The sequence below is a fragment of the Pleuronectes platessa genome, chromosome 13 (assembly GCF_947347685.1).
Source record: "Pleuronectes platessa chromosome 13, fPlePla1.1, whole genome shotgun sequence".
NCBI classification, from domain to species: domain Eukaryota; kingdom Metazoa; phylum Chordata; class Actinopteri; order Pleuronectiformes; family Pleuronectidae; genus Pleuronectes; species Pleuronectes platessa.
This window is the reverse complement of record NC_070638.1, coordinates 17,555,682-17,699,860: the sequence shown is the minus strand read 5'-3', so window position 1 is coordinate 17,699,860 and position 144,179 is coordinate 17,555,682. Positions and strand designations below refer to the sequence as shown.

General features: G+C 40.6%; 1 protein-coding gene and 2 long non-coding RNA genes across 4 annotated transcripts; 1 reads left to right on the top strand and 2 right to left on the bottom strand.

Annotated features, from left to right (window-relative positions):
• Positions 1–52,975: 52,975 nt before the first annotated feature.
• Positions 52,976–113,543, bottom strand: LOC128455212 (vertebrate ancient opsin-like). The gene is made up of 4 exons (XM_053438896.1): positions 113,168–113,543; positions 106,103–106,431; positions 65,980–66,213; positions 52,976–53,257 (listed from the first exon to the last, which is right to left on the bottom strand). The coding sequence occupies exons 1-4, from the start codon at positions 113,541–113,543 to the stop codon at positions 52,976–52,978; spliced, it is 1,221 nt and encodes a 406-aa protein (XP_053294871.1).
• LOC128455215 (uncharacterized) lies at positions 86,929–89,962 on the top strand. Of its 2 annotated transcripts, XR_008341693.1 has the most exons (5): positions 86,929–87,037; positions 87,446–87,628; positions 88,247–88,333; positions 89,005–89,152; positions 89,389–89,962. It is a non-coding gene; the product is annotated as an uncharacterized LOC128455215 (long non-coding RNA). The 2 variants fall into 2 exon arrangements; XR_008341692.1 differs by lacking the exons at positions 89,005–89,152; positions 89,389–89,962 and having other exon boundaries at positions 88,247–88,652.
• Positions 91,071–93,788, bottom strand: LOC128455213 (uncharacterized). Its single transcript, XR_008341691.1, has 4 exons — positions 93,691–93,788; positions 92,394–93,282; positions 91,575–91,722; positions 91,071–91,340 (listed from the first exon to the last, which is right to left on the bottom strand). It is a non-coding gene; the product is annotated as an uncharacterized LOC128455213 (long non-coding RNA).
• Positions 113,544–144,179: the final 30,636 nt, after the last annotated feature.

Here is a 144,179-nt window from a genome sequence, read left to right as displayed (position 1 = left end):
GAAGGCCCCATATTTTACACCTTACTGGGATTTAATATGAGGTATTGTTACGACTAAGATGATATATCAGTGGTTTAAAGTATAAAAAACTGCTGCGATGTGTATTTCCATGTCCTCTCTTCTGCCTCTCTCTGGAGCTGCAGACAGAACAGGCGGTTTTCACCTGACTCTTGAGCTCCTCCACTGATTGGCTAACTGCACTTTGAGTGACACACTCGGCCAATGTAGGAGTAACGTCCTGAGTAACAGTAGGCTACGGAGTTTCACAACAGAGTTTCAATATTGAGTAACGTAGACTTTACTCTGTACTGAGCACAGCGACATGGCAACAAGCAACAAGTTTGCTTAGTGTTGCGTTCGTTGTGGAGGGGTGGTGGTGTGGAGCAGGGGTGGTGGGCTCGGAGGCTGGACTGGTACCGGTTGGGTGGGGCTAAGAGACGAGCGCGATCCCGTATGACTCATACGGGGGAGGAAGTACGAAACAAGACCTTTCGATAAAATATTTCTAAGAATGGACTGAGTGCAAAATCCGCGGAGTGACTGTTTTTCATACTTTGAGGGTCACTACTGATCCTTTCAAGTCATTAGGGATATTAAGGGCCCAGAAAATGCATTATACACAATATGGACCCTTTAACTAGGATCTGGAAGTATATACAGCGGCACAACTTACATGTACGTAATGTGAGTGATGTTTGTGGTATCTTTGTGAGGACCATTTTGAACCTACAAGCTATGGTGTGAGGACATTTTGCTCTTTGGGGGTTAAGACTTGGTGTGTTTGTGTGTGTGTGTGTGTTGTAAACATGCATTCACTAGCTGAATAAAATGTAAAACACAATACAACTCAAAAAGCAAAAGAAACCATTCATCATGCATTTCTTTTTACAATTTATTTATCTTCAAGATCTGTCTATGAACACAACGGACAGGAGGCACAAGTTACTGCCTGAGCAGGTCACACGTCCATCACAGGGCCGATACAGCTCGACAGACAATCACTCACACTCACATTCATACCTATGGGCAATTTCAAGGCTGTCTATTCATCTTGGGAAGAAAGCAAAGAACAGCAAACAGGAATTCTGAGCAGGACATCAACACGCAAACACCACAGAGCAAAGCAGGAAGCTGTAAGGTGACAGTGCTAATCGCTGTGTCACTGTGCTTTTTATGCTAATGCAGTGCCTATTCGAAACCTGCCTTTTGGAATGGGCTATGTTAATGCTGGGGGGCTATAGAATTATTCCTTTTCATTAGTGAGTCTTCCAGGTCAATAACATACACTTTTTGTTGTTTGGGTGCTGGATGTTGGGTGCAGAGCTTTTTCTAAACACTCTATGGTAAATGGTAAATGGTTTTGAATTTAGAAAACTTTGTGTTCATCCTACCTGATTTTTTTGCAGTGAAGCTGTTGTGAGTCCGTCAACCTTATCTGGCAGGACGGATATTGCTGGCATATTCAACTCTGTCCATGGACTGAAGACGCACTGCCCTGCCCACACTGACTTCTACAGAGCACAGGTTACCGGTTTATTTAATTTTGATAGATATTGAATGTATTGTGTGTCCACATCGCAACAAATTGGACGCTGCACTCCCTCTGGCAATTTATGATGCAAATGCCTAGTGTGAAGCCGATGAGATGAACGGTTCGTGTGATATATGAGTAACATGCAGACAGACAGACGTCTGTGGATTTAGTCGGTCGACAGAATAGACTGAAGGCTTTTGTTCTGTCAGCTGAAAATCAACAACATACGGTGTGTTCTGTACATTTGGTCAGTGCTGCTGGCACCTTTCTAAACCTCGGTTTTCTTCTACAGTGAAATCTGCTGTAATGCAGATTAGCTTACTGTAGTACTCGCCTCATGGCTGATTTGTAATGGATTTTCATCCCTCTGTCATGTAAAAGAACTCTGTGACCTTGAAAAAAGAGTCACAGAGTTCTTAAAGACGCCATTAATCTCGTGTCTCACCTGTCAGACTCACAGAGGGGAGTTTGTGCAGGCAGGCTGTACGACTGACACACTCCCCCCGTCTCGAAGGACACACACTGCTCCGACTGCAGCTCTGAGATTCGTCCTCTGTCAGGAGACAAGCTTTCATACTGTTGTACAGTTCTCCAACACACTGTCACATCACACACACACACTCTGCACTGTGGACACCTCTCTGTGGGTTTCCTTAATCCTCAAAAGGACCTAGAACTAGTATAGGGCTTTTTACAGCAGTATTAACTTTTTAATATATCACTGTTACAGGGATTAGATAGAAAGGACATAAAAGAATAGAAGAGTGTCCAGTTAACACCAGTGTCTAGGATCACCTGGCCTGAAGCATAGAGACAGGGACTTCAGGATTACTGAAGATGTTTGGAACTCTGGAAATTGTCAAAAACATTGAAGTGAGGGGTGGCGCCTGCGTAGAGTACACAGTATAACAATAGTATTGTTACATGGTGTCTGTTACAACATGGACCGTTTAGAATGTGAAACTTTTAAGAAGCGGCCGGCTAGAGATGGTCGTCAGCCCATGCATATAAAGTTGTGACAAGCTTAATAAACAGTGTAAGCAGCTGAAAGTGCTTTAATCCTCCATACTGTACAGTGTTGAAACAGACCAGAATGAAACACACAGGAGGTTGGAAGTACTGAGATCACATGATTGTGTACAGCAGATCAACCCCTGTGTCAGCCCTTATCACTAAAAGCTCTGGAATCTTATTTTTGTTCAAGTTACACTCTCTGTGTGCGTCTTTTTCATCATGAGATAATTGTATTCTTTCTGTTTCTTTCAGTTCAGTAAGGCAACTCACGTTCAAATGGATATTGCAACATAAGAAAATGTTAGTGTTTGGCGTCTAGGCTCCGAAATGAATCACCCCCCCCCCCCCCCAGCCCCAGATATGATAACAAAGATATGATGGGAGTGATGAGCAAATACTTCTAACCTCCCCCCTGGAGCCCACAGGTGGATGATGAGGTGATGGAGGGGCTGAAGCGACTGGAAGCAATACTGATGTGGGGATACACAGTGGTCATTGTTAGGTTGAGTGATACCTTGTTTTTTTTTCTCTTTCTTTTCTTTGGAGAAGTAGAGACTGATAGGTACCATATTATTGTTGATAAGGCATAATAAAACATGAATACATAAATTAACCAAATAACTGTTTAACCATACTTGTCTGTTACTGTTTTTCAGATGAATCCACAGAATCTCAGAGGTGCTCAGAGCGTAGGTAGGTCATTCTAAAGCTGCAGGTGCTATACGGCTAATGTAAGACCTGGGGGTCCACTCAGCGTTTTGCCTTGTCACTGGCTTTGTTTGTAGTTTTCATGCACAAAAACTCAAGGTAAAGTCATGATGTGAAGAATGACCGGTGCAGAGGCCTCAGGACAGTGGGTGACGTGGCTTCTTCAGATCGGGCCCCTCATTGAGAAGTGGGATGGTTTGCGGGGGAGTCCAAAATGGTAGTGGATGAAGGACAATCAAGTCTGAGTCCATGGAGTTCATGAGCCTTCGGATCTTGCTCAAGTGTGTACAGTAGGAACTGAGCCTGTAGGCTAAGCTTTCAATTTACTGGTCAGTCTCACCGGGGCTTACAGACTTGGACAATGACTGACAGCATGAGATTGCAAATCGCGGCTACCAAAATGAGTTTTTTTCTAAGTCACGGGCCATAAAGGGGCCAGAATTTGTACAGAGGTCCTAATAATGTCCAACATCCATGCACAATTCCTATTACAGTAAGAAGCACATTTAAATCAGTTGTTTACTGTTATCGCTATAGCTTTGAGCAAAGCACACCATTGAATGTATTTTGAAAATGTTCCTTGTTCAAGCATATTGTGTTTTCAAAAAAAGCTTGGAAAATAAAAGACTCTTGAGATTTATTGTCAGTAATGATAGAAAGTCACAAGTTTATCTAAAAAAGATACTACTGACAGGACAAGTGCGCTTCAGAAGTCAATCCGATTTCAGCTGGGGCTAGTCCCCCCTGGCCGTGCCCCTGGATCTGCCCCTGGGATGGATGGTTGGATGGATGGATGGATGACAATGAAGATTTAATTTCCCTGACATGGCCGCAATCCAAAATAAACAAGTGCTTCATCACATTACTTTAAACACAGGGAAAACTGGAGGCAGATTGTACTCAGGGCAGGAGCTGTGGTTGGTTTCTCAGCCTTAAGGCAAAAACATAATTATGCTGCAATGTGCAGTCCCGTGTGGAGCTTGAATGCGTACTTGAATGTGACTGACTACACAGACAATGCAAAGAGAATAGGATGAATATGGGGTCAACACAAGCCTGCTACTCTTTTTTTTGCCTCAGGGCCCCTTGGTGTGTTAATACACAGTCCACTGAAAACTGAACACAGACCTCCACTCTTCTTCTCTTCCTACTCTGGGGGCAGCTGTGGCTGAGGGGTAGAGTGGTCGTCCTCCAACCTGAAGGTCAGCAGTACGATCCCCAGTCTGACCCATCTGCATCACAAGTGTTCTTGGGCAAGATGCTGAATCCTGAATGGCCCCCCATAGAATAACAAAGTGCTGCGAATAGATGCACTGTATGAATGTGTGTGTGAATGTGTGAATGAAAAACTGTACTGTAAAGCGCTTTGAGTGGTCATCTAGACTAGAAAAGCGCTATATAAATACAAAACCATTTACCATTTACTCTGTTCAGGTTTCAGTGTATGGCCTCAGTCATGAACAGAGGTGTGTATCTCAAAACAAAAAAACACTGTCTGTCAAAACTAGCACATTTTCCTCTGGTTTTTAGAACAACTCTATATTTCTAAGTCAAATATAGTGGGTGTGCTGTAGTGACGTCATCATGGAATCAGTAGGAGAAACTCCAAAGGTTTAAGGTTGTGCTTTTAATTTTTTTTTTCTTTTTTTCTTTATCTGCAAGATTTGTTTCTGAAGGAGCCGCCTGTCACCATCGTGAAGTACGGGCGAGGAAGGATTACTGTGGAAGCCGCATATCCTGCGAAACACCTGCTCCACGACGCTCCCTCTAAGAGGTGATATAGGACGAGATGAGCCAGCTTTTCACTGACGGCCATCATTCTACTCAACCAGCCACACCCTGCAGCTCTACCTCCATTCAATCTCTGCTCCCATACCCACTGAGCCAAACTTCAGACCCATGGCGACCTGAAAATCCTGATAGGAATCACAACTTACTTTTTCATTTATGTTTTCATCATCATAACGATTTTGCATTAAAGTCAGTATAAAATTAATGGTGTTATTGTGCTAGATATTTTTTCTTGCACAAATAAGTACCTGACATCTGATGTATGGCTGTATCATTGTGACACATTAGACCCATGAAATAGATCCAGTATTCACTTTCCCCCTCACTATACAGGTCTGGTTAATTATCATTATTATTATCATTATTATTATTATTGTAGAAGAGTCAGCGGCTGTTGTGTACAGAGGTAGATCAGGATATAGATCTGACCTGCCAATGTAGATAGATAGATACATAGATAGATAGATAGATAGATAGACTGGTAGGTAAGTAGGTAGGTAGGTAGGTAGGTAGGTAGGTAGGTAGGTAGATAGATAGATAGATAGATAGATAGATAGATAGATAGATAGATAGATAGATAGATAGATAGATAGATAGATAATAAATAGATGCACGGATGGACGGACGGACAGACTGACTGATTGATTGAAAATGTATCTACACAGTGCATTTTATAGATGGAGTCAGCTGGGCTATAGTTTCATTTATTCCTAAATGTATTTCTTTCAAAGGCCCTGATAATCGTCTGTATTAAGGTCCAGTAAACATGGTTTTAAAGCCGACAGGTTTTGGGAAGGGTTTATGGGCAAAAGACACCGTTACACTTTGTTTCATTGTTTGCTTGCCAAATGGTTAAACAACCCACACAAAAATGCAGTACTTGCAACATAGGGACTCTCAATTTTTCTCGATATATTTGCCTTATGAAGGATTCCTTACCTCTATCGCCGTTTGATTTTTTATTAAAAGTTTACATATCTCCTTTTCTCGGACAAAGTTATGTGCTGGTGCTTCAGGTTGATCATACTTAAATATGTGCATCGGTACAACTGCTTAAAACTAATTATATTTATTTATGAAGTAAACAGAGATGATTTGAGGTTCTTTATATTTTGCAGAGTTGTTTTATTTCAAACCTTTGCTTTAAGTGCAGAGTCGATGAGAATATTTCAGGAGCTTAATCAGTTTGATATCTGAAATGTTCTCAATTAGGGGAATTGTTTGGTAGCCAAGCGTGAACACCTTGTTGTGTGTATATATAGGAAAATGTGATGCTGAGTGATTCCAGCCTAAAATTGTGTTAAATGCAAAAGTAATGTAAAGTCACCAACAAATACAATCAGGGACATTCAAACTAAAGTCATGACGGACACAGCTGCATCTTCACTGACAGTCTGCGTTTGGCTAACTAGATACAGGTTATATATTAGCAGCATTGGCTGCTGGAAGCAAATCAAAAACAGATTGCAAATGCACCCTAGTGATCAAATTTCCACAAAAATAAGGATTTTTGTGTTTTCTCTTGAACATAACATTAAGACAAGAGCTGATGCAGTTGCAAATTGGAATTGAGATGAGGCTGAAGAAGTGCTTTGATACTGAGTGTCAGCAGTGTTTTGAACAATGCAGAATGAATAGACAGAGCTGAAGAGTGTGGCTCGAGCACCGACAGCTTAAGTAGGCTTTGTTTCTGCGAAGGGCGCAGTGGGAATATGTTGCAGGGAGTGAAATATCTTACATGTGAGGGACACAAAACAATGTAAGGTTACAGCTTCTGAGAAAGTTGTTCAGGAGATTTTTATGTCTTTATTACAGAAAGTGGAAAAAGGACAAGAGAGAAATAATTGCACTAAGGTTCCGTACCAGCCTCTGTTGTGTTTCATGGCAGGCGTTTTCAGTCCTCCGGCCATGACGGCGTCATATGAAGAATAAACCTGAGGAGACATAAAGGAAAGGTTCAACAGAGAACAGTAAAGAAGATATTTGTTGCTTTAGGAGTGACAGCACATATACTTATTTCAGGGTGGTACAATTAAAAAGGTTGAAACCGTTTGTTGCCCTGGTGTAAGGGCGCTTTCACTCCTACCTTGTTTGACTAATACCTTAAGACTTTTCAGTTTAGTCTAAACCGAAATAACAGGTGGGATACAGTATGTGCCTCGGACCAAAATTTTGTCCCACCTAAACAGGTGGGCTTGGTCCGGACTATAGGGGGTTGGTTTGTTTGTTTGAGTTAAACTTTGTTATCGGATGGTTACAATTTTCAGACGAATGGCAGCAATTGAATGACAAGGACGTTCATTTTTCTAGCAGTAATAGAGCATTGATATTACAGTGGCAACAAAATCAACAAAGTCAACCAAGTCATTAAAGGGGACACATTATGAAAATTCCACTTCTACATGTTAATTTGTGTGTCTGGCATGTCTACCGTCCAAAAAACTCTGGAAAAAAACAACTCCCACGATTTGTTGTTGTCAGAAACGCTAAGCTAGAGTGCGTCGAAAGGGATTACGACCGAAAAATATGTCATTTTCCAACCATACCCATGTAGGGAGTCTCGCTACATGGCCTTGGACCACCCCCCACCATCGTCTCACAGGCTCCGGGGAGAGACGGAGCCGGGCCGGTGGAGACGACGGAGCGCGTTAGATCCCGTTAGCTTGCTGCTGCTACCCGCCAGACATCTAAGTGGCCGCATAAACATGCTGATCATCGAGGCGGAGACCCCCAGGACACCTCTAAAAGTTGACTCAACAGTGTGGAAGGATGCTGCTGCTGTGCCAGCTCAAGCTCCCACTGCTCCCACTGCTCCCACTGCTCCCACTGCGGGGCTGCGCTGGGGAGATGGGGCTCTCGCAGCCAGGCGTCGGCCCACCTGACTCTGGTTCAAAACGATATGGTTGAAAGAATGTATCTTTCTCTCCAGTATTTCTACAGAGGTAATAGATAGCTAAAAATCTGGGCGCTTGTATCTTGTGAAGGAGGGAGGAGGGGTGAGGGGGAGAGGGGGAGAGGGGGGTGAGAGGGGGGGCGGGGCACTCAAAACAGGTCAATCTGAGGAGGGCTGTTTTAGACAGGGTAAAAAGGTGCTGTTTTAAATTATCCTTGTGGTATTTTGACCAAAATATGTTACAGACATTTCATTAAGACCCCAAGGAACCATATCAACTGTGTTGAAATGGTCATACGATGGGTCCTTTAATTTTGTCCATTCAAAGAGAATGACTTTATTCAAAGAAGTCAGTTAATATATTAACTGAAATAAAAACATACCGACGGCAGATACACACCCATCTACAAGCCTCTCGAGGTCAGGTATAGCCAGATGCAGTGATGATGTCAGGACGTGAAACCAAAACTAACTGGAACAAATGTAAACGAGTGAAACCGAGGCCTTAATCTTTGAAAACCTCTCTCCCAGAGCAAATCATTTCTTGAAAAAACTCAGGAGAAGACTACAAACCACACAGATTCATAAAAACAAAATGAGAGATGGATGCTGAATATAAAGAGCAAGAAGCCCATCTTGTTTGAAAAAACAAACTAGAAGAAACAATTATACCTATGGCAAAACAAAAGGCTACTGCAGGGGGACCAAAACTAAGCAGCTGGATATACAAAGAAAAACAGGAAACAAAAGGCAACAGCAGCTGCGAGAACCTCAGTAGAGAAGACATTTACCACCAGCAGCATCCACCACCAGCGTGAGGAGCGTGTCAACTCATTCAGCCGAGAAACCCTGATATAACTGCAACTTGTAGACTGTTTCGCTTCAATACAAACACAACAGATGATCGCTTATTTCATATCCAGCATCTCATGATGACAGCCATGTCCCAGCTGGGGTCTTTCAAAACCTCTTTAAGAGCCGGTGTTTTCATATTTTACAACAATGAAAAGCTATTCTGACACAGATCTGAAATTGCTGGAGCTTTATGTGAAATCCGCCTCAACATGAATCCTTGATTTGTTATTGTCAAAGTGAGCCAACTATTACAATAACATCAATCAAAGCAGTTCACTCCTCTCAGCTTTATTATTATGTCCTGGCACCAGAGTTGAGTTGAGATTTTTCATATCTAGAGTGATTATAATTCTGTGTCGGAGCACGGGAATCACCTCCCATCGTTTTACCAAACAATTCAGCTGGTAACAAATAGACTGTTTGATTTTGTATTATAGGGTTGTCAAATAAGATGACAAATTTGTTGTCTAAACTGTTTCCTAAATACTTGCGTTTGGATTTTTTTGTATATTTGCCATTTTCCATGTGTTGAATGTAAAAACAATGAGGAAATGTGTTACACAGAACTAGAAATTAATTTGTAATTATTTGACAATGTGTCTGCCTTTTCACCCTTTACAGGATCGGCGGCTGAAGGGTACAAAAGTCTATTATGATCAGAGTAAATAAAGTTTTTTTTTTTTTGCATTTTGAAAGTAAAGTTGACATGTTGAGAGTAAAATCAACCCTTCTGGTCCATTACATCCACTGGGAGGAGTGAACAGACACAGCTTTTGGCAAAATGTCTTCTAACACTGTGGCTCAATGGCTAAAAGAGAAAGAATTTCCATGTCAACAAAACCCATTCTGAAAAACAGTTCCACAGTTCTGTCCAATGTGCGCTCACTGGATAATCTAAAATGATCAACTTTAATCAGGATTGTAACTTTACAACTTGAACATTTAAATAAAACTTGTTATTTTCATTTTATCTTCTGCACAAAAGTCCAGTGAACATAGATTTCCAATTGGAGATCTTGTATCCTTCACTTCTACAGTTGGACCTGCACCTCAGTTCATGATCAACATTAAATCTTCATTGCATCACATATGTTGTGCTCACAGTATCAGCCAAGAATGTATAGGGAAAAACCTGAGTCCTTAATCGTCTTTTAGATACTTTAATGAAAGTTTATTCTTGACCTTAAAAAAGACAGTAATATTATAAATCCTACATTATACACTTAGGGTTCAGTGGCCGTCAGGATTCCATCACTAGAGCTTTTAAGAGACTTTTGTTCAGTCCAAGTCTACTGAACAAAAGCCTTCTGCTCATGAAGACCTCGTGTTTTGGCTCAAGGTTCAGAAACAAAACTACTGTTAGTATGTTTCTGCTCTCAGCACTTTTTCTCTTTTGTGGTAAAGTCAACCCTGTCTCTGAGAACGTACTGTATTCATTCATAGATATCCAACTGTGTTTTCAATAAATGTCATTACATTTTCTATCTACATCTTGATGAAAGGTTTTCAATGAACTACAGAGTCACAAAATATGAATGCCAAATATATTGAAAAAACTATGTCACTACTAATATCTAGCACTTTTTCCTGCTATTCTTTTTGGATTATAGACACTTGTAGCAATTAAAGTCAGGTTTTTCAAAGCAGTGGTTTTGGCTAAATACTGAAAAATTCGGTATAAAATCATGCACTGTGTGTGGCCACCTCCGACCACTCACATGCTCTGCTTTGGAAACAAATGTCTGTGTTTGAATTTATTTGTCAAAAGAAGTAGGAATATACAGTTTATATATATATATATATATATATATATATATATATATATGTATATGAAGTCTCTAAGCAGATACATTCAGGAATATCATAATGTGTAACTAACATTATGATTCAGTGCAAAATATATTGAAATATGAATCAACATATGTGTGTAGTCAAATAATGTCAGTCAAATCAAATATAGTATGATACAATAACATTTTATCAATATTTAGTGTGCATTTTCACATTGTTGGGGGATTATATTATTAAAGGGGACATATTATGAAAAATCCACTTTTGTAGTGCTTCTACACGTTAATGTGGGTATCTGGCATGTCTACCGTCCCAAAAACTCTGGAAAAAAACAACTCCCGCGATTTGTTGTGGTTCCTCTATGTAAAAAACTATACGATAGAGTGCGTCGAATGGGAATACGACCAGAATTGACGTCACAGTCGGTCTACATGGCATAGCCCCCCCCCCCCCCCGGAGGCGGAGATCTGGTGGAGGAGGAGACCGGGTTACGTTACGAGCCACAGCACCCTCCTCAGCTCGAGGCGGCGGGTGTTAGCTGGGAAGCTAGCCCAGGGGGGACGCTAACCAGCCGTTGAGCGGGGTGAGAGGCGGAGATCTGGCCGAGAAGCAGAGCCTGCGGTCGGGGTAAGTCACGAGCCCATGCCCCCTCCTCAGCTCGGGCTCGCTGGGTGATGTCGTCGGGATGCTGGCTCCATGTCAGCAGCTCGCTTCTGGTGGACCGGTCGGTGTTTGTTTACGGTTAGCAGCAGAGAGCTAACGCTAGCTTGCTGTTAGTTTGTGTTTAAAGTTGCAGCACTTTCTGGAATGGCTGCTTGTGCACGTTTTTACAGCAGTATTGCATGTGGAACCCTGGCCGGGAAGCATCGGGCTGGGAGGTGGGGGAAGAGATCCCATTTCGGGTCCGGAGTGGAGGAACAATGCTCTCGGAGTCGTAGCTTGTGTGTGTGTGCGTGTGTGAAAACAATGCACTCGGAGGCTAACCCGAGTCGTTGCTTCTGTGTGTGTCGCCCGGTTGAAACAGCAGTTTTAACTTAAAACAGCTGTTTGTGGAGCTTTGTTAGAAAATAGCACCGGAACGTGTTCCAGGACCCCCCCCCCCCCGGTCACTCAAAACGGGTCAATCTGAGGAAGGCTGTTTTAGACAGGGTAAAAAGGGTTCTGTTTTAAATGATCCTTGTGGTATTTTGACCAAAACATGTTACAGACATTTCATTAAGACCCCAAGGAACCATATCAACTGTGTTGAAATGGGCATTATATGTCCCCTTTAAGTTATCTAATGAAAAAGTTATTTTATAATAATAGAATAAATATCAAAAGGTTTTATTAAAAATGTGCATTTAAAAATAAAATACTTCATTAAAAGAAGTTAAAATGTAAATTTATAATAGTGCTTTTTTTATATTCAAAGTAAAGAATGAGAGAGGGTGGTTGTTATAAGCATAATGTAGCTTATTGTACTCACATTGGGACAAACATATTTTCAAGGTGGAGCTTTTATGATTGTTTTATTAGGATATATAGTTTCATTATTAATAATAAATCATATTTAAATTTGTATAGTTTGAGTTAAATCTTAGATCCTCTGATCTGAGATAAAAAGGTCAATGACACATTTTTTCTTTCACTTAATTTGTAAATTCTTTTTTCTAAAATAAATTGAAATTAAATAAAGAACAATGAGAATACTGTTGATAAGTGGAATTGTTAAGAATAGTATGTCATTAAAATCAAAATGATACCAATCCCTGGTACTATCCAGGTAATAATCGAAAACGTGTGGGACACTTACATTCATATTATAGCCTTGGAGCCCTTTTCTTTTTTTTAAAACACAACATAAATACTCTCAACAAAGTTGCAAGCTCTGCCGCAAAGGCAACTATATTGCCTCAGCCTTCAGGCAGTAAGTCGGAGAGACATTGTGTGATGGTGTAAATACATTGAAATGTCTTGCAGTCAAGTGTCAGTTTATTTCAGAAATGTTCCTTGCTTTAGGCCATGCATTGAGATTTATTTTCCAATCATCACAGATGGAGCTCCCATTTGATTTGATTCAACAGAGAATTCACAGGAGCCTCAGCTGCAGCCTCCCTGTGCTTGTACACTTTGCTTTATACCGTTCTTCAGCTCGCCTCTTCCCTCAGTCCCAACACTACCAGCGTAATGCTGGGCAAGGAAACTCCAGATGGCTGATGGGATATCTTTAGAGGTTTTATTGGAGTTAGTGCTTGAGTGTGTGTAAATGGTTTTTCGTACATACGTGGTAGCGAGGCAGCATCAGAGAGCTGTCACCAATGTGATGGATGGCTCGGTAATGTAAGTCGATCCAGCCGCACTGGCCGGCCGTTACTCATTTTAACTGAGCAGTCTGCATTGTGGAGGGGAACCTGAGGAGGTGAAGCAGCAGCGGGAGAAGGAGAAAGAGGAGGCTTCTGGAAAAGGTGACAAAGCACAGTATATCCATTTGCTTCACTCACTCCCCAGTGAACCTAGCTGTCCACGCTGCAGCACAGACAGTCTAGGAAAAAAGTCAATGGGATGGAGATTTGACTGATGAACAATGGAGTGAAATGCTTAGGTGGTGAGTACCGGAGACCCAAAGTTCATGATCAGGCTCCTATTGATCATATGAGGCGTTAATACTGCACACAGTTAATCAGGCATCATCCATTACATGTTTATTATGTCAGCAGAAACAAGTCTGTGTGTGCGATTTATCAAAGCGCAGAGCAGAACCCCTTGAATCTGATATTCCTTCACACCTGGTCTTCAGCAAATCCCTTCATCCTCACCACCACAGACAGCGGTTTTCTCTGACGAATCCAAAGTTCACTTGTGCACAGTCACATCTCTTGAGCTTAATTTGGATTGAGCTCTGAGGGGAGGAGCCTCTCTAAAGCACAACTTGCACCCTGAGCTCTTTGTATGTGACATTTTCAATAGTGGCAACCATTTCGCCCTGACCTTCTGTCAGATACACATGCAAGTCTTTATACCTATTATGTGCCAAGACCCTTTCTGGACTATATGTCTTTTTGATTAGTCTATCAAACCAACACAATTAAGTATCAATAATGTCTGCTGCAGACTTAGCAACAACACAGAGGGCATCCTGGCTCTTCTAAATATTTTAGTTGTATTTAGAAGTCAGAGGTTAAACTAATAGTTTGAAATGTATTTGTTATTACTTCCCAGTTTGAGTTGTTTAGGAGTTCATGAGAAAAAAAGGGACAATGCCCATAGGGAAAATGCCACCAATAATCCGAAAGATGTTAGTTAAGGAAATACATTTCAAGAAACAAAAAAACAAAGACTGAAACTAATGATTGCAGTTATACCTGCCAGGCACGTCATTGAGGCAAGACAAGTCGCTAAATCTTTGCCCAGTGGCTGCTATTTTATTATTGGAATGTTCATGTAGGTGTGGGGCTCTTAATGGAGAAATGAACTCTTTTGCGTGGGTGATGGGAGGGTGAGTCAGTGCAGATTAGCATGAATTCACATGTCGATCCTCACCTCTCTTACTGACGCACAATAAAACACTATTGTTGTAATTGCTTGTTTTTTTACATGTGATTCCTGGTGTGTCTCCTTCCCAAATTCACGATTGTTTCATGAGGGCGTCTTTGTTTTGACCTCTTTTAAGAAACTACGTTTAAAGCTGTTCCTCTCAGCATCCATTTAATTCCCTAACAGGGCACTGGCCTATAAACCACTGGTTCAGCACAAGTTCACTTGAAAATGGGTTTCATTTGCTGACAATCTCATTAAATGTAATGAATTGAATTAATTGTTGTAATGGCAATTGGTTCCTCATTACTTCATATAGATGCCAGGTGGGTGGACATTTTCTGTATTCATCTTCTGAAAATCAACAAGAACATTATATTGTGTTCAGTTGTGACGACTAGATGGACCCGTCTTCCTCCTCATATCAAAAAATGAAGCTGAAATATCCTGGATACAAATGCCACCATCTTGCACATCTGTGTGTGCAATAGATACACCTGCTTGACCTATCACAAGTCAGTCTCAGATCATGACGTTTCACTGTGATTATTATTGAATTTTTTCTTAATTTTTTAAGTTGGTCCAAATCACTTCTGTTAATATTAATGCTACAGAATTTATGACCCATACTGAAGCCAGCCACCAGGTGGCGATCATGAAACTTCAGCTTTTCTCTTGGTGAAATGTCATGTCATCCATCCTTATATGTAGTCTATGATTTGTACCACCAAGTCCTTCTGAAAGAAAAGTAAAATTACTCATACAATACAAAGAGTAATGCACAAAAAACAAAACAGTTTTAATTGTTTTCATGTTGGATCCTTTTTTGGAAAGAAATGGATAATTGGGGTGAAAACGAGGAAAAATAAATCTAAACTTAAAACCAGAGGTCACAGGGTCAGTCATAAAAAGACAGCCTCCCTCCCAAATTCATGTTTGTTTCACAAAGACCTGTTTGTTATGACTTATTTAAAGTAACAATGTTTTTCACATTGATACAGCTGAGGACAGTCCTTTAACCCTGCAGCGGTCCCTCCACACGCAGGATCTGCCCCCGGGCCCTGTGACAGTTTCCCTGACCTTCTAATCTAGACCCCTGCCATGAGAGTCTTTTATGGAGACTCTGGATGGTGCTCTGTTCTTCAAACACCACAGGCACAGCCATTGCTTCCATTCTAAATAGTAAGGTAATAAAAACAATGATATGATTAACATTAATAAAATATTGATAACATTACTATTACTAGATTTCTTTATTTTTCCATAAATATTTTTTAATACATTTCTTTAAAACAAAGACTATATATAAAGATGGAGAACATGTCTCTAGTTTTTCTGGTTTGCATATAAATTAAGCTAAAATATCTTTGATAGCGGTTGAGCCATGAGTCAGACCAGGAGAGATTATGGAGTGGAGTCACGGTATATTGATGTCCTGCCGATGAGAAGTAACTGTCACGTAAACAATTATAGAATCCATCTTTAGGAAAAAAATTAACTTTATATAACATGAATTTGGACTTTTCAGCTTGGTTCATGTCCGATTTATTAACATTGCAGTGACCTGCAATTAGTTTGATGAAACCACAGGATATTAAGGTCAACCATGGAAATTCTACTAAAGGGAAACATGGTTCTCTAAGCTTCAGACAATAAATTTGAAGTTTCAACAATGCGTCCACATTGTGTTGCAGTACAACTGTCAATAAAGCTTTTTCATGGTGGCCATTTTGAAGTGACTCAGCGGGTAAACACAGGTGGTGTGCAGCCAAGTGTCAAGATGGCTGCTGAGAAAAATAGCCAAAGTAAGTAAACCAGTGGATGGGTTTCACTTAGTTTCTTTTCATCAGACGATTATGTCTCTCCTCAAATGGAACAATCGGACAGTTTGTGACATAATGATGGTGAAGAAGAAGTGACATTTTTTATGCTGGTAATGTTTTCATTGCTTTACCAAAGTTTATTATACCTGGAAGTTATTTGTGGAGTTTGGTCTGAAGAGGCCTCGGGGTGTGAAATGCATGTTTGTGAGATCCTTCTGGGACAAGAAATGCACCAAAACATCAGCAGACAATTGGGTGGAAGACATTAAGTCCAGTGGGGACATGTTTGAAGTTGTTATTGGACACTGAAGAAGATCACGTCCAGCCGTGGCTCTTCCTCTTCAGATACTGATAGGTAGTGCCTAAACTCCTCCTCCTCCTCCTCCTCTCGCTCTGCTTAAACTGTGGCTGCATTGCTGTCAACTTTGCCCGCCGTGGCTGTTTGTTGAATTGAATAAAATCCCTTAAATATGCCATGTTTGCCTGGATAAAGTTTTGTTTTATGTTGTCTAGACAGCAGCAGGGAGTGGACTTGTCTGGACACTAGATATTTGGAATTTATTGATTTCTGTTTTATGTTGACCAATGTGCAAGGTCAACGCTTGTCTTTCTATAAGTTCAGCACCTGCAGATGGTTGGACAACCCATTCAAATACACGAGATGCACAGATAAGCACAGCGAGAAGGAAATATCAATGTTTTATACCTGTGGTTAGGTCACATCGTATCTAATGCTAAACCAATGCTGAGTTACATGCTGTTTTCACCTTGAGACGCGTCTGGGCGTCTCCCTGGTCATCTCATCTTGTCCTGTCCTTGGACCTAGAGCCGATAAGTTGATGTCTGCGTGTTATACTTCTCACATAAGAAGTGAGGGATAGGTTTTGGTCAAAATAATTTAGCAGATTATAGGATGTAGAAGTTTCTGTTACATTCCAGCTTTTATGTTTGGCTTTTGAGTGAACCCTTTACTCCAAGGAGGCTGAATTTGATCTATCACAATACTTTTTTGCAGATCTGATACCGTGATTCTTAAGTATTGTGAATCAATATTTCTATCTATTATGATATTGGTTTGTTTTTTTATATTAGACCATGGAAAAAGTTGCATCATCCCCTTTTAAAGACTGTATATCTTCAGTGGCCTTTACACAAACAATGTCAATCACGTCTGTCCGTTTAATTAATATTTAGACTGCTCATCAAGCCAGTGCCATTAGAAACAAATTAAATAGAAATAAATAGGAGGAAAATAAGAAATAAAATAGGAGAACATTTTGATTGAAAAGATTATAACAAAAAGATCTTAGCTCTTAATATCTTGTATTGAGCAAATAAAAGGACTCACGTCAGACACTTTGTCTGTATAACCACAAGATGACTATTGGCATTCCCCCTTCTTATGCTGCATTTGTGTGTGTTTTATTTTCTATTAGGTTATGAGAAGAATAACAGCACCCCAATACTGATGTAGAGGTAAGGGCATAGATGGCCTGGGTATTGCACTTTATGGTAGAACTATAGTGCCTTTCAGTCTTTTTTAAAGAAGTGACAAAGTTACAATTGTAGTTAATGGAGTGAAGTGTTGTAGACTGTAACTTTGAATTTAGACCAATGGTTCAGCGCATATGATTTTGATTCAGTCTGTTGAAAAGTTAGGTCTTTTGAGCTGATGTCATATTGTATCACACTATTGGGCCAAAGGTTGTCATTTTGTAGCCTTCTTGAAATGAAAAATATTATATTATTATATGTATAATAGTATTCTTCAGTTCTATAAAAGCAATGTGTAGGGGGCAGGTAGGACCTTCCTCTTTCAAAACAGTACAGTTGTTTTTTTGAGGAGGTGCAGAGTGGAATGAAAGATAATCCATCCTCCCCACTCAGCCTGACTCTACCCATCTCCAGCAAATCATTACTGCTGTACCAGCTGGTAACATCCTCATCTGCTGTTTTTCAACAACCGTCATTCTTTCACTCAGATGACACCTAATAATGTCACCCCTGATAGATAGATACATCCTGCACTTTGCATATTCAGCGAATGTGCCTTGTGTTTAACGAACGTAATAAATGAGACGCTCTGTTTTTGCTGCCTTCTCACGCTTTCGCTGAGCTAACATTCGTGTGCTGTGGGGTGAGCGCTCATCATAAGCGTCTCCTCCACACTGCTCTCTGCACCTTTCTTTATCCCTTCATGTCCAGTCCCTCCGTAGGCTGGATGAAAAATGGGGAACGGGTACATGAGCTGCAGAGGAGGCGAGCGGGGCCTCCTTCGGTCTGTCACTAATGCTTCATTAGATACTTGGCGGGGCCATTCATCGCTTTTATCGCCTGGCCACAACGTGCCCCAGTGCTACCTACTCCTCACTCACACAATCTCAGATGCATGTGTTTTTCCAGATTCATGCAACTAATGCAGTTATTTGCCATACACGTCCACGCATGCAAAAATGTACAGCCACACGATTACGCCCTTGTTCGATCATTGTCCATTCAGCACTGCTGATAATTCCACCTGCTCCATAAATTTTTCTCTAATTTCACCATCCTCTGCAATCCTTCATGAGAGTCATTATTCAGCCTGCGAACAGTCATGGGTTTGTGGCCCCTGGAACATATGGATATTAACTCTTGTGGAGTTGGGCAGTTGAACCACATAGTCACACAAACTCACACACACTATCATTAACCTGTCGGGTATCGGTGTTGATTAATCTCTGTGCTGGTTGCACTGGAGAGGACTGTTCCATTACCAGCTTTCAGTGGTTCTATACATTGATTAAGCCATTTCTCTAATTAGGAGAGGAATTAAACAGACTTCATCTGCTCTCCTAGACATCCATTTAAATCCTCCGCAGGGCTCTGGCCTGTGTTTTAAACCACTGGTTCAGCACATGCTACATTTGAAAAGAGGCTTTATTATGTGTTGACACACTCATTTAAGGTAACATGACAGTTTTTCCAGTTATTTGTTGTAATGGCCATTAGTTCCACTGTACTTCTGGTTATTGTCAGATAATCCAGAGCTTTGTCTTTGATTACTTGTTCTTTTTCTCTTTTCATGTTAAATATTTACGTTATTCTACATTCGTTGGCCTGGTTTGTGGATTCTGTTAACTATGGACAGCTTCTTTGTCAATCTATATATCTATCTGGTTGCTGGCAGTAGCTTTATTTTGATAATTTTATATTATATATTATATTTATAATTATATAATTGGCACTAAAACAAATAAGTCAATTTCACCAAAATGTTAAACATTGTAGAACTGTAGCAAAGAAATCTACAACTTTTTCGGCAAATGTTTTCTTTCTCTTTAGTTGTTGTTTAGCTTTAGAGGGTTTCGTCAAATGTTTTTAAGAAAACTCCAGACTGCTGTAGTTGTTAAAGTTGGCAAAACTCAAAATACTTTTAGACATTTTTTTCCGCTTGTGTGTGTGTGTAAGTGCTAGTACACAGTGAAACTTGGGAACAGGAGGAAGTTGAATGTGAGGACGTGTAGTCACAGTGAATAATTGGCAGGTTCAGCTTAGGCTTTCTTTGCTATAGGTGTGCAGCTTATTATCTGAACTCTTGAACAAGTCACCCCTCCAGAGTGCAGGGTTTTGGTGCTTCACTTCCCAGAGTTCATATTTTCCTGTTGATTAAGTTTTTGAAGTGACAGTCTCACCTTTGTGGCGCCATGGCAACTGCTTCTTAGTGTTAAAGATACTGTTTTATGCAGACTGGGATAATGAATTAGCTACACACCGGCATTAGGCAGTCTCAACCAATCCTGTCACTTCTCCACAACTTCCCCTGGCTGGCTTAATGTGTCCTTTCTCTGCAGCTGTGTGACTCTCCTTGACAGCTCCATATTTCAGCTCCATGGGCATCCTACGCTCCACCCTGCAAGGTTACAGAACGGAGGTATGGCCTCCACACTTTTATTTATTTTCAATTCCTCCGACCATTCATAACACTCCCAGTGCACGCCATTCAGCATATCCGCAGGAGAATACAAGAGTACTCCAGAAAGCCGGATGAGATGGGTGGACAACAGTGATAAACATTAACCAGACGTAAATTCTGCAACACGGACTATAAAGCTGTACATACATATTAACATCAATGACTTAATCATACGTTCAAACATGAATGTTAATGATTCATGTTAAAATAATGCCGTTTTTACATTTTATATAAGGCCCAATTCATTCATGATATGTGTGAAGTAAGCAAGGGAGTGCTATACTGTATACTAGCAAGATTATACAGCCTAGCTGACTGTGGCAGCATACTGATGGCTCCTTGTGAGGAGGAAATGATTTGCAGCAGTGTGCAAGGGAAAAATCTGGCCATGTTGATCACTGTTATACATTGATCTGTATGTAAATGGCTTATTGATCCACGTTCACACAGCGTGGCAGCATTTAGGTACTCAGACCACCACATCCTTACTTAGAACAGTTGCTTTGTCTAATCAAAAATAATGATAGTACAGGAGCCCAGTTATCTCATTATGTGGCGCACAACGACAAACCATTGGCCTCGAGTTCATTTAATGGGCGTAGATTTAATGAGGAGTTTGTGTGAACTTTATAATTCATATTTTAACTGTGTTTGACTATTGAGTGAATAGCAGGGGTAATTTCCCCTAAAAGCATTTCCCCACTGTTTAGATATCTTTGGTTTTCTTGGCTTAGATCTTTACTAGACTTCTGCCTCCATCACAATACAATGAAGGTGAATGAGATTTCATTATTTCACAGCATTAATATCCATTAACTGGTTTGGTAAACCTGAAACATGTACACAGTGCTGGTCACTTGCTGGTGACTGGTCTAAATATCTTTCTAGTGCCGCATGAATGATTTATTATTATTTTATATATCAAGAAACAAGGAAGGAAGAGATGAAACAAAGTTCACAGAGTTTTGGGGGGATCCCAAATTAAAAGAGTGATTATGAAATCACAAGATCAGTGCTTTCACAGTAAACTTTGTTTTAAGCTGTGAAATGTTTTTTTGAAAATTAATTGTCTCCGTCAGCCAGCTGAAGCTATAGTTAACGTTTATTGTGTAGGTTGCTACATTGCATATTTAATGAAGCACTTTTCTGTCGGCTGGTTTGCTCTGTCCAAACCAGTTCTCTATTTATTTGATGGTTTTGTTTCACAAACGCAAAAATAATATATATATATATATGTGTGTGTGTGTGTGTGTGACTAATAGAGTGATGGATCTTTCTAGCTATAAAAGATGTCCTTGAACTCTGAATTAAACTCCAGGATTCATGGTTATTACATTAGTGCAATCAGCTGAAACAGAGAGGTGTCATTTGTATCATTATAGGAGATTGATTTCAAAACATTGTGAATTGATGAATTGACAGAAAATTAGGTGGTTGGTATTTTGTCATTATCCAATAAAAATGTCAAACTAATGAAAGTTTAGCTTCATTTGAAAAATGGGCTTCTTTTCAATTGTTGACGTTATGATTAATTGAATATCTTTGGGTTTTGAACTGGACGAAATATAATTAAGCATCGAACATGACATCTTCAACTAGTCAACTTGGGCTCAAACAATCAATCAGCAGATTGATTCTTAATGAAAATAAGCCAAAGAGGGTGGACAGCTTTGACTGAAACAAATTTAACACTGTGCCTCAATTTTACAACATAGACGTGCCCTGCAGATGTGAAGCACCATGCAAACCTCACCTGGTCTCTACCTCCCTCCTGCAGTGCCCTTCCCCTGAATTCTCATCTTTTGGCCTCTGGGACCTGGGAAATTAATTAAATGTCTTAAAATGACAAGCGCTTTCTCTTCCACTTGCAGCCTCCTTTTCTCAGGACTTCGGAGACAGCACATGGATTTCCCCACAGTCTAATTCTCACAAGCGATGTCTTCCTTGGACAGTTTTTTTTGTTTTGGTTGAACTGGGAGGAGGGGGGGTGGAAAAATGAACGAGATGGGGTGGAACGAGGACCTGCAGAAACACCAGCGGTGATGTGCAGGTCTGCATCGCGTGGATCTGTCAGCTACCACAGCTGTGATTGGGAGTCCATCTATTTACAGCATGTGCATGTGTCTGCTCATACAAACGCTCCCTGTCAGTTGTGAAGGTTGCTCTTTAACTTTCTACTCTGTTCCCATGGCGTTCCATCCCTTCCTGTTCTCTATTGCGCTGGATGTATTCAGTTGAGAGAGGAAGGTCACTCAATGCAGCGAACAAATTCTACAGAGATGTCATTAGCACATCATGTGGTTTGGACATGTTTTGCAGTCAATCACAGATGACATGTATGAAAAGAATACTAGATATGGACAAACTGAATTAATAGCCAGGGGATTAAACATTGAAAGTAAGGGATTTCCATCTCATAAATCTCAATCTCTTCTAATTTAGCACAGAACTGTTCTCTTACGGTAAATGTCATTTTTTTGTTTAACAGCATGCTATTGTATAGATGGATACAACACAAAATTAATTACAAAACAAACATTGAATTTACGCATTAAATAGTAAGAAAACCTTCATCACCACTTTTCTCAATTCTGTGAGGAATGCGAGTGGAGACGTCAAAGGACCAAGGTCGAAAAATAAAATGTGAAAATTTGTTTTTCAAATCAGAATTGATCTACAATAGAATATTTCAAGGAGTTTTTCCTGTATAATAGAAAAATATTTTATAGTGACAAAAACTACTGTCAAACTTTCTTTGTTTAAACTTGTGTCTCAAACTCTAGACCAGAATTCTAATTGAGCACTGTTTAGGTCCTTATAACTTCTGATTAGTGTTGGTGTTTATTGTTAATGTGTAAAGTGAGTTTTGCCAAGCAGTCTTGTGCACGTTCATACCTCTCATGAACTAGTTCAAAGTTCAGTTCATACAAGTAAGCATGAATAGTTCACATTCATAATTCGCCATTTAAAATCGGAAAATGGGTAAATTCATTATTTGTCATTGAGTGGCGTTGAGTTCATCGTTCTCATAAAAAGGAACGTGTTCAATGAACTTGTTCATGCACAACACTGCTGCCAAGTGGGGGAGAGAGAGGAGGGAGGACATGCAGCAGGGCAATACAGCACAGTACAAGGTACCTGGGCTGCTCCTGCAAAAGGAACAGAGTGGAAACCCCACGGTTCGTGAATGCAAGCATTGGGAAAAGTAACCTAATTTAAAGACAGGTGCAAGATTAAGTCAGTCAGAGGTTATAAATGTCGATTTCGATACATTTTAGGTTAATTGGCCAGCCCTAATTCAAACACAGTTAAAAGTTTCTCCACACAACGTTAGAAAAATACCATAGCTAAGTCAGGCACTTTAATTAAGATGAAGGTCAGACAAGTCAATCTCTGTAATGGTAGGGAGCAGGCATACATCAGTGATTTTGTATGGGAGATTCAGTCTGCAAATTGAAAGCTGGACATGCAACATTCACCACCACAATACAGCTTTTTCATCACTACATTTTGGGAGTGCTACTTCTGTATTCTGCACTGACAATCACAGGTGAATCAGAATTGTCTGATGAATATGCAAATCCTGGGGGCAAATGGGCTAACAAGTGCAACGTTTCTGCACTGCATCACACCATGTCTACACGGTGGGCAGCGCATGAGCAGCATATCGGCAGAGCAGCAGCTCTGCTCCATTCAGGCCCAGTGTCCAGTGGTATATAGCTTGTGCTTTGTAAAAGCTCACAGCCCAACACACCTAACTGTTATGTGTTCAAGATGCAGGAAAATAGACTTTATGTATAGAAATACATTTTGGGTTACATTTATGTGCTTCAGGTGTTACATGGTGAATGCACACATATGGATTGACTTTTATCTTCATCAAGCCTGTGAGACTGACCTGTTTTTCATCGTGATCGACAGCATCATAGTCGGGCACATCTCAATGTTCACCAATGGTATAGCTGTATTTCCTCCAGAATTAGATTCAATCTGTGCTTGTAATCACAAGGGGTTGGGTGAATAGGTCAATGAAGGTTTATTGTTGTGATTGCACAGTTAACATCCACTGGGTGACAGAAGTTGTGCATGAACATGCACAACTTAAACATAATTTCCTGGTGTTGTGATGCATTATGCCTGCCTGCTGCACATGGTAAAATCTTTATTGATATTTTGACAGACGAAACTATAGTCGCTAGTATTGTAAAACAGGTATGTGTTAGAACAAACTTCTTACTGGAAGTTAGATCTATCCCAGTCTGACCTCATCCTTTATTTGCTTGCTTGGAATGAATTTGTGGTTTCCTCCCATGACACGATTTAGCAGAGACCCCGTTTCTGCTACCCAGTAGTGCTATCCAAGATGATTGTGATTGGTAACGGACACACAAACAACCCAATGGATTTTATTTACGCTATAGCAGACCGTTTTCCAGTGCTGACACGGCGATGTGTAGACAGGTCTGGTTATGTGGGACTGGATTTACCCTGATAGATTCTGCCAAATTCAATAATAATTGCCACTTTGATCATTTTATGAGGTTTGATTGCCATTCATTCTGCAAGACAGATCACAAAGGGAAAATGAAGTGAACAAGCTGCCTCTCTTCTCTGACAGAACTCTCACTAACAGTGTTGGGAATTGCTTTGACTCCCTGAGCAGACAGAACAAAATTACAACGTTATCCTCACTCACAACAGCTGCAACAGCATCGTTCTGTTTTTTTTTCCTCTGTAATTGACCCTGACTTGAGTGCCTGCACTCATACAACTGAATACTTGGCCGCTCTGGCAGAACTGAAGAAGATTTCAACAGTCTTTCTCCACGGCCTGTAGTCAAATGAGAGCAGAACTCATTGTGGAGCTTTAAAGATACATTGATGAACGAGTTTAGGTGCCATGCGGTTTTGGACAGGCAGATATGATTCAAGACGTCATAAGCAGGTAACCATGCTACTTATTTTAATTAGATTATTTTCATATGTGTCCCTTAGTGAGGGTTTTACAGCCACTTTCACTTCAAGAATCAATTCAGTCGGCCAAATTGTTATCCAATGGTCAGGCACCTGTTGACGACCATCCGAGGACATGAGCAGACGGATGAACAGAATCTAGGAGGTGTTGGCAGCTCTGAGCATTGCTCTGAGAAAGCAAAAACACACACGTACACATGTTGGCTATTTGCCCAGCTTAGATGCAAAGACGATTTATTTTTCTTGAGCGTTTCTCTCTGAACAGCAGTGGAGATAAATAACATTTAGCCTGAGATAATACAAAGGAAACCGAAATTGTAAACACTGCTATACATGATATATGTGCTGACATGTGATCAGGAGTTTTCTTCTGTTCTCTGAGATTTTATCACCTAACATTCAAAATGAATTAATCTGGAAAATAATCATAGCTATATATCAAAACTCTACTCGAATTGAAACTCAAAAGCATGCCCCCACATTTCAGCTGCAACACGTTTAATGAATTTTAAATTAATTTGCCATCTTGTGACATGTTAATCTGTTCACATTGAAATCTAAATGGCACGTCAAAAATAATTAGAAGTAACTCACTGCAAGCTGTTCATCAACATATCTAGATTCTAGGGGTAAACAGACCATGTGATTAACAATTTGTTTCCTTAATTAACTCACAGCGACCCCGAGAAGACCTTTGAATAATTGCACTAAGCACGTTCCCGTCATCAGTTGTCAGGTTGGAGAGAACATGTCAGGGTGTAATTGATACATCATTATGAAATCTCTGACCTTGTGTTCTGAGCTCTTCTCTTCTGCTGAGTGGCATTTTGAGTTTGTGGGAGACTTTCTACCTCTGCTGCACAGTTCTATCATGTGTAACATACCATGGGTGATTTGGAAGTGACAATAGAAGACACGTGAATGTGTCTGGCTTCACACCTTGGTTCCAAATGAACACAAAAACAGCTGGTAGACATTGAACCTTAACTTGATTAAAAATCGAAATTATTTAAAAAAAAATTGAGGATGGCAAGCCAATCTTTTGTTGGAGTAACTCACACATCTCACCGGCATGGCTTATACTGGCAGAAAGGAGGCACCTTATTTACTACATTTTTGTACAGGGTTATATCATATTTCCCCTCTTTTAATGATTTGATGAATCCATATTGATGTAAATCAATACAATTTGTGTCCAATAATCTGAAAAATCTGCCATGTTGATGTACTGTTCATGTTTAACTTTTCTTGTTGGAGCATATTGCTGGTGCTGTACTCTAGTAATGGTGGTTGACCTGACACACAGCGGTTGTAGTACCGTAGTATTGTCAGTGCACCATTCAAACACATAATCGCAACTGTCATCATCAGCAGTACCGTTAGCATCTCTTAGTACACCTGGGTCATGCAGGTTCGTTGCTCTCTTCAGAAGTAATCATCTCTGAATGATGGATGAGCTCAGGTTCAAGGGTTTCCTCAAAGCCCATAAGACAGCTGGAACTTGTTTCAACTAGAGATCTGGATATCTGTGTTACAGACGAGGACCAAAAAATTGAGAATGAGAAACTAGAACAATTATATTTGTATTGATACAGTATTAAAAGACAATTTACCATTTGGGAACCTCGATGTGTTTGGTGTGGAGTTGACAGTGTGGGGTTGTTGAAGCAACGACAGAGTCGGCGTAGGAGGGAAGAAAGGAAATGGAGAGAAGTGGGACTGAGGTGTGAAAGGTTCAACTTATTAAAACTGAGGGAAGTGTGTAAAAGAAAAAGAAGGAAAAAGGACAAGGGAGGCTGATGGGAACCGGATATAGGTCCTTGACTTTCCAATTTAGTTAAGCTGTCATCCTGGCTCATGATTAATGAAGTATGGAATGCCATCTGTTTTCCCTGGGAATTTCCCTTCTCTGAGTTTCAAGATTTTCCCTCTTGATACTCGTTTCGTCCACTCTCACTTTGCTTTGCCAGGTAGCTACAGTGGTTTGGGTATAGCCCAATCTTGCACTGATACTGGAGTACAATTGTGGTGGTTAATGGGAAATTTGGGGCAATTGGTAGATGGAAGAAAAGTGGAGCGATGCAGGACATGATTGGACAAGGTATTGAGGGAACCGGGGAAGGTCGATTAAGAGCTGTCTAACTGGGTTGAGGACCACATGGCACAAGGGAGAATCTTGGAAAAGTGCTATCTAACAAGGCTCTAGAGCAGTTGACACCAACCTTTTTGAGCTCAAGATCACTTTTTAATTACATAACATAAGATTGTGAGATCTACCACCCTGATATCTTCCAAAAACCACTGAGGAGGGTTATATTTATTATTTTTTGCTATTTCTGTTTAAGGCTAAATGTACCAGCATAAATATACACAAAGAAAGGCAGTTGTGCAACTTTATCTATTCACTGAACAACATTCACATTAATATCAATTCATATGTACAGCATATTTTCAATGCACAATATTTAGCTTCTCAGTTCAACAATATGTTTTGCAGAGTTCTGCTACTGCAGCACAATGTTGTTACATAGGCTTTGCCTTGAATATGGCCATCAATATGACTATTTCATGTATAAAAGTACTCCTGTGTACTCAAATAAATACCAGTACTATACAGTATAAAGCCGTGCATCTTCTGCTCCTGTAGATATTTCAAAAGAAAAAAAACGTTTTATATCAAAGGAATGGATTCGGTCAACAGAAACGCTAGAGTCCTTAATTTTGAAACGCATACAGAAAGTTGCAACTATTTATTTTGTCACATAAATTCATCAGATAAATACTCAAACTCAGGAGAAAGATCTTATTCTCTGTTTATTCTTTTGTGAAATTGTGTTTCTGTCTGTGACACAAACTTATTTACAACACTTCCCGAAACCTGTTACAAAGTAAATGCACTCCAGCATTTCACTTTCTGAATCCATTCATTTGTTCTAACAGGGATTTGATTGTGATCGACAGACCGGAAGATACATGTCTGCATAGTCCTGACATTTAGTTTACTACATAATCCGACTTGTATTGAATGAAATGCAGTAGATAAACCAGCAGTTCTGCCGCTAGTAGCGGACACACAGCGCAAGTGAACAACAGACAACCGAAACACAGCTGAGCTGAGGCACAACCACAGCCAGTGTGTCCAGAGAGTTCTGGGATCGACAGTGAAGGTTTTCGAGATCTACCGGTAGATCGCCATCGACGGGTTGGAGACCACTGCTCTAGAGGGATCATTGGGGCGGCGAACTGTGATAAACAATTTGAAAACAAACTAAAAGTTTCAATTCAAAGCTGTGTATTGCGTCTTCTTTCAGGAGTTGACACAACATAATTAACTTCTGAGACCTGGCGGATGACAGTATACGGCCCCAAGTACTTGGCCTCGAACGGTGAACCCGCTACAGGCAGCAATGCAAGAACTTGATCACCTTGAAGCCCTCACCACTGCCTTACGGTCATACAGTTTTTTCATCTTCTTTTGAGCATTACTCAGATTTTCACTGCCAGGAACAGCTTGCGACGAAAGCCCTGAACATACTCGGCCAATTTCTATGGGGGATCGTCCGACTTTTTGGATCTGGAAATGGTCTGCTGTATGCAGTGTTAAAGTTGTCTGCTGTATGCAGTGTGAAGGCCCATGTTAGCTGTGATAGCGACGTGCGGTGAATAAACTCTAGACCAGAGGTCTTCAACAGGGGGTCCGCGACCCCTAGGGGGTCTGCGGAGGTACTGCAGGGGGGTTGCGAAATCTTTGATTGATTAGACAATTATATATATATATATATTTTTTTTTTATTATTTTTTTTAAATTATTTTCGAACCAATTTTTTCCCCACATCTTAAATGTCTTTAAATACACATTTACATTCATCCAACATATTGTGAGGCTGATATGACCCTCTGCCTGACAACCTCCATCCGTCCAAGATTAGATAAGTTGTGTGCTACCCATCAGGGTCCGACATCTCACTAATGTGGGCGTATGTGTGCCATCCACAGATGGCTTGAGGATTCACTGTCTCTTCTACATAAATGTTTAAAATAAAACATGAATCTGTGAATTACTTTAATAGCTCAGTTTTGTATGCAAGATGTATGTTTATAAATGGCAGTGGCATGGCCACCCTGTACCTTGCACATGTTTAAATTAAAAACATGAATAAATGAACCCTTGTAATATTTGGCTAAATATAGCTTAGTATTGATTGCACAATAACAGGGTAGCTATGTTTATACAAGGCACAAGGCCCAGTTTAATATAAAACACAATTTTATAGGAGAGAGCGGGGTAATGTGGGACATCAGGTAATGTGAGAAACCCCCTGTATCTAGGCAACGGAACACATTTGTGGTCATGTGACCATTATGTTTTCAAGCCCCTCCCATTACCCCCTTGCCATGAAGGAGAAGTTGGTGCTGGTGCTGTGGAAAGTATGTTTTTTGCATGTAAAAGTAAATTGTCTTGCTTTGAACTTAGTCAACTGTTGTGTCAAAACAAATTGAATCAGGTAGAAAAAATTATATCATACATGTTGGTTAACTTCCATCATATAAGGGGCGCCCTTAGCTCGGTTGGTAGGGCGTCCCCCCCATGGGCCTCGGCCAGCAGCGGACCCGGGTTCGATTCCAGCCCGCGGTCGTTCTCTGCATGTCACTCCCCTCTCTGCCCCATTTCAACTCTGTCTCTAAAACTATCAATAAAAGCATAAAAAAAATGCCAAAAAATAATCTTTAAAAAAAAACTTCCATCATATAAAACCATGTGATTGATGCTAGCTGAAGATTAGCCTGAATTGCTAAGAGATGAGGGAGGAGATGTTGTTTTTTCTAAAATGGTGGCTGTGGGGTAAAGTGGGACAAATGCTGTGGGGTAAAGTGAGACAGTGTCTCACTTTACCCCACCATGAAGCACAAGTTAAGTTTAGTCTTAAACATATTCTAGTGTTATATTACATTATATATGTTTTATTTTTAATGTCATAAACATTGTAGAAAAGCCATCATGCCAAGAAACTACACACCAGGAAGACAACCTGGGCCCAAACACCCCTCGCAGAGATGGAGAGTGTAGCCACTGAGGTCATGCAAGGAAAGAAGTCCTTAAGAAAAGCTGGATGGGATACAAATATTGATAAGACAACCCTCAAAAGATTCATAAAGAAAAAGAGAAAGGGAAAGTAAAATCAGTAGCCTGGGGTGCAGTAGCTGAGGCAAAGAGAATATTCACAGATGAGATGGAGGAGGAGCCAAACACTTGAAACAACTAGCTGACCAGTTCCATGGCCTTGCTCCAGTTAAGTGCCGTGAACTGGCATTTGAATACGCAGAGAAAAACAATATCCCTGTCCCTGCCAATTGGACAGAGAAACAATGTGCAGGTAAGCTAGGGTCTGCAAGAGATCACATGAATCATAATAATCATAAATGTACTTAATTGACCAATCCCCATGATTCTGTTACTAGTCCTATATTAGATGTTGTCAATCTAGCTGTCAGGATTTTAACTATTACAACATGTGTTGTTATGGTAGTTTTAAAGTGGAAAAAGTAAGTGCGACACAAGACCACTTTTTTTAAAACAATCATATTTTCACTGCCCTTTGTCCTGAAGACATTCTGATAATTTCCATTGCTAGAAAACATCCTGAATTAATGGGAAATGTGTAAATTTTACTGATGTATCAGTTTAGCTCGCCTAGAGGGGAGCAAATGTAAAAAATGTCCCACATTACCCCGCTCTCCCCTACTGTATATATATATATATATATATAGTAGGGGGTCCCTGCTCCATCTCTTGCCCAGTTTGGGGGTCCTTGGCCTGAAAAACGTTGAAGACCCCTGCTCTAGACTATCCTACGTTCTGTGGTGACGTGAGGTGAGTAGGTCTAGTGGTAACTGGCGAGGGTTTTGTGAATGAAGTTGTAGTAGTAGGCCTGGCCTAACGCGGGAAGGCTGCCTGCACCTGTCTTTTGTATCTATTTTGTTAATAAACTTGAAGTATTGTTAAAACGTTACCCGATGGTGTCTGTCTTCCCTATGTCATGACTACTGTGAGCTAGGTAGTCGTGACATATGGTCATATCAAATGTCTTGGTTCTACTTCTAAATAGAAAATAACTAAAAAAATGTAGATATATATGGGGTGTGCGTGTATCTCTGAGCCCAGTGACTGTATGTGTGGCCTTTTTTCTTCCTATGGGAGCTGACCGCACTGCAGAAGAAAGCAGCCCCTCTGTAACAGTGGCACTGTGTTCTGTGCCGAATTGTATTTATACAGTTTTGTACTGGCCATCACAGAGCAGATGTGTTGGCCAGTGCAAATTATACAAGTGCGCTGCCTATCCCTTGGGTCAAAGCAAGTGTCAATGTTTACAACCTCAGCTGAAAGCGGAGTGACCCTTCTAGTCAAAAATATAGAAAAAACCATCACAATGAATTTGGGGAACAGCAGTGACGTAAATCTGTGTTCTCCAAGATTAGCATCGCCAAATGTCCCTAGACAGTCTTGTTAACCTTGTGGGCAGTGCACCTTTTATGTAAGTCCACGTTTTTCTCTGAGTAAATGAAAATCATTAAGTATTCAGTGGAACCAGAGTATAAATACAATACATGAAAATGTTTACAAGTTAAAGCTTCACAGTTTGAACCCGCCTGATACAAGTGATGAAAAAAATAACAGCTTTATTTATAATTTATGCTTACTTTTTTATCAGTAGAGGAGATGCTGGCTCGTCAGAAAATAACACCAGGCAGCAGAGTGCAGCTATTTTTTAAAGTTTTCTACAATAGGTTATGTTCATTTTGAAGTTTACCTACCGTAAGAGTTTATATGAAATATTATATTTCTAAATATTGACTGTTACCTCATTCTGTTCTGTATCGGTCTATTTAATGTAAGTAGAATACTTAAGAAAACTATAGATCAAGTTCTAGGCCTACCTGTGTACACATCTACAGCAGCACTGCTGAATTTAATCACTGTAACACAGCAAATGTAATTATATCCTGGAAACGGTTCCCACCAGAACGTAATTGCTTGTGTAAAATACTTTCGTACTGTATAAACACAGGCAAACTAATTGTGTTCACACATTGGTCTAATCACAGACGGACAGCTCTGTTTATGGAAGTGCAATACTTGGGACACTTCTAGGTACTTATAATAGTAGCAAAATGCTTAGAAATGTTCCTACCAATCAGAATCAGCCGGACACTTTTAAGCACTTATCATCGAGGCAAAATGCCTAGACATGTCTCACTCTTGTGGTTAGGGATCTGCAATACTTGGGACACTTGTAGGAACTTAACATTATAGCTAAAATGCCTAGAAATGTCTCACACTAGTGGTTACGGAAGTGCAATACTTGGGACACTTCTAGGCACTTATCATTGTAGTAAAACTGCCTAGATATGTCCATATTTTTTGACTGTTGTTGCTAGGCCCTGCAGATTCTTTCAGAGAGAATCACATTAAAACGGTTCAGTTGGTTGGTTCTGAAAGCTGGTTTAACATGATCTGCTGCCACATCTGTTGAACAAGAATTATCTTTAACACAGATAATGAGCTCAAGACTGAGGTGTGACAAAAGTTAACTGTCAGAGAATATTTTTTACAAGTGGAATGAGAGCAAGGTAGGAATTGACTCACTACAATAACTTGGCTGACTAGTTGCCACTGGAATGTACAACTGAACAAACATTTGTTAAACCGAACACTGTCTGATGTGAGGATGGAAAAACATCTTGCTTTACTTGTACTGTTTTATATGGCACAAACTGCAATCCTTAACAATCCACACAAATTGGGACTAAAAACTTCAGAACACACACTTCAGTGAGCATATTTGTTTTGCTTTTCTTCTTACTAATGTATGAGTGATTTTGAAATTATAATGATACTGGTCCACAGCCACTAGAGTGCCTAAGACCTGTAGACATGGGGAAAACCCAATTATTCTACTTTCATTTCCAGCAGATGACTCATGGGAAGTGCATTGTTTCCTGTCGCCAATTTAAAAACAATGCATTTGTTGATGTATGTGTTTATTTGCATATAGAGCGAGATATTGTCACTGGAGACGGATGTGGAGACCCATGCTAATGCTTGGTGTGAACTTCCTTCCTTGCATCTGTCTGCTTGTCCTGAGGTCACTTGAAATGCAAGTTACTGATCGGTTAGAACAGGGAGTTTACTACAGCAGCCCATGTATTTGCTGGTGGGTTCCTTCCATGCTTGGTTATCCTGTCAGGGGCTCCAACAGAGCAAACCGTATACATGCAGCCATGCAGGCCGTGGACCACATATATTATTTAGAATGGTATAACATGTTTCCAGCCTTGACACTCAGTCACTAGGTATTTTAATTTGACCACAGACAATATATATGTGGAGGATCTTCTGTTATGATTCTGCCCTGGCTCCTATGAACTTTTGAAGAAGACTGCTATAGTTCTGGTTTTAGACTCCTAAGTTTATGGGTCTTTACCTTAGTTTTGCTTGTGTTTAGATTTGTGTTCATTTTGAGTTCTGTTTCCTGTTTTATTTTTGAAATAATGCTCTGTGTGTGTTTCCAGATATATTCCCTTCCTAATGTGTTCCTCTAGTGTTGTACTTCATTGTTTGGCCTTTACAAAGCTCTGTCAACCTTGGAGTTTTTTTTTTGCTTATCATGGCGTCACTATCTGGGCTGATTAAGTGGGATAACCTTAAGTTACTGTCACATCCCTTTCCATCTCAGACATGTCCCTGTTGCTTTCACTTTCGGTTAATCAATTATTATTGATATGGTGTCATATGAGTCATGATTAATTGGAATGGCCTCAATGTTATATTCATTAAGAGCCTCACAGAATGAATCCATAATTTTTGTGTCAGGAAGGACAGTCAACCTGCGATCAATGATGCATTTTGTTATATTTGATGACAACAAAGTCAACCATCTACTCTGTCCTCCTCTCTTGACTCTCTCTGTCCTCTTACGTCACAACAGATCCGCAAGTCCTCCCCAGCTCTGTGGTTGTCTGACTCAGCCGACAGAGCCACTATGCGGGCATCAGAAAGGAAATGGCGAAAATATAAACACCTGGACGACCTGCTCGCTTATCAGTCACTTCTCTCCACTTTTTCTGCTTCTATTTCCACAGCCAAAAGCACTTTTTACCAAACTGCAATTCAAGCCTCATTTTCTAACCCCAATTTTCTCACATTCTCCTGTCTATTGCTCCTGACCTTCTTCCTTTTCTTGCCCATCTTATCAACACTTCCCTGTCAACTGGCTGTTTCCCTAATTCTCTGAAGGAGGCAAAAGTAAATCCTCTCCTGAAGAAACCCACCCTCGACCCGTCTGAAGTAAATAACTACAGACCTGTGTCTCTTCTTCCCTTTGTTTCCAAAACTCTTGAGCGTTCTATCTTTAATCAACTCTCCTCCTATCTTAACCACAATAATCTTCTTGACACTCACCAGTCTGATTTAAAGGTAGGTCACTCAACTGAAACTGCCCTCCCTGCTGTCTCTGAGCAACTTCACACTGCTAGAGCAGCCTCTCTGTCCTCATCCTTCTAGACCTCTCTGCCGCATTGGACACAGGGAACCACCAGATCCTGATTTCCTCCCTTCAGGACCTGGGTGTCTCAGGCTCTGCTCTCTCCCTGCTGTCTTCCTACCTCAATGAACGCAATTATCGGGTAACTTGGAGAGGATCTGTGTCTGAACCTTGTCCTCTCACTACTGGGGTCCCTCAAGGTTCTGTCCTGGGTCCTCTCCTCTTCTCTTTGTACACCAACTCTCTCGGCTCTGTCATTCACTCACATGGCTTTTCCTACCATAGCTATGCTGATGACACCCAACTAATCCTGTCTTTACCCTGATCGGAAATACAGCTAGCAGCGCAAATCTCTGCCTGTCTGACTGACACCTCTCAGTGGATGTCTGCACACCACCTGATAAATTAACCTTGACAAGACTGAACTAGTTTTCCTTCCAGGGAAAGACTCTCCCACCCACGACCTGACTATTAACTTTGGCAACTCCGTGTTAACCCCCCCTCAGATTGCTAGGAACCTTGGTGTGACACTCGATAGCCAACTCTCCCTTACTGCCAACATTACTGCAAAAACACATTCCTGTAGATTCATGCTGTACAACATCAGGAGAATACGCCCCCTTCTCACTAAGAAGGCGTTGCAGGTTCTGGTCCAGGCTCTGGTCATCTCATGTCTAGACTACTGTAACTCCCTCCTGGCAGGTCTACCTGCTACTGCCAGCCGACCTTTGCAGCTCATCCAGAATGCAGCAGCTCGACTGGTTTTTAACCAACCTAAATTCACTCACACCACCCCAGCACGTTCACTCCGCTCTGCTTCAGCTAATTGGCTCGTTGCTCCCTCACTGCGAGCTAAACACTCTTCAAAATCACGACTGTTTGCTGTCCTGGCTCCTAAATGGTGGAACGAGCTTTCCTTCGACATCCGTACATCTTAAAGTTTGCACATCTTCCGCCGAAAACTAAAAACACACCTCTTCTGACTATACATTGAATAATAATAATAATTTAAAAAAAAAAACTTTTTGAAACTAACACTTTAGTAGCACTTAAATGGCACTTATAGCACTTTGTAGTTCTGCTTTATTTTGAAGAAATTGTACTTTCTTGATTCTTGTCGTACTGGGTCTGTACCCTCGGGGTTGAATGCACTTATTGTAAGTCGCTTTGGTTAAAGCTTCAGCTAAATGAAATGTAATGTAATTGTGGTATACCCCAAAATATTTTATTTAATTACTTTAATAGTAATTTTTATTTAAGGTTATTCTTAATAATATCATTATTATCATTTTTAATCACCGCATTATTAATGACCGCAGCATCCAGGCGGAACATTTGGCACGGGAGCAGTTGCACCCCGTACTGTCTCTTTGGGGGTAACTTCCGCTCACATGCCAGATTCTCTCTGGATAAAGAAAAGGATGCATCGTGTCATTTTTGCTGTGCATTTTTCCTGTTGTTTACAGATTTAACTTTGCTGCTGTGGTCCCAATCTTGGGACCCGTAACATAATACTTGCAAAGAGCAGTTTTCATATCCAAGCTCAACAACTAACATGGCACATCTTGTGTTCAATGCTTGAGGTTTTATGTTTGGGCTAATGATTATGTTAAATGATTTTAATATGCTACATATACTAGCTTTTTGTATTTGGAATTTATTATGTTAATGTTGTCACCAGTTTACTAGATGTGTTGAAGGTTTTCCATATTTTACTTTTAAATTTGGTAGACATGTTTTGACTCAAGGTGAAACTGACTAGAATTTGGAGCCCTTGATAGAAGCACTACAGCAGGGATAAAATGACTACTGTATTGCCTGCCAATCAAAAGAGATGAGCTTGTCAACTTAATAATTTAACTTAAGGTTCATGCATTTATAATAAATGTAGTTAGCTGATACTGATGTTTTATGCACCTTCTTTTTTCAAGGGATGATGGCTGTTTGCTCTTCCTTCCTTCCTTGTTTTGTTTTTATGGAGCTCAGACAGAGAGGAGCAGAGGAGCATTGTATGAGCTGTGGCAGTGAGGTCAAGGACCACCATGTGGTGTACAGGCTCATTCATCTGGAGGTGTAGCCACACAACAAGCAAGACAATTAAGAACTGGCAGGGCAACCTTTTATTTATATAGCACATTTAATATCTTATCTTTCATATTTCAAAATATAAAGCTCAGTAGTCTTCAATTTGATAGCAGTAAACTGGCACAATGAGCTGCATCTGTGTGCATCAAGTCTGTTTTGATAATGAAACTCTTAATAAAAAAAACTTGTAGCACTGCTTGAATGCAAAACTTCCGTCCTTTTGGCTAATCCTAGTCTTAAACAGCAAGCAACCATTGTTTTGTAGGCGCATTTTGATGAACAGTCACAGTTCATACTAACTGCAATGACACGCATGGCATTTTCAGTGCCACAGAGTAAAAACAACACTTTTTCAAACATCTTGATGTGAGGCAGCAGCAGTCAAAATAAATAGGTATAAAAATAAGAATTTATAGTTAATTTAAGTTAGTGATAATTGTAATCATATGTCTGTAAATAAATGACCTCTGGCAATTGTTCCTCTTATTATATTCCTTTGAAATATTCTTGCTCTATTTGAGAGATCCAAGCTGCTTCAGAGATAAAATACAGACAAAACACCAGATTTGCTCCGATGCACGCTGGATTTAATTTTTCATAAAACTCCTACAGTAGCTTAATATAGATGCATGACAGACAACAGGTGGTTTACGTTCTACCCTTGAGCTATATAACCATGAATGAGATTGTCAGCAGTGGATTTTAAATCTCATGAGAGGGGCCTCCCAAAGGTGCTTGGTAATCCTTTCTGCTTAATAGGCGTGTCAAATTAATCAAGGCAGTTTTGTCAGAGAATTAGCTCAGTAATACAGTGTACTGTGTGGCTTATACTCACAGACAGCCCCCATGTCCTCTGCTGTTACCTTTTCTGTTTCACCTCAGCTTATGAGATGCTCAAATTCTTTCACCCGCTGCTAGTGAAAGTCTGCTCTGTTTAGTGATGGGTCAGTAGCTAAAGCCTTGGTATGTCTGTGCTTGTTTGCTAAAACAATTAAGCGGAGGACTTGGTGAGGGCAGCGAGTTTATATTTGGGCTGAAAACAGAAACTATTGACTATAAAAGCTGCAACACAGATTCTCACCTGGTTTGGAAATATTAGTGTCATAACTGGCTACCCATTCACAATCCAAATCTTCATTATCTGATTGCTCTTCACTGGAAACACCCTGTGGTCCTCCTTCTTGGGAGACCAACAAATCTTAGTTCTGTTTTTTGAAGAGGAGTGATCTGAGGAGCTGTGATTATACACAAGATCCTTTACACAAGTCTTGTCACGACACCGCAGCAAATAAGACTGAAAGAGCATCACAGCTTTACACCATCATATAAAAATAGGTCTGCAGTTTGTTTAAAAAAAAATAAAAAAATAAAAGCACATTTTATTCTTTAGAAATACTCTCTGTTATGTCTCCCTTTTTAAAATTTGTATTGTGGAGTCTATATTTATGAAATACTAACATTTCGCTTATCATTTCAAGTAACTTCAGATTTACAACTGAACATAAATATATTTAGACACAAATAGTCAATTAATTCAAACATATTGCTGCCAGCAGATTGAAAACCATTTTACACTTACACAAGATCTAAAGCAAAAGAGGGCCAGACCTCACTGCCAAGGTGTAAAATCCAATTTACAGCCGATCTAGTTGTGAAGACGAGACATTGCCCTCTCCTCGTGTCTTCTTGCATTTCAGCTTCTGCAGTGGGAGGGACTAAAATGTGATTAAAAGATGCATGTAAATGAAATGCAGATGCAATCAAATGAATTTGGATGTCCCCATGAATAACTCAATTCAGACCCTATCTTACAGCAGGCTCAAAGAGGCACACAGCAGCTCCAAACACCAGCAGTGTCATTCTTCAATTTCTATCTACCAATCTCTTTCAAATGCATTGTGGACAGATACATTGCGTTAAGGCAGTAATGAGATCTTTTCACTAATAATCTGCTCTGAAACCATTAGCAGATCCATTTCCTCGGCAGAAGCGCTCTCTTACTCCCTGGTAAATCTGCATCAGTAATTAACATACTTGAACTAAAATGATTCACCTGGTGCTTGGACATTTTGTTCCATCGTTAAACTAACAGAAGTGGATTTGGACAGACCCTTAACACAATTGTGGCACATACCATAGACCATTCATTAAAATTTTCAAAATAGAGCCTTCAGTGTTGATAACAAGTTTGGCATCTAGGGCACCTACTACAGTAAATAAGTTTAAGCAGTTGGCTCTAAGAAAAACATATATTTTTTCTCCTGATATTTTCATGCAAAAGTAACAATCTGGAGCCTTTTCTAAGGAAGAGGTTTTCTGCGCTGTCTTAAGAGACACTAACCGGCCCTCTCCAATGTTTTTAAAGAATGTTCCCATCAACCTGCTTTTCTGGTGAACTGAAAAAAATAAGTTATGTCTTGAATGTGACCTTCTTTTTTTGTATAATAAAAACAATACTGACCTTTACCCCTTTTTGTGCAAACAAATTAAATGTCATATGTGGGAGCTGACGTCAAAGCTTGATAATATCTAAATCATTCTCAATCTTAACTTATATGTAACAGAAAACCTAAATGTTTCGTTTTTATGTGTAGTCAAACAGCCAACTGTGAAGTTTGAAATTAAATTTCATGAACCTTGAAATTGTTTGGGTTCTGATGCGAGTGTCTTCGGAAAAATTTAAATGAAATGCTAAGTGCAGCGACTTGTATTACTCATCTGAAGTTATTAAAAGTAATATAGAATATTGTCTATCAACACACAACATCCCATGTGCTACTGTCACCTACTCTAGCTGTGAGCTGCCTCCTTTCCCGTGCTGTGTGCGCTTGTGTAACGTCCACTGAAATTCAACAAGGAGTTTATGCAAGAGATTGATGATTTCATAGCAGGTATTTCAATGGATTATGATAACTTTTTAATTTGTGAGGATTTGAATATACATGTACGCTATGAAACTAAACCTATGCCTCAAGACCTCTTGAATCGTATTAATTCCTTTAATCTCACCCAGGTGGTGTCTGGCCCCACACTTGAAAAGGGGAACACATTCTACCTTGTGTTGTCTATTGGCCTATGTGTTCATGTCAATATAATGCCTGTTTTGTTCACGATGACGGTCCCTTGCAGAACTGTCTGTCTGATTATCAGAAAGCTGTCAAATCTGCTAAAACCTAGTTTAATATCTTTCTCCGTCTCCAATAACTGTCACAGGCCTCAGGCTCTTTTTAATATTTTAAACACTCTCACAAACCCCCAGTAATTCTGCTCCTATTCTACCTACAACTTTCGTCTGTGATTCTTTTCTTAAATTCTTAGTTGAGAAAATGTCTGTTCTTAGATCTTCCTAAACTACGCCCACTGACCATGAACCCCCATCCCTCCTATGTGGCCAGCTGTCTTGGATCAGTTTGAGCCGATTTTCAATCTCCTCCCTTTCCAAGGTGGACCACCATCTGCGGTCCACAAATTGCCCCTCAGAAAGCAACCCTGCTCGTTTTCTTAACAATGTCTTTCACACTGTTTTCAGCCCATGTATTCTGTCATTGATAAATACCTGTCTATCTCTGGTTGTGTCCTATCTGCCTTTAAACATGCTGTTGTGCAGCCCTTGTTCTTTCTAACTTCAGGCCCATTTCTAAACTGCCTTTCTTGTCCAAAGTCCTGGAGAAGTTGTTCTCACGTAGCTGCAAACATATCTAGTCAACAAATATGTATATGAAAAGTTCCAGTCTGGTTTTAAACCTCGTCATATAGCACTGAAACAGCTTTTTTCAGAGTTTTAACTGTAGGATTTTAACTTTTGATTCAGGAGACTCTGCCATCCCTATGCTCTTAGACCTGACGACTGCTTTCGACACAGGCGATCACGCAATCCTGTTGTCACGTTTGGAAAATCGTGTCGGAATTAAAGGTGCTGCCCTCGGGTGGTTTCAGTCCTACCTAAAAGATAGGAGTTTCTCGGTCCACCTGGGTAATTACTCCTCCGGGGCAGCCCCATTTACATGCGGTGTCCCCATCCTAATCTCCCTATATATGCTGCCTCTAGCATACTTTTTTGAGGAATATGATGTCTCTTTCCACTGCTTTGCAGGTGATGTTCAAATATACCTGTGCCCTTGAATCTTAAAACTAAGAGCTCACTGCAGCCCCTGTTTGACTGCCTAAATGATATAAAATGATGGATGAACTTGCACTTCCTCAGACTAAATGAAAACAGGACTGAGGTTATTGTGCCTGGACACCCTGAACTGCCGGATGTGGGCACCCTTGACCCTCTAGCCCTTAATATTCACTCCTCTGGGAAGAATCTTCATGTTCATTTTGATTACCTATGTTGTTAAATCTAGCTTCTTTCAACTGAGACTCAAAACCTTCCAAATCAACAGAACCAAAAGGGAACATGGGGGACCGGGGCTGCATTGCACCTCCTGGGGAATGTTTTAAACTCTTTTACCATTACAACAATGTCAGAAATGCAGGATCCAAAGAGACTTCATGTTATACAGCCACACACGGGGCCTGCGGCCAAGGACGAAATTCAGATCTGGTTCGTCAGGTGTTATCAGGGAGGACCAAGGGCACTTCCTTGCCTGATGCCCTGGGCCACAGAGGCTGCGGTTGGGCAATGGAACGGCCATGGATTCGGCTCGCTTTTCATGTTTGTGTACATTTAATAGATCAGAGCCAGTTGGTCAGCCGTGGTTCACGTCTCGCCGATTTTCTCTGCATGCTGCGTGTGGTTCGCTGCAGAATAAACAGATAAAATTTACTTTCAACACAATTGCAATGTTATCTTTTATATTATATTTTCTTTTATACTTATTTTTTTTTTTTAATTGGTATTGCGTGTTGCTTTCTTCTTGTTGTACCTAATACTTTGCTAAGCACTTTGGTCACCAACTTTTTTTTAATGTGCTATATAAATTAAATTGTTATTGACGTTGAAATCCCATGCACACTCAACCATACAGTCATTATGTTTTGTCCTCAAATATAAAATCAATACATTTTCTCACCTGTTTTCCTTTTGTTAATTACCATCCAACAATTCACTCACCCACTTCAGCGAAAGGAGAGTTTGGAGGTAAAGGTCAAACTGTATTTCAGCCAAGTTTAATTGGAGTTTAACTTCTCTCTTTAGTCTTGGATTTACTCGTGGATTTCTATAATACCAGATGGGACAATTAACATTGCCGGGTATAATAACCTTCCATTTTTGTCACTTTTCCTCAGTTAATCCCCATCAGCCACTGTCTGAGTAATTACATTCTATAACCGAGCTTAGCCCATGCTTGTGGATGATTACAGAGACCGTATAACCTCAACATAAATCACTGTGACATTCACACAAAAGAAGCTGACTCATTTATTTTTCCTTTAACATTTTAAATGGATCTTTTTTCCTAACTTCTCCTGTCTTCATATGCCAGAGCCATTCTTGTTGCCGACAAGCTCAGTGTTGTTAAAAATATCACTAATGTACTTTTAATTTGGACGCTATCCTAATGCAAGTTATTGCGCTAGTGTTTATCCTTTAATACGTTAATTTGAGTAGAAAATGCTATAAGTTAGTGCCAATTAAGTGCTACTAAATTTGTTAGTTTAAAAAAAAATTATATTTGTTTTTTAATTTTAATTGTTTTTTAAGTTCGGCGGGCCATGTCTGGTGTAGAGGATCTCTCAGCTGAGATATCTTATTAAATACGTAAAACTTTCAAAACTAAAGAAACTAAGAATCATATTTTTTTGGGAGCATTGTATAAGGCTATTAGAATGACTGTTACATTTGGTTAAGGTTATTTTCCATAGTCTGTTGCACTGCTGTGTTTTAACGGTAGCCCACAATACACAAACAAACCCTGGCTCTGGAGAGGGTCATTCACCCTTTCCTGTGACCTGAAGGTCCCTCTAGGTTTTCCTACATGGTTGAAGAGGACGTTGAGGCGAGGGATGCTCAGTTGGTTACACTATGAAACTTCACTGCTACAAGACACCAGATGTGGCAGAAGTATAAATTCTTTACTAGAGTAGAAGTGCAGGTATTTGTGTCTAATATGACTTGAGTAAAAGTATGCGTATTGATTCAACCTCTTTACTTCAGTAAAAGTGCAGGCTTTAAAATGTACCCAAAGTTCAAAGTAAAAATTACATCTCTGAGGGCCATTCCTACCGACATCAGTGCAAAGCAAACTGATACTGGTGTCGCATTAATATAGTTCAATGACCATTTAATTTAAACCATTCTTTCTTCAAATCAAAATAAAAAAAAAAACGATATGCTATGAACAGGGGTTAAAGCAAGAGAATAGGTTTGAGCATGAAAAATTCTTAATTTAAATAAGGACAGGGATAGGAGATGTTTTGTTTCCTTGCTCTGTTGTCGACGTTATCAGTGATGTTGACTGATTCTTTCTTCTGTGTTGTTACTCCTTGTCATGGAGATATGCGCTATGAGCTTCTCCTTTTTCGAGTTAGTTTTTTCTCTATGTCTTTGAAACTGCAAAGGATTTGCATTATATGCACCAATAGATACAATCGGAATCGTGTTGTCCATTTAGGTTCAAATCTGTCCAGATATTGGGAAGACGCGGCTCGATGATGCAAAAGGAAAACTATAAATAGTTCAAACAAGTTGGGAGTAAAATTTAAAATTCATCAGAAAAATTGACTTAACAGAAACATACTAAGTATTTGTACTGTATTACGACCCACCTCGGCATGCCACAAAGTAATCCTTTAACACAGATGATGTAGATTGATTTAATGAGCTTTGTATTACAGAGGAGACCAGAGTAGGATCTCTTTGTAGATACTTGTAGATTTCAGAGGAAAGCTGACCTGATACTGTCCACTTGGACTATTTGGTGAAGCCCATGGCTCCAATTAAAGCCTTATGATTGGGTTTAAGTGTGCCGCAGCCTTATCAAACTTACCACAGCAGACAGTGGAAATGAAATATAGTTTGTCGAAAGTTAGGCTTGGGCTTAAAGGTACAGAATGGACTGTCTCGTCAGCAGCTTGAATTTCGACAGTAAATGGGTCTATGTTGCTTTATCGACAATGACAAAGGTTAAAGCTTAAAACAAAAAGATTGCCTCTTTATCTTTACTTTAGATGAAATACAAGAAGCCTCACAACTATAGTTTTGTTCAGTTATCTATTGGACATGTTTGTTTACAGAAAAAACTGTGATAAATAGTGTTTTCAAAAGTAAGTTATAACCCATGAGATTTCACTCTAACGGAAACATTGCTATCTAAGTATTTGTTGAAAGGGTAGTTTTCCAAATCTTGACTGTTGGAAACTTAATTAATGACTGAAGCTGCTTCACACAAGTCAGAGACAGGCAAGTGTAGCCTGTCTCCCTGTCGACACTGTGCCTTATCCTGAGTCTGCATCATTGCTATTGGAAAAAACAGAACATTCTCTCCAGTCATTTTTAATTACACGCTCGTTTTCAAACTGGCAACCAGCTTTCCTGCTTCCCAGTCATCCGGTGCCACATATCTTTCTGTCTTCTCATTGCCGTCCTGCACAGCTCTGCACATTGATTCTACCTTCTGGTCATTCCCCACTCAGGAGGCTGTGACTTTTGACTGTGACTCATTGGCCCTCTCTTTCTTTTCATGCTGTATCTGCCGTTGACTTCTTGTCAACATTCCCATCACCTGTTCCTGTTTTGTTGCTGTTTACTTCATTAGCATTTGTACCAGAAAATGTGACTGCATGTCTGTATGCTTATCTGCATGTTAAAATATGTCTCCATTTGTTGTGACATACAGTATAACTGAATTTCTCCAGCCAGTCTGGTTTCATGCAATTCGGTTCTCTATCTTGTTGCCTGCTGCTATACGTGTGACAGTATGTACATATAAAGATGCAATAAGTAGCTTATTACTGAAAAGATGCAGGGGATATAGTGTTAATGGTGATTTCATTACTCTTTTAAAGATTATAACTTAAATCAGAATACAAATATTTCAATGTAATTCTAATCTCTGAAGCAAGGGAAGTCATCTGATATTGCTGTCGATTGAGAGGCTTAATGTCTAATGTTGTGAGTTCAGCTTTTGCTTGGTTGAGTGCCCCTTTGCTCCTGTTCGGCAGACAGTGTGTATTTGACTTTCATTTAATTACTTTCTGTGGGTAGAAGATCATACACAGGGTACAGAGAATATCTTTTTCATTCTGATTTAAAGTGCATCGATGGAAGGCCACAAATCTATGTTGGTGGCTTATTGCCAATATTATATTAAGAAAAGTGGAAAAAAATGTATGACCTGAAGTATATTTCAGGGGCTGGGGTCAAACCCACTGCACTAAGCCTTAATGGTAAGTACTCTCCCAGGTGATCTTCTTTAAAGTTTGAATAGCATAAAAATAAGTAAAGGTGATGAGGCTCTTGATCTCTAGGCTCTAGGTGCAACATCAGTTCACCAGACCCCTGCCACTAAATGGACTTTGGCAATTAGAACCTTGAAACTGGAAGGTAAAAAAGGAAAAAGGGAGGCTACAAACTGCACAGCCAGGGGAAAAACAAATAATTGGGAACATTTTCGAGAGAACTGCAGAGGTCCAGAGAGCCACTTGGCTGGAGAGGAACTTTGGAATAGGAGGTGTGAGATGATTATTTTAAGACATTCTTTGCTACCATCTTCCACTCTTGCTTTGCTTATACTTCCCCAAAAGCGTCAGATACACAGCTAGGTCAACTTTAACATTGATTTACTAATACTTTGTTGTAGAATAATGGGGAACTTAGAAATACTGTGGAATTTAGCTTCTGCATCTTTTAAGTAGAGTTCCAGTCTATTAACATAGAATATTAATAAGAGCTGCAATTCATGATACATTTCATTGGCAAATTTGTCATATCTTGACAATTGTAGATAATTTATTATGATTTCAAAATGATAAAAAGTAATTTCCCCCAAAATCAAGTTAACTTCACATTTGTTTGACCAGCAGTCCAAAGCACACACATATTAAATTTGCAACGATGTAGACCATCAACGAGTGTCAAGGACATGGCATAAAAGAGCCCTTTAAACAATTGATTATCAAAATGGGGGATTTCTTTACAAAGAGAATCAAGCTAAGGGTTTTAGCATCGACTTTTCTGTGGAGCAGCATAACCTTCAAAAGGTTGCATTTCACTTAGACACTAAATGCTATAACTGGTGTTCAGGCACATAGGATTACCAAACTTATTTTTCATTTAATAGAGATACAAGATATTTGGTTCATTTTCACGTATTGGCGTTCGAGTACGCAGTCAAATAAAACTCCCCTCTCTCTTGGTCTGAAGGTGCAGTTGTAAAGTGAAGGTTTCAGCTCCGTGCAGCAGTAGATTCACATCATAGAGCAGCAGGGTCTGATCACATCACAAGATAAAGGTTAAGGATAGTTCAAAAAGTAATGTGTGTTTTTCTCTAACAGATGCATTGGTTAACAGGGTTTGAGAGAGAGAGAGAGAGAGAGCGAGAGTGACAGAGAGAGATACACAGCTCTAATCAAGCAACAGCGCAAAGCCCTAAGATTATGTAACTGTGTAAGAACTAATTGAACTATGGCTGGACTGCTCTGAACTTCAAGTGCACCACAATAGCAAGGCTGCCTATTAAATATCAAAGTAAGAGCTCTACAGATACTCAGACAACAGATGTCCATTGTCCGCTTTAATCAGTAAACCTGTTTTGTCCCTTGTCCACCTGGTGGGAGAATTTCCACACCATGCATGATAATTACAGTTTTTCTCTATTACTTTGGATCATTTCACGAAACAGAAATGACATTCTCAGAGCTCTAAGTGCAATTGGCAAAATAGCCCATATGGTTCAGCACAACTACATAGATCACCTTCAAAAGGTCATATCTCACCCAAAACAGTTAACTCAAGTTTCAAAACCAAATCATTTTCTCATATAAATAGTCAGTGCCCCCAAAATGAAAATTTCCTTCTCGATTGCTGTGGCTCATCTCTCAAAATAACATAGATGGTTCAGCAAAACTCCTTAGCACACCTGCAAAAGGTCATATCTCTCCCAAAACAGCCAACTCATCAGTCAAAACTAAATCCTTTTCTCATACAAATAGTCAGTGCCCCCAAAATGAGAAGTCCCTTAGGCATTGTTTAAACACTACAGGTCAAAATGTTTAGATGTTTTGTCAGTATGGCAGTGGACCATAGAAATATCCCTCATGTGCACATTTCAATCTTGGCTCAGTCCTTTGACACTGAATGGTTACAGTAGATGTTTTCTTTCCAGAATATTATGTGAATCAAACAGAAAAAAGATTAATTCAAGGTTTCACATAAAATATGTTTATTGAACTCATACTGCCATGGAAATTGTTACAGTTATTGCAATACATCATGGTAACAGTAACAGAAAATGTGTACAGCACAATATACTGTCAAACAATAAGCACATCAAAACTGAAATTTGGCATAGCTTACACTAACAACACATACAGTAAGAAAGTAAAGCAGAGCTGGAGTTTCTCTAGTTTTCATCCTCACTCTCCTGCTCATCCTCGCGCTCATGTCTGTCTGGCCACAGATTTTCATCAACATCACATCTGATGTACTCCCTTGCTATGCAACGGGGGAAGAATCAGCGTGCATGCCGCAACCATCCCTGACACTGCTCTGCTGTGACATCACCACAAGCATCATCCATTGCCTGGAGAAGGGACCTCTGGTTTTGAGCCCGATGCTCATAGACCCTCCACCTCCATGAAGAAAAAAACTCCTCGATAGGATTGAGGAATGGGGAGTAAGGTGATAAGAGCACCATCAGCATTCTTGGATGTGCAGTGAACCACGCCCTGATGAGCGGGCCACGGTGGAAGCTTACATTGTCCCACACAATGACAAATGAAGGCAAGTGAGGCCCTACAAAACCCCTCTCATGTAGAGGGATAAGATTGGAGTGCAGACGGTCCAAGAACACCAGGAGCTTCTGGGTATTGTATGGGCCAAGACTGGGAATGTGGGTGACTACACCATTCTCTGAAATGGCAGCACACATGGTGATGTTGACCCCGCGCTGGCCTGGCACATCGATTGTTGCCCGGTGGCCGATGACATTCCGGCCACGCCGTCTTCCTTTGGCCAGGTTGAAGCCAGCTTCATCCACAAAAATGAGGGTGTGAGGGGTCTCATTCGCCTCCAGCTCCATTATTCTCTACAATACAGCAAACAAAATATTACTGTAAATTATTTTACAGTAGAATCATACATCAAATTACATTGAAATGTTCTGTGTTCTCTGCAAGTTCAATAGACTGGCCTCTATGCTCCACTACCATAATGATATACATCACACAACACTGTACAATATACTAGGCGTAGTGCACACCACTGCTTTACCTGTACATACTGGTAGCGCAGCTCCTTGGTTCTCTCAGAGTTCCTTTCAAATGGTACTCTGTACAGTTGCTTCATACTCATCCGATGTCTAGACAGGACCCTGTCAATTGTCGAGATGCTGACAGCGTTTACGTTCTGGAAGATGCCGGCATTGTCCTCTAGGATTGTGGTCCGGATTTCTCTCAGTGTGATAGCATTATTCGCCACTACAATATTGCAGATTTCTTGTTCTTGCTGTTGGTTGAAAATTGCTCTTCTGCCACCCGCACCAGGTTGTCGTCCAATCCTAGACATTATCATTCACAAATAGACATTATTACCATTTGTATTTAGTTGTTTTACTTTGACTTTAGTTTCAATAAATTTGAATACTACAGTTAACTCTACCATCAATAATTCCATAGTTGACTGACCACATACCTGTTTTCCCTGCGGAAAGTTTGGATGATAGAGGACACTGTAGAGCGTGGCACATGAGGCTGAACCCGACGACCTGCCTCTGCCATTGTGAGGCCATGGTTGACCACATGGTCCACAAGTGTAACCCGGATTTCATCTGGCACAGCTTGTTGTCTTCGTCTTCCTCTGCCTCTTCCCCCTTCTCCACCACCACTCACCCTTGCTCTTCTTCCTCTTCTTCTTCCTCCTCTTCCTCGAGCAGGCAGTTGCCCTTGGTCGTTTCCCTGGCCTGGTGCTTCCATGTTCATAAATTGTACTGTACTTGGTCAAGCTCTAGATATTTGATGGAAGCCTTTATACTCCTGGATAGCACCTGTCAGCTAATTAAACTTACTGTGTGATTGGTGATCAGATGTGTGAAACTCAACCTTGATTACTAAAGTTCTAGTAGCACCTGAAAATTAGGCCTATGATCAAAGAGATCCTTATTACAATATAAACCGTGATGTTTTTCATGGTATTGTTGATGAAAGCATTTATACTCCTGGATAGCACCTGTCAGCTAATTAAACTTACTGTGTGATTGGTGATCAGATGTGTGAAACTCAACCTTGATTACTAAAGTTCTAGTAGCACCTGAAAATTAGGCCTATGATCAAAGAGATCCTTATTACAGTATATACCATGATGTTTTTCATGGTATTATGTGCCTGTAGGATTTTGACAGTGGAGTGAACTATTGTGCAGGTGATGATGTAAACAATGAAATTATGCCAACATGTTCTGCAGAGAACAACCACTTGACTGAGAAGCGACAGTCAGTTTTCACCAGCAATATATATTCAATTGGTAATTGGGCTAACTGAAGGCAATTGTACCTAACCGTTTGCAAAGGTGTTCTAAATCATTTGAAATTTGTGCAAGCTGTTGGAAATTGTACTTGTCATTGCAAGGATGTGCTAATACAATTGCAATTTGATTAAAGGAATGAGATATTCCAATCTGTTGTGAACAAGTGCCCAGTGGTTTGGAGGTTTGCACGTGTTGTTTTGAGAATGTCATTTCTGTTTCGTGAAATGGGCCAAAGCAATGGAGAAAAACTGTAATAGAAAAAACAGTAACAATTATAAAAAAAAAAATTGTGAGGTTGTTGGTAAATGCTGAATTAAATTGACTAAAGTTTTATGCTACCTGTAAGAGAACTAAATGGTCGAAATTGAAGAGCCCATGACGAAATGATGGTGGACAGTTTCCAGGTGCCAGGGGACTGTATTAATCAATTAAACTGTGGAATCCTCCGTACTGTTTGCACTCCTTACAATGTGTTTTATCATCAGAGTTCTGGCTGCCCCCTATGGTCACAGGCAGCCTGCCAGATATTACAATTGCTTTGGTGCGGCTTGTTTGGCAGGCGTCAGAGACAAACACAATACCAGGTTCGCTGCAGGGCCGTCGGTTTTAGAGCAACAGATGTGTTTAGTAATTCGCTGCCTCGAGAGACTTCATTTTGTGTCCAGTTTGTTTGATGCATATGGATATAACTTCAGCAACAGCATTTTATAATGGTGAAAGATATGTTACCAGGTGTTTTTTTCCAAATGTTTCTTTCTTTCTAATTCAGTCCTGCAGCGAAGCCTCTCATCTGTTTAAGAACCCACAAACAAATTATAACCTTGATTTAGTATCATAAGAGATTACAGAAGATGGTGGAATAGAACATTAGCTTGAGTAATAGTAATACAAATAATTACTAAAGAGAGCTGATTCACGTTATCTTGTAGGGTGATTGGTAAGGCTGCTATATAACATGATGCAAATCCAAATAAAAATTGCACTAGGATCATGTGATATGTATTTTATTCGGTTAACGATGCAAATTTAAAGATGGTGCACTTGTCTACTACCTTAATTGATATAAGTAAAGATGGAGAAAGGGTCCATAGCTGGTCCAACTACTGTTGAACTCGTAGATATTGACTGTGAATCTTGTAGCAACACTAAGCTGTGAAAGTATAGAGTTATTGTTCCTGATTTAGTAACACAGGCCTATAGAATACCTGCAGACTCCCAATAAACTCTGTCGATGAGCATCTCTTTTTTTTATGCAGCTGCAATTTAGAGATTTAACCAGTGGTTGATTAGTGTGGGATAAATGCAATCACTGACTATATTATAAATGAGAAATGGAAGACATCAATCAGCTACCCTATTATAGCCAGTAACTGTTTTTTCATGTTGTGGCAGATTGGTGCATTTTTTAATTAATCAAGTCCTGGAGCAATGGAACAGAACTGACTCCATAATCAGTTTGACATCATGCTACTGATGGCTCAAAAAGAACTTCACAACAATCCAGTGATATGTAGTTAAAATGACATGCGTTTACGGGAAAATAACATTAATTTCTGAAAGTAAATGAACAAGCACTGTATTAGAAATGCGTAAATTGTTTGTTTGGACACAAGCAGCTTTTCATTCCATTCTGTGGTTTATAATTCACTAACTTTGAAAAAAAAGACACTTATATTTTCCGTGGCTCTCAAAAGACTGATGGACAGACTCACTTCCGAGGACACCCATTGACAACGTACATTCCCAAGCCCCAACCTCATCAATCTGAAGTAAATGCCTGACCCCAAAGTAATTGAAACCTAATCCCCTAAGAAGAAGTCAATCATTAAAACTTGTGGGGCTCAGCATTTTCCATCCACGAAGCTGTTGGATCCGCACAAGTCTTTAGAGCCCTCATCTTTCACTCCCACTTAATATATCAAAACAATAGCCCACACATTCAGGGGAACCTAGAGTCATGTTGAAAGTACGACAGAAAGGGAAAGCAACGTTGATGCAGGCCCTGAGTGGGCAAGTGTTTATCAAGCCGGCTGATGGACTCTCTCTTATTTGACAAAGGATGAACGCTTTTTTGACAAAACGTCATTTGGATTTGACTCACTCCGGCTCGGGTCCAATCTCGAGGCCGTCGGCCTTGTTAATCAGACATTATGCCCTGAGCCCCTGGTTGAAGGAGTTGATTATAGTAGCGGCTCTTATCTCCGCTCACCAGAGGCTTTATAGTAAACAGTGGCGAGTGAGGACTAAGCATTACACAAAACAATTAGCAGAACATCCCTAAAGGTGCACGGAAGCCTGAAAAAGATTAAAAGTCAGCACTGAAAAGAGATTTGTTCAACCTGAAGTCCCACAAACAAATTCGGCTCAGTCTCAACAGACTTTGGGGAGGGGAAGAGTCTGTCCAGCTCTTGCAAATCTTTTGGGTGATATCAACTACAACAAAGTTCTTCAGAGTGTTAAAAGTGACCTAATCTTGGCTGTTGGTTATATGTTTAGGTGACAAACTCTTTAGCTATACATATTTTTTGTTTAGGAGTGGATGAAAGATAATAAAACCCAAGACTCTTTATCTGCTATCACCCTGAATATAGTGGCATGCACATTGGCTGCTAACACCCCCCCCCACAACTGCTTCTGACAAATGTTCTATTACATATTTTTTTCCTGTTGACATATTACAGACCATTACCACCATTGACTTTGTCTCTCCCATATCAACCTGCAACTCTCCTTGGTTTTAATTATCCTACTTTTCTAGTAAGTTTTCATCAAATAAATCATTGCACATTGCAGATTTAGACCAAACAACTTTATTGAACAGAACTTACAAAATATATGACAATTTCTTTAGCTTTGGTATCAACATGTGTACAATAATCTATACAATATCTCGACTGCCAGGCAGGCAGTCATTTGAAATACTGTCAACTTGAAAACCATGAAGAAATAAGGTCACAGAGGCACACATTGTCAGGATATTTAACTACACCAAGTGTTTGTCTCCTGGCTGACCAAGAAACATTACCAGATATTGCATTTCTCCAACCTCATTTGCATATCAATTACAATCTTTATTGAAAGAACTGTACAGCAACCTTCCAACATGCAACTATTTCTTTGACCTTAAAGTCTCTATCCCTGAACAAAATGCGACTGCTGCTAGCAATGCTACATTTTCAACAAACTACTTATTAATCCACTTAATTCAATCTCCTTACCCATTTCAAAGTGATAAATCAAGTAAACTTTCGGGGGATAAAAGTGTAAATAACTGATGGTTTAAATTTTTACTAGGACATTCTCATCACTCCGCCATGTCTTTATTTTCATGCATTTCTTTATCATGTCTACTCTACGAAAGAGTTTTAAAAAATTCGCTGTAATAAACATTTTGTGTGTTTCCCCCTCACTTTGTAACCACAGTCAAGTCACGTATCAATGCATCTTATCCCTTTGGCCTGCACTGTGAACACATTTCTGTTATGACTTTAACATGACGGAATACCTTCCCGAAAAATAGATATTGCACAAAATAAATGATTCCTCCTCTTGCTCTTCTATTGTCACAGCAGTCTGGCAGAGCTTTTCCCCAAAATTGTGGCAAGAACATCCTTCACTTCCTATGCGTAGTGAGACATATGTGCACTTCTTCCTCTGCAGAGAAACATAGAGCCTCATTCTGAGGCAGTCTAAGATTACCCTCTGTTAACTGTCCATCATCTCTACTAGCCGGGGCGGGGCTGATGCAACAGCTGTGTCAAATCCACCTGGACTGGCAGGTTGCTGATATTTCACCACCCCTCCTCTCATTATTGATGACTTCCTGGCTGACTATGTATGCTTTAACTATGAAAAAGTCCACAATCATCAGCCGTCAAAGTGGGCCACTAGTGATACTGCGGCAGGTTTGTTGTCTGAAGAAGAGGCTTTAGTGATGTCGTTTGTGGGTTCAAAGGGAGGGCCCAGTTGGGGCAGTGTGGTGGCTGGCTGTCCAAGGGATGCTACCATATATAGTAAGTCGTTGGTGCGGCGGGGACCATTGATTGCTACACCCCTCATGACCTTGGTGGCGACCTTGGAGGAGCTCTTCATGCTGGAGCCGCGTCGAGGGGTCTCACATCGCAGCAGGGCTTGGCAACATCTGTAAAACTGGGGCGAGCATGCAACACAAAGACACATGGTCAGAAATGTGCTGTACACTACAGAAATAGTCAGAAGACCACAAAGAATAAAACTGTAAAAACAAGCCAAGAGAATTAATGTTAGTCATAAAGTTTCTAAAACCTACCATTGCTAAATTAATTTACCTGTCGGATCTCTTCTCCTGCCCTCCTCTGCTTCACACAGTACCATTCTGTCATAGGGGTTATCGTGTCGCCTAAGGTTTTTGTTGAACAATAGGCCAAGGGACAGTATTTGTAAATGGTAAATTGATTGCCTTTAGCTTTTCTATTGTTAAGGATCACTCAAAGGGCTTTAAACAACAACTCTCACTCCCACACATTCATACACTTTTGTTCAAGGGCACACCAATGCTACAGCATCAGGGGCAGACTGGGGTTCAGTATTTTGCTGAAAAATAACATTCTCAATATCATGTGTGAACCGTTACAAAATCTTCATGTTGGATTAGGGTTGTTTGATATTTGGTTTAGTTACAAATCTCAAAATATTCACACACCCACACAACAGGTTTGTCCCCCTCACTTAGAGTTTCTGACCTGGAAGCTGCTCCAATCAGAGCAGTTAGTGGGTTCAGGCCCATGGTCAAGTTGTTAAAAAGGAAGGAATTGTTTCGCCTGAAAAACACTGGCTGTCCTCTGATTGTCTTGCTCTCTCGTCATTGGTGGGCATGGTTGCAGAAATGAATTGGGCAAAAAGCTGATCTACATTCTGTGTGGTAGCTTGGGGTCAGAAAAGTAGCTCCTCATCTAAGGATGGGACAACTCCTGCCAGACCAAAAGATATCAACGTTTTTGTGGGAATATCTTGCCTTCACTGATGGTATGAAACCTGAGTGACTATGGAACATAGGGTTGTGATTTGTAACATTCCCTAACTCGCATCAACAACCCAATGACCTGCTCCTCTGAATCACAGATTTCTTACCAATTACACGTTTGATATTTCACCTTCCAACAACCTTTTTGTGTCAGCACTTTCTTCCTCTCCAGTGAGTTCCTGTGAGAGACTTGGTCAGCCACATAGCTCTTGATAAGGCACGGTCAGCACTGGGGCCCTAAATGTTCTGGTCAGTCTTCCTGTAAGAGTCCTTCCAGTGACTGGATTACTTGTAAACTATTATAAGCAATGTCCTGGTACTCAATGTGACTGCAGCTAGAAGCCAACTTTTGCTGCCAGTGTGTTGATCACACCGAGGAAAGTGGTGACACCCACTGTCCCTGTTACCGCAGCCTAATATCTCTATTCTGCACCTCGTGATTTACATCTTATTGTAAAACTTCAGTGCCAACTCAGTAAATGGGATGCCCTTAATGCAGCCAGGCAGAAAATAAGAGAGTGAAGGTCAGGGAAAGATGTGTGGCACAACTGATTTAATGCAGGCAACTGTCGTTTGCTTCTCTTCACAGGCCTGCAATCAACATTTGACCTTCTATTAACTTTAATAATTTTTTCGCTGAGCGTTTTATCAGTCCTTAACCACTATTTATATATTCAATCAGATTCCTCACCTTACCTTGACAACTCCAGAGAGTGAGGCAAGCCTCTGAATGCTCTGAATGTTCTTGGGTTTGATAATCCCAGGTTTTAAGCCAGCCATACACTATGATTTGTCGGACTCTTAACCGTGCTTTGCAAAGTGAGCCGGAAATAGGGTGCTATGTTTTTATTGACTAGTATTTGCAAACATTTCCACCACAGTGTGGCTTCGATCAGACTCAGATTACGATGCATGACATATTCTCTCGTTCCAACACGTTATTTGGTGTCCACGTCAACATTTTCCCCCAAATGTCACCAGAAGGGCTGCTACTACCCACAGGGGCCTGTCAGGCATTTTAAATGTACAGTGTTAGCAGTCATGTCTTGGCTGATGATCGACACGTACAGTGTGAGCACATAAATCGTGAGATTTGGGTTCACAGAGGTTCTCAGAGTAGGATTTACTCATACAGTCTGAGTTTAAAAACAACACAGTGTATGCCCAGCTTTACAAAACAGTCCAGAATCATCATTCTAGTTTGCTGCAAGGTTCCACCTTAGGTTAATGAAATAGGATTCAAAGTAACACCTGGGCATATTTTAAGCATAATGCCAGCTGCTGTGTAACCGCTGTGTGTACATTGAATTAACTTTCTGAAGAACTTCATGAAAAGTTTTAGTCTCCAAACCTTAGCATCACTCGTTATTCAAACACACAGCACTTTTTCTCAACTTTGAACTTAAGTCTTTAAAGCTGCATGGATTCAGCAATTCAACAACTCTATTTTGTTATTTGAACATGGTTAAATGGACAGCATCATGCTTTGCATTTTTATTTACTACTTAATTCTCACTGTAAACAATAAAAACTCAATCGGAATTTTAAAGCCTTAAAGGTAATGTAGAATATGAGTGGGTGCACCTAAATTAAGTCTTTGTGCGCTTCAGTGAAAAGGTTAGGTGCATTGCAACCAATGTTAAAATTTGGTCTGACATCCTGGTAATGGTTAACAACCAGGAAGTGTTCTTTGATTTGAAACACTAATAACGTTAATGTCACAGTGACTTAACCTTGAGCAAAGGTGTCATTTATAACTGTTGTGTTCCCCTAAAACAGGGTCTGAAAAAGGCGCTTGTGGGAGGGGGTGAGCGCCTTGTTTGGGGTATGCAACAACATTAAATGAAGCCAAGGTTCTGCCAAAACCTGTGTTGAGGGATGCATTGTAATAACATTGTAAATGCAATTGTGTTTTAAATGCCCATGAAACTACTACATGGGCAAAAATACCGAATCACCTATGAATGTTCTAAACGTCTGGATTTGAAGACAGCTAACAGCCTTTAACCAATAAACAAACGAAGCAGCCCTTTCTTTGATTCTCAGCTATGGATTTTTAACCTCCTCTCGTTTATGCAGAAAAAGGTTGTGATATTAGCTCGATAGTGTAGTTAGTCGTATCTCAATGGAGACACTGAAGATGCACAAATCTAGATGGAATAAAAAAATGTGCATTTTAATACCAGCTATAAAAGTAGCAGTTGTTTAAGTGATTTCATGTTATCCATTAAAGGTCTTCACCTCCACTACTGCTGTGTTTTCACCACCACCAAGAATCGGAATACATCAAAGATATGTTGTGGTTAGAAATGACAGGCTGTCCCCAAGGTGCAGAGTAAAGGCACTGGAATCTATACACCGTCTGTCAGGGTCTAATAAATAGTGAATGGACACCGTAATACATTTTTCAATGTGGGAAACCGAATTCCCAGAATTCAGATTTCCTGCAGTTCTCCCTGTTTTATTCTAGCTTCCTCACAACAGAGAGCCACAGCCGCTGATAGACGGATAGGAAGAGTCTGAATAATTGAAGACCCCAGAAGCAGGTTGAAAGCGTAACAATGCATTCAGGGCATTTGGCTATGCTTAAAATTCCAGGCATTTCTATCCATATCCAAGACATGTTCACAGCACAGGCAGCCACTAGACCACAATTTAGACTATTTTTAAGTCTTCTTCCATGGCTCCTGTTAACGTGCACTCCGATTAATGCCGCTCTTGAGTAAACGTAGTATACTTAGTATACTAACTGAGTTTCATGTATACTTATAGTCTACTACATTTTCTCATGAGGTGCAATATATGATGAACGTCTTTCACAGCATCTGAGAAAAGCAGGGATGTCAGAAAAGTCAAATAAACAATCAAAGCGTTCCAAATATACAACAATATCAAATTGAGAGACACAGAGAGAACAGGACAAAAATGGGCTGATACACATGTAGACTGGAGATGAAGATGCTTGGTTTAAAGTTACTGATGTGATAATGGTGTTATAGGAGCTGAAAAAACATGAATAAAACTAGAGTTTGGACATGGACCATATGTTTCTTGCTGTCAATAAACCAACAATAAAATTATTCCAATGACAAATACTGTTTCTGTAGCCAAACCCTAATATGTCGTTTTCCTCAGTGCCACAGAGCCCCATGTCAAAAAACGAATAAAAAGAGACATGAAGGAACCACAGCGTTGGTCATGTTTCCTCAAACTATTTGCGACAATATGAAATCCAAAGTTGAAAATAGTCCCCAGTAAATGCCCTGTTCACTTCATTTTGAAATATATTCTAAAACTACACTATCCTGTTCGTTTTCTGTTTCTTTTTTAAGGAAGGTGTTAAAGTTTTCAAACTTTCAAAGATTTAAATCTTTTAACATGAATCACGGCGCTTGTGACAGATCCGTTGACAGCCGGGGAGTTGTAAAACATTAATAAATTAACTAGCAGCTTCTTGACTTCATTCCTCCCATGAGATCTAAGTGTCAAAGAAACCGTGTAAAGCTAACTTTGTCCTTAAAATATGGACCCAACTGCTTTTCAGTTGAATTCCTTGAACATGAATTTTTAAAGCATCACAAACTCATCTTGTTAGAACTTCGTAGCTTGACTCGACATTGAACCTCACACCGTCAGAAGCCCGTCAAATGCCTGCAGAGAGCAAGAAATGCCGCCGGACATTACTTAAAATTCTCCTCCCAATGTATCTACGAACAGCATATCTGTCCCCTCTCTGTCTGTCTATAACCAATAGGTCATCTATGAGTGAAGGCTAACAATGAGATGTAAAGAAAAGGGGGGCTCAACACCTCTCTGTGTCTCTGATGCAACTCTCTCCTCTCCCCATCAGCTGTCTAAACTCAGTGAAGAGCACTGGAAAGATGGAGGATGGGGAGACGGAGACAACAGACAAGTGGTAGAGGATGACGTTAGTTAAGACACAGGCATCAAGGCTAAGGTCAAGACAAAGGTGAAGACGATGACAGATGAATGGATAGAGCATGACAGGGGGATTGAAGGAGAGAGATGCACCAAGTGTGTTGAGAGGAAAGGTTGAAAATGAATCAAAGGGTCATCTCACGCAGGCCACATCCGATTTGGCTGAGGTTTCTTTGATCTGATGCCGTATTGGGAGAGTATGACAAAAGAGGGTAATATGTCAGGCGTCATCTCAAACTACAAGGCCTTTATTTATTTTATTTTCTGAAGCAGGGATGTCGGCTCGGAATCAAATTTTGTCTCTATTTGCCTCTACGTGACTGTACAGAGGGACTTTCTTTAGCAGTTCACTCACGTCGAACATAAACCCAAATTTATGGGGTCCACAATTTCTCATTATACAATATCAAAACAGCCACACTGGATGCAAACAATTTGCACAATAGTTCCTGCTCCCTTTAACTGAGTGACACTAATAATGAAGAGGTTGCAGTGTTTGATGAGGCAATGTCAGGAAGACCTGAGCTTCTTTTATGGACATCAGTAGATTATCCACCACTTCATCTGACAATTTTCTGTTTTAATTTGATGAAGTAAGCTCCCTGGTGTTGTGAAGAATTCACTTAGACCATAAACTTAATTTCAGAAAAAAAGTAATAGATCTGAGAGCCGTCGTCGGGAAATTTACTGTCACACAGGAACATGTGATGAGAATGACAATCATCTGATTTCCTCATGAAATTTAATGGCGCTTTCTGAGAAGAGGACTGCCCTGCATTTATAGTGTGTGTATCAATCATTTCCTCACACTCTTCCACGGCTCAGATGTCCTGCTACATCTCACTTTCAAGAGCCATTGACATAATGCTTCCTAGCAGCCTTGCCTTCCACAACATCGATCCAAGTTTATATTGAAGCCTCTGGCCTGTGAAGTGAGCTGATTCTGTTTCCAATCATATCCTTGCTTGCATGCAGTTGCAGTAGTCACACACAGTCTAAGCTACAGCAGTGAATTAACTGAATGAAGTCGTGGTGGTGAAGTATCGTCGACACACACTTGACCAATCGTAAGTCAATCTCAGCTGTCAATCATGTCAGATAACTATTGTAAACCTACTTTACTAAATACATTTGCATTTAAACATTAGAGTGAGGCGATCAACCTGCAACGACAGAAATCATCTTTTGAAAAAAAATTGGTTTGGTCCATGTCCCATCTATTTACATAGAGGAGGCAGGATTTATGACATTTACCAGCCACCATGTTGTGATCAAGATGTTTTTGCTTCAGTTTTGGCTTCAGTTTTGGCAAGCCGTCATTTTGTCCATCTTTTTTTTATTTTTAACTAAACTGTCACCAACTGCTTGCTCACCTCCCAGGGGCTCCCTTGGCTGTATATATGCATTTAGAAAGTACTAATTATATTCTTTGTGCTCCTTTTCCTTTTATTGAAAACTTAATCGCTAAATTAACACCAGTCAATCCGCGGATCTGTCGGTTTGAACACCCTGATGAAAAGTGGATGGGTCGCGGGTGGTGAACAAATACATCATTAGTGAGGAAAATATTAATTACATTCACTGAAGTGTGAGCAGAGCTGTGGTCCACTTCTGCCCTGCAGCAGACATCTTCATTTTCCATCTAGCAAATTAGTGACAATAGGGAATACTTAGAAATGCTTTACTCCTACAGCCTCCAAATTACAGCTTAGTCCACTTACTCATCTCAATGTTTCTCTGGGTTCAATAAAATTGTCTGCTCTCTTGTCAGTCACTAGAAGGAGGCCAGTGTAACAATACAGACAATAGTGCATACACAGCATTGTGTGTTCTGCCAAAGGGATACATTAAAGTACGGTGCTATTTAGATTTTCCAATTAATCAGATGATGATTAAAGATCATTTAACATCTTTGAGGTAAGTCAGCCTAAGGGCTCCTGAAATCAGGTCACAGTGCAGCCGCCATGTAGGTCAGACTGTGATTGAAGTTCTGAAATCTAGTTTATAAACTGCAGTTCAACATTCTGTCATGTTGGTATGAAAGACCTCGTTTTTTTACCCTGAAGTGAACTGTTTTTTCCCTATTTCATCTCACTTTGAAAGGCTCAACATCTTTATATTTGATCTGAATATATTCACGTGGTCAGATGAAAGATGAAATAACACAGAGAAACACATTTCCAATAGTTTTTATCATAATCTGAAAGTCATTGGTCCTTTCTACAAATAAGATTAGCTCTAATTGGATGGGTAAAGTTAATTCATTGGGTAATTTCCTCTGGGTACAAAAAGTGTGCCCAATTGAGAGAAATGTTGCTACTGTAAAGAGGATTCACAACATAAACCTATCCTGTCCTATGCTGCCCGGTCCACACAGGATTCTTACTTGTAGGTTTTAAGACATTGCATTAGTCTATCACCCCTATGTGTATCATGGTGTTTGAGAATTATCAGTCAGGACATGCTCATTTAAGTATGGATCAATAGCTGATCCTTGCTGGATAGAGGCCACTTGGCCCTCGAGGCCCCAGCTGTGCTGTGAGTACCTTGTGCAATAGAAAGTATAGTAAACATCTTGGAATGAAACGGAGAGAAATGAGTTTGTCAGAAAGACGTGGGCATGCACACAAGAAACAGACTTTAACCAGGGAATTTATTCAAGTAGTGATGGAGTAGATGACTCAGAAAATCACAGGGCACGTCAAACTGTCAGTACTGATGAATCAGTTCACAGCAGTAACATGAGAAGATGGTGAAATGATACGGCTTGTCAGTTTGTTTGACGTGGTTTCATTTTTTAAGTCTGTTCCACTTGACAGGAAGTAATTGTGGATTCTTTTGGAAGGATGCTTCAGCAGTTTATTAACAGATGATCAGGTCTTTTGAAGAACTGGTTGGCTGGTGCTGATTTGTAAAGGCTCATGTCCAGCAATACGAATTATTGCTGACTGGTACTTTCTGCAATTTCACAGACTGTTTTTGCAATGTTTGCAATTGTGATTACGTGTGATCACGGTAATGTGAAAGCAATAGTTTGATATTTGGGGTTAGGCTCTTAAAACAAGAAGCTAGTCAGGTCTCTGTGAGATTGGTGACCCACTGCAATGTCTGAAATTACTGACACCGCTACAATATCACAACTACAAGACACGGCAAGGAAATTTTAATTTGAAACAATGGTTAGAGTACCGGCCTCTCTAGCACGCAGCTCCAGCCATTATTCTGATAGAGGAGTGGAAGAAGAAAAAAGAGAAAAGAAAGAGAAAGGTTGATTTAACAAGCAAACTTCTATAGGTTCTTTAGATAAATAATCCATATTAACTTTGTTGTCATTGTGTGTGTTTGTGTAAGAATCAGACTTGCACTCTATGGGGCACCTGTGATGACTTAGCAGTGTTCTGATGTACTGACAGCTGACACAGTTAAAAAACACCGTACACATTGAGATGACAATTCAGGTCAAACTTACCAACGTGACAAACTGTGCATGTTCCTGACGTCCAGCCCAGGCCCCTGCTGATCGTTGCTGGGACAAACAGACACCAGCTGGTACTTGTATCTGTACAGCATTTTTAGTCTTCAACTCGCCTCAACTCATAGTTTCCATAGTAACGGGCTGGGAGGAATTGAAGACTGAAAATGACATACAGGACATTTGGTGCCTCTCTCCCTCTCACGCTGTTATGAGGTACATGATGTGTGGGCTAGAATGTCCCTGTGAGGTCAGATGGCTGGCGCTGTGTCGGCGACTCGGCGGCAGCTCGGGTAAGAGGGGAGTGTTAAACGGAGCAGACGGTGGAGGAATGGAGGTGCTTACACCTTCAGATAACATGGCAAATGGACTGCAATTATTTAGAGCTTATCTTGTCTTATTAACCCCTGAACTCACTTTACAGTATATGACACATACACACACATACAATTTGTCGTTAAGAATCTTGCCCAAGGACACTTTGAATAGAAAAACAGTCCTTTGTTGCATTTGAATGTAGTTTTCCAACATAACCGTGTGTGAGCAAAGCTACACAGCCATGTATTGCCCTTGAGCAGGTTTGGAAGCCGATAAGATTTACTCTCCAGCAGACTGTACTGTATATGAATCTCTGTATGGCACATCAAATCTTTCTGTCAAGAGTCTGAATGGAATTGTTTTCTAAAACCTTACGCAGCATTTTTTGCTTCATATTAATAGATCAGATAAAGATGTTAAAGATTACATTGAGGGGGGGGTTTCAACTGTTGGCGTCAGTTGGACGCCAGGACGGTCTTGGTTATCTTTTGTTATTTTTTTTCTCTCGATGATGAAGAATGTTTCAGAAAGGAACAAAACATCTTAAATCTAAAGACTAAATGTATTGTTTAGTACCAAGAGCTTTACTTGAGAGGAGCATGATAAGGAAGTAGAAAGTAGAAAGTCAAGCAGAATTTTGGAGGTAACTTGCAAAACATGCACTATAAATCAAACTAAGAGGCAGTCAATTCTCTTCAATGATGAGTTACATGAATGTAGTTTTATCATCTCTCAACCAAGGACAACAGTTCCCTGCAGTCCTCTGCCAGGGATTTATGTTAATAACTTGTTTATGGAGCTATAAATTCATACAAATCAATTCCCATTCAGACAGCTCTGTATTATTACATCAAGCAACACTGGTCGTCTTTTGTGAGGTGTTACACAGTAGCTGTGTGATAGCTGAAAAACTCAATACACCAGATGCTAATTTTTGAGTGACTACAGTGACGAGCGTTTATACTCTTTTTATAATCTGGAAATCCTGAAGAGCCTGTGAAACAGAAACTTACCCAAACTCAGACTTTTTCCAAGCAGCCTCTCTTCAAATTTCTTTCCAGTATTTCAATAGATTGTGTTCAAACTTATCTTTATTCACTTATGGCGTCATGCACTGTACCTGTCATTCACCTGCAGAGCTGCTTTCCCCAAAATACCAAGAATATTCAGGGCAGTCTCCACCATTCAAAATCCAAACTCCAATTAACTGTTGGTTAAACCTTGTGTATGTTGCAGCACAAGGCAGCTGACGAGCTCTGGAGACTGTTTACACTGATGCTACTTTCACATTATGCGCTGTAGCAAGTCCCTTAATACATGTTGAACAGTGTTGACGATTTTGCGGCAGCTGTTATAGCTGAGCCTTTGTGCTGTATTCAGATAAATAACTACTGAGGTGAAAATCTTTTTGCTTCAATATTCATTAACGACTGACTCTAGGAGTTCTGTTCCAAGGATTTAACACATACTTTAAAGTTTCAAATAAAGCAAAGCAAAGCATATAATATAACGCAGAGGCAGCAAGTAAAGTAAATGAAGAATATAAGTCAGATTAACTCACAAGGAGGCCCCTGTGGCCCCGATGATCTCCCATTTGCACAGAGCACAAAAAGGGGCCTTAAAATTAGGTAATAATAATAAATGGGTAAACTGAAATTTACATTCAACTCTATATTTGCACTTTGTAATTTAGTTAATCACAATATTAGAAACTAAATCTTCCACATTAAACTGTGTGTGTGTGTGTGGGGGGGGGGGGGGGGGGGGGGGGGGGTCTCAAAGCTCCAGGAAAATCTATTTGTGACCTTAATCACAAGTTTCAGCCTTTCCAAAGCTCATTAACCAAACGGGGAGTTTTAGTTTTCCTCGCATAAGGAGGCTATTTCCCAACTAACAAAGTGTATTACATTTGATCTTAATTTGGGTTTGGCATATATCAGTTATAATATCAATTATTTATAGATATGAATACATTTCTTGAAAAGCTATAACCGTGTACACATCTTAAGTATACTATTTTAGATTGAACCGCCAGGCAGCCAGTGAGGCTTACCATGAGCAATACCTCAGGAAAATCTATGATTGTCTGTTAAAGTATGATCGACTACAGTGTGTGTGTCAGAGGGGAAACAAAATGTGTGTGTTGTTTTCTCCAAGGGCTGGGATCACCACTTCCCTGAAGTGCTTGCCTGTTGATGATATATTTATATCCATGATAGTTGGCAGAAATGGAAACAGAGATCTACGTGGAAGTGATATTAATACAATCAGTCATTACGTTAGAAAACATCAGGAACAAGACCTTGATCAAAGTAAGTGTGGATTTATCCATTAAACGATAGTTTGCCCTCTCAGTTTATTCTTCTGGGACAGAACTGGATCAGTGCTCTTACTGGTAAAGCAAGGTGTCTCATTATATCTGATTTAAATTCACCAAAGACCTCTGCTGGAAATAGCCTGATCTAATTCTGAGGAGGGAGATCTCGCATCCAACTCAAACTTTATTTTGAACTCTAGGCTTCAACTTGGCAGAGCCTGAAATTGCAAAAAAAAAAAGCGGCTGCAACTGAATGTTTCCACAATAACATGCTTGTTTTCATCAGGCTGCGGATTGAATTAAATATAAAACACACACCCTCACACAAGCACACACAAGGAAGAGCTGCATGATAAATACAGCATTGCTGCTTAGGTCGGCTATGATTAATTATTTGAATACAAAGGCTCTATGTCCCTTGCTCCTTACTCAGTGATCTAGTATGCATGTAGAGCTAAGATCAGATATGGCTCTCCACATGTCGGCCACAAGAGGTAGAACATGAAACGGATGTTTCAGTTCACTTCTCAACCCTGGTTGTCTTTTTCCTCCTGGCTCTTATTTCTCTGCCCCTTCAACCAGACATAGCGTCATCTGTTTGCAGTACTTTCAGTGCTGCACTGTAAGTTTCATGCATATGTGACATCAAACAATTTTAAATCCAGAGAACGTATTTTCTCAACCTGCTTCCTATTATGGAGTCCTACATTTAAAAACTATACTCTGCTACAGTTTGAACATTTGTGATTATTTCTCATTTAGGTGTGAAGATGGTGGGTGGTGAATGGGTTGTTTGGTTACTGTAATTACAGTGTCTCAACTGTAATCAATTATTTACTCAATCAATCTTTAAAACAAATTCTGAGATTTTCACCAAACAATGCCTCTGTGTACTCTGAATTGTCTTTTAACAGATATAAGGGTAGTATGATCTTCTCATTTACCTCAACCACACAGGAAATAAGGAACATGTTCTTTTAGTGTTATGAATGATTCGTGATTTGATGTGAATGTGTCACATAGTATGTTCGGAGACTGTTTTCATTTTAGAAGTTACTGAAGCCAGTTGTAATTTACCAAGCAACATAAAATTGAATAAAGCAGAAAAGCTAATAAAACATTATCATTGTCCCCAGCCTCTTCTAACAACAACTGCAGAATCACAGCTTGCAAGCACAGATAACGAGAGCTATTCATCATATTGTCTGAAGTGGGCATGGGCCAAGGTTAATTGAGACATACTGTGTGTTTTTCATCAACACTTCAGACAACAGGCACCTTCGTGACATTGCAAATACCCCTTCTGGTTTGATAATGAGCAGGATTAGGTTACATCCACATGAAAGGCTCGAGTTAGTTCATTACCGAACATATTCGATTTGTTCAACGTGGCCTGAGATGCACCAAGGTGCCAGCTTAGACGAGATGGAGTCAAAGAGATCAAGGTAGTGACTCCTAACTCCTTATTGCATCATTTATTTAATCAGATGACTAATTATTGAAACCTGTGATGCTTTCCAACACATGTTTACTTAGCCAAAAGTCCATCACACGTGTGTGTGTGTAACATATTTTCTTTGAGACCTACACAGCTCTGCACACATGTAGCCTATGTGGTAGCATAAGAGAAGGCATTAGACTACAATCTGATCCGAATACAAACCAGAGGCTCATTTCCATTAAATAAACCCTCCTCTGTACACATTGAAGGAAACTGGCCTCAGTAAATGAGATGCTCTGTTCCTGCCGCTTTGTGACAGTATAAGACAAAAGGCCCTGACTCTCGCTACAGCGCCCCCTCCCTCCTTCCATCCTTCTCTCACCTGTTTATTCATGAAGACGTAGATGACTGGGTTGATCACTGTGCTCGTCTTCGCCAGGACTGAGGGGATGATGCTGGCCTCGGGCGTAACCAGGCCTGGGGGCCCGAAAGTGGCCATCAGGGCCATGATGCCGTACGGCAGCCAGCACAAGAGGTAGCATATCACCATGACCACCACCATGAATAACACCCGCTGCTCACGTCTCCTGCTGATCGATGGGTTGATTCCGCTCACCTGGACACAGCGACAGGAAGAGAGAGGGAGGAGGAGAAATAATATGTTAATAAGCTGGAAATCATCACGCCATGTGTTCAGACGCATGTGTTTTTGACTTTTGCTGTCACCGTGCATCCAAGCTGTCCTCTAAAACAGAGCTGTTCGGAGGAGGGGAGTCTCTCTCACTTCTGCACTCTGTCACTTTGTTTCCCAAAGTCGTTCAGAGAGGTGGAGAGAGCAGGAAACAGACAGAGCAGGAAGCCACGAAACGCATATCAACATACCTTCATTCATTCGTCCTACAACTCAATGCCATATATCATTGAATATTCTGGATGTACATAAACTTGTACATTTACAGTCATTTTTCAACTTTTAGAATCAACTATAACATTTTGATCATTATTCTCAATGTAATAAGATCACAAGTTAAAGTCCTTATCAGGAGCTTAATTAACGTTAAATGTACAGAGACTAGATGTTATATCTCAATTGTTTGATTCAAATGCAAAATGTTTTGTCTTCATGGAGTCTCTCTTGGATACCTTGCAAACAAACAATCTAGAACATATTAAGTAGTGAGAATTAGATTTGCTCTAAGGGTAGATTGAATTACCTACCGGTTGACTATTTCCTCTTCTTTCCCATCTTTATACTTAGCTCAGCTAGCTGTCTATTGGCTCCAACCACATGTTTACTTGTAAAAGCATTGGGAGTGGTATCATCCATCTTATCTGACTCAACAAAAAAGCAAATCGACATATTACCCAAAATGTCAAACTATTCCAGACGCTGGAGAAATATAGATAAACTTTGGGCTTCATCTTTAACCTACCATACCACTACTGCACAAACAATGTCTCTTGTGTAATAAAAAACAATATTATCCGGCTACTTTGACTGCTTGTTCACAACCTGTGTGATGTCTGATCACTTGTGTGTCATGCCCAGCACGTCAGAGTGTTGGAATGTTGCCATGATCTCAGCTCTCAACAATCTGTTAGGCTGGATTTCATAAATTACAGAAATGACGGACACGATTAGGAAAACTAGACCAAAAATGATTGTTTGATTGTTATATTTCCAGAAACAAGACATAAAAACCTTTGGCAGATGTGCGACTGCACTGACATCCTCGAATCTGCTTGTGCCTGAGAAAATGGACAGCAAATGTCTAAACAAATCCATTCACCTTCATACGGACACTACTGCACACTGAAAAAACACCTTAACTCTCCAGGCTTGAGCTGCCTTCATTTGTCTCTTTGCCCGATGGCCACATGTCAGCTGCTGTCAGTCCATTTCATCGCTATGGAGACAGTGACAGGGAGCCGGTTTGGAGACGAGCTGAAGCTGTGGCAGGTTCCGTTTTTTTGAGTTTTTGTGCAAAGGCGCTGAAGTGATGTGGTGGCATGATACTGTGCATGACACTGTTCACAAACATTAGTTGGACATACTCATAGGGGAAAAAACAACATGATTTTTGAACAAAGTAAAAAAATCTGCCATAAAATATTCTTATCTAATTAAGTCTACTTACATATGTATGCTTTAAGAGTTTGTTAAAATAGGATAGTGCTTGTGTATATACAGTGTATATATTTGTGTTTTCCCATGCATTATTCAGTTAACATTTTACTGACAGACTGTAAACCCTTACATTCCTGTACATCGCTTACTGTCATTCAGACATGGTTGTGACATTTGTGTGCATATACACATAAACGTAAAGCTCAGCTTTCACTCGACACTCAGCGTTTGTCTTATCGCCACAATAGGACAGACAACTGCTTTTCCAACATTGCAGACTAATCACGCTAGCCTGACAATGTCAGACTCACAATTCTAGTCAGAATGTGAGTCTGAGACCGCTCCATTGGGCTGTGATTATGGGGCGTGTTTCAACTGACCAGGAAGTAAAATTCTTCTTCGCTCAATTGGATAGACCTACAACCAATCAGAGCAACGTAGTATGTGACGTATGCTAAGCAACGCATTGTGAGTTATTTATTAACACCGGGTTCACACCGGACGCTTCAGCGCAGCGCCAAGCCTTAAATAACAGCTGGCTCCCATCCACTCCCATGTTAAAACTTTGTGCCGGTCACACCGGAGGCTGAAGCACCGCGAGGCAGCCTTGGCGCAGCGCGGTGCTTCAGCCTCCGGTGCGACTGGCACAAAGCCGTGCAGCGATCTACTGGATCAACGGGTGATATTTTTAGCGCTGCCCGGCGGTTCAGCGTCGCTTCAGTGTCCGTTGTGAACAGCCAAGCGCCGGGGCGATAGGGATTAGCGCGGTGCTTTGGCGTCGCCTCCACGTTCTGTGTTCCTCTTTCAAAATGAATGCGCTGTCGATGTCTTCTAAAACAGACTCAATGGCAGCATCTACACATCTCAGCTCGCCAGCGGCAGGCATGTTTGTTGAAAACGAATTCAACCCGAGGGCACTGTGATGACGTGGTTGATTACGTTACCGTTGATCATCTGTCAATCATCGTATAAAGCCCGCCCTGACAATCTGATTGGCCCGGTCGGGCATCATTTTTTCCCAACGGAGCGACTCCAGACCGAACTGCCCGACCAAAATGTTGTGGGCGGGGCTAAGTTCGTCTGGCATCCAGGCTATAATCACGCCATACCAGTGATTGACAGCCTTGTCAAATTTAGCTAATTTCCCCTAAATGGCTTCCATGTATAAGCAAAAGGAAACTTTGGATGTTTTCACGATCATGTTCAGACCATCTGTTTGGAGGGCTGAGCCGAGTTTCTTCCGGGCAAACTGTGTTATGGTTTGTTAGGAGCTGGCTTAGCAAACTTTGATTTACAAAGGGAGTAATTTCTTGTTGAGGACACAATTTTGTTTTCTTTATTGTGGCTATAGTTTTAACTTAAAACCTTATTTGCTCTGAATACAGAATTTGAGCTATCTTGAATATGAATTTCAGGCTTCACACTGTATGTATCTTATTGGCTTCACACTTGGCATGGGTGTTGTTTAGGGGCCCGATGAATTGCAGTTTGATCATTTTGACAGTAAAGAAAAAAAAATTCTAACCCGATTGCACTGACGCAGGTGCAGATCTCAATGTGGCACTTCTTCTGATTGAAGGATCACTTTCTCTTTATCAATTTGTCTAAAAAGTAAGAGCACAGCATTCGTTTTCTTGCTGCAATAGTTTAAGTCAAGCTAAATTATAGAGCTTTTATTTTGAAAAGGTGTTAACTTGGGTCTGATAATTGTATGGCTTGCTTGACTAATAAAGCAATTTTTTTTTTTTTATGAAAAACATTGACCATAATATTGGTGCAAAACAAACAACAGAATCCATTTGATCTTGGACGCACAATGATTCATCGCAGATTTTCAATGTTTAATTTTCCTCTGTGTATTGTCTCCACACAGGTCCCTGGCAGACTTTCAACTATTCAGATCACTTGGCCAATATGTTGCGGTGTAAAATTAGTTTTGGACCAAACTCAAAGGAACTGGCTGTAAATAGAATAGCTTATGGTGTCTGTACATGAATTGTCTTAATGCTTTGTGCTAACTGTTACTGGTTTTGGTTTGGTCACACAAGTATATGTGGACAATGCACGTGTTTAAATGTGTGTACTTGCATTGTTCCAGCACCTATAATGACACCTTTAAGCCGTATAAATGACAGCATTATCTGTGTCTGGCTCATGATATCAGGAACATGCAGCTTTTTTTAGCAATTATTGGCTCAATGTACCCATAAAATTAAATGTGCAGTAGACTCTGCTTGTGGTGTTAGTCGTGTACACACATGATGTTCACCTGCTGTGGTCGTCACATCATTTAAACCCTAATTACAAGTAACCAAGTGAGGAAATCTGCTCGTGACAGCCCTCAATTTAAAATTCAGAGATGCCTGAAACTTCTGAATTACAGACATGACAACAGAGTGGCTATAAATGCATCCCTGGCAGTAACATCAAAATTAACTCCAGTATTATAAAATAATACAATTTATCTGGTTAATTTAAGACTTGCACATTGAGCCAGTTCCTTTTATTCAACATATGGCTGTAGTGCTCTTCCAGAGCAACCACGTTACCAAATTATTATGCAAAAGATAATAATTTGATTCATTTCACACAGAGATACGTATTTCTATTTCTTCTAACAATCACTGGATGTTTAAAGAAATAGTAGAAAACTGAAAGAAATGTTATATATTTGGTTTAAAACCAATAAAGAATTGTTTCACTTTATTTAGCTGAGAAAATTATCAATACCAATACCATGTTAAATACAGCAGAAAGCGGAATATCTATATTTTGCACTGTTGGCCAGACAAAACCAGATTTATAGATGCATGTACAATTGTTTCAAATTATAAACTATTATTCCTAACACTCCAATGTTCAATTCTGCACCAATTGCAGAAAAGGCCTCAGCTTGAGTGAATCAGATTTCCTCAAGTTGACACAATGTCAAGTCACACTGTTGATTATTTGCCTTAATGGGCATTTTTCAAGGTAGACATTTTGGCTTGTCATCGTAGAAGAAGCTCGGGTGTAATTTACATTAACAAAGGCTTCATTCTTTCAAGTTCCTTCAATGAGTCATGACAGTGAGTCACCAGGATCAATACAGGACCCTGAAAGTAAAGCATCTAAAAAGATTTCAACCATGATTAATCTATTTCATTAAACCTTGGTGGTGATTTGTCAAAATGTCTGCTGTGATGAAGACCTCTATATCAGCCGTGCACACCAGTCATAGGTTGAATATCTAAACGCACCAGTTCGTTCATTCAAATGGGAGCTGCTTGCACAGGTACTTCCTACATGTGTTTTCTGCTGATCAACATGATTGACATGATTACAATCTATTCTGTGATGGAAACTGTGATTTTAGAGCGGCTGCTAAAAGGTTGCTTGCAGCACTTTTACATCTGTTTTTCTGGGACTGGTACCCAGCGCATCATGTGACCTGTTACTCAGTTAGTGCAACACATTCAGGGATGCTGCTGAATGCTTTCTGATCTTTTCTGGGTGCTCATTTTGACGCTATTGACAGAGCACAGACATGCACACATCTGTGTAGAAGGGTCAAAGGATCAAGGCAGTAGCAGCAGGCTGTACTGTGGGGACTGCTGTCAGGATTGACGTTTGGAAAAATAGAAAAAAAACTGCTGGACTCAGCTGGTTCATGGTTGAACATTTCTACTGAATATCAGATCATGGGGGCAATGTTATCATATCACCTCTTACTGTATATGTACACACTGCTTTTGTGAGGTTGTGTGTGTTTGCCTGAGCAGGAAATATGTGTGACGGTGATTTGTGTTTGCTGTCCTTCTTCCTGCCTGTCCCATTTCTTGCATGTGTGCACTTTCTGCTACACAAATGTTATCTCTTCCACATGACCCTGAAGTTGACGACACATATTTGCATAGATAGTTGAGTGGTGCACTTTATCACAGCCATTCAGCCGTTTGTAGTTCATGTTCAGAAGAGGTGAATGATTGGATCTCTTCCTATTCAGCCCCTTTAAGAGTCGAGCTCAGCACAGATGTGAAGTGTGGACTTAGCGAGGTGCCTGATGTGCTTGGGGAGAGTTCAGAAAGTAAAAAGTAGACTTTATTTGTGCTATGCCAAATGGAGAGAGGGTCATTCTACACTTCAGAGAGAGATGGAAACGAATCCAAATATGACTCGTATCAGGGAGCAGGTTGTGACAGACGTTAGGGCACTGTATGAGCTGCATGGTGCAGGCTGCAGCTCATCTTATTCACCTTGTTCAAGGAGAAAATAGTGGAAGGGCACATATTAGTGGAGGATAATAGTTCCCAGGCTGCAGTTGCTGTTGTGGTCCAGTCAGCGGATGATTCAAGTTTGAGCAAAGAGTCAGGCACAGACTTGGGTGAGGAAAGCTTTTTTTTGATGGATTTTTGGGAGACAGAACCTCCATACTCAGGTGCATCGTGGGCATGTATGACAGTTCCTTGTCGTGAATCAAGTCAGATGTCCTGCTGGTTTCTGGCAGGAGTCGTTACCGTCCTGTCAGCGATGATGGAAAAGTCTAGCAGAGAGGGGGAAAGTACTGCTGAGTTCTAACACACATCCTATCCATTTTTTTTGTATTTTTAGTTACAGGACAGTAGTTCTCCAACCTTTGTTGCCTTAATGTGAAGCCGGTGTATGCTTAATTACATACGTGGGGATGGGCAGAGAGAGAAATTAAATATTTGTAATGCTCCACTGCCTTGCTCTTGCCTCATTCTCCTGTCTCTGAATGGCACTCATTTGTCATCATTGGAAAAGTGTTTTCATTCCCCAAGTTCAAGCAGACAAGCCGAAGGGAAATGACTGAATTGAAGATTTATAATGCTTTCAATTTGCCAGAGACGCTAAATCAATGATACAAAACTAACAAGAACGAACATGGTGACAGAGTTGAATTGCTTGCCTACATTTATTTCCACTGTCCAGTGGAGAAGGCCAAAACATTTGGTATTTTAGGAATGGAAGTGAGGACAGACTGAGTCATCAGTATAGCTAGGTGTATTGGAAACTATATGGCCTCTCTGGCTGGTCATTGTTAGAGTTCACTATTTGAACTTTACTAAGATGCTTGCATTTCAAGAAAGAAAACAAACTTCTTTCAGTATTTTCATTTAGAATTTCTGTAAGTTCTTTACTCTGACTGCTACTTCCACGACAACTCAAGCCTCAACTTTTTAGCCTCAACAATTCCGCAGAGTAAAATACATTACAAATAATGAACCATTAATTTGAAAAGTTTGGGAACAAAGTCCTAGATTAAGCCAAACTAACTTGCAAGTCCATCCTGTTCCAGCTCCTAAAGGCATTCTCCAGGATTTAGCACCAGATAAGCCTTATTTGGACAAATGCAATGAAAGGGAAAACAACAGCAGTTGATTTCCAAAGCATGCATGACAAACTCAAATTATGGCTTTGGATATAAAAAGGAGTGGTACTTCATGCCCAGTATGCATTTGTCTTCCTGTGCTCATCATCTCAGAAGCCTTATGACACACGAGTGGAACCAGCTGCTTTTTATATCACTGTAATCAAAGAGTTGCATCAGTTTAATAATGGAAAAATACAGCTGCAGGATAGAATCGGCTCTGAACCAATGGAAGTCTGAAATCTGCCCAGATGGCTTTGAAAGTTCAGTTGTGTTTTACTTTTATAATTACGTCAATTTTTTCTTAATGATCATCTTAGCAGGGAGGATTTCTTTTCAATTTTCATACTCATAAAACAAGTCAGCGGGGGATGGTGGAGACAGGCAGGCAGCCATGTTGAAACAGCTCTCAGACTAAGCTGAAATAAATCAACTCGCAAAACTGACTGTGTGTCCATTTGACAAACAAAAGTTGTTTAGGGTATTATTTGATTACTGGATTTTTAGATAATTATATTTAATAATTCAATAGATGCTGATTAATAATAAATACTTTCTATTTAAAGCAGGGTTTCTGCAGGGTCTTAAAAATAAGACTAATATACTATGGATACCCACTGTCCCTGTCTGTAGTTTGTAAGACAGGGTAGCCTATCAAGGGTTATTTTGTATTATGGGCCACTATCTGTTGTACTAGATCTTAAATGTCATTATTTATGGTCTTAAAAGTTATACATTTAACCATTTTATTTGCCCTTATCTGTGAAACCATCGTCCTTCCTTATGTTCATATTGTGAAAGGACTCCAGCTCTGTCAGACCGGCATGTCAACATCACAGTTGGGTGGCCAGGCTCATTTTGGCCCCTATGATGTCTTTCAGAGACAAACACTGTAAACACACCTGTCCCCTGCCATCCACGGTGCAGCCAGAAGCACTGCAGCTAAATATCAGCTATGTTAACAATGCTGATATATAGCAGCTACACGCCAGAGAGGCCCACTGAGAGTGGAATTAATTTTAAACACCAACAAACCTGCAGATCAGACAGGACAATATTCCATGTCTCTCCTGGCCCCTCTTTTTCTCACCTTAGAAACAGATGCTGTGTCTGCGTCCACCTGTCTTGTCTTTCTCTCAGCACCAGCTCAAATGCTGCAGTTTTTATTCAGTAAGTCCATCGGCCTTTTTCATGGCAGGCATGTCGAAGGTGTAATTCAAATTAATGACCGCTGATTCGAATTTAGCTGTTACCATTTCAGACTCTTCACACTGTCACGTCTTACTGAGACATTTAAAGTGAGCAGCCATTGTTAATGTTTCCTACTCTGACGTCTGCTGTGGAAATAAACAACAAAAACTGCACCATAAAAAGTAGATTGAAGAAAAATAAGATCCCTCATAACTAACGTCCTTTCTGGTCCAGATGCACGCAGATACCGGACAAACTTGTTCAACAGTTGGTGACCCACAGTTACACAATCCCACCAGATGCACCCAGACTCCCCGAAATTATATTAGCACACTGTAAGTGTTCCTAATGAAACTACACAATCCGTTAATCTGGAGTCTTTTGTGCAGCTAACTTGATTACACTGAAGTGGGTGGCTGCCAGACTGGCTGCTAAATATCACCTCAGCTCCGGGGGTTGGGGGCATTCAGTAAACCTCCCACTCCTTCACCAGCTGCCGCCTGCCCTCTCTCATGCCTGCAGCAGCACCAGATAATGGTTATTAGACTGTGAGATCGGTGGCGGTGCTGGTGGCAGTGCGACAGGAAGCAGCCTGTATGAGGTAGACACGGGGCTGAGAGCAGACAGAGTGAGAGTGCAGAGGGTGAGATAGAGCGGAAAGAAGTAGTTTGAGAATTAAAAAGCGTATGGGGAGAAGGAGCCGAATCATTGCAGCAGAAACAGAGGAGGAGAGGTGAGGGTCAATTCGGAGAAAATTGAGGTCTATAAGGAGGCGATAATGCACGAAATGAAAGAATTGAAAGTATAGTTCTGTGGTGATTCATTTAAAAGTTTCCCCTCTCCTGCTTTTGGCCTCGTATCATTATGGACAGTTGCTTTGGTAGTTTGCCCCATGCTGTAATAAGCAGGTGAGGCTGCCAGCTTGGCCAGAGATTACCTGGCTAGAGAGCTAAGTGTGGCAGCTGCGACCATGTTTGCCTTGTTACACAAACATGCTCAACCTAAAGGTAGAGGGCTGTCATGTAAGTTCAATTTCTAAGTAAGCTGCCAAATAACCTTCTCTATACTCTCATCTTAACACGCACACACATCCAAAACCCTTTCGAAAATAGAGACCCAAACCAAATCATCTTGAAGTTATGGGTATTTCCCACTCCTGAGGATTTTTTCGTTTTTGCAAGAATGCACTGTCAACACCCTTGACACTCCTGAGAGAGTTGAGCCGGAACAGCTTTTCAGCACTTCACCTCCTCAACCAGGAAATAAAGATTAGAAGAATCCTTTTACTGTAAATTCTATCTTTCACAGAGAAACGTTCCCAGGTTCAAGTCTGTAAGTCAGCCACAACTAACTTTGGAATGCTGAAAGCCCCAAAAACTTATCCTGTCACTGTTGACTGCATGTGACTGAAGGGATGCGGAGAGGAACAAAATGAGATATATGACAGTTTCAGGCAAGCCTCTCTCAAAGTTCAGTTACTTGTGAACTACTAACACCACAGCTCTTGACTCTCCCGACGTTTGACAGACGATTTCTTTATCTGATCATTTATTAAACACAAGGATGTGGTGTGCTGCTATGAAAACATCCCCTGCGTCTGACTGAAAGACAGAACTTTACTAGCCTAGAGTACAGGAATGTACATGCAATAAAAGTGGCTCATTTAGTTTGGGGCATTGTCATAATTGATGGAAAAAGTTAAAAGTTACACTTTTCTTGTTGGTGTTAAGCTGGAAAATTCCTCTGTATGAGCTCTGTAAATCCCCCTCCACCCCTCCCCTTTGACAGCTGCCTCACAAAATCAAAGCTTGTTGAATCCCAGCACCAAAACTCAAACACCTCAGAAAGCTACATCCGCACAGATCTAATGGCACATTTCAGTGTTTCATCAACCCAGACAAACAGTCCTGCTGTACTCACACACACACACACACACACACACACACACACACAAACACACACACACACACATCGACGATAAGGGGAAAGGACGTAGTAGCAGCACTTTTGACTGGCTTGTTTTGCCTCAGCATTCCAGCTCCTGAGTCGGCCCGGGTGTTCTGCCAGGCCGGTTGTTGGCTGCTTAACATGATTGATTGCAGGATTTGTGTCTGCTGCATTTGTCCTGTACACCACCAGCCTGCTGCCAAACACTACACCAGCCTCTGCCCATCAAAGGTCCTCTCTCAGCAAGAATCCTCAATGCTCAGTGAAGTGGCTTTACAAACATTCACTGTCCCCCTCCTCCTCGCCCTTTCCATATCCCCGGGTTCCTTTCCTCCACCTGGTCCCCTTTGCCGTCACGTCGAGGAGTCTGCAAGGTCATGTGTGAATAAAAGTACCATGATTGTAATTTATTGAATAAGGGAGGGTCAAGTAAATATGCCGAGCACAGGGGAATAGGCATCACTGGATGCTTTCTACAGACAAACAACTTGTAAAGGAGGGAATCGGGACTGAAATCAAGGGTGAGGCTCTGTTGGGCTGCAGAGGGAATTCAGGGGCAGATGTAGTGAATGGAAGGTTGGTGTGGGAGCATGTGTGTTCACGCTGGAGATGAAGTGCCGGAACATTCATTTTCATTTGGAATACCAGCACTCTGAGGACCCTAGGGAGAGAGGAGAACTGTACAAGTGGTGTGAAATTGACTTGTCGAATTGTAGAGCTAAGGGGCTTTTTTTTGTGCTGTAAGATTACTTTTGGTCTGAAGATCCTATCTCTTGTCCTGCCTCCCGCTAACTCTAAAGGGACTCTATCAGACGACTTATGTTCTCTCTTGTGTCAGAAGTCTTTATTGAGGTTACCAAATACAGAGGGAAAAAATGGATCATATCCGCCAGCTGTGAGCAAGGTGTCAAAGATTAGTGCATAGCGGCGCTTACAAGCCTGCTCTGGCAAACACAAGTGACATCTCTGACATCAAGAAGGCGTCACATGTCTGGTTCCTAAAATAATCTTTGTAAGCTATTTCACCATTAAATTGTGGAAATGTTTTTGGCAATTTCCCATACAGTGAACCGATTTTGGCCCCTGGGGACCTTTATTTGATTGACAGGCTTTTATTCCAAATCATTTGACCTGATTTAGATCAGTAGCAGTCAAACTCAGCGACAGATGCTGTGACATGGACACATTATCTCACAAAGATGGACACATTCACTATATAGTGAGTGTGCCCGTCTTTGCTTGCATGTTTGTGATACATCAGCGGCATGACACCGCATGGGGCCCTCGCTAGCATTTGTTCCCGAACTTCAAAAGACGCACAGTACAGAAAAGTTTGGCAGCGCCTTGCAAACAGATGTGACTTAATGACCTCAGTTGTTCAGATGCAGTGTTCAAAGAATTCAGTTCATAAAATACAGCTGGATGTTTTGAGGGGATTTAGAAATGTTCTGTTAAGGGTTGGAGCTTTCTTGTCAAAGCTTCATGGAGCTCTTTTTATAACCCCCGAAGACTTTATTATACACTCACCAAACACACTGTGAGGAGCACCACACTAGTACTGGGTAGTTAGTTGCTCCCTTTGCTCTGGAAACAGCCTCAATTCTCCGTGACATGGATTCCACAAGTTTTGCAAACTTTCTGCTGAGATTCTGCTCCACGTGGATATTACCTGCCAATCTCCTGTCTGTTGACTGGGAGGTCACTGAAGTTGACTGAACTTATCGTTGTTTGTAAATCCAGTTCGCTGAGACTTTAACTCTGTGACATTGTGCATTATAATGTTGCAAGAAGCCATTAGAAGATGGTGAATTGAGGCATAAAGAGATGGTCAGCTACAAAACTTGCATTGACTATAGCCTTCTGATGATAATCGTTGATAATAAAGGGACTAAAGATTGCCAAGAAAACATTTGCTACATAATTGTACTACCACAAGCAGACTGGTCTGTTGACACAAGGCAGATTGGGTCCATGGAGTCATCCTGTTGATGCCAAACTCTGACCCTACCATCTGCAGCCTCAGCAGGAATCCAGACTCATCAGACCAGGCTACAGTTTTCCAGTCTTCAACTTTCCATCGCTGGTGAGTCTATCAGGGGTGAAGTCAGAAATAGTCTCTGCTGTTGTAACCCATTTGCCTCAAGGCGGTGACGTCCGAGATGCTTTTCTGCTCATCCCAGTTGTAAACTGTTTTATCAGCTCCTGTCTCTCTGCTCTCCTCTCAGATCACCTCTGTCCCCATATTCTGATGTGAGATGTGAACATTAACTGAAGCTCCTGACTTGCATCTACATGATCTCCTTGCACTGCTGACACATAATTTAAAAAATGAGTAGGTGAACAGGTGTTCCCCATGTGTTCGGTGAATGTAATGAATAATTCTCCTCATAATGATTAAGTTGACATTTATGAGTAAAAATAGCAGACTCTCCCATTGGCCAATCTGCTCAATAACACTGATACAGACTTCCATGTACCTCCATGCTGTAATATCACTCCCTCGCACATGCTCACACACGTGTGTACAAGCACGTACGCACATAATTACAGCGTACAACTGTTATGCCCTTGTGTTTCATTAATTAGCGGCAGGGGGCTTAAAGCTCATCACTCAATGTGTCCTGGAACTGCCTAGAACACCACCACACACACACATACGCACACACACACACACACACACACACACACACACACACACACTTTAACAGGAGGGCTCACATTCAGTGGGAATTTTATTGATTGTCCCCATACGACTCTGGTTTTATACATATGGGGGACATTAGACTCCAACAGCAAATGAATTATCTTCATGAATATTTAATTGGAAATACTGTAAGAGAAGGCAATTACACAAGGTGCAACACTGCAGATAGAAATTTGTTAGTGTGGTTTTATCTTATTTTATGCTTTCTTCCCTTCAAACACAGTCCTGTGTGTGCCATTATTGTATCAAGCAATATTTTTGCCAATCTTTGTTTGTGTAGCACTTAGTTATTATCAAACCTGTCGTGTGGGGAAAAAAGGAAGATCATTTATGTATAGACCTGCTGGGGATGACTTGGTAGGGGGAAGTGTTCACCAATTATCTTATATTACATTTGGCAATGGCATTAAAAGTCTGTAACTAAGAGTCTCCTCTAAAGACCTATTACCTACAAAGCTCCCTAACTTTTACAAATTTAATTGGAAGAACTCCAAAGCTGAATTACCTGCAACATAAAAACGGGTTTTCAGACATGAAGTCTGTGTAAAATCCGAAGAATTGGCCACAGAGTATACCCATAGTCCGCCTTTCACAAATGCACAACACAGCGGGAGGTTCTCTGCACGGACACCATCACAACAGCAACAGATCCTCCACATTATTCAGGCAAGAGGTGGAGCAGCCGGTTGCAGCTACCAGAGGCAGGACGTGACGTACTAGCTCCACTGCAGAGATCACAGGATGTTGTTTACAGCACCCCAGCACTGTCGTGTTATCACCTCAAACTCTCTTGACATCTTCATTGACTACATGTGAAACCCTTTTTCACAGGAAGATGTTTTTTACTAATTTGTTTTTTTCATTTTTAGAGACGTCATCAACCCCCCTGCTCACTCATGGTGGATCCAGCGGGGGATCCCCAGCTATGTTCACACATCGACTGCACCACAATTTATACAGACTTAATGCTTCTTGACACTAAACAATGTCAAAGTTACAGAGATTTGTCTTAATATGTTTAATACAGACCCAGATATTCTAGCAAAAACAACCAGCAAGTTACAACCTGACTTATATTTCAATGAGAAAATTTGACTTAAAGGTAGTACAAATACGTTAATTAGTCCATTTTATTTAGCGCCTTTCTTTATCAGATTTCACAAAATACTTCCCAGATCAGTATTCACAGGTCAATGGTCCAACAGGAGTCAGGTCCAAACTTTGAGAGGTGCAAGTTAAAAAACAAAGCTTCTTATAGTTTTAAACCTTGGGGCAACAAACAAATCACAAGCAGAGCACCTTGGGAACCAGCTTATGATATATAACTGCAGGAAATCTCTAATGTGGGTTCCCAACCTTGTAGAAGTCTAAAAATAATAACAAGACTTTAACTGAATTCTGAATTTGATGTGTCTCTATAGCCGGCTACTCACACCTAAACTGTGGCAATGAATGATTTTTTGAAACATGAGTTGTTCTTCTCCGAAATGCACAGAAACACACACAATGTGGCACATAAACTGATCACAGATTATGCTCTGGTTTAACTAAGACTTTAGTAGTGTAGTTTGATGGAAAAGAGAAGATGGACTGTGAGGAGCCATCAGAAATCAAATGAGATGATGCAGGTCACTGCGCTCTAATCCCACCCTGAGGCTGAATACAAAAAAAGTATCTTCATTAGTACTTCATCTACATGTGGAACCTTTCTCCTGTCCAGCCTTCAGACGTGAAACTTTGGTAACCAGCAGGATGTGATGCAGATCTCCCGGGACCGACTCAGAGGAAGATTAAGCGATTCTAAGATAAACAGGTATGTTAAAAATATCAGGCTAAATGTGGAAAAAAGAAAACCGCCCAAGCAAAAGGAAAATTACATATGCAAAACTAAATATAATTTGTTAAGAATGGGAGTCTCCAGCAGAGGTCCGCATTTCCATAAGCATACACTTTTTTTCTTAGGAAGCACCAGGGGACTATTTAACAAATGGAAATAGGTCAAGAAGAACCCAATCTAAGTGATAATAAATCTGTGGCTGCTCCATTTCCAGTGCAGAATTCTCAGGAGGTGTGATAGAGATTTATATCCTTAGGAGAAAGACAGGTGGGGCGGAGTTGGGGCAAGCACACACTGCCATGACGGCAGACAACCATCCTCAATAAACCTGTGGCCTGTAAAATATGGCAAATAAAGAACGCTATAATTTCGGCGAATCAATCACTGTTCATCACTACTTTGCTGAATGAATGAGCATTAGTGTATGTGTCACATCCAACGATGAAATGCTGCTGCATCCTACAGAATAATGGCTGCAGAGGCTGGAGGTGCCAGATGAGAGGCTGCCTCACATTCAGATGCCCCAATTAGGGCAAGGCTTACTGGGTCAGGACAGGCAGAGAGACCCGGATGTGAGCGAGTGAACAAATAAATGATTGAGGTATCTTATTTGTAGCTAACTATAGGCAATAGTTAATTTTGTTGAATGATAACCTCAACTGAGGGTTTTTACCTTTTACACTGAATAAACTCCTTGAGTCTGCCAAATTAACCTGTTGTGTTTTTGATTAATCCGCTCTGCGTCCCAGTGTCATCACCGTTAGGAAAAAAACTCATCACTCCATTCACTTTTTTTCAAAGTTGTGTTTTCAGGTAAAGTAGTGAGAGTGGTGAGCTAAATTTAGGCTTGGGAGCTACGCAGGAGAATGCAATATCGTCTTTTGTTTTAGTCTGATCACCTCATGTCACTTTAGGGCATAGCTCCTAATAAAGGCCTCAGTATGCTTCTCCGAGTCCGTTGCGGACTGACGGACGGATGGATCGGACGGACCCTTTTTGATTTATAGTTCTACGAGCCTTTTTGTTGTGAAAACAATTCACCGCCAGAACAGTAGATGGCGCAACGGAAGTCGAGTTTAGAGAAGCCTACCTCATGAGGTATATAGAAGAAGTCCACGCTGGTTTATTTACGTCCTCCCGGCTCCTCACACACAGTGAACGATGACAACAGAAAAAGGATGTTGATGACGCGACAGTTTTGCTGAAATAAAGTGACACCCAGCGGGTCAAAATGCTTATGTTATCGTGTCTTAACGCAGCGGTTCCCCGGTCTTGTTTCCAAACTGCGTTGCTAATTCAACAGCTGCAACAGCTTGAAGCTACACGGAGGCAGCTAGCTTCCCCCCAGCTTCCACACACAGTCAGCACGGACACCCGATACTAACTACTACCAAGTGTTTGCTTCTAACCTGACGGTGTTTGAAAAACAGTGTCATGAGAGCCGTGGGATTAAAGTCAGCGGGTTTTTGCGCTGTTCCCAGCGCAGTTAGCATGGTGGCTAACCCGCTAGCCCCGTTATGAAAGTTCGTTATAACCGTATGTGACCGTACACACATGCTGTAAGTGCTCTAACCAGCCACCGTCAGCCGGACAACGCCGCTGGCTTAACACACTTGTCAAATTAATCATAGAGTCGTAGTTGTGATTTTGGTTTATTGTGATGTAGGGAATGGAACAGGAAGTTTCCATTCCGAAATGCTGGCGTTAGCGGACCAATCACAGCCAAGGGCTATCCGTGGGCTCTCCGCCATTTCGACGTGTAGTTAGAAAAATGAGAGCTGCACGAAAAGCTCTCCGAGGAGCCGCGGAGAGGCCCGGAGAGGGCGTTCCACGTTGGAGAAGGCGGTCCTATCTGTCCGTGTCCGTCAAAACGGAGAAGCATACATTGGCCTTAAGACTGCCTTGAACTGTGTCCCAGTTTGGGGCTAACTTTTTTAGGTCCACATTTCTTGAGTAGATACCTCGTAATTGGACTGCAAGGTTGTCCCTTCTCGAAGGTTCTTTGCAGGAGTATCTTGCTCACAACCAGTGAATCTCTAGCAGCGTTGCTATTGAACTATATTGAGGTAATAATAAATCCAAATACATTTTTTTGTACAATATCGACTCTTGGCAATTATGTTGATGTGGTTAAGCGCAATAAATCATGGTTAAATTAGACTACATTTCTTGATTAGTTAAACGTAGCATTGAGATGTTCAGCAAGAAATGTAAGTTATCCAATGTTTCAAATTCTCTTCTAGCTATTGCCAGACTATGGATACTATTTTATTAATTTTATATATGTTACTGTTCTACAGTTGAGAAAATAGGTCACTGTGCTGAGGCTTTGTGAGAAAGAAAGACTTTCCAGATGCCAGTGAAGAAGTGACAAGTAAGCACACCTGAATCAATAAAGGCTAATGTCTTCATGTCCAATAATCCTACCAGCTGTTAATATGTGCACCCTGTGAAATACATCTTGCTTTGACGTGTAAGGAAATACCAATAGAAATCAAATACTCGTTTACCAACAGTGATGGCTGGTATAAAACTGGACCAAAGGAAAAGTGACAACAGCTTCCTGCAATGTGTCACAGAGGGATACAGAATCCCCCCCCCCCCCCCTCCCCCCCAAAAAACAACAACATTTATACCAGTAAGACTTCACTGACCGTGTAGCACTTTTAAGCACAAATCAAGTTTTCTATGGAAACACAAATTCTCAGGAGCTCCATTTAGATGTTTCATCCAGGCCAACTTTGCATTGATTTTGGGTCAACCAGCTATGTTCCATCACAAAAAAAAGAACTGCACAAAGCCCTGCATGGTATAATCAGAGAGTGACTATTTTGTCTGTTGTGACTATGATGCCTGCACTTTGATTTCCTCTTTGGGAAACCAACATGAACGCTTTTAAGTGAGAAACTGGGGTTGATATTTTCAGATCCTTCTGCCCCAGTTTGTTTGGGAGGCAAATGAGATGGGGAATAACTGGATTCACATTTACTATATATGCTATTTTGACGACATCCATCAAAACTTTGTCTCCTAACAGAGTCTATGGTTCACGTGTCAATTATTAATACAGTAATAATGAATAATTTACTATTTTTCCCCATGGGGTAGATATGGTTTGAGTTACTGGGTCAGTAATTTACACAGGAAGCCTTTGTTCCAGTTGAATTTACTGTATATGGACATTTTAAATATATGTGGGTCAAAAAAGTAACTTCTTCTCTGTACGAGCTAAAACCTTGTGGGCAACTTACTGATGAAACTTGCAGTATATACCAATTCATGGAAGGTTAATAAATGTTAATCCCTGTGCCCATTTTCTTTGTTGAGCACATAAGTCATTCAAATTTTCTTCCAATATCCTCAAATCACTTCTACTTCCACTTCTGTAAACAGGGGCCTTGGTCCTGCTGAAGATCGGCCCCTTAAAACATCTGATTACGTTTGTCCACAGCAACATACATTTTTTTTTGGAACCCCCTTAAATACTGTGATCCTTACTAAGATTAAGATGCATTTATTCGTCCCAAACACATGCACAGTCATGCAAAGGCACACTCATGCAGGTAGGGAAATTTAATCTCTGCTTTTGACCCATCTTGTGCAGTACACACAGAGCAGTGAGCAGCCGCGTACAGGCGCTCGGGGAGCAGATGTTGGGGGAGTAAGGTGCCTTGCTCAGGGGCACTAGACAGGGTAGGGAGACTCATGGATTTTTGGACAGATCAATCCAGGTTCGTCTTTTGTTGTCTCTCCGTGGAGTCGAACCAGAGACGAACCAGAGACCTTCTCTGCCCATAGTCCAAGTTTCTGCCACTAGACCACCGCCTCTCCAAACTTACTACTTAACTAGTATTTAATTGTAAGCACAATATGCATTGTGTTGAATTTGTTTATAATAAAATAATCAAACAAAGATTGGGATGGTGTGGTTTGGTCTCCTGTGTTTCTGGGAGGGTTGGGTTTGGTTGGGTTTGGGGCACTCCATGTTTGTTCCCTAAAGTCCATTGAAGCGCTCCTAGATTGTCAAGCCAGCCAAGTCATTTTGTCACCTATAATAGACAGTGACAGCAAGAAGAAAATGATATGCCTGCACTAAACATTCCAGTATGTAGGCACAAACAGGGCACTAATGAACGGACTCCATTCTTGTTAAGAGCCACACAGTTAGCATGTTCTTAGACAGACCTCTAAATGTATACTTCTGTGACTCACATTCTGTATAGTAAAGATAAAATGTGGGTTTAATTATACCTTTTCAAACACTGACCGCAGTGTTCATAATGTTACCTATATGATTGATAACCCCACTTACTCTTGGTTTACAGAGAAGGTCGGTCAAAATGAATGAAGGTTATTCATGTGGAAGTTGAGCAAAAGAGGACTCATGGTAAATTAACTCAACACTTTAATACCATCGACCTCAAGTAACCCTGTGTTTCAAAATCTATCTAGCTCTCCTAACATATATTATTCTGGAAGCCATAAAAAACATTAGCTCTCCCGGATGGATTATAGTCAGCTTTAATAACTGGAGAAAAATATATGGCTCTAGGGCTGTGATCAGATGATCACATCTCAGCAATAAATCACACTAATGACAGATCCCCCTGCTGCCTTTTAGCTGGGTGTCCATGCTTTAATAAAGGATAAAACAGAAAAGGCACCAGTTCATATAAAGTCTTTTGCATGGGGCCAAATCAGAAGCGTGCAGTGTCTAAAGCTATGAGCCTGAATGTTTGGTCAGTTTATGGCAACTAAACATAAATACACTCCTGATCAAAATCTTAAGACCAGTTAAAAAATTGCATGAATTTGCATTTTGCACTGTTGGATCTTAGGAAGGTTCTAAGTAGAGCTTCAAAATGCAAAAAGAAGAAATGGGAACAAGAGACCAAAAGTTGTGAGCAGGCAATTTATTGAAAACAACAATTTAACTCAAATAGGCTGTTCATCAGCTGATCAAAAGTTTTATATTTTGATCAGGAGTGTACATCAATGCTAAATTTACCAGTTAAAATAGAAAGGTAACTTTGTAAGAATGATGAATCTGATCCTGTATATGCAAACAAACAAGTTGAGGAACATTCTATTATGTAGTTTATGGACAGTTTCCGTTGCATATACAGTAGATGAGGTGCATTTGTCGAGGCTGCATTAAAAGAAATCATGTAATGAACTAAAACTATGTTGAAATCATGATCAAAAGGATTGAACTGAAGATGAAACTGAACACTATAGTTTGACGTTTAAACAAATCCTTTTATTTTAAGTCTTGCCAAGAATCGTAATACGTTACATCCTGCCTCTGCTGGCTGCGCCACCTCTCACCTGAATCCTGCAGAGATTCTTGATGTGAATGCATCTGAGCACCTCCCCACGTGATGCCTGAAAGCGGCTTTAGTCTGCCTCTGTCCGAAGGCTTACAAAGTAGCATTTTTTCCAAGTCACTGAATAACGGGTTCTCTTTAGTTGAATCTCCCCAAAAACTGAGATGTAGCAATGACAAGGTATTTGCTAAGTGAAGTCTGAAGTTAACCAGCTGCTGGTGAAAGCAACATGTTTGACACCAACCCAGTCTCATCAGAAAACGTTCAATGGCAACGTTGGTCCACTTGGAACGACGTTACCATCTCACAATCTGGCCTCTCAGATTGTGAGATGGTAACATTTAGTCCTCCCATTGTTTTGCATTGGCGTGTTCTCACGTCACGTGACTCTCAAGCTCCCGTCTGCGGAGAGGAAAACATGGCGGAGATTCCCTGTTTTTTCAGATAAAAATATAATTTTGTAACTTAGTTTGGGCATAAAAATACATTCTGACACCATTTCTAGCGAGAAATGTGCTCTTTGCTTCCACAGTCTTCAGCCAGTTCGTGCTTATGATAAATATTTTAATAGTTATCACGCATGTTTTTATCGTTGCTATGACGGTTGCCATGCCACCACGGCGCAAGTGGTGTCCTTCAGTGATCGTGAATGTTATTCATGTTATATAATAGTAATATTTGAGGCTAGATAACATCTCTAATGAGAAGGAACCTGCGAGTCTGTTCATACCGAGGCCGGCCCGAGTGCGCGAGCCGAGCGGCCCGAGCGGCCCGAGCGGCGCGAGCCGAGCGGCCCGAGCGGCCCGAGTGCGCGAGCGGACATGACGTGTGGCTGTCGTAAAAACCCTATTTGTAAACAACCCGTCCTTTAACTAAGCGCTACGTCATAAACACGGAGCGCTTGGAAGACCACGATGTCATCTTCCTTCTGTCAGGTAAGTAGTTTATTGTTTTTAAAGATCGTTACGATCTAGGTTTACAGTCCGAGTGCGGAGAGAGTCCGTCAATCCACACTATGGACGCTGTTCATCAGCTAATACGCCATTGTTAGCCACATGCTTCAGCCCACGGTAGCCTGTGCTACCTGGGAGGTGAATACATTGTTGTTGAAACCAGTTCAAGACGCTTAGCTCATCATTGAGGCACGCTACAATATAAATATAAACATGAATTTGATTTATGAATGCTTTAGATTAATAAGGAGTGTATTTCTCTACTATTACTCCACAATATCAGGTCAATTTGGTTTAATGTATAGTATGCACTATGACAATAATGTTTCCATGTTATGGAGTTGCGATTCATTTTATAAAACAATTGCTATGTTCTGTTTTTTAATCAAGGAGGATCCAAGTGAAGCTACAGGAGTTTCATTAACGTCAACAACTTGGACCGAACGGTTTGTTTTGCTTGATGAAGAGCAGGAAGGGCAGCCTGGAGAGAAAGAGAAGCCGGGTTGAGCCCACTACCATCATCCACGTACCACGAGGAAGATGAGGGAGAGAAATGATCCTACCATTAAAGAGGTACTTTTAAGTTACATACCAGAAAAAACATTTTATATAATTTGCTAAATATACATTTTATTACATCCCCAAAGTACGCTTGCTGAAATACAAGTTTATATCACACTGAAAGAATTTTGATCAATCATGCTTCCCTGCTGTGATTGTTTAACTGGGAAAACAACTTTTTCCACAGGAAGGCAAGTAAATTTAAGGAATACATGTGCAAAGTTTTCCTCTGTTATGTATAATGATGACCCCCATCAAACATAATGTTAGCAATATTTACACCTTTTAATTTATACTGATTATTTCTGTCTACATGTGTGAATTTGCCTTCATTAGTTTCAGAAAAGAGCGATGATGTATCGGTCAGTGGGCGGCAGCACGAGACTCCGCAAACTAGTCTGTAAGCAAAGTAGACGAAGGCATCGAGGTTGCGGCCTGCCATCATTGTTATTTTGCTTAAGGGACTGAATATGTTTCATGCAGAAATATTAGCATTTCCCTTATATCTACCAAAACTGCTTGTTTCCCAGACTGCAGTTTTGTTTTGATCCGATGTGGTGTGCAAATACAACCGTATCTGCAATGGGTTGTGGGGCATTAACATTTGTAACTCTAATTTTGTTTTGACAGACTGTGAAAAGAACGTTGAGAACATCACCACTCTACAGGAAGACACAGTCCAGTAATGGGTGTCAGAATTTCAGTAGTGAACGACAGGTACTGTGGAAAAATGTGTGTCATTGTTGTACAATGTCCTTTGACTCTGTTTACACAAGGTTAACACAAAAAGGTTTGATTGTAAACTGATATTGGTATGAATTCATGTTATTCTCCTCTTCACAAGAAACAAACAATCCAAATTACCTGCAGAAAGCCCTTGATGGACGCTTCAGCTGCATCGTCAGACTGGCCAGACAGCAAGATGCCAACTTTAATGCCAATTTATTTGTGTAACATTCTGTGACCAAATGTATAGATAACTTTTTGTAGATTGTAAAAAAGATAACCCATTTATTAAAAAAAAACTACACTAGAATTACCGCACTGCGTTGTATGACTCTGCTAACCAGTGCAGTGTCCGTCTACATATTTCTACATATTTTCTCTCATATAAATGACACTGTGTCTCTTGACAACTGAAACCATAAGATGAGGTCAGTGTGGCCTTGACCTTTTGACTTTAACACAAATACACAGTTAGACAATCCGAAAACATACAGTTATGCCAAAATATATTTTGTTTCACATTCTAGATGGCATAAGCAGAGACATCAACTCAGGAAAAATATTTCTGTAGAAAAGAAAGCCCTGTACGTGTGTACGTATGTATACATACACACGTACAAACGCACTATTGAGACGTTTTGTTTTTTATCATATATTCTCAGGAAGGACTGATGCATTTACTGAGACGGGACATGAGGGCCTACTCTGCATGCTCAGAGTTCAAGCCCAGCAGGCTGCAGTGGGCCTGACATATTCCGGAACAGCAGCACAGTCTTTGGATGACTCCTCTGAAGATGAAAACATGGCGAGGTACTTCTCCACTGATGAAGAACTGTGAGGGCTGTGATTAGCTACACTCTCTTGCTACAAGGCTACTCTTGCTACTCCCTGGCAGCCTTAGGAAGGCATTAGCTTGCTGTTGGGTAGCTGTTAGCTTCAGCATTTTTAGTTTTTAGCGGCCTGTGTGACGTTTATGTTTAAAACCAAAAAATCAGAGGGAACCATCTTCATAATGAAACACTATGGTTTGTTTGTGTGTCCTTCAGTTCTTCTCAAGAGAAGCAGTACAGGTGTGCCTCAGCTCCACGGTCCCTCCTGCAGCCTCCGCTCCTGATGCTAACCTCATGTCTCCATCACACCAAGCAGCAGACCTGGATTGACAGACCTTTCTCCAGAGCTGCCCCCTCCCTCTGAAACCCCCCTCTCCAAAACACTATTTGTGTAGTTTTTAAAGTATTTTTTGCATGAGAATTGTTGATCATAACATTTCCAGCAGATGCCTTAATGTAATGTTTGTGCACAATAAATGACATTGATCATAACATATTGCTATTTCCTTGCACTTCTACACCATGATATTGTCAGATAAGATGCTGATTACATTAAAGCAGTGAATGCTCTTCTTTAAGCAACATAAACACACAATGATCCAATGGATCGGAAGTAGAATGGGCACATTACATTCTGTAGAGAATGCCTCAGTAATTGAAGTCAGAAAATAACTTTCTTTATCTGAGGTTCCAGTCATTTATAGTCACAGCAAAGCACACAGGTCTGGTTGTCTAGGGACACCCATATCATATTGTTTAAGATGTGTAACATCAAGTTTGTGTATCAGTGCAAAATACATACCGTCATTAGTCAAGAGTTCACCCTCTTGTTTACACTAAATTTAGGTGACCCAGATGTTTCACAATGCAATCTGATAAGGTCTTATGAGAAACATTCTTAACATTAAAGAAATGAACACAGAGGATAGCAATAGATGTTTGACTCAAATCAGTAGCTGGTAATCAGCAGCCTGACTTTTTCAAACACATTAATACCACAATGAATGAGGCAGGGATTATCTATCAGAAATCAACTATATCGTCACATTAGGTTTCTCTTGAGCTCATTGGAATTACCTTCACATTCCACTCACTGTCACCTGAACCATACTGTTGTTTCTGTATCTACAGTGACTTTTAGGAAAACATGTATAAAGCAATGTATAAACAATAATACATCTTATTTATATAGAGCTTTTCAAGAAGTGCAAGTACTTAACTGAGGGACAGCTTATACAAACAATATATATGTCTTAAATCCATGTGATGGGACAGCCTCTCACTTGGATGTAAACCAATTTTAAAACACATTTACTTATACTGGAGATCTTTTAAATTAATGTCCCAGAAATGATTTCTGATGGATAACCCCTGCCTCATTCATTGTAGTATTAATGTGTTTGAATAAGTCAGGCCGCTGATTATCAGCTACGGATTGAAGTCAAACATCTATTGCTATCCTCTGTGTTCATTTCTTTAATGTTAAGAATGTTTCTCATAAGACCTTATCAGATTGCATTGTGAAACATCTGGGTCACCTAAATTTAGTGTAAACAAGAGGGTGAACTCTTGACTAATGACGGTATGTATTTTGCACTGATACACAAACTTGATGTTACACATCTTAAACAATATGATATGGGTGTCCCTAGACAACCAGACCTGTGTGCTCTGCTGTGACTATAAATGACTGGAACCTCAGATAAAGAAAGTTATTTTCTGACTTCAATTACTGAGGCATTCTCTACAGAATGTAATGTGCCCATTCTACTTCCGATCCATTGGATCATTGTGTGTTTATGTTGCTTAAAGCAGAGCATTCACTGCTTTAATGTAATCAGCATCTTATCTGACAATATCATGGTGTAGAAGTGCAAGGAAATACCAATATGTTATGATCAATGTAATTTATTGTGCACAAACATTACATTAAGGCATCTGCTGGAAATGTTATGATCAACAATTCTCATGCAAAAAATACTTTAAAAACTACACAAATAGTGTTTTGGAGAGGGGGGTTTCAGAGGGAGGGGGCAGCTCTGGAGAAAGGTCTGTCAATCCAGGTCTGCTGCTTGGTGTGATGGAGACATGAGGTTAGCATCAGGAGCGGAGGTTGCAGGAGGGACCGTGGAGCTGAGGCACACCTGTACTGCTTCTCTTGAGAAGAACTGAAGGACACAAACAAACCATAGTGTTAAATTATGAAGATGGTTCCCTCTGATTTTTTGGTTTTAAACATAAACGTCACACAGGCCGCTAAAAACTAAAAATGCTGAAGCTAACAGCTACCCAACAGCAAGCTAATGCCTTCCTAAGGCTGCCAGGGAGTAGCAAGAGTAGCCTTGTAGCAAGAGAGTGTAGCTAATCACAGCCCTCACAGTTCTTCATCAGTGGAGAAGTACCTCGCCATGTTTTCATCTTCAGAGGAGTCATCCAAAGACTGTGCTGCTGTTCCGGAATATGTCAGGACCGCTGCAGCCTGCTGGGCTTGAACTCTGAGCACGCAGAGTAGGCCCTCACGTCCCGTCTCAGTAAATGCATCAGTCCTTCCTGAGAATATATGATAAAAAACAAAACGTCTCAATAGTGCGTTTGTACGTGTGTATGTATACATACGTACACACGTACAGGGCTTTCTTTTCTACAGAAATATTTTTCCTGAGTTGATGTCTCTGCTTATGCCATCTAGAATGTGAAACAAAATATATTTTGGCATAACTGTATGTTTTCGGATTGTCTAACTGTGTATTTGTGTTAAAGTCAAAAGGTCAAGGCCACACTGACCTCATCTTATGGTTTCAGTTGTCAAGAGACACAGTGTCATTTATATGAGAGAAAATATGTAGAAATATGTAGACGGACACTGCACTGGTTAGCAGAGTCATACAACGCAGTGCGGTAATTCTAGTGTAGTTCTTTTTTAATAAATGGGTTATCTTTTTTACAATCTACAAAAAGTTATCTATACATTTGGTCACAGAATGTTACACAAATAAATTGGCATTAAAGTTGGCATCTTGCTGTCTGGCCAGTCTGACGATGCAGCTGAAGCGTCCATCAAGGGCTTTCTGCAGGTAATTTGGATTGTTTGTTTCTTGTGAAGAGGAGAATAACATGAATTCATACCAATATCAGTTTACAATCAAACCTTTTTGTGTTAACCTTGTGTAAACAGAGTCAAAAGACATTGTACAACAATGACACACATTTTTCCACAGTACCTGTCGTTCACTACTGAAAAACTGACACCCATTACTGGACTGTGTCTTCCTGTAGAGTGGTGATGTTCTCAACGTTCTTTTCACAGTCTGTCAAAACAAAATTAGAGTTACAAATGTTAATGCCCCACAACCCATTGCAGATACGGTTGTATTTGCACACCACATCGGATCAAAACAAAACTGCAGTCTGGGAAACAAGCAGTTTTGGTAGATATAAGGGAAATGCTAATATTCCTGCATGAAACATATTCGGCCCTTTAAGCAAAAATAACAATGATGGCAGGCCGCAACCTCGATGCCTTCGTCTGCTTTGCTTACAGACTAGTTTGCGGAGTCTCGTGCTGCCGCCCACTGACCGATACATCATCGCTCTTTTCTGAAACTAATGAAGGCAAATTCACACATGTAGACAGAAATAATCAGTATAAATTAAAAGGTGTAAATATTGCTAACATTATGTTTGATGGGGGTCATCATTATACATAACAGAGGAAAACTTTGCACATGTATTCCTTAAATTTACTTGCCTTCCTGTGGAAAAAGTTGTTTTCCCAGTTAAACAATCACAGCAGGGAAGCATGATTGATCAAAATTCTTTCAGTGTGATATAAACTTGTATTTCAGCAAGCGTACTTTGGGGATGTAATAAAATGTATATTTAGCACATTATATAAAATGGTGTTTCTGGTATGTAACTTAAAAGTACCTCTTTAATGGTAGGATCATTTCTCTCCCTCATCTTCCTCGTGGTACGTGGATGATGGTAGTGGGCTCAACCCGGCTTCTCTTTCTCTCCAGGCTGCCCTTCCTGCTCTTCATCAAGCAAAACAAACCGTTCGGTCCAAGTTGTTGACGTTAATGAAACTCCTGTAGCTTCACTGGGATCCTCCTTGATTAAAAAACAGAACATAGCAATTGTTTTATAAAATGAATCGCAACTCCATAACATGGAAACATTATTGTCATAGTGCATACTATACATTAAACCAAATTGACCTGATATTGTGGAGTAATAGTAGAGAAATACACTCCTTATTAATCTAAAGCATTCATAAATCAAATTCATGTTTATATTTATATTGAAGCGTCCCTCAATGATGAGCTAAGCGTCTTGAACTGGTTTCAACAACAATGTATTCACCTCCCAGGTAGCACAGGCTACCGTGGGCTGAAGCATGTGGCTAACAATGGCGTATTAGCTGATGAACAGCGTCCATAGTGTGGATTGACGGACTCTCTCCGCACTCGGACTGTAAACCTAGATCGTAACGATCTTTAAAAACAATAAACTACTTACCTGACAGAAGGAAGATGACATCGGGGTCTTCCAAGCGCGCCGTGTTTATGACGCAGCCCCGAGTTAAAAGGACTGGTTGTTTACAAATAGGGTTTTTACGACAGCCACACGTCATGTCCGCTCGCGCACTCGGGCCGCTCGGCTCGCGCCGCTCGGGCCGCTCGGGCCGCTCGGGCCGCTCGGCTCGGGCCGCTCGGGCCGCTCGGCTCGGGCCGGCCTCGGTATGAACAGACTCGCAGGTTCCTTCTCATTAGAGATGTTATCTAGCCTCAAATATTACTATTATATAACATGAATAACATTCACGATCACTGAAGGACACCACGCAGGGACTGTGATTTAAACACCACGCTGCGCCGTGGTGGCATGGCAACCGTCATAGCAACGATAAACACATGCGTGATAACTATTAAAATATTTATCATAAGCACGAACTGGCTGAAGACTGTGGAAGCAAAGAGCACATTTCTCGCTAGAAATGGTGTCAGAATGTATTTTTATGCCCAAACTAAGTTACAAAATTATATTTTTATCTGAAAAAACAAGGAATCTCCGCCATGTTTTCCTCTCCGCAGACGGGAGCTTGAGAGTCACGTGACGTGAGAACACGCCAATGCAAAACAATGGGAGGACTAAATGTTACCATCTCACAATCTGAGAGGCCAGATTGTGAGATGGTAACGTCGTTCCAAGTGGACCAACGTTGCCATTGAACGTTTTCTGATGAGACTGGGTTGTTGACACATAAGGACATCCACAGCATCTCCTCCTCTCCTCATCACTAGAAAGCACAACCGTATAAGAGAAGTCTGTTTTGTGTGTGTGTGTGTGTGTGCGTGTGTGCGTGTGTGCGTGTGTGCGTGAGTGCGTGAGTGCGTGTGTGCGTGCGCGCAGTTTCCTTAATTCCTCTACAAAGTAATTTAGATTAAGACATAATTTCTAAATTCATATCCAGTTTAGAAGTGATTGATGTTCACTAGACTCACCCTTTGGACAACATGCTGCATTTTGTCACGTCTGTTTTCAACATCATCTCCCTATTGTTAAAATTGCTAGATATCATATACAAATCTGTAAACTCCTGAAACAAGAAATCAGATATAACCTTTCATACTAAACTAAGGAGAGTTTAGGATGTTAAATGCCGGAAAATATAATGGAAAAAGAAGTTTCTATTTACCTGAATAAGATAAAAATGGACGAAATCAGGTGGCTTTGTTTCAGTCAGTGTAAGAAGCAGACTGACACAGTGGAGTGGTTGAGGTCTTGACTCTTGAGCTGTTATCATGAGGACACTATAACTGAGCCTGTAGTTCATGTGAGGTCTACTCTCCCTGTGACGCAGAACATCTGCTGATGCACAGAAGCACCTCGGTTTTACCGCGACACAACCACCACACTTGACTGGTTTAAACATACCGAGGGAAATGGTCTTCTCAAAACTGATGGCTCTGTTTCTAACAGGATCATTAAGAAGTGCAATTAATGACCACAGTTTTACTGCTAAACCCTGATTACACCTCCTCCCCAGTAGATCATCGCCATCTCTCAGTTCTCCTCCTGGACTCTGGAGGTCAGCTGCACTTTTCACCTTTATTTGGTGGAATTGTTTCTATGCGATATCGAGTATCTGGAGGGTTAACTTAATGGCATCTCGCAGCTTGTTTGTATGTGCCAGCTGCATTTTTTCTCTGTATGTCCACAGATTGGTAATACTTTGTCGGCAGATGTCACATTGGAAGCTAGGGCTGAGCCATAAGGTAAATTGTGCGAACATCGTAGCATCTGAAGACTGGAGTGCTACTTGCAAATTACAAGGGCTTGGAAGGAAACATTTACACTGAAGTGTTTTTGATTTTATGGTTTATGATTCATGTTTCTTATTTTGAAAATCCAATTTCTGCCTTTGCAATTGAGCTCGAAGGATGCAGATCAGTGTGTGCTTCAATGCACTAGATTGAAATACCGGATATTCAAACGTTTTGCATGTTAATCTCTTCATCGTGCTTAAGGAGGCAAACTCAAACTATGTAAGGAAAGTGTGAAAAATCTCAAACACCAGATGGTAATATAGCCAAAAATATATATTGCCATTGAATCCAATCAAACACTGTAATATTTTAGGTGATCCCTCATTTGAAAGATTTTCCTCTGCCTACTTGTGCTGATTGATTGTTGAGCCCATTAGACACATTGTGATCTGTTTATATGAGCTAATCATATACAAGTTGATTGATCTATTGATTGACTTATTCATTGAGTACCTTTTATCAGGTCAAATTTTGTATTTGCCCACTGAGTAGGCTTTTTTGTTGTGATCAATGTGTCAGCAAGCCCCTACATTCGTATTCGACTCGAAACTAGGTCATTAACATCGTGTTTTAAGCCATAAACATTGTGTTTTAAGCCATAAACATTGTGTTTTAAGCCCCCATCTGAAGAAGGACTCCCCATTGACTTCAATTGTATTGGATTTTGCTCTAACAAAGTTTACCCGGGAGACTCCAGAAGTGTTTTGTGGCCTCAAACACTTCACCCACTCCTCCTACATAGTTGTGGGTAGATAATGAGGGAATTTTCATTTCTGTATGAACTATCACTTTCAATGCACTGAAGCACACGCTGATCTGCATCCCACAGGCTTAATTGCAAAGGCTGAGATTGCTTTCTAAAAATAAGAAACATATAAACTCAACGACATCCAAAACATTGTCTGTTCCACTACTTTGTGTTTTACATCCTCCCTGTAAAAAGTAATTAAAAATAAACAATATTCAGTTCCCAAACTTGGCTAATTAGATAAGCTTGACAGTTGAGTTTTTTACGATCCATTCTTGGTTAAGTACTGCTTTGGATTCCATTCTAAAAACTCTGAGGTGGAAAAATTGTATTAAACCTGCTCCTGTGTCACCATTGAGGGCTTTTTCACACCTAAAAGTTTGGAACATGGTTCATGTCTTTTTTCATTGTTTTCAACTGAGCAGGTTACTTTTGGTTTGACATTGCAATTTAGAAATCAGACTAAAGAATTTTTATCTTAATCACCAACTAAGGACGATTCTATAGCCTGATTGATATTTGCTTGCTTTGTAGACGGGCTCCTGCTGATGTCAGCGTGTTGTCACTTCAGAAGGTAATAGTATTTCTGTTTGTATGAAAAAAATTAACGAAGCAGTTCATTTTGTTAATTTAATTACTGCTGTAATATCAATATCCACAAAAGTTTCTTTGCACCAAAGCTTACAAATTTAAATGCAGATGATTCTTTTTTTAGATCTAAGCTAAACACATGAACATTATTTAAAACAATGACATTTGTTAAAATGTTTTTTAATCCACAACTAACTTATTGTCATCAGCTGTTACATAAATGTTTCATTGTTGTATGATGGCACATATCGGGCTGATTTCTTGGGAGGGGATGAGGGGCGGAGATGGGATGGAAGTGATAATGACAACCGAGACAACCAAGGTGAAGAAGATGGATGATAATGGCACAGTGAAAGGGAAAGAATATGGGACGAGGGCACACCGAGAGCTGGGAGATGGAGAAAGAGTTTTGAAGAGAGTGTAAGAGCGGGTGAGAAAGCAGGTACTGAAGCTGTCACTGTCGAAAATGAGATGACCCGTTGTGCCGGTTGTGTGCATAATACGTGCGTGTGTGTGTGTGTGTGAGAGAGAGAGAGAGAGAGAGAGAAAGAGAGATGCTAGTTAGAAAGATGAACACAGACACAAAATATAAGCATTCCAGTCAAACGTCCTACTTAAAGAGGTAAACAGAGTTGGAGATGGATGCTCAGAGGGTAAAGGAATATGAAGATGGGGGGGGGGGGGAACAATAAACAAGGACACGGTGCAGTTGTACCCTGACACACAAAAAGAACATGACCTTAACACTGCAGGCGATCTAACCAAGAACTAATTTGTGTTTTAAGCTGGCAGCCTACTCTCCACAGTACAATCGTGCCCTTCAGCATCTCGCCATTCATCATCTAATTTTACTTACTTTGTTTTTGAGGTAAGAAACATTAGGGTCCCTATTATAAACAAATAATTTAGCACAGAGATGCATTTTAACAGGAGCACTTTTGGCCACTTGTAGAATGTGAGCCGAAAGTTGTTGTAATATTTGATTAAATACAGTCACTAAAGTTTTGATAAGCCTGTCGCAGGACTTTGTCCCTTTTTATTCCAACATATTTGTCTGTTTTTCTACAACTCTTTGTTCTTAATATGATGTTGTAACACATTTGGCCCCGCTTCTGCCCTGAGGGCGTACACCAGTGCCTCCCAACCTGAGGGAGTGCAGTACGACTAACAAGATAGAAAGAAGAACAAAGTATACGTCCAAATGTACATTCGTTGATAGTTAAGCTAATGTACCTTTGCTTTTTTGTAAATTTCCACTTATTTGTTATTAATGTTTGTTAGCATGGATTGAAAATTTCCCTATATGTATTTCACAATATATCATTGTGTGTATCCTGAGAACTAAAGGCAATGTGCGTGCAAAGTAGGACAAAATGTTATTCCCCATGGACAACACTTAGTCTTAAGTGTAATGTTGGGTTAGGACCAAACAGGATGAGAATTTATCCTTTGGTGCAAATAATTACTAAATCACTGCAAAGACATGAATAACTACGAATCTGCGATGGGCGAGGCAGACATGCATTCCAGCAAGTTGAAAATATTTCAACTTGAGCAAAGACTTGTGTCGTGAAAGGTTACCAGCTTAGAGATTTTCCAGACGAACCCAGAATCAGAAATTGAGAACAATGTTACTTGCACTCCGAGGGAACCAAAAGCTTTACGAAGATAATTCTGCACAGACACGACAAAAATGTACAGGACTTGAAGAAATGTCATTAAAAACAGAAGCATTAGCTGCCTTCCTTTGAAAGGCCATTAATTTTCAACTTCTACAATGGCCTCCGAATTTTTTTTTCCGTTATTGTCCCTGTTTTGCTGTTAGTACTTCTCTGACTTTTCATCATCTTTACACAATCTGCAGATTATCCCGTATGTTCATCAAATGTTTTGAAAGAAATTTCTTTTCCCTGAGGTGTTTTGTCTAAAAACTAATTAAATATGGTGCATAATGGAAAACAATGATGAAAAAATGAACAGGAAATCCTCCCAATTAAGGAAAGCTGGAAATAAAGAATGTTTTGCAAGGTTGCTTGTATTATGTTGTAGACATGTGAAAAATGCTGGTTGCGTCAGAGCCACTTTTCCATAAAACAAGTGGCTCCTTTGGTTCTGTTGTGAAACATAATCGGAGCTCGCAAAATTAGCAAGTGGCCACAGGTGGGAAGAACTGTAAAAGGGGGATAGAGCACAATTAGGTTGTTTTGTTCAGTGCATAGCAAGGGTCAGGTTAACATTAATATAGCGGATGCCTCTCTCTATAGGACAGGGTCATTCTCCTCCTCACTCACTTCTCCCCTTTCATCTCTTTACCTCCCTCACTTCCTCTCGTTATCTTCATCTTCCTCCACTCTCCCTCTCTCCCTCTGCCACGAGAAATATCGTGGCACTTGAGAGTATTGCTCGATCTCCACAGGGACACATGAGTCACGTAATGAGTTCAGACCAAGAGTGAGGTTGTTGAGACAAAGGGAGGAACTGCTGGTTGTCTAACCAAAGACTCAATCTGTCTGTGTGCGTGCGTGTGCATATTTTATCCTCTTTGTTTGGGTTTTCAAGTGTCATGGACAATGTCTCCAGGTTGAGGCATCAATTTTTCTTCCTTGTTTTTTTGATGACATCTATGTTGCTAATAGAAACTGAAGGACAGATCTATTGGGTTTTGGATCAGGACAGATACTGTAGTGGCTTTGAGGAACTTGGATGGGTTAATACATTTTAATCATCTGAGCCGGAGCTCATCACTTCAACCATTTAGCTGTGTCTACACTATCCTCCAGGTACAGAGAAATTAAGTTGTCGTTCCCCACATCCAAATCTGTGTCCGATCTTTATCTTGTAATATTACAGCAGACATCAAATTGCTGATGTGTCCCATGATATGTTTACCTTATCTTTAGCATTTAGTTATTTTGGTGACCTGCAGCACATCAGAGTGGGACGAATGGTACGCTACATTTTCAGGTTTATAGGATAAAGGTAAATTTGCATCATCTGCCAGTTGAGTGGCCCACAGTACAGAGTGGATCCATGTGGAGCATCTTCTGTCACTTGAGACAGTGATGCGGGATCAGCGATGTTCGATCCTTTGAGGAATAGGTAATGTGCAATATGTTAAGATGTGAATTCGCACTCTGATGTGCAGCAGAGCAGTTTGTAATTGCTGTCAGAATGCATGAAGGTGCGTATATGTCTCAATTTATATTCAAGCCTCATGTCTTAGTGGAGTCTGGCACTGCATATATTACATCGATACATGGAAGTACAGTTGTCATGATACCAAAATTGCAGTCCTCAATATGATTCCATACTCTATACCACGATAAATTATGTTATATTGAGTGCTATTGTTCACTTAATACTTTTCTTTAAAGCAATACACATTTATTTAAAAAACGTGGCCCATATGAAAAGGAAGGGAAAATTGATAACGCTTTGTACTATTGGCTAGACAAAACAAGCATAGTGAGGGTGTCACGTTCGACTCTGTTAGTCAGATGTCTTAATCATCAGATTAATCCATAATGAAAATGATCATTGAGTGCAGTCCACCTCAACAACCCTTTAATGCCTGACTAATATTAGTTTGATGATATGATAGTAAAACTGTCAAGGAGGCATTTATCTTGTAATGCTTTAGATTCATTTTCCTGACTATGCTTGCAGTGATGTATTTACATTTACTTCCAAACATAGTATTTTTTACAGTGTGGCAGATCTATTGGTCCTTCTTCTGCCTCCCTCCTGATTCTGAGAATAGATCGGCTTCTGTGCTTTTCAATACTATCAAAAGTGAAGTTAACAAATTGTATCATTTCCAACATGTAGTGTTAAAATGTTGATACTTTTGACAACCCTAAATAAAGGCATGTTTTTTGATTTTTTGAATTAATTTAACCACTAACAACAACAAAAACCAGCACAAATCCGTACTGCAGATTCTGCTCGTGCCCTGGTAACAACATGTCAGAGTCCTGGTGCAGAAAGCTCCACAATTCAAAGGGACGGTGAAAGAAGACAAAGAACATCGACGACTGCACCACAACATGTTCAGTACCTTCAAGTCACCATGCTCTGCAGAGGGTTAGATAATGTGACATATTGTGAACCAGCAGACAACACAACAGTTGCTTCACTGTTAATTAACCAGACATTGTGTAGCACCAGCAGCCTACACAAGGTTTGCTGCTTAGGATAAAAATAGTATGCCATCAGTCACAGTTGGTGAGTCCAGTTTTTATTATTTGTTGAAGTACCCACAATATGGCCGACAGTGTCCATGTCTGACACCAGGAATATTTTTTAGAAAAAGATTCTTTGTCTAATTAAAAAATGCTTAAAATCAGCCTGTGCAGCTTTAATGTGGACAAAAGTCACAATAACAACATCCAGTGGGAAATAAAATCAAGACAGAGCCTTGGACTTTGTAAATATTTAAAGTAGCTGCAGTATCAGGTACATTAGGATTCATGTGTGGATGTTTTGCTTTGTTCTGGTTTCTGTGGCGTTTGAATTAATGTGTGAAGTTTTAGGGTCAACGAGCCCATCGGCTAGAGGCAGCGAAAGAGGGAAAGAAACAAGTTTATTTAAGGCAAAAGTGAGTGTTGCATCCACACAGTAATAGATTGTGCAAACTGAATATATAGGAAGCGTATACATCTTTGGATTCTATTGTATGGTCTTGTTTTGCTTATTCTTTATGCAAATTACATGAACTGACGAATAGAAAGGAAGGCATCTTTAAATTGTGTTTAATTCGGTTTCTGTTGAGATCTCCTAAAACACAATCTACAGCAGTTATGTATTAAACTTAACTATGTATGGTGAGTATAAGTGGTTAGATAAATGTAGTGGTAAATGGACTGTATTTATATTTATATATTATATACATTCTAGTCTTAATGAGAGAACAAGACGACCTCAACAGCTTCTCTTAACAACCTCTTAAAGTGTTTTAAAGAAAAAGCCAAATTCACACACAGCGCTGTACTATACACAATGCTTTTTCTATCACACATCAGCACAGCCATTGGGGGGGTTCAGAGCCCGGCAATGGAAACGTTGGCATGTGGAGCCTGGAATTGAACAACGGACCTTCTGATTTGAGGACAACCCACTCTATCTAAGCCATGGACGCTGTTGTTTTTGGTAATGATTTACTTATTTTATAGACTAAATTACTGGATGTTTTTTCTAGTACCTGCTCACAGATGGATTCTGGGTAAGAATTATTTTGGCATGTTGAAAGGTGGTACAGGCTTATTTTAAGTAACTCAAACACATGCAACTGTATGAGAACGATATCTTGACACACTTCAAGTGATTTCCTGTTAAAACTTCCCTGAGAGCGAGCAATAAAAAGAGAGGAGAACATTGACAGATAATACAAAGCATGCACGAGCAAGCATAGATGATGTGTTTCTGTCCATTTCCTGTCTTGAAATCCTCTCAGCCAGCTATTGATGGATGCATGATTAAACTGAAAAAGGAGGTTAATCTTCACCTCATGGAAACAGTTTTGAGCTGAAGTAGGCCAACAATTTCATCGAAAGCTGTGTCAAAATACTCAACTTCATCTCTCTGCCTCTGATATTTGGTTTCACTTTGAGATGGGATCAGGCAAATGCACACCGCCTCGGATCAAACCCCGCGTGGACCGCTCCACTGATCGTCACATTATGAGATAGGGGAGCCGACTCTTTTAACTTTTAGTCGACAAGTTGCTGACATACTTTTATCTTTTCCCACCGTGGATTTCCAAGGTGAACTGACTTTACTAATGAACAATAGCAAGTACTCGCCATCAGTGGGAGAGGAACAACCCCGAGCAGCACAGAGAGCCATTAGATAAAGCTGATAAAGGCTACCTGTACCCTCTGCACCATTGTAAATGGGGGTCTTATTCCTCAATGTGTTTTCCGAGGCTTAAGTAAATAATCAACAATAAAGAATGGTCATGTAATTCTGCAAAAAGAGCAACCAAAGGACAAAAAGAGGGGACAAAGAAGCGGAAGCTGACGGATAATAGATAAATCAGAGCATTTGGAAGGAAGAGATAGAGAAGCAGGAAAAGACAAAGAGAGAAAACACTGAGAAACACAAAGAGCTGTTTGTGTTTTCTGATGAGGCGGGACTACAAATAAAGGGGCAAAATAAAAAGAACGAAGTGAAAGAAACTGATGCCAAACCACAGATGGAGAGGAAGAAAACTGTGCACAACAAAACGGAAAGAAAGGAGGCCGGGATTATTCTATTAGATTAATTGTTACCTATCTTTGCTCACAGTTGTGTCTGTGTCACACAACAAGCTGCTGAGGGAAGACAGAGCACATGCAAACACACAGATACACACTCATACACATGTTTATACAGCTATCTTGGTGAGGACACTCATTGGCATAATGCATTCCCTAGCCCCTCAACCCTTACTCTAACCATCCTGACTAAATGCCTATCCCTAACCCTTAACCTAACCTTTACCTTATTCTAACCCTAAAACCAACTATTAGGGGGGGGGGGGGCGCACAAAGTGAGGACCTCACTTTGTCATCTGTCTGAGAGGACATGATGCTCGCAATCCAAATTACTCTGTAATCCTGGAATCACTATGTCACTATGGAACAGTGTGCCTAATACTGCACATGTGGCCGGATGTTGCAAACTAGGCTCATCTCCTACTCACAAGGTTTATATTCTCCTCCGCTGTTCTGCTCGCATTCAAATTCACCTTGTCTTTACCTATGTATCCTCACTGTTGGGGTTTATTATTTTCTGAAGGGTCAGCTATAGGGTTGGGAACTGCAATGGGACGTACACTCGGGGGCTTTGTTTTAGGATCCTGTGTGCAGTCTGTTGGGGTTTAATAAATGAGGTTTCCCATAAAGTTGTCATCCTTCAAATTATAAGCACCATAACAAATATATTAAAGAAAGAACAGCTGAACTTAAAGATTCAAGCCTCCTACATTTGTCACCACATCCCGCATCAGGGATAGATGTGGTCAGAGAGTGTTAAGTTACTCTTTAAAGGTTCAGTGTATAGAATTAAGTGACATCTAGTGCTGGAGTTGAATACCCCTTCCTCTCCATTCCCCTTCCAAACATGAAAGAGAACCTGTGGCAGCCTTTAGTTTTCTAAAACTCAATTGGTGTTTAGTTTGTCCAGTCTGGGCTACTTTATTTAACATGGTGGTCTCCGTAGAGAGGACTCCCCCACCCCCCGATTTAAATATAAAGCGCCCTTTTTAGTGTAAAGAAGGCAACAATTTGTACAATGTGGATGAAATACAAAAGTTTAACCATCACTAGGATTATTTTAAATTCAGTCTCTGCCAATAGATCCTTCACCTGAATCTTACACACTGAACCTTTGAGGGAGATTTTCTGTTAATTGAGTCCTGGAAGAATCAAATCATTTATAACTGGACAAAGGCTCTGACCAGTCACAGCTAAATTCCTCTAACTCTGCTCCCATAAATACTGGCTGCGACCCTTTCTTGATTTGAAGCCAGTGCATTTAACTGTTCTGTGGGGTGCCCCATAAAGACCCAGCGATTCACTTTATGGACTTGCATTGACAGCAGCATGGTCATTTTAGTTGGATACAACTAGAGTTAGGGGAAACTGTAATTAGCTCTGCAATGTAATGGCTGCTGGGATGGATGGATGTCAAATAAAGCCAGATAATTAAGCCTCAGAGTCACAGCTGCACGATGCGTCTTCATGAAACACCTGCAGGCTTTAGTTCACTGGTTCACAACTTTGTGTGAGAAGTGGAAGTAGAGTTCTTGCTTGTTAAGTTTATTTACTTTACAACAAAAACAGAGACTTTTCACGTTCATGATATTAAATCTTTGAGTTGTAATTCACTATATAACACTTCTCTCATCAGCTGTCAATCATATTAAAACATTTCATAACCCAGTACACATTGCAACTGTCTATGACTCTACATTTCAGGAGTCAATATAAGGGTTCTGACAGATTTTTTTTATTTGGGTTATTTCATTTGCAGTAATATCCAGCATCTAGAAACTTCGGTTGAATTATGTTCGATATCATTGTTGTTGCTTGTGTTCTTACTTTGATTTGTGTTGGTCTGCAGATAATGTGCAATATCGCCACAGTGAGATTCCCAACTTCTGCTGAATCAGTTACGATCGCCATCCTGTGAGCTTTATGTGTTATTGTATTGTCTTAAGATATATTGGATGACTGTGTACTAGCAAGTTCACTTATGCTTCCAGCAGATAAATCAGTGCTTTTATATGTACTTGTACCCTGATGAATTTAAGTATAAGGGCGCTTTCAAACCTACCTTGTTTGGTCCGGACCTGCTGTATTTCCAGTTTAGTCTGAACCAAAATAACAACTGTGAATGTTGCCTCGAACTATGGTGCAGATACACTGATTCAAATTGAATACGACTGGATCAAACTGAACCATGGCTCTGATCATATGCAGTGTGAAAATACTTATTCTGGATAGCTCGGGTTTTCGAGACCGATCGCAGGAAGTTAAGGCAGCATTAAACAATTAAAGATGAAAACGAAGTGGAAGCACTTTGTAGGACTGCTTGAAGTCTTTACCTTTAACGATATAATGTTTGGATGACAAAGAGCGTCATTTTGCTGGTAGCAACAACATAATGATATTAGATTGGCAATGAAATTAACCAAGTGAAACTGTTCACTCATTTCCTCCATTGAAATGGAAAGACTACTTTTTTTCTATTAGCCAGAAGACATGAACCTTGGTTCGTAACATGATCCAGACTTTTATTCTGGCTTTCTCTTGTTCTCCAGCAACTTCCTAAAGAAAAAGCAGTCTCTTTAGCTGCTCGCTGCTCCACAATACTCAGAAGCCTTCTGGTGTCAGTGTTTTTCAGATTTTTATCCATATAAACAAAGAATTTTGAGACATTTAAGATGGTGTTATTTCCTTTAACATTGGCTCATAGTTCACACTGTGTGCACCTCTTCTAGGGTGGAATTGTTCCTGTCAAAAATCATCCATCTTACTGCGGTAAAGTTTTCAAAAGTTTCCTCCAAACAAGAATCTACAGTATATTCTCGGTCAATAGTTCTAACTTGTCAGAATATAATGATGAGCTGCTGCCATAATTCATTATTCTATCCCCTGAAGTAGGTTTATGAGAAATGTGGTTTCAGTTTTGAAAATCCCAAAGACCCCAGATGCATCTAGTGTCGAGGGTGGACCCAGATTTCCTTGTGCTTTAGTAGAAGTCTTCCCCATTGACTTACTTGTCTGATGACGCACAGCAGCTTCCCATAGCAGAAGACGATCACCATGAAAGGTATGATGAGGCAGAATACAAACAGGCAGATGATGTAAGAGATGTTATTCGCTGTTTTGGCCTTCCAGTCAACAGAGCAGGTGGTCCCGGGACCTTCAGGGCCGTATTTGCTCCAACCTAGCAGTGGCGGCACGGTCCAGATGAGGGAGTAGACCCAGGACAGGGTGATGCCCAGTGAGATCTTCTGGTAGTTGGAGGAGTCCGCCTCGGTTGGGACCATCATGGTGCTGTAGCGCTCATAGGAGAGGATGGCCAGGGAGATGAGGGACACGATACCTACAGCACAAAAAAGACAGGGGACACATATAGAATAAGAACACATAAGAATGGTAGATCCAGCATTTAACAGTTAATTGGGTACATAAGCAGAATATAACACTGTAGACATCTTACAGGTTTGTTTTACCCTGGCTGCTGTACATCACATTTAATGAGGCCATCAAATACAGTCTAAATGCAGTCGGTCAAAATATGTGCATATAAGATGAACATGCACAGTCACCGTGATATAAAACCTCACAGCTCTCTCTGAAATCAAAAGTAGGGCTAAAAAGGACCTCTGTGGTTTATGGTTTCAAAGAGAGTCCGGTTATAATTTCAAAGAATAATTGCCCCTGTGAAATGGGCAGAGTTATACAACTATAGCAAATGTGATTATATTGTATTTCAATTCTTGAGCTTCCTGCAGCAGATCCGCAATGCTGTAAATCTCAAACAGCACCAGTACCTGTAGTGTGTCTGCTCAGTGAACACACACACACACACACACACTCACTAACTTGATATCTCAATGTCTTACTGTTTCTGGGTTTTTCAGAGGCAGAGCAGCAGGAGCCTACAGCTCGGTGCTCACACTGACCCCTCAGCCTATTGTTGAGAAGCTGATGTGATCCACAGGGCTGTCCTTCATGCTCATTGATTTTCAGTGGCAGCGAAGTGGAGCTAAACTGAGTGTTCCTTTCAGGAAGTGATCCAGACCTTTATTTAAGGTGCCAAAGCCGCAAACACGCAACACAATCAATGAAGAAAGGTAAAAAATGAGTAGGGGGAAAAAGTTCGAAAAATAAGGCAGTAGAACAAGTTCAAAAACGTTTAGCTCCGTGAATGTATTTGTTTAGGTGCATATTGTGCACACACATCCACCATACTGCACTGCCTGCAGAGTCTCTATTGTACAGTGTGTTGTCTGTTGCCCCCAGATATTGCAATCATGCTGCGTATTCTGCATAGTATGCTTAACTCCGGGCTTTTATTAGCTCTGTTACTGCAATATTACAAAGTAAACAAAGTTTTACAACAACCTACTTGTGTTTCTGTTTGATGTGGGTTTACTGACTCATAAGAACCGACCCCAAACACGCAATGTCTCCCATCTCTTTTGACAAAGGGCTCTTTCATCCCAGCTCATCACTACTCGATCTCATCCAGCGTGTCATTTCTCTCTTCTGTTCTCACTGCAGTTTGAAAAGAAACAGCAGAAGAACTTTCTCTTTCTCACAACAGGTGTCCTCTTCGTGATAGTGTTAATAGCTGGCAACCAATTACATCTCGCTAGAGGTAGCCATTACTCCAGTATTCTTTGGAGCAAAAACTAAAAGTAACTAAAAGACTCTAACCCCTTAGAAATTGTGATTATTTCAGAGTCAAAAGTGTCTTATTTTGGCTATTTATTTAATGTTCTTGTGGCTGGTCGTGACTTTGCCAAGAGCTGCAGCCAACATTGTGTTGACGAGACAAAGGGCTATAATATGCCATCTGAGCAGTGCTGCTTCTTCAGGGGAGACGGACTCTACAGTGACTCGCTATCTGAAAGGCTAGCCAGTTAGCATCCTGACTTGCTAGGAGCAAAAAAGTGATAGAAACTGAATCAAAACAAGAACGACCATTGGTGTTACTTTCCTTCACTGGAGACAATTAATAGAATTACCAGTCGTTGGTGAAAACTTGAAACTAGCGATTAAGACCATAACCTCTTAATGAAAATGTGTATTAACGTTATAAATCAAGCAAGTCATTTCCTCATAGACTTCAATATACAAGTTTCAGGCACCTAAGAATTGTTTTAACTTTCTGAACGTGGAGTCTACCTCTCTTTTCTATGTAGTCTGTGGTCCACATCCAGCTCTGAATGAGAAGCCAAATCAATTCACACTCTCTCAGATTTGCCAAGGCAATTCTCCACCATGACATAAATGCAGGGGAATAAAACTTGAATATTGGCTGTCATCATGTTTCTGAAACCTTTGAAAGCAGGCTTTTCGAATCTGCTGTAGTTGATTATGATTTATCCCTTTCAGAAACTACATATTGCCGATCCCATCACATTCCCCTTGCTTTATTTTTTGGTTACAAAGTGTATATGACTGACAAGGAAATCTTTATTTAAGCCCATGTAATGAAATCATGAAAGACCCCCACAGAACTCTAGATGTAACTTCATGCCAAGTGAAATCATAAAATTCCTCTTCATCCATCCACTCTTCTTCAGGCAGGATCAAAGGGAATTTAATATTCCCAAAATGAAAGATCTTATGATCTAATAATGTCTGAAATCAAGAAAAAGGAGCATTTTTGTTCATTGTCTGTGCAGCTCCCTGTCTTCCTCCGTCTTATGTATCTTTTAGAAAGTATCTGGCTCCGCAGCACTTGTCTGATAAGGAACATCCAGGAAAAGGCGGTTTGAATGAAAAACACAGGCACAAATAAAGCTTTGCTTGTCTGACAAATCTCATCGCTGTGTGTTTTTCCTCGGCCATCAAGGGTGTAGGGGAAGTACTGGGATCCTGATACGTTTCAAAGAAAAGAGAAGTCTTTTATTTGGAGGAAAAATGTCTTGCTAACATTACGGATGAGGGCTTCAGCTAGCAGGTGAAGAGATGATTGTTCCCATTAATGCACAACTCAAACCAGACATGCTCCCACCAAATATATTTGGTCTCTGCTTTGAAAACCCTTTACTTTACTATTTTTTACGCCAGCTCATTAGATGGCTCACTATCTTTGACCTTTATGGTGCACTAGCGTTGTTCTGCTCTCTTTCTCCCTGCTGAGACTTTTTTTCTTACCATCGTACCAAATTAAAATCACTCTGCCAGGTGCTGCTGGTGCCTGCGTGATGCACATGTATATGCATTTCCTCTCCCCTGGACATCGTCATCTATATCTGTGCTCGGTTGCGTGCACAAGTGTGTGTGCATGCAGAAGGGCAATCTCACTTCAGTATGCAGCGAGTGGGCCCAGCAGTGCAAGGTTAATCCAGTGACTGTGTGCAGAGATCACTTGAGGCAGAAGGAGGCAGCCAGCAGTATGCGGGGACACGCAGACCTGGTGTCAAATAAAGACAGAAAAATACCTTCCCGCCTGTTCCCCCCCGAGAATAATGGAAGACAATAAAAGTTCCGTGAGAGAGGGAGAGTGAGAGGAGAACGCAAAAACGCAGTCAGGGCAGGTGAAGCAGTTAAATGGCGGTGGTTGAGGTTGATGGCAAAAGGAAAAACTGCAGGTTGTGAGTGTGTGGACATGTGTGCAATTTCCACAAATTGTTTTCGGTTTGTGCTCGAAGGCAAAGCGGGTAATTTTTTGTTGTTCAGTCGTTCATAAATCTAAGATGTTATGGATCGAAAGCAGGACACTGTGATCAAGAAGTAGTAATCAATGTGCAGAGGGAGTAGATATACCATGTCCTACGCCAGGCTAACAACATATTTTGTCACTGACAGGCATGCCCTCTAATTTGAAGGAGCATCGATCGTTCAGAGAAGTTTTACAGAGATTTGGTGAATACTGTGTCAAAGGCAGCCTTATTCATCTGAATTATAAATTTCACTTTTCCGTTCTCTGACCCTGCTCCACTCTTTCTTGCACTCTGTTTTTATGAGCCTATTGAGGAATTAATCATCCATAACCAATGGGCGCTCTAATGATGTCTGTAAGCCATCTCTCGTTCTCACATGAACACATAGTCTTCCTGCGATGTTGTAGCCGGCAGAAGCAAAAGTCCTGTCAGAGAGGTTTAAATAAATTGTCTCCTTGTGGATGTCACTGTTACACGACCTCAGAAAGCGCTTAAGATCAGAATATAACTCTAGTTAACTGGAGGATGGATACACTCAGTGTACATCCAGATACTGATAAACATGGGAGTCTCACTTTATTCTCTATAATCTGACTGATTTGAAGTGATCCTTTTTTGGATGCTGCCAACGTGCCCAAGAGGAACTGAAAGTAGTGCTGGAGAGCCTGTCATCGATTTTAAAAGTTTCACAAATTCAAGAAGCTGTTCAGGAAATAAACTCAGTGAAGTTAAGTAAACCGTAGTGTGGGAAGTTTTTAAGTAGCAGATCAAGACAGCGACACAGTGTCCTGGAGACAAAAGCTGTGATTGGAAAAGCCTGCTGGATTCGTCTGCTGCATGAATCTTAATCGGTGAGCCTATGTGTGTGTAAATCTTTAGTTCCATCCTCCGCTGCATGGATAGATTGAACAGCCAGGGGCTCGATGGGTCGCAGCTCCCCTGGGCTTTACCAAATAACACTTAAAGAGATACAATCGAAAAGAGACATGAGATGGCTTCGAAAGAGGACGAGAAGAGTTAGAGAGTTGTAAAACGACTTGATCTAACAGTACGGAATAGACTCAAATTGGCCATAAAGAGGCACATAATGAACACAAGAGATGTAAAATGACTCAAAGGACACAAAATGAGTACAAATGGACCACATCGGAAAACGCAAATCATTTACTACATACGCATTTTGAAATATTTAATTGTCCCAAGGCTTCATGTTTGGCTTTAGTGTTGCTGTGATTGCGGGTGGTCACAACCAGATGCTCCACATTGAAATGGAGCGTGCAGAAGTGAATGAGAGGAAACCTTTCCCGTACGATTTATGAGTACTTTTCTATAAACATCATCAGGGAGAAGTTATCGGCCGCTGACTGCAGAGTTGTTCTGCGTCCAGCATCCAATGTGCAGTCAATGTTCAGCTGGAAATCGAGCTGGAAGTCTGTTTTGGAAAAGCTGTAAATATTTAATCAGATGTTATTATTATGTTTAATCTTGTGAAAAATCGGTCGGGATATTTTTTTTTTATTTCCAGCAGTGACTGATGAACTCTAGGAAATCATATTCAGAGGAAGCTGAACATGAAATCCAGTGGCTATGATTAATTGATTGGGAGGGGGGGATGTTGCAGGAAACAAAGCAGCAATGTAATAAAAACATGATCCATTATTAAAATCTGATTGAAGGACTGACAGTTGTCTGTCATAGTTTGTACAAACAGAACTATTCTTGATGCAGTGAATTTTATATGAGATTAGTATAGATTGATTTTAGCCAAGTCAAGAACGATGATCAGTGGGAGCATGAACGGCCCTAGAAACCAACTAGTGTATTTCTAACCCTTCCATCCTTTTTCCCGTTTGAAATCAGTAAGTGCAACATATCCTTTGACGTGTGCACTTTGATTGGACGGCCAGAGAGAAGTATAGGACACACAGCTCAAAAGAGTTGAGTGTTTTCAAAAGCCAATACCTCAGACAAGCTCCTCTAAAGGTTGTGTGGAAGGCTTGAAAAGCTTTTAATGCAATTAGTGCGACTGGGGGTAAGAGGGCTTGTCCATTGAAGAACCTTAATTCGGGTGTCAGGCGGAGGACTTGGGACTTTGGTAGCATTCATTGTTTTTAATGCACAAATGAGTCAAATCCGGATTCAAACCATTTAATCACATTAGTACTGACGGACACACATGCTCGGGCTTGAAATTATTTGACCACTGTTATGCTAATCACAAACTCCTTATGAATCACCTTATTATAGCCCCCCTGGCCTTTGCACTAGGCTTGTTTTGGCTCTGCCCCCAGCCTGGCCCGAACCCAGGTGAGTGAGTGAGTGAGTGCTTTATCCTCAGGTGCGTCATTGCGCCCTATTTGCATCAATATCAGCAAAGGTAGACCTGCATCTGCTTTCTCATCGCTAATTTCCCATGGGTGACATTATTCCGCAACAAATGCTGCTGATGCATCCGTCACAGCCTGCTCCCGGACCGAGACCGTGCATGTGCCCACAGCGCACGGACCTGCTCCACTTGCTTAGGGCGCAATCAGTCGTGCATGGTAATGAGCGTTTAGCGGCCATTTAATAGGACTGCACGCTGTTTGTACGGTTGCGTGCAGCACCCAAATCACCAGCTTGACAATCGGGAGTGACATGTTTTCAGAGTCAGCAATGACGTTTGAAATTACATCTGCGAGGGGACGGCTGAGTCTCTGAATACCAGCACTCTGATACTGGGAAGATGCAAAGCGCATGCAGCTTTGGAAGTGTTACAACAGTCTGTCATGGAGCAGCCCCAGCTGGAGACTATAGGAACAGAGCCTCACCACGAACATCTACACTACACTGATTTTACAAACTCATTCATTGGGACGAACCATGCGCATCTGGACGTGCACGCATCTTCAGAGCCACGAGGACGTGCACCCATTATGAGTCTATATGCCTGAAACACTCTATCCCTGTTATCTTGCACAATATAACAGTCATTAGCATCTGTACTTTGACCAAGACCTCCCCTCTCTCCGCTGTACATGCAGGCTGCAGGATGGTCTCACCCAAAATTCACCAAATACCACTGAGAGAGTCTGAGACAAATCAACTGACCGAACCAGTTTGATGTTTTGAAAAAGATAACCAATCATCATGATTCGATACATCGGGGCTACACGGATTTTCAGCCTTTTCTATGAAAGTTGTGAGGACGCACCATGAGCACCACAACGGATCGTATAACAGCCAAATGTTTCTGTAATGTTTACAAATGGTCCATTTCAAACAATAAAGCTCAACTTCATTGAATGAAACAAGCGCAGTTCCGTAGGATCCACACAGAGGCTGCAGCGCACCATCTCTCACACCCGACACCGAAAACACAGTCTACAGAAGAGCCACAGACACACAACCAACACGTCCGTGTGAACATTTCCTCACACAATCCACATTTCCACTCACCAAAGAGCGAGTTGGCGAAGCCGTACCAGACGCATCCCCCTTCTCCTATGAGCCACCGTCCCTGCGTACTGGCCGCGAAGCTGAACGGAGTCCCCAGTACGCACACCAGCAGGTCGCTGATGGAAATGTTAATCAGGAGCAGGTTGATGGGCGAGCGCAGCATCTTGTAGCGGCAGAAGAGCACGAGCACCAGCAGGTTGTTCAGGAGTCCCAGAGTGCCGATGAAGCCCAGGCACACGGCCACGACCAAGTTCCCCGTCGGGGTGAGGGTGGTCCGGTACGAGCCGCCGCCCGGGTGCCCCTCCGCGGCTCCGGCGCACAGAGCGCTGTTGACTCCCGCGCAGCCGCCGCTCAGGCTCACGTTGGACACGATCATCGCAGTCCGGTGTCAACGGCGGTGGCACACTGGGCCACGGTGCACTGAACAGCGGCTAATAGGTCTTTAACATTTGCTTTCTTAGGTGTGTGTTTGGGGGGGGGGGGGGGGGAGAAGAATACAGATAAGCTGTCGTCCCAAGCCTGCAGCACTTGTTGCTTTTAACAGTTGACCAAGTAACGCCAGAGGTAGATGCGTGGCGGTAAATAGTTAGTTTGCTGATTGTCTAAACTTGTTGTCTCACTGCAGCGGGAGGGGGTGTTCTAAAGAATACAAAAAAAGAAAGTTTGGTTAGGCTTTGCTCCACCATGTGGTAGCCAATAACGCACACGCTCAAACTTGCCAGACACGCTCCTGCTTCTCACACAGACACCTTCCCCGGCGCTCAGTCCGTATTTAAATCACTGAAGCCCGCTCTCCAGCAGATGACATCTGGGCGGGGGGAGGAGGAGGGGGAGGAGGAGGAAGAGGAAGAAGAGGAGGAAGAGGAGGAGGTGAGAGACCAGCACGGAGGGGCAGACCAATGGAACCATAATCACAATGCGTCTCAAAGGAACCGGGATACAGCGCTGCAGAAGCTAAAGCTTGATTAACCAAGAAAAAAAAGTCCAGCTTAAAGTTCGAGCATGTATAATATGAATAATATGTCGGTCTCAACTCAACAGCTTGGATCGAGGTGTTGGGCATCACAGAGAGAAGGAAGCTCATTTAGTTAATTTACATGTCCACACAAGTCATTTGTATACATTTTGAGAGTGAGTGAGGTTTGGTCTCTATCAAATTCTTGATTATGGACACCTAGGAGATGGTTTTTCTTGATCATATTGACACGAAGTCCATTATATATACTGCTCCAACATCCAATAAGGGAGTATTGATGCATGGTGCTGTCCGTGGTGCTGAAACCAGTCTCCCAGGAGCAGTGGCTGCTCCACTTAACTGTTATTCTGGTCTGCCGTGCATCTTAATTACAGCTTTGAAATATATTGATATTTATTATTTATTGACCCTTCAGGTCATAGAATAAGGGTTATTGACACATGAGTCGCAGCCTACGTAGCTTTTGTATATTTACCCAAATTAAATACCATCTTAAGGATCTTCTGCAGAATTTTGAGTTGGGCAGAGGGAGATGAGCTATTGATTCCCGTCCAGATTTAGCCACTCCACAAGCTTTGGATGGGACGACAGTGAAGATGTCACTTTGGAGACACTTTGTTCCTCTTTGTTTATCAGAAATAAACTCAGAATGACACTGGGCAGATGTAAGTCACTTTGTCCTCATATAGGAAATCAATTTTAGTAGATGTCCAATGTTTTTTTTTTTTCATTTTCTGGTTCATTTGATTCCATCTGTGAATTGTTATCATAATTGTCTTCCCATCTGTCGTCACTGGAAATATACACTCCAGGGATGATAGGTTGAGGCTGGAATAATGAGGAGCAGTGAAATGCTAAAACGTGATGTGTGTCAGGCATCCCAAGGTGTCCACATATTCCACCACAGACCCAGAGAAGCTGCTAGGAGATATTTTTTTTTCATAAACCACAACCTGTGCTGCTAAACCTAGGTTTCATTCAGAGTCAGACAAGTATGATGTGCACCATACGAATACGCTGCAGAGCCAAGACTCTCTTTTGAATTACCTACTGCACATGGCTGACAGGTAAAAAGGTAACAAATCAAGAGACTTTTTTTGTATTTTGGGGAAATAAATAGCAAGTTTTTAATAGGCAAGTTGAAATTAGTATTTCCACTATGTACATTTTGCAGCAGCGACCCACCACTACAACATTATTACCTCCATTAGAATAAGGGCAGACAGTAGGATCAAATCAGGAGATAGTAGGACCCACCGTCCTTGAAGTTATTTTTGAGCCACAGTTCAGCTGCCACACACTCCACGAGACACGCACAACCCGGACATCAAGGGGGACCAGCAGGAAAAGGATTCATGATCTGACACCATCGATTAATAACTTATGTAGGTATTGTGTGTTAATTTGGCTGTCAGATTGCGTCTGAAGCAGCCACTGGTTAAAAATAATCTATCCAGTGTTTAGTTTATAAAGTTCACAGAGTAAGCAGAAGCAGTGAATACAAAGGTGCCTTAATGACCTCCTAGAGGAGCAGTTTGTGTCTGGCAGCAGGTAAAGCAGAAGTTACCATCTGTGAATGCATATGTTGCTGTCATACTTGTACAACACGGCACACACTGTGATCCACGGAAAATGGAAAATGTCAGCAGTTAGTTGGTAATTAAAAGCAAATCCTCATGGTGTAATGCCGGCATTTAGTGTTAAAGAGGTGGTCTTCATTGCACATGGCCCCGGTAGAAATGGGCCCACTGCAACATTGGACTTAGTACGGCAGAGGAAAGTTACAGAATCAGATGATGGGGAGCCTTTTCCTCCCCTTCATGGCCTGTTCTAATCTCTTCCCACCAAATGTCCCCCTTGTCACCCAGAGGCTGGGTAATTATCCGTGAGAACTCCACAGCGACATTTACTCTGACAACTTCTCCTCTATATAGTCGTAATTGGGTGGAATTAAGACACCTGGGTTCTATTGTGAATACCATCCCCATTTAGCCAACACATGGATACTGGGCAGTTGGTATTTAGTTGGATTTTTAGGTCAACATAATGGCTTCACTCTGGGGAGTTGTCCTTGAAGATCAAGAGCAAATGGGGTGAGAAGGTCGTCACAGAAATCTGTTATGTAATTTAGAAAAAAGGTGCAGTCAGGATGCAGTTTTATAGTTATCTCATGTATTGAATTGGCTGAAGACTCAGCTATAGATTTAGTAATTGTATTTAAAATAATTAGCTTTATTATTTAGCACGGTTTTTTTAACTAATTTGTTTACATCCAGCACTGCATGTTCATGATGAATCAGCGTTCAATAGTTACACGTCCTCCATGTGCCCACGTTAGTCTCATGTGGCTCAGTTTAGATAATCTGACAACTCTCTGTTAACATTTCAACAGCAATGAAATACGTTGACTGACTGCTGGTTGGTGCATTGCATCAATAAAGTGAATTACTGTTGCTGGCTCTGTTACCCTGTTGGTTGTGATTATACAGTCCCCGGTGCTTTCCTGCAACCAAATCTGCGATTACAGATAAAGATTTGAAGCTAATATTAATTTTGAAGAGCATCCTCTCATATAGCAGCCGATTCAATTTCGTTCATCCCCCAGAAGACCCAGGGCAATGACGCTCATTGTCTCTCTGTATATCACACGCTATTCCCTTGTTCCAGGCTTTGCCTTGTGTCACAGATTTGTTACAATTGTTTCACATCCATTTGGCTCAACGCCACAAATAGCAACATCATAATCTTGAGGTAAAGTCCAGGAATAAATCAGGTATGAAAGGTGAGAACATGTATAAGCGTCTAGATAGGGGAGAACCTCTGCTGGTGGGGCCAGAGGGAGAGTCAGAGGATCACATACTTTTGAATGTCTGCACTATATCTCTTGGAAAGCCTTCAAACTGTTTTCATATTTCAGTCTGGACCACAGTGGCGGACTCACCAACTGACCTGCTGACATTGCCACATTCCTAAAATGACAAGAAGGCTCTTTTCTGCAGGGTATGTCACAAGCTATCCATTACTGCAGAATTTTGCTCATAGTGTCGGAACTGAAGACAAAGTTTTATCCTTTGTCATGCCTTTTATCAGATGTGAGCAATATTATTTAAAAAAAAAAGTGGTAGCCCAGCACAAAGTTGAGTGGTTTGACCATTGGTGTCCATTTACATGGACACTAATGGTCAAACCATTTACATGGACACCAATGGTTAAACCACTCCAAAGCACACAATCAACAGATGTTAGAATATCCATCAACAACATGCTGTGGACAATAGTAAGTCCTGATAGTCAGTGTAAACAGCAACTGTTAATGAACTTAAGTCAGACCAGAAGTCTGTGCTTTAGTGTACAGTACAAATGTGCAGCACGGCTCTTTTTCTCATCCAAACCTTTGATAATGGTGGCTACGTGAGTGAGCAGGGGTATAGAGTAGCAGCAGTAGTAGATTCTTCTGCTACCATATCCATTTTGACTAAATGATCACAGGGTAACTTGATTTCATGGCTGGAGTGACAGGATTACAGATAAAGAAAGTACTGTTTGCTTTCTTGTTCATCAAGACAATGGTCTCTTCAGTTTGGGCTCATATCTTTGCATGTTTCTATAAATCTTTGTATTCCCTCTTCCCGAGTGTCACCGTCTACCTATCAGCCCCCGAATCAGTCCATCTGATTTGGTCATCTCGGAGGCCTTGGTGCTTTGTTTGTGTCGACATTCCGCCGGCCCCAAAGGGTGCACAACTCAAGGTAAAGGTGTCACCAGGTATCGCTGCCATGCATTCAAATAACGAGCGCGTAGAGCATGTCGAATAAATCTTTGTATGCGAGTGCCACGGTGAGACAGAAAACATGATGACATCTCGCAGAGTCAAGGAGAGGAAATGGGCAGAGAGCAAAACAAGCACCTAAGGGAACAGGTGTAGGGGGAAGAAGGAAAGGGTGACAAACATGAGGGGGGGGGGGGATGGCGGTTGCTGTGTCTTAGACTGTGCTACAGCGGGTACACAAATATGTTTGTTGGAGAACATTTTTTTCAAAGAGTGTTTTCTAAGCCCCCATCACATTGCCAATTTGTTCTCCCTCTCCTCCATTCCTGCTCTCTTACTCTGCGAGATGTCCCTCTCATCCATCCTTAGCTGCCCTCCCCACTGACGTTGACCTTTGGAAACTTAATATGCCCAGAGCTTTAAGGGAAGCTCAGATGAGGCGGGAGCCATGGATCATATAGATTTATGTCCATAGGTCTTACACGCAGGTCCACCACAGACCTTAGTTTATCTGGACCTGTGTGTCACTCGAGGCCCATGCTTTAAATGCCTGACACGCGGCCTGTCTTGACATGATATGGATGAGGAGAATATCTCTTGAATGATGGGAGGGCTGGTGAAGAAGAGCTGTCTGAGAAAACATTGTGAGAGGCCGGTGACTCATGATGCAGCGGAGCATCTGGTGACAGAGTGACACATGTCAAGTCAAGTGCATGTCCCTGCATGTCTGTCCCCATGTCAATCTCTACAACACTCAACTGTTCTGGTACAGACAATGAATATATGCATTAAATCAAGACTGAAAAGTTTGTTTTATGCTAGTTTCACCGTAGAGCAGTGTGCAAAGTTGGGTCTGTGACATTATGTGTGCAAAGTTTAGCTTCAGAAGGACAAACTAAAAAGATAAAGAAGACTATGGAAAGTGCAACAAAAATCTAGTTAGTCAATGTCGATCTCAGACCAAAGGTATATTTTATATCAAATTCCAATTTTTTTTTGACCAATCTTGAGCCAGTTTCAGCTGTGAATTAAGTGAGTAATGAAACATGAACATTACAACATGTCAATGTGATAAAAAAAAACTCAATTATTTTAACATGCACTATTTTGCTTCACTTTTGGGAGCCTACATGTCGTCCAACTTTAGTCTATGGTGACAACAGAACATTATCTAACATTGTGTTGTCAAATTTAGTCTCATTTAATTTTTTTACTTTTAAGATAATTATTGCGTCTTGTTCATCACACTTTTTTCGGTTCTGAACTTAATAATATTGAGCGCCTGCCAAAAAAGAATCAGATCCCATACCTATACATTGACACACAATTAGAATTAGTATCTGAAACACTGAAAGAACACAAGTGCATCTCAAGCATTTAAGAGACTCTTGATCCAAAGACAGTAAGTCACAGTACGAAAACATATGATGTGTATGCCTCATTTATGTATATGACATGAAGGAAAGTTAATTTTGGACAGTGCTATCCCCTACGGTGACATGCCAAGATGTCTCACTGTGTTGGATTTGTTGGAGCGGCAGAAACACTCATTTCACTCATGGTCGTACAGTGTTGTGGCAGTTCTCAGGAGGGAGTAAATGTGTCCGGGCTGCCTCCTCAAGAATGAATTCAACTGTATAAATGTCAACCCACAACAATGTTGAATAAAAACAATGTAAGTTAATCTTCACCAACATAAAAGGTCATGTTTATATCCATAAAGAGGCGGTGAAGTGAAGTGAAATCCGATCACAAGTGGTCACAGTTCTTCTATAATTTCATTTATTTCCTAAAAAGAACAGCCTGAGCTGCACATACACACACTGTTGACAGGTGTGTATGTGCAGCCGCCCCTGCTCACTCGCTCGGAGAGACGCACAGTGAGATCAGTGCTCTTTTGATAGTAAAGGTTTCCTACCCCTGCATAATATGGACAGTACATTGGCTCACAAACAGGGGCTTGCTTGTTAGCGCTTTTTATTCAGTTTAACAGGAGAAGACGGCATGTCTCTAACTCAGACCAGAGGAGTCATGACGCTCTAAAGACAACATGATATTTGAGATCGTAAACGGCCCAGTGGTTCTCAGAGGATTAACAGGAAGCATCTGCAGTAATAAAGTTTATTATTTATTAAAATAAACCCAAAATGTTTACATTTTAGCAAATTTTCCAGGATCACTGGCGGACACCGACTTTAACAACAACAAACTGCGGCAGCAACAACAAGCGAACATGTCAATCACTTTAAGGAGTACTCTGGAAACACATCCGTTGACGTTGTCTGTATTTGCAGCGCGTTTTTCTGTTATGTGTTTTGTTGTGTTGTGAAATTGATGAAGAAGTTTTTTTTACTTTGCTTGTGTTTTGTCCACTTTCATGTGTTTTCTTGCAGTGCGTTGAGCTCAAGAGCATTTCATGGAATTTTGCTGTTTAATGCTTCTAAACGTCTAACTATCTGCTCCAGTCCCCAGCCTAAATGTTACACACCCGCTCTCTACACACACCGCAATATGCTGAATCAAATTTATCTCTGCAGTCTGTTTGCCAGGCCTGTACAACCACCCTCCTTCAACATTGCATATATTGTAATCATTTGATCCTTTGTTTTTATGAAAAAATATTGATTAATACAACTGTAAGGATAATTAATAGCTTGTTTACAAGTAAAGTCAGGTTCTAACTTCATACTGTGCATCGCTGCAGGTCAATGCCAATTAATACTTTCTTTCTCTTTACAACCTCAAGGTTGTATCCATTAAGCAAGACAAGGACATATACTGTAAGCCTCCACTTTATTGGTTTTCTTGATAGATTCTTTTTGTGAAAACTATTCAGACAGTCACTCCTACCAGAGGCTCACACCCTGCAGCCTGTCTTTGACTGTGAATGAACCTCAAACATGTCATCTCTGCTCCTTTGTCCCTGTTCATCTCTTGTTTTACTTAACATGGTGGAAATGTGAGCTGCTACGACCGCTTGGCTTGACAGTCTTATTACTTGTTTGTTGTTTCTGCGTGTGAAGAGGGAGCAATTTAAAAACAATGTAGATCATCAGAATGACAAATCTGTGAGACTCCAGCCCCCTCAGTGATGTCATACTGACGCCATCGTTTTAAGTAAAAATCGTTCATATTTATGGGTGTTTCAGTATCATAATTGCCTGGATCTGACATTAAGACTCACCATAAGAAATATCAACGGCTGAGAGTAAACTGTCACACAACATGTTTCCACCCCACAAGATTTATCCTCTGTCCAATTTTGTACAAAAACTTCAATGCACTCAAAAAGCACATCCCGTGGCTAACACCCTATTTCACAAAAAAGAGTTTCTGGATCTGCCTCCTGTAATAGAAATTGTGTCATTTGTGGATGTGATATCGCATGAGCAGAGGTCTGTGTGGACGATTGACCAGATTGTTTATCTAAAAGGGAAACTTTAGGTTTACAGCCTTCATTCTATTGTATCTCTTTGTATATGGTTGGGATCTCACTCCCAGGGTCTCACTCCGGGGGTCTTCCACAGAGACGTGCAGGCAGGATGTCTCCCATACTGATAAGACATCAGGAGGGTAATAAATATCCAATGGGAGGAGGCCTGTGGGTTATAAGAAACCAAATCTCACCTTTGTTCTTTACCCTCTTTTCCAATACTGGTGTGATTGCTTTATTTCTTTGTGAAACTAAAACAACCAACATATCGACTGTAAAACAAGCTGTGAATTGGTTCCCTTCACCCTTTAGAGTGTTCACTGATTGATTACAGGCTGGCTGATTTATTTTGTATATTGACTCTTGTGGACAGAGGAGTGCAACTGGGACTTAGAAGGCCGGTCCTCGATATTTTGTTCAGATCTCAACACATTCAGCAGATCTGGATTTCTGCGTGAGCACCAAGGACTCCAGATGCTTTGCTATGAGTGAATCGTGTAATCTTTCCATGAAAAACAGATTCAACATACTGATTTTCAAATTCTAAATCAACCCAAGGCCAGTGGTTCAATCTGTAGCTCCTCCAGTGTGTGTGCTGACATGTCCTTGGGTAATACTGAACGCCTGATTTGCCCCTGCTGGCTTTGCTGGCAGAGTATGAACGGTGCGATAGAATTATTGCTGTGCATAGAGGCACTGTGTGAATGTGTGTGTGAATTGCTGAATGTGACTTGTACTGTAAAGCACTTTGAGTGGTCGATAAGACCACAAGAAAAGTGCAATAGAAAATAAAATAAAAAACTGCTATATATACAGTCAATGCAATCCATTTACCATTTACTATATCAAAAATGCTTGACATACAGTTATCATTGATGCTTGATCGTAGGACTACGACCATCAGAGGATACAGCCATGAAAAAGGACATTTTATCAAATTTGCATAGGTTATGACATCTTTTCTAAGATATAATACTAGTAGTTACTACAGTGCCATGTGATAGTGAGTTACTTTTGGCTGGTTAATTATACAGCAGGCAGCAACTGACAAGCTTCAGGTACGGGGAGGCTTTACAAAAACCTCCTCATAATATAAAAAAAAAAGTCACATTGAGAGTTATTCTCAGCATTACTGATACAGATGAAAGCACACAAACACGAGGAAGCAAGGTCAGAGTGGGTTTAGAGATAAACATACACCCGTATGTAATTCAGCAGGTTAATTAGCCCGACCACTAAAGGTGATAAGTGGACATATTATCCGCCAATGACAAAGTTGGTATGTTTGTGAAGTGACAGATTATTGATTGTTCTTTTGTGTTTGTTTCTCCTCACAAAGAGGTTTGAGGTTGGAAGAAAGAAATCCTCAAAAGTGCTTCAGAGACATTGTCTTGATAAAGGACACCGCTGAAAAAACAAACAAATTTATATTCTTTACACAACCCAAGTCCAACGGAAGCTCTTTAAGTACCTTTCTAAAGGAAATAAATAATCATTACTATTCTTCAGAGGATGTAGAAACTTGGTTTCAATGCGCTTTAATGCATTATGTGGATGATGGATTTTATCCTTTTCACATCACAAATTGTGGTTTTCAGAAGTCAAAGTTTGAAGATATGCGTCAAATTAAAAGATGCACAGTTTGTTTTTCTTCCAGCTGCAGAGATCTGTGCCAATCAGATGTCTCCATTATAGCCTGTTCACCTTTTAGCCCAGCAACAAGCCCATTATGTTTGCTGTTAGTCCACTGATCATTAAAAGCTTTTTAGAGGTCGGCCCTATGAAGTGTCTCATTAATCTTTGTCAGCTGAACCCTTTTCTCAGAACAGCAATGACCAAGTAAATAAAGACAGAAAGGCTTTTTGCTGCACAGCCTGAGAGGAACCGGTGCTAAAAGCATCGAGCACTGAGAAGTGCCTCCTTGGGTGGTAATTGTAGGGGACACTCTTTTCATGCTTCATCACAAATACATTTTAACGTGTCTTCTCAATCTGCCATCACACACAATATGTCCCCATATCCAGTCCAAGCAACGTTTTCAGATTCAATGGTATGGTAATATGTGGATTTCTCCCTCACCTCTTTATAAGAGCATTGTTATGTCGTCAGGCGATCGCACAGAAACACTCTCCATCAGTGGTAGACACATCTATGCATCTATCACAGTATATTCAATGTAGGAATAAGATGCCAACTCAGAATCAGCCTTTTGAATAAAGAGCTGTTATTTGTGCTGTGGGATAATTGCAGTGCAATTTATAGTGTTGCACAACCCACCAAGAGCCACACATCCTCTTCCCTTCTCACACTATTATTTTAGCCTCACTTATTTTATCTACTTTGTCGAAAGAATGGCTTTATAGCATCTTAGAAGCATTAAGACGTGACGAGGCATCACTGGCAAACTATTTTGTAATTGTTAAAATCCTTGGACGACATTTTTGACTGTACTCAACTGGAATATCTTTGCTAAAATGTGAAATTTGCATCTTAAGAATGATCATCACTCAAGCAGAGAACAAAATCACCTGCATTAATGCTTAAAGGAGACATATTACGCTCATGTTCATAATTTCCATACTGAAATACACGCTCTAATGTTCAGAAAACACATCATTTTCCTCAGTTTTCAATGCTGCTGCTCCTCTTTTCGGCCTCTGTCTGAAACTCTTGGTTTCAGGTCCTGTCTCTTTAAGGTCCCCTTCCAATAAAACCTGCTCTTATTGGTCAGTCAGCCTCCACTATCACTTTAATTAGCTTTGGTAGGGGGCATGTCAGACAAGCTGAGTGAGGGAGTATCAGCCAGCCGACAACTTTGGGCTTTTAACTTTTACATACACAAAAAAAACACTACACGCTAGAGGAAAGAGAAAAACCTAAAAGCATCATATGTCTTCTGTAATGCTGAACTGTTGCATCAAAGCAGTAGGGAAAAAGTGGCAGGCAAACCTTTACCAACAAAGTCGTTTTACTTTGACCCTCAAATACAAACGTTCCCCCTCAGCCTGAGTTACATCAAGTGTGAATCCAGTGCCGTTCTTGCTCCACTTATTTGCAGCTACACTGTTAATTAACTAAATAGGGAATAGTTTGAGGATCAGTCTTTCCACTGCAGCGGCAACCGTCTGTATCAGATTATTTTGCAACTTTGGGGATAATAAGGGATCTTAACTAAGAGCCAGCAGTTGTCCCAGATTTGTTGTAATGTTGAGTTCCTGCGAAGTCAGTTCATGCTCTCTCAGTATTATTCAGCCTTAGACTCATCATGTTGTCACCAGAAGTTTTCATTTTGTTACTGAAGCAGCTCCAATATTTCTGCAGAGATGTGGAGGCAGGTGCCTGGGTACATTATTGAAAAGGTAAAAACAAATCTATATGCAGCTTCTAAATGTTCTCTGCTGATGAGTGTAAAACGTTTTTTTTAGGAAGGGTTGTTATGTGAGTTGCAGACTTGGTTCACCATGATGGGTCAGGTACTCATTATACTGATGCTCTGTAGAAACTGTAACACAGTGTTCCGAACGGGAAAAAGATTAGAACAGAATATGGGGCACAAAACAACAATTTTGCCAATTTCCGAAACTCCTCACAGCCAACTAATGATGGAACAATGTTCCTGAAGAGGAAATCCAGAAATTCAGGTTTTATTAAATTTTGATAGACACAGGCCATACAGACAGTCTAAATTTATATTCCCTCTCTTCCCCCAGCTCTCTCCCCTTGAAAATATTGACTTAGATTTTTTAATTAGTCAAACAAAAATTTTGAAAATATAAAGATAATAAAGTAAAAGAGCTTACGAGCACATGACACACTCAGGCACTGGCTGTTGTCCCCGGTGGCCCTGGTTTAGAAACTGGAAGAGTAGACGTTAAATGAAATGCAGATAGTGGTGACATAAACATTACGGTTCACTTTTTCACAATAAAGCAGAGTAAGCTCTTTAATTACTGGAGAGATTTTAAGACGTAAAGATTGGGGAGGTGATTTATTACCCCGCTGTGTGCAGGGACACTGCACAATAATATTGCTTTGTAATTTGCTTTTATTGCTTCAGGACAAAAGACCTTGTGATCCTGCTCGATCCCCTATGGCTTTGTCTATTGTTGAGTGGCAGAAAATGCAAGGATAAAGGAACGTTATTAGAAAGATGGCGGAGGAGGAAGACAGGCAACGGTGTTTGTTTTTCGTGCCTGACGTTCCACGCGTCCGCTGGAATGTATTGGTCAGTAGGCAATCAAATTAAAAATTAAAATTAAAAGCTGATACAGGGAAGTTAAAGCCAGAGTAACGTGATCACAGAATGTGCTGCTCTTCTCAAGCAGCAACCCGGCAGCAGCAGAGCCTGTATTCATGTGCTAGGTCAGCACTGTGCACATAACAACTGCATGAGACAATCATTCTTCAATTTAGATGAAATGTTTTTCTACATGGAAGCAGTGAATCGATGAAAATGCTGCACAGTTCCCAATTTCTCAGAAGGGGGTGTGTGTGTGTCTGTTTGTGTGTGTGTGTGTGCGTGTGTGTGCCATCTGGCATGCAGGAGCACATGTTTCAGTTGCCACCTCATGGGAGCAATGTTCCTCTTGAAGCATCATCTTTTCAATTTGACAGTCATTACTCTTTGTCACCAGCAATATGAGAAGTGGAGCGAGTGGAGACGCACTACGGCCTCTCTCTCAGCTCGGAGCCGAGAACATCACAGATCAACGGCAGTTTGGGAAGTGACAAGCTGAGGAAGCAGAAATCTGCGATCTAACAATGTGATGCAATTATTCATCATTTTACCTGAGGGAGCTCTTTTGCCATTTAATAAACACAGACAGTTATTGGGGAGTGTGAATTTACATGACGCTGTTTTGTTATCTGGCAGAGAAGCAACGAAGTGATTTGTCAGGGGAGGTACGAGTCCGACTGGGTGTTGAGATTAATTGTCGTATGAAAAGATAACAGAGTCGCCCGCATAGCTTTGTTGTTAAAGGCCAGAAACAAAGACTGTCAAAGAGGCCGTTTTAATGAACCAAAGTTCATGCAGCAGCAGTGTGCAGTGTTCCCACATGAAAACGTCCATAAATCAGGTGACAAGTCACCATTTGAAATATGAACATGAAAGACTTCACCTCTTTGTGCAAAAATCAAAAACATGTTCATTCAAGATGTGGCCTCTTTATGTTCTGTGGCATTGATTTGACAGCAGTAGTTTATTAGATGGTTTCAGTTATTTGATGCCTCATAAATCACTCTGGCTTTTTGGGAACAGCTATTTAATCTTTGAACTTTTTGCTCATATTCCTGCAATAAATGCAGAAATATGTCTGTCCCTCAATTTTTTTTACAACAACCCGCTCGTCTGATTGACTTTGCGGGCGATATCTTAACGATCCAAGGAAGTGCACTGTCAACTTGGATTGTTTTGGATGAGGGGTTTCAGAAAAGATCATCAGAGATTCCTTCATTTATTTGGAACTGTACACTGCTCTTGCTTTTACCATGGCAACCATATTCAACCCCTAACCCTGATCAAGTGATGTCACTGATGACAGGAACCAACAGCACGCTCCGGCTTGGTGCGACAGCGCTCGTTTAAGCCAACAGGAAATAAGGGAAGTAGACAGTCAACTCCCAGATCAATTACTGTAAATAAAGATGGAGGACATGACAGTTATTTATTTTGATTGCGCCTTGATGTTTGGCTGTAGTATAGGTCATATACCCTGCCTACTCCATGTTAGAAGATGGGACATGGGACAAAGACATCAGGAACTGAGGATCGAACCACCGACCCTCTGGTCAGTGGGCGACCCTCTTAACCATCTGGGGCCCTTGAAGGAAGTTTTGTTTCTTCCGATGTAGTGAAGCTTTCAGAGCTCCAGCCTGGTGCATCGTGAAAATCATACAAAACTTAGCCACAAAGAATTCCCTGTTATGCAGCTATAAATAGTGGAATGCACAGATTCAGTCGGTGGCGCTACTTTTCCAGAAGATGTCTTTATTGTAATGTATGTAACGTGAGGTAAAGCTCATTTTCTGATAAATTTGATTTGATAAGTTAAGCGGGGATTGTGATTGGCTGGGCAGACGTATCACCAGGACTTCGAAACCACTACTCCACTCACCGATCAAGACTGTGCACATACTGGCTCTAAATTTGAGTTGTGTGTTCTATAAAGAGATATCCATAGAGACCGGCTTTTTCCTGCTTTTCCAGTTAAGGACAATTTGGTTACAGTTGAAGCAGAGTGATACTTTTATACTGTGGTTTGGTGTCGTGACTAATGACAAGTCACCGAATAACCACTTTGAAACCCGACAGTCCAACATGAGAGATAATTTGTCATTAATGTTTCTGTTGTGTGTTCATTTTAGGATACTGAGCTCAGCTGTGTATGAAATGTTCCTGACAATATCAAACAATGCCTTAAGATGGCACGGCAGAGACACACCATGATGTAGAGACTTCCCAAATGTCTGACACATTGGCCCTAGAAGGTTCAAGATGTTTTGAAACACATGGTCAAACCATGAATGTAGATACATTTGGTAATAATTGAGATATTCAAAACATAATTGATGTATTTAATCAATTGGTTGGGCTCAGTGTCTGAGTGATTAAGTGGTCCCACTCACTGAACACATCAAACTCTCTGAAGGAGTCTGGATATTTTCTCACATAATATCAGAAATAAACACTGCTTTTAAATGAATTCTAAATCTTTTTAACTGATTTACAGTTTAGCATTACTCTTGAAATTGCTGGGCCAATGCTGACAGTTTAAGTCGGCAGTCACCAGTCTCTCTATCCCAAGTAAGGGAACTACCGTCATAATTTTGAAGCTGCTATTTTGTGGAAAAAAATAAAAATAATAGTCATAATGTTGCTTTAACTCAGGCATGGGTATTTGGTGGGGTCACCATTTCATTCTATAATGCAATAATCTACAATGCAGCTGACTGCTTGACTATAGGCACACACATTATTTACCACACACTCACAACAAACCCAGGTAATACTGAAAGCTATATGTATTGTGGCCCTGAGAGCTCAATGCACTGCAACAATAAGAAAGTCCTTTTTTGTTTCAATATGTCTCAGCTCTTTTACTAAATGCAGCCACAGGTGTTGTAAAACACGTGAAGTTTTCTCACTTTTCTTGTATGTTGTCTGTCTGCATGGGTTTATCACAGTAGCAGAACATTGAGCACTCAGGGCCGCTGTACATAAGGGAGAGCATAACACATTTCTGTTTTGTGTATTCACTGAGAACCTCAGCTCTAGCAGCTGCTGGTCAAGGGCCTCTGTGATCAGCCCCTCATTTTTGCGTGACCAGACTACCGCCGGCAGTTTAGGACATTTCTTACGGTTTACATAGTCTGCAATGAATTTTAAATTGCTTTTGGAGATATGAACAAATTAATATAAATAGAGCGGAGACCAATCCATCTTCCATCCCCTCGCCACATTAATAATAAAAGAGGGAGATTGTGACACTTTTATTGACTGAATTACCTGCAGTATAATTTCTACTATACTACTGTGTGTACATCAAATTCCATTTGCGCTAGAAACCTTAACCTTAAACCTACACTTGTCTCCTGAACGAATTTTCCTGTTGCTCAACAAGCAATACAGCGGTGCTGCATCTTCCTATAAATTACATCTTGGTGGAGCGTGCTCACAGTAACATGACCTATGAAATATGTAGACAAACCATGTGCGTATATATTTATAAATAGTTATAGAATATAATACAGGTCCCCGAACTTTTCTTCTCTCCATAGCTCCTTGTATATTTGGTCATAGAAATTCTTTAAAGGTTGAGAATGGAAGAGACGATTTGAGTCCCTGTTGTAAAGCTCCGGAGCTTCTTCTGAATTATGGCTTGTCATTAGTGAGTCCTCCTCAAACAGTTCTACAATAAACTGTTACTTTGTATTGTTTGTGCGCTGTCTTGTCTGTTTATACATGTTCTATGATGCAGAGTGAAGAAAACTTTTTGTTAATCCTACCTGGTTATCAACGATGAAGATTTTGTCGACAGTGTTTTAAAGGTCACCTAAGTGCACTTTATGTATCAATAAAATGTACATATTTCATGGGTCAGACGCCTTCAAATTATAAGGATGAGGGAAGGGATCGTTATATGTGTTTGTTAATTATATGTGTTATGATGTACATTTGGGTTTCTTTAACGGCAAATAGGATAAATATGGGGGAAGCGACGTCCCGCGGGGGGTTCTTTGTCTTTTGGTGCAGGTTGGCGGAGCGACCAGAGGTTCGAGGGAACGGCGATCACTTAAAACCTTCATGGGATTTTCTGAAGAAGCGGGATTATTGCCTGAGAGACTTTTAAGGGATTACTACAAGTACTGAACATTTGCTGGGCTCTTGGTAGGGGTGAGGATATCGTGGACACTGTTGGGACGGTTTGCGACAACTCCCCACACATCACCTGCTTACCTTTTGTTTGTGGGGACGTCGCTTGGGGATTATGTCATGAACTTGGGGTGGGGAAGTATTGATTGTTTGCGGGTTATGTTATGATCCGGGGGTGGGGAAATATTGATGTTTGGGATTTGTATAAATAGCGTGTTTATGTTTACGTGTCCGACTTTGTTTGCGGGGACGTGTCAAGGTGATATGTGGGGGTGTTGTTGTTTGGTGTAAATACAGATAATCGTACCCAACTTGTCTTGATTTATTTCGTTTATATATATTATTTTATGTGTGGTGGGACCTATGACAAGATTATCGGGCTAACCAGTGATTATTCGTTTGTTATAAGTTGGGTAGGCGGCGCGCGCCGTACGCAGTGGGACTAATCCACCCGTGCCTTAAAGATAATGCGTAGTAATTTTCCCCTGGGGCTTTAAACAGGGCGAATTGTTACAGTGAATGTCTGTCAGTAGAATATTGTGACATAGAATTCATCACAATGGCTAGTTGACGATTTTGACCCGTGGTTTGACCCAGTTGACGACCACGCTTTAGTTTATCCAAGGACATGTTCAGCACCCCTACTGTTTACTAAACATCTAATGTTATCCAAATTATATTAATATTGCAGCAAATGTGACTGTACACTTCCCTGTGCCATTAACAAAACATGCCAAGTGTGAAATGCCTTCCACAGACAAAGACAGACAGACGTTTTTTCCCTCCATCTGATTCTCTCTCTATTCTTTTGTTATGCCTTGGCCTTTCCTCCTCCTGCTTTTCCATGTCTGCGTTCCTTTTGTGCTCTTTCCCTCTTGACGGTACACCCCCCCTTTCGTACATCAGCCTCCTGCTCCTTCTCCCTCTCCTCGTGCTTCTCATCCATCTGCCTTCCCCTCCTCCTTATTCATCTCGCCCTTTTCCTCGGACCTGGTCAGCTCTGTGGAGTAATTTAGCAGCTCATGAGTCCTGGGCCAAATCTGTCACCACAGACATACTAGCAGCAACGCAAGTGATTTCCCACCGGGATCACAGACACTTCTAATCACATCCTCAGGGACACGAAGAGACAGAGGAATAGGGTGAAGAATCAGAGACAGGTGGTGAAAAACAGAATGAAGAAGAAGCCCATTAAATAAACAGGTGAGGACACAGCCTATGGAGTTAGCTATTATTCCTGTGAATTAAGTTAGAACACAGGTTGACCAAGAAGTCGATCGGTTGAAAAGGTTTCTTCCGATTTTAGTCATTGCCTATTTTAAGCATTGCATGACACAAGAAATATGCAAAAGCTGCCTCCGGGGTCATATTTAACAACTTCTATAGAATACGGTGAAAACTAGGACAATTTTATTGTCTGACAAAAAAAGACCTAACAGAGCTCCATACACAGTAAAGACCACACAACGTTGCATACAGAAGTGAATGCAGAAGAGGAATCCTCCCCGAGAGCCTGTTTAAATCCCCATTGTAACCCTCCCTGGTAGTTTCTCTGATGGGTTGTTGAGCATAAGACTGTAAAAGCCCAGTTGTGCAATTCAATTTTATTAAGATATATAAAGAAATAGACTAGTGCAGCTTTAATTGACAGGTCTAATCAGCTGCGGCATGACAGAAGACACAGAAGCACGAGACGTGAAATATGTCTTCTCGTATGTATTTGCATTTACATAAATATAAGCTGTCCTAGAGGAGGCCCGCGCCGCCGAATGTGTGTGTTTCCATGCTCATCGCAAGTGAGTGTGTTCCTCATCCCTGTCGACTTGCTTTGATTGAAGGGAAAAGGGACCTCCCCTGTCAACCTGCAATCCCGAGTTTAGAAAAAGATTTATGTCCACATTACGCCTCCAAAGGTTCCTTCCTGATTAAGAGATGGCAGACAGCGAGGGGGACGGACAGGTGACAGAAGGGATCTCGGGTTCATTATGTATCTGGATGTGGCGCCGACCGCTCTGATGACTGATGGGGCGGGAGAGGAGCTACGTGAACTTTGTGATGGCAAAGACCTGTTTTCACAGTGACTGTGTAAATACGCTGTTCATTCAGAAGATGGGAAGAATTCTTAAGCCCTCAGGTTCTGCCTTATAAAATGAACCAAGAGACGTGCAGCTATATTTCCATAAGAACAAAGCTTCTAAAGCTGCCAATACACGAGCACGCTCCAATTAAAAAAACATAGTGATTCACTTGAAAGAGCTTTTAAAAACCATACATGCCTACGAAATGATAAGAAAATGGACCATATCAATGCGTGTTGTATCATTAACTACTATACTCTGCATCCCTGCTGACAGGGGAGTTTGAGGGAATTTGTTACTTCTACACCTCTTAATACCTTTAATATTGTGTATGACTTATATCCCTTAGATGTCTGGAGGCCATGTCTAGAGCAGGGGTTCAAACTTTTGCAAGCTGGGCCCCCTCAAAGCTGGTAAGGGGTAGTAGGGCCCCCCACGCTGCCCCCCACCACCGCCCTCAACTACACCACAATATATAGATAGATAGACAGCTTGGAGACAGTGCTATGCTTGGAGATGGCGGATTGTTGTTGCTGGAGGCCATCACGTTTACCTTTTAAAGAAGTCCACAGACTTCTCTTTCAAGTCAGGGTGTTTGGTGTCCAGGTGCCTTTTTAATTTGCATGGCTGGGACAGCACAGAATAGTATTCAAGTGCTGGTGTTTTATTTGTTGCAACACGGTGGATGATGAAGATGTAAAGGTAGGTGTTAATTAGAAAAGGGCTAGCTGCAGTTGGAAGAAGTTGGCTAGCTCTTGGGGGCTATGAGCTTTCTAAAAAAGACTGTGGAGCAAATTACTCCTTAGATTAGGCTAAGAATAGGCCTGCTGCAAGTTCAGGAAAGTATTACTAAGGAAGGAGTGAGTCTTTAAAAAGACTGTTTATAAAGCAATGAATATCTGAATTATAGAGGAAACAAGAGCAATCGCACAAACTCTGCAGGGTGTCCTCTCCGTGAGGGTGAGCGCTGACCATGCCTGCAGTTACTTTTATACTCGGAAGCGTACGTGCAACTCATTATCAAATGATAACACTCCTCTTTTGATTGGTGGATCAGGAACGAAACAGTTTTTGGATTTGTTTGTGTCAGTTCAGTCCCTTGCATTTCGCCACTGAGGGAGCTTTCACTAACCAGTGACAGGTCGTCTGTCTTTTTTTTTTTGTTTGCCCCCCCCAGGAGAGCTTCCCCCCAGGAGAGTATCCCCCCACTTTGAGAACCACTGCTCTACAGGATTATAGATGTTTTACTTTTTGTGTTAGGAGCTGCCATCCTGTCTCTTGTGTGGTGGTGAACATTAAAAGTCTGCCTCTCAGCCTCCTAACATGATTTACAGTCATCTGGACTGATGTGTGGTATAACTAGTGCAGTGCCTGTTCTAAACATCCCCATTAGTTTGGCTCTGTTAATGCTCGGACCTAGAATCACCCCTTGCTTTTAGTGAGGCCTCCACAAACAGTTTTACATTACACTGTCACTATTTATTGTTTGTGTGCTGGATGTTGTGTGCCGAGTGAAGTTCGAAAACTTGGTGTTATTCCTACCTGGTTTATCTGCAGTGAAGAAAACATGTAACACTGGTTCAGCAGACAGGAAGCACACTACCCTGCTCCCACTGATCGCTACAGAGCTCCGGTCTAATTTCAAAGTCATTGTGAACTTTATTATCATTCAGACCAAACAACAATAAGTGCCCAGCTGCATGTGCAAATATAAAAGGCAAGTAAATTCACACAACAAAAATATACATAGCATATAAGACCTATGGACAAACTAAAGCCATACAAAAATGAAAAATTGCCTCGTTTGGATTGTTGTACAGAGTATCAGTAAACACTAACAATCAATATAAACTCATAACAGTAAATATAAACTTACCAGTAGATGTAAATTTGACACTGGTGAATATAAACAATCTGCTTGAGTGGTGAAACATTGAATTATTGCACATAAAAATTGCAGCGTTTCAGAAGATATGACTATCGTTGTAATTAGTACTTCTAGTTCATTTAGGCAAAGCTAACAATAACAATAAAGGCAAAGGGTCGCCTGTTAATTCAATTGTATTGATATTAAATGTGTCGCATTTTGTCCAAGTGCACGTTTGATTAAGAATCTTCTCTGTCGACCGATCAATGTTGTTATAAACTCACATATTCAAGTAAGGAGATCTGAGGCTCATCGAGTTAGGTCTGTCACTCACGACTGTGAACAATGATTGCAAATTGAACCACCTTTCATCAGACATGTGTGCTCAGGATTTTCATCAGGAAGAGAATATTTTTCCTGTTTAAATTACATTCATCATTGCATAGGTTTCAGATAACAGTGTTGTACAGTATATACTGTATATGCTTATATTCACATCCACTTTAAGTTTAATTGTAGATGTACTGGTTTAAAAGTATCTAAATCAACAGTGAAAGAATGAAACTCAACACAAGTAAAAGCCAGAGAGGGGAAATAAAGTGCCTGCATTTACAAATGTCAAACTGTAGCCATGGCAACATATCAAATGAAACGAAAAGCAGTGTTTTTAAACCTCCAATCTTCTGCTCACTCTACCACACCAGGTGAGGTTTACCTGACAACACCTGCTCCTGCTCCTTTAAAACAGGGCTCCTCGCTGCTGCTCCCCTCAGGTGTTCAGGTGTTCTGCATTGATTTGCTGGAGGAGCCTCAACTCCTATGGACACTGCTTCACTTCACAGAGGGAAAATACAACTGTTTGTGGTCCAACCTTGGTGTTGTGGTTCTGTTCGAGCTGCTGTCCTGCCGATGTGCTTGTACAGGGGGCTGTGTCTTTTGTCTCTCGCCGTTTACTCTGCTGCTGCTGCTGCTGCCTACTTGGGTATTCCCATTGGAATATATTATGACTATTTAGCTGCAGAGGCTGGGCTCATTTAGTTGTGGTGGTAATCGAGCTCATGTGTTACGATGCTGTTGATTTATGTACCAGTCCTTCATGAGCAGTAATTGTAGCTGTTACATTTGGAGGCTCCCAGTTGGCACATTGAGCAGAATATTGTTTATTTGCTTCAGCGATGTGGACCTGAGTGTCTTCTTGCAAACAATCCATTCACATATCTGGGGATATTTACCTGTAACACACAACCACAATTTCTCCAAAAAACTCGGCTGAGCTTTACAGGGGAGTGTGCTGCTGTTTTTCATTTCCGCTGTAATTATGGTGTAGCTGCAAACTACTGTGAATATTATATACATCTGATACATCATTTGCCTTTCATGCTATTTAATTTTCGGTAAGAGGCGGCTGTCTGCTCAGTATTCTATTTCCTAATGATATGTGTCAAAGAGTTAAGTCTAATGTGTCTTCTCTATGACTCCATATCAGCCGTGAATCCATCTCATGTTTGCAAATTACCCTTATTGTCTGAGATCGATAGCATGAGAATGGTCACAAGGAAACTTGATCTGCTGTCAGAGGAATGGAAGGATGCAAAGATCTCAGGGTGGAAAAGAGTCACAAAGACACAAACAAAGCTGTCGACTTGGAAGAATTGATTGGTGGAATTTGTACATACAGGTGCCACCCATCAACTTAATAATCTTGGAATTTTCCTGTTGTTGTGAGAGGCAAACTCGGGAAAATGTCTGTCCCAATTTTTTGGACATCGCCAGATGTGATATCCCAGGTGTCAGACCCGAATGTAACAGTGACAAACTTAAAGCCAGTTTGTAATAAGTGATTTTTGCGGATTTTTGGAGCGAACACTGTTTGCTGGCATCACTGAGAAAGTGAAATTGTATTAATCCTCGTGGGAAAAACTGAGTCACATTACAGTTGTTCCATTCTAGAAAAAGAAGAGATGTTAAAAGCATAAAGAAATTACAAGGAAAAGAGAGAAGAAGTATTCAATAAGAATATGAAGTTATGCTTAACTCTTGTTTTGATCAGTCATAGGCTTGGCCTCATATCATACTCCCTATTCTAAAGTTTCTTTAAGTAGTCGCATTATAAATAATATTATTGATAATAAAATGATAATCCACTGCTGCTAACAGGCACTGTTTGAAAGTGATAACTAAAATCTTAAAATCAATTGACAGAAGAAATTAACCAGAACATTAAGGGCAGCGCAACACTGTACCCATTTTACCCTCTTAAGATAGATATGCATGCAAGACTGTTACTGTCATTTTTCAGCTTTTTATCGATTCTGAAAAGAAATGCCTTCAATATTCACTTGCCTGCTTTCTTGTCTGCCCTTTATTTGGATTCTGAGGGGCAACACACACACAGTCACACACAAAGACACACACACACAAACACACACATACACACACACACACACACACACACACACACACAGACTAATGTGAAGAAGTCTGTCAGATTCAGTGCCACAGAATCTGTTCTCCTTCAGACGGCTGTAATTTTGAGTTGATACAGTTGGAAATAACTGCATCAGACGCACATCAGTGGAATATTTTCACCCTGATTGTATCATTAACCCAAGTGGGAAATGAATCGTCTGAACCCTTTTCTACAGCAGCTGGTGATCAGGGCGTACAGGGTAAATTATTTTGGCTGATATTTCTTTTGGTTTCTGGGTGTCCTTGCTGCAGGGCTGCTTTCAGATGAGTGAGTGTTGATTGAGTTGCTAAACTCTCTCTCTCCCTCCCCCCTCCCCTCTCCCTCTCTCTGCCGTAGTCGTAGCTAGCTTTGAACACTCATGTTCCTTTACGTGACTGGACTTTAAATGACTGATGAGGGGTTGCAGGTTGGTTTCCTCCACGAGGGATTTACTCGGAATAAATCTTGCAAATTGCAAATTTATTGTCTTTTTCTGGCACCTACCTAGAACTGTCAGGCCGCTGAAGCCAAAAATACAAACAAGTATATGAAGGTGTGGATTATTATGATTACCTTCCAATCTCTGCTGCGAAGAGCTTTTTTAGTCCTTGTGGGGAAGTGACAAGGTGAGAGCCAAGGTGCCACAAATCAGCCCTGCACAGACTTTGCATTCACATTGTAATTTGTTCTGTGCGCGTTGGCCGATTTGAAATGTGATTTTCAATAGGTCTTCATACATTGTGTGTGCTTTTGCCAACTGAAGCCACAAATTCAGCGAGGACATTTACGGACCATGTTTCGTGCCAAAATAGAAAGTGAGTTTGCAGCGTGCCACCGAATCTGCATGAACACAAACGCAGGTTGGGCAGATTAATTCAGGGACACAAAGTTATCAAACAGGTGCAGGCAGACAAAAACCCTTGACAATCAGATGAGGTCACTGGCACTTTACCAGTTTAACTGCAGCGGGATAAAGTGAGAGCTTGATTATTTAATTCATAAGCAGTCAACTGATTAGTCTGTGCTTCTCTTGGCAATTTCCCTCACCCGACTCCTTTGGTGCTCCTCAGTTTTAAACTAATTTTCAATGACCAATTATGAAATGAGTACCAGTGCATGAAAAAATTATAAACTTTTATTACAACAAAAAGGAATGAAACCTTACATTTGAAAACTTCCTCCACAGCTACAGAAACACTAACAAAGATAACCTTGGTCAAACTTGTTCTTTGCTTCTTTTAACTGAAGTTTCTGAAAGCATGACGGTGCGTAAACTCCAGTATTCATATCTAGTCACATTATAATATTCCGCCAACAGCTAATTAATGCATTGCTACTGTACAGCAGAGTGACTCCCCCGAACAGTGCTTTCAGAAAGTTGTCAGACTTCTTTGCTCTTACACTGTGTGTGTGTGTGTGTTTGTGTTTGTGTGTGTGTGTGTGTTTGTGTGTTTGTGTGTGTGTGTGTTATCAATGCAGAGCTGACGCTTTTATCCAAGGCGTCTTACAATAAGTGCATTCAACCATGATTAGACAGAAAATAGTTAAAACCAAGGCCAGAGGTGAGACTGGTAACCAGTACAAAGGGGGACTCATTACAGTGATGTGCTGCAGCAGAGGCAGTGGGGCAGAATAAATATTGTATAAAATGAATATTTACCTTATATTCCAAGCACTGCAATCATTGTAACCATTAGCACATCTGAAAATGTAACTGTGCCCTCAAAACACCTATAGTAACAACAGTCACTCTTATTTTCTCTCTGGTTTTGGTCCCCACCAAACAGAGAAATACGTATCTCCTGGAAATGAAATTCCTTTACAACTGAACTGCATCAGCAAACACATTTTGTATCAAAGAGAGTCACTGGATTTTTTTTAAATGACTGAAAACATCACATTTATTAACAGCAGTGGAGTTGCCAGTAGTTTGCTGGGATGGATGGTCGGCATACAAGGTGCACAGCTATCACACAAGGGACTAGGCATAAGTCTGTGGTTAGGTTTAGGCAACAAGCACTTGTCAAGGGAAAGATGGTTCCTTTTGATAAGTGTAAATAAACAGATTGTGTCTGAAGTCACTGTGAACGTTTTCCTTATGATTTTTCCCTAGTCATCCTCAATGTTAAAAGAATGTGCTGTTTTACCATAAAAAACTACACTTTTTTTGTCCACTTGTTACAAACTATCACGGTCCTTTTCTTTCCCCGATTAACATGTTGTTATTTAAAACAGAATGATGGAGATATGGAAATAGTGACTCCTGGGGGTTAACAAGTCTGTAGTCACTGTAAGTAAATTTGCAATTTGCCTGAATAAATTAACAGAGTGTCCTCATTATTTTAATAGTAAATGTAGTCTGGTAGTCCACAATTACCTTTCTTAAAAAAACTGATTTGCAGTTTGAGTTTAGTTTTATTATTTGCTTCTAACCCTTATGCAGTGCCCTAATGAAACTGGATGAACTTTTAGTGTTTGCATTGTAACGTTAGTGACATGTAATGTAATACAAAAAACAAAAGCTCTTCACAGAGAGCTGTATAACTCTCTACCATTGTATTGAAAGGCTGGGTCATAGTTTCCGACCCCCACCCCCATAATCCCTGCCCCACCTGAGCAGTAACATTAGTATTCAAAGCTCATCACCCTCTGTCACAGGGTTTGATTAGTTCCCTCTGCAAATCTTTACTGCGGTGTGATGACTGATAGAGGATTTCCCATATGGTATATTATCCTTTCACGTGTAAATAATTGAATTTACATCATTTAAAATCAACCCTTACCTTTGAATAATAGTCAAGAAAACAACTGGGATGAGAACATCATACCATAATATCCCCAGATCGTCAGGCTCAGTTGAAATGTCTTTCACAATGAAATGGTGATTCAGATCCTACTTGACAAACAAAATTAGTAGTAAGTCTGTTGTTTTATGTCTTTATATTTAATGGATGTAGCAAGAAATATATACAATGTTTTTTATTTTGAAAAAGTATTAATCTAACTATTTTGTTTTATTCGTCTTAATTTTTTTTTTCAAAGGTTTTGGGTATTGAATATGCATTTATGTCAGTGATAGTGATAGAAACGTTTTTTTTTTTTTTTTTTAAGCTAACATGGCTCTTGCTGTTTTGAGTTTGTACCCTCGTGGTTGAATGTACTTACTGGAAGTTGCTTCGGATAAAAGCATCAGCTGAATGATATGTTATGTAATGTGATGTAATGATGTTACCAAATACACTTTGAAGAATGAATACAATCACTGAATGTAGTTTTCTAGAAGGCAGGTGTTTTTCATGTACTAACATTTACGCAGCCTGCAGGAGCTGATTGAGCAGTTGCTAGCACAGACTGTGTGCCATCTACCTGAAAAATATGGCTTATCTAAAATTAGTTTGCGACTCATCGGGACACCTGCCTCCTTTTTTCTCACAAATCATACTTTTTCTTTGCCCTCATTAATTCTCCTAATGAATAAACTTGTGACGACTCCTAATGTGGCGAAGTTACCAAAAATATCACAGGCGGAAATATTTTCATCTGCAAGAAATACACAAAGAAATTATGTTAGGATTTCACCCAGACACTGTCAGGGCTGGAAACAGCAACCATGGTGATTTGAGTGGTGAAAGGAAATGGGTAAAACTAGGGATGCACCGATATGGAAATTCTTGGCCGATACCGATACCGATATTTAAAATAACAATCTGGCCGATAGCCGATACCAATATTTGTTTATTTTCTTTTTGTTGTTATTCATTCACCCTTTTGTGCCTGAAAAATAATTAAATCATTATTTAAAAAGCACTATTTAAAAAAAATTCAGCCCTTCATCACTCTTATCTTTTAATGAGCACAAATTGAATCAGATTTATGAAACAATCTTTGATTTAACTAAACTTTATTTAACAAAGACATATTATGCCCATTTTACCGCAAGTTGAAATGGTTCCTTGGGATCTTAATGAAATGTCTGTAACATATTTTGGTCAAAATACCACAAGGATAATTTAAAACAGCACCTTTTTTACCCTGTCTAAAACAGCCCTGTTAAAGTATCATTATAGAGAACGCTCTTCTCATTGATTTACGGTAGCAGTATTGCCCGTTTATTAGATGTGTTACGGCTTCTGTGTGTATGACGTATGTTGTCAATTCCCCTGTTACCTGTGCATGAGACGGATGAATAGAGCCGGTGCACATGAGAATAAAGTACTTAAACAGACGCTACGCTCATACTTTTTACACCAAGTTACACTGCGTGAGTCAAGATAACTTAACAAGCCCTCCTCAGTTTTACCTGTTTTGAGTGTCGGGCAGAAATCACATCGCGTCAACACCCACCGTGGCCCTTCGCGATGCTTGTATCGTATATTTTGGGCAGCCGAGAGGTTGATGATGGTGAAGTTGATGCTGAAGGAAGAATTCTCCGCAGACCCAGAACTTGCTTGTATAGTTAAAGTTTATTACACAGAAGTCTTTACAGGTCAGGACGGACTCTAGAAATCCGGAGACATTCACATGCCAATAGTGAAGCCCGATTTGCAGGCGTCAAACATACAATATATATAGGGGTTGCCTACGCCCATGGCAACATCCCACATCCCATGGTTGAGAGGTGCATGACTACATGTGTTTGAACGCATAACATGTAAATGTAAGGATGAATTCATAACAACATACCTCGTGCTTAATAGAAGAAAACCCATTTATCTACACTCATCCATTAAGGGGTCAGAGATCATACCTTAGGGGAGAGAACTAACAAGAAATGCATAGAAGAGTTACTGAGAATCTAAAGATGGGGGCCGCATGCTTAAACATGTGATTCTGGTTCATACTAAGGTTAAAGGTAGCAGAATATACTACATATTTCCCCCCTTCGAGACTAAACAAAGTCTCGAAATAATTAAGTGAATAAACATACAGGTGTATGATCATGACAAAATAACAGTTCATCCAACAGCATAATTTTAACAATAAAGCAACCATATGGAGTGTAAAATGTGAGAGTGAAAAACCTGTCAGGCAGCTATCTTTCTTGAAATATCCATCAAACAATTTAGACAGGAAAATTCTCTCACGGTCCCTCTGCCTAGGCAACCATACATAGGACTCCATACCATTGAAACAAGGAATTTTTGCAAATTGTTTAAGGAAATGACTTTAAGCAAATACATATGGAACTCTCAGCAAATAAAAACAAAACAATGTCCAAAGTCAGGCTGGTCGACCCATCGTACCTTCCAATGGACCTTTTCCTGCCTAACCCCACTGTCCCTAAGCATCAAGAAAAAGAAAACATCTGAGGTCCCAGTATATTTACCCAAATAACAGAAAGCATAATTTCCAAGTCATTAATACACAGATGATATAATTCACTTTTAATATTACTATGTTTATACTACTATTACTCATGCAATATATAAGAGAAGACATAAGCATGTTTAGCACTGCAGTTTCTCAGCAGCATTGACTCTGTTGTAGTATCGATGATGTGTTGAATCTGGATGTTGTCCTTCAATCCATTAGTATTGTTCATGTTTGAAGTGTCTGAATCCATTTAACAAATCGGAGCCCTTGAACAATCAACCACTCTCCCAGTGGTCATTCCCCAATATGTTCTAGAACGAAAGAAAAGAAAACCAGTATCTTTGCATACAGAACAGATACAAATCAAAACATCAATACAGATTAACACTCTATAAGTAAATGTGAAATTATAAGTCACATTTTCCATTTCCCCCCTTGAAACACATCACTAATGTAGTAAGAAACTATGAAATAACTAAGCAACAACAGAGGTAAATGTTAGTTTTATAGTAGCATCAGATATTCAGAATGGATATGTTTCCATCAGTCATTTGTTCTGGTGTTATCTCTAATGATCTTAAGCTTTCTTTTAGTGCCTGGTCTTAAATCGCTCAGACATAGGCATGTAGAGGTATAAATGTCTCTGTTAAACTCAAACTCAAACTAATATTGTCTATTTTCATCAATTTGAATGCTGAAAAATGCATTTGCCAGATCAACAACAGAGAATATTTACTATCCTTCAGAACTTCCTAAAGAATTGTTCAAAGATTTGGAACACACAAAGCACCTTGTTGTACTACGACTTTGACAACTTCGAAATATTGGATGAACCGCAAATCATCAGATTGTGTTTTTCAAAATTCAATTTTTCCTCCTTGTCATCCTGCATTCTGTCTCTGATGTTTCTTCAGTTTTCTCCTTCTCCATATTCTCTCCAGTTGTAGCAGTCACAGGCAAAGTAGCCCAATTGTCCACAATTATAACATTCTTCTGAATGCTGTTCAAAATTTGGATCAAACCTTCCTCTCCAGGTCTGCGCTTGATCAAAAGATGGCTGTGGATAGGAGACAACTGGAGCCACTGATGCTGGCTGGAACGATTGGAGCTGAACCTGGTTCAGCTGTGATTGTAGTAGTGATTGATCTAGTGGAGCCTGATTCTGTATAACCAGAGCTTGCTTTTTCTCCATTTTCTTATTACCCACCAGTTGTATTTGATTGAGTTTTCTAAGGACGTCCTCGTCCTGTTCTTTCTGGTCATCTTCCTTCTTCCTATACAGCACCACTTGATGGGCTATATGATCTGTATAAACACCCTTTTCCATACTTGCAAGACCAACCACCTCTGCCAGTTTGCTCCTCACTGGTAGGGGCAACCCCTTCTGTATTTTGTCTCGCAAAATTGACTGCTCCATTTGATTCAAATCCGGGTCATTTCCTGTGACATTTCTCCAAACTTGATGAGCTCTCGACACATAGGCCCTCGGGTTTTCTTCCTGTCTCAGTGGTTCAATAAAAATGTTGTCTGGATGTACATTTATCGGAAAAGTCTCTTTCAGCGCTCTAAACACTCGACCTCTATTTGCACAAAACAGTTCTGAATCATTCACAGCAGTTCCCACAAATCGATTAAGTCCAGCTTTCTCTAGAATATCTCCCATAGCATGAACTCCAAGGAGATTAGCCAAGAGTCTCTTAATATCTCCCATGGCAAGTTGTTCTCCCACCATAATCTCTTCTAACTTCGAGATCCAAGAATGGGCTCCATCTTGAAGAGTAGGTAATTTCTCAATTATGTTTGACATATCTGTAGTATACCAAGGTTTATACTCCAAATTCTGCCCTCGGATGACCACTGGAAATATCTTTGTGGGTACCAACTCTTTTCTTGAGCGCAATGGATTTTTCATGCCCAATAGTTTGGAGCCTTCTTTCTGCAGCTCTTCCCTCAGTGTCTGCAACTCCTCTACCTGGTTCTCCAGTATTATTTGTCTTTCTGGAATATAAGTTGCTTCCATGTCGAGGAAGCATTGGTCTATCCTTCTTCCAATCTCTCTTAAAGACCTCTGTACATCCTCCTTGTCTCTGATATGATAGTTAACTGGGAGCTGAGGAATGATATTTTTAGACCTCGTCCCTTCCTCATAAGGTGGCGGTCTCTTTACCGGGTTCATATGTGAGAAAAATGGATTGCTGTCTGCCAGCAGTTTTTCTGTTTGTTTTGAATTTCGTCCTATTTGTTCTACGTCTTTAGCTCTCTTATCGTTTGCAGCTTTAATCAGTTTCTGTCCCTCATTTTCAAACAACTGGAGAATGCCAAGCTCCACTTGCCTCTTCTCCTGGCGTTTCTCGCCCTTCTTGCCCCTCTTTTGCTCTGCCTTATATGTGGACACAAGAATTTGCATTTTTATAATTACATCTGGGTTCATAGTCCCCTCTACCGGCCATGGTTGGTCAATTTCAGGCCAACGTTTATGCCATTTTTCCGATATCTTTGCAATGTTTGCGATGCCTTTAACCAAATGATTATTCTTCTGTACTACATCAACAGGAGTAATTAATTTTGGACTTGTAGTGGCCTTTTTCCCCATCGTAGCGGCGTTTTAATGTTATTTTATTGTAAATTCAAAAAGTAATTTTTAAAATGCAAAGCTACTTAAAGCTTTTTAGATTACTTCCCCCCACTTTTTTTTTTCTCAATAAATTAACCAAGCAATCGATTAATCTATCAACAAAGTAACCAATCAATCA

Coding starts and splice junctions, on each gene's coding strand:
- LOC128455212 (XM_053438896.1), bottom strand. CDS start 113,543: ATGATCGTGTCCAACGTGAGCCTGAGCGGCGGCTGCGCGGGAGTCAAC. Junction 106,432..113,167: donor CTTCGCCAACTCGCTCTTTG/GTGAGTGGAAAT, acceptor TTTGTGCTGTAG/GTATCGTGTCCCTCATCTCC. Junction 66,214..106,102: donor TGCTGTGCGTCATCAGACAA/GTAAGTCAATGG, acceptor CGCTGTGTCCAG/GTGAGCGGAATCAACCCATC.